This window comes from Podarcis filfolensis, assembly GCF_964270895.1.
Source record: "Podarcis filfolensis genome assembly, chromosome: 7".
Classification (NCBI taxonomy): Eukaryota; Metazoa; Chordata; class Lepidosauria; order Squamata; family Lacertidae; genus Podarcis; species Podarcis filfolensis.
In genome coordinates this window covers 54684446-54797623 of record NC_139603.1, presented here as the reverse complement: position 1 = coordinate 54797623, position 113178 = coordinate 54684446, and the positions used below count along the sequence as shown (strand labels likewise).

Genomic DNA, 113178 nt, shown 5'->3' with positions numbered 1-113178 from the left:
TATTGCCTGCTCTTGATGGGATTACACTTGATAGGTATGTAAAAAGGTAAAGGGACCCCTGACTGTTAGGTCCAGTCGTGAATGACTCTAGGGTTGCAGTGCTGATCTCGCTTTATTGGCCGAGGGAGCCAACGTACAGTTTCCGGGTCATGTGGCCAGCATGACTAAGCCACTTCTGGTGAACCAGAGCAGCGCACGGAAACGCCATTTACCTTCCCACCAGATCGGTACCTATTTATCTACTTGCACTTTGACGCACTTTCAAACTGCTAGGTTGGCAGGAGCAGGAACAGAGCAATGGGAGCTCACCCCGTCTCGGGAATTTGAACCGCCAACCTTCTGATTGGCAAACCCTAGGCTCTGTGGTTTAGACCACAGCGCCACCTGTGTCCGTTGATAGATATGTAGCTTACGGGTATTTCTGGATCCAATACTGCTGCTTGAGGCTCAGGTGGCCTTCCATTAGCTTCAGCTGGAAAGGGATAGCCTAACTTCTGTTGCCTATGCTTTGGTAACCTGTACATGAGATTACTGCAACATGTTATATGTTTTGGAAGCTTCAGCTGGTGCAGAATTTTGCAACCAGGTTGCTCACTGGGCAAGATGGTTTGAGCATATTACACCAATCCTGGTCCGCCGGCACTGTCTGCCAATTAGTGTCTAGGCCCAATTCAAATTCCTGGTTTTGACTGATAAAACCGTAAATCGTTTAGGACCACAATGCCTCAAGGACCACCTCTCCCTTTGTGAACCAACCCAGACCCTGAGATTGTCATCTGAGGCCCTTCTTCATGTGTCTCCTTCACAAGAAGTCCAGATGGTAGCAACATGAGAATGGGCCTTTTCTGCACGGGCTCCTTGCTTGTCAAATGCTCTCCCCAGGGGGCCTTCAGAGGCAGATTTATGGAAGCATGGCCAGTTCACCTGCACTGGGCACCAAGCCAAGAGGGCCCTGAGGGGCCACTGGAACCATGACTTAGAACAAAAGGTGAGGGGGGGGATTTGGTGTTGCACAGGGTGCTGCTGAAATTTGAAAGCTCAAAGTCCGCCACCGGAGGCTTGCCTGGTGCCACCATTATATATCTTTAGACAGAAATGTTGTTAAATGGGATTGGGGGAACCTGGAAAATGGTAAGGCAGCACAAGAATTGTGCTCTGTCTTCCTGTATACCTGAAGGAGTGTCTCCACCCCCATCGTTCAGCCCGGACACTGAGATCCAGCGCCGAGGGCCTTCTGGCGGTTCCCTCATTGCGAGAAGTGAGGTTACAGGGAACCAGACAGAGAACCTTCTTGGTAGTGGCGCCCACCCTGTGGAACACCCTCCTTTCAGATGTGAAGGAAATAAGCAGCTATCCTATCTTTAAATGACATCTGATGGCAGCCCTGTTCAGGGAAGTTTTTAATATTTAATGCTGTACTGTTTTTAACACTTAGATTGGGAGCTGCCCAGAGTGGCTGGGGAAAGTCAGCCAGATGGGCGGGGTATAAATAATAAATTATTATTTTTATTTTGCCAGAAAAGCCTAGCAGGACACTGGAAATGGCAGTTGCTTAGAGTCTTCACAGAATTTTGTACGAGGGAGTTAAAAAGAAACGATGTTGGAAACAAGATGAGGCTTCACCAGATTAACAATACAAAAACTGAGCAAATAGGTTTTTTAAGCATGTCGATATCAAGGGGTTGGTGGAGGTTTTGTAATTTGTTCATTCATTTCCGATTAGGACTTGCCTGCTGTATTTTGATGAATTTTTAAGTATATTCTTCCATTGCCAAAATCTAGCCCCATTGAACACGAAACACAAACATTAACATTACTGTACCAGTTTACATTATGGCACAGCACCTTCCAATGTTGGATTAAGATGTATATTGTGTTAGTTTAGTGCCATCAAGTGTCCAAAAATGAGAAAAGGCTCTGAATATTTCTTTGTAAAACACCATCACCCTTGTGATTGTGTTCAGTATTGTGGTCTTAGGCTGCAGTCCTGGGCAGACTTACCGTACCTGGGATTAAATCCCATGGAATTTGCTTCCCAGTGAATGTATGTGTGCACATGTGATTGCACTGTTAATATAGCAAAACAAACAAAAACATCACTTTAAAAGGGTTACAGTCTAGATTTGTCTTGTGGTCTTGTTCCAATGAGACATTTGGTTTTCACCAATGCTTCCCTTTTGAAAAAACAAAAAAAAAATTTTCTTCCAGTAGCACCTTAAAGACCAACTAAGTTAGTTCTTGGTATGAGCTTTCGTGTGCATGCACACTTCTTCAGATACACAGCATGCACATGAAAGCTCATACCAAGAACTAACTTAGTTGGTCTTTAAGGTGCTACTGGAAGAAAAAAATTTTTTTTGTTTTGACTATGGCAGACCAACACGGCTACCTATCTGTCCCTTTTGAAAGTGATTCCATGCAGAACCACACATGGAAATCTTCTTCAAAGATTGGTCATTCACATAACTTTTAAATCAGCAGAGTCTTGTGGCGTCTTCAGGGCCGTCTTTAGCATATGCGCCGCTGGGGTGCAAAGATCCACCCAGTGCCCCCAAATTTAGTTTAGCCCCCCAAATAAACTTTTATTATGCTTATGTCACTATTATCATTTGATAAATAGCGTTCATGCCTGCACAGAGGTTTGTTTGTTTTTGGTTTAAAACCAGCTTCTCTAAAGAAGACAAAGAACACATTGGGAGTTGGTGTAAAGACTCCATGCATGCGCTTATGGCTGTAGGGAGGTGAGACGGGCGGGCATTGTGCGCATGCATGGGAGAGCCATCTCGGGCAGCCTTTCAGCGGCAGGCAGGCAGAGCAAGATCAGTCGTGTCAAAGGTGCCTCTGACCCCACTGCCACATAGCAGCTCAATACAATACGCTTAGGTGGCTTCAGCAGTGGGTGCCTGGCACTCCCCTAAAATTTGATGCCCGGGTGCCCCACACCCCTTGCACCCCCCAGGTAAAGATGGCCCTGGGCATCTTAGACTAAAAATAAAGTATGGCATTTTCTTACATTCATAGGATTGTTTAACATGTGATTCCTCCATCACCAAAGGTTAAAAAGGGGAACTAACTAAAGCCAACAGCAACCCATGATCTCATGGTAATGGATCATGACTGTGAAGAAAAACAAGTAATCTCTGTTTGCAAGGAGACATTTGTCTTCAATTAGCCACTAAGCTAACGAAATTTAATTGCTTGAGAGAACTTGTTTCTGCGGCAGTCAATTCTTAATGAAGTGCTTTTATTGAACTAACTTTCTAATTAACTAACTTCAAGATGAAGTACTTGCTCTGTGTTTAATTTAAGGACGTTATGTGCTGTAACCATACATGACCACAAGGAGGAGCTCTAAATCTGGGTTTTTCGTGTGTACAGTATTCAACATGCTAACCTGTTTTTTTGTAACAGAAGAGTTATTCTACATTAAAAACAAACCAACAAACCTCTGTTGGTTCAAAAGTATGGGTAGTTTAATTATGGTCCATGACTGCATGCAACCCACACCCCATACTGTAGAATAACAACTTTCCTTCTGCCAGAGTAAATGATTTGTGCTCTAGAACAGCGTTTTATGAGTTGTTGATGAAGAAACTAGAGGTCACATTTTCCTTGAGACTGGTTTGTAGCCAGAGCTCTGGAAAATACTACAGCTGTCTGTGAACACATGCCTAGGGCACAGGGCACCCGTGGCTCTTCGGATGTTGTTGGGCCCCAACCATTGGAAATGCAGTCGCACCACAGACTTGTGTATGGCCAGTATGACATCAGCAATTTTATTTTCAATTCCTTTACGAACACCCGCTAGCTTGGAATTTGGGCTTTTCACAGCTGCAGCACATTGGGTCAGCATCTTCATTGCGCCATTCACTGCGACCCCAATGCTCAGCCGGTGCCATTTCAGACCTCATGAACCTCTATGCGAAACAGGTGTTCTTTTTTGCCCCGACGTGCCTCCCTTTGCGCTCGCAGGATCACTCCCTGCCTCTTTTCAATTGCTCTGGAGAGCGCAGCGCTTGGGCCTAAAGTCACTGGCCAGGACGGAGGGGGAAGACGAGGGCGCAGCGACAGCGTAAAGCTGAGACACCGCCGGCCTTTCCCCACCGGAGGGCTCTTGGTTTCCGAGGGCCAAGCTGTGGCTGCCTTGAAATCCCCGCGCGCGGCCCAGGAGGCGGAGAGGCCCGCCGCGGCCGAGAGAGGGCAGGCGACGCTTGGCAGCAGCCCAGCCCGAGCCGAGCGCCTGGGACGGCGGCCTCTGCAGTATAAATGGCCGGCGCTGGCGCTGCGCGGGGCCCCTGGCGGTGAGCGCGCGGCGTGCGCGCTACAAAGGAGCTGCCCAGCGGAAGCGGCGCCGACTCGCCTCCATGGCCTTCATTCGGAAGCGGCGGCAGGAGCAGCAGCAGCTCTACTCCAAGGAGAGGTGCGTGAAGCGCCCCGGCGGGGCGAGCTTCCTCCCCCGGCCCGTTGTTAGGGAGCGGGGCCGCCCTTCTCAAGCCTGGCGGGGGCAGCTCGGGGGGCGGCTCGGGCGTAATGCGCGCACCGGCCGGCTGCTCAGAAGCGCCCCGGAGTCCCAGTAAAGCTCAAGCCGGGCTGGCGAGGGTGGGACGCCTGCGATAGAAGAGCCACCTCGGTCTTTGCCCCACCGTTAGGCCTCGCCCTCCCAGCCGCTCAGACGGGGGGCTACCAAGATGCGAGGGGGCGGCGAGGAGGGCTGCCTCCTTTGGGGGCGAGCGAAAGCGGCCCGCTTGGGCAGAGCTGCGAGGGGGCGCGTCGCGCCAGCTGGTCCTGCATTGCTGCGAAGGCGGCCCTGCGACGCGGAAGTCGAGCGGGGCTGCTTTTCTTGGGGCACCGCAGTGCCTGCTCCCTGCCGGCTCGGCTCCGAGAGCTGCAAAGGATGCGCAAGGTGCGGCGAAAGCAAGTTGGGGGGGGGGGGCGTTTGCGAGGGCATCGGATGGCGCGGCGTGTTTGGAATAGGCTTCCCTTCTCGCGCGCAAACCCCGGCCGCGTAAAATTCCGCCCACTCGCCTTCGCTTTTTTCTGCTTACGAAAAAAGAGCAACTTTCTCATTTTCTATCGTTTGGGACGGGTGTTCCTAGCGGTGCTTTGAGTAGAAAGTGACAGGCCAATAAACTTTCGGTTGTATTTACTGGTGTAGCTGGGAGCTTTCGAGTGTTTGTATTGCTCCAGGTGTGATCAATTTGTTCCCCGGCTTTAGTTTGTGCGAGACCTGACTTCCGTAACCGGGACTGTCATGCAAGGAATGTGAAGCATTTGAGCATGTGCAGAATGCATTTCCCCTCGTCACTGAGTAGCTGCTGCAACTTGTGTTATAAACTTAGGATCATGGCTCACAGACAGGCATTTTTGGGGTGAGAGGCATGAGAGGATCGGATACATTTCCATAGCTGAAATATAGATTGAAACATTAGGCTAAGGACATTTAGTTGTATTGGATATCAACTTTCTCATAAGTGTGAAAATATTTGCCCAATGCTTGTCGGCTATTCTAGGACCTCATTGCACATACCGGCCAAAACATTGGCATTGATTATACCCTCTCAACATTTCATGGATGAATAGATGAAACAATTATTCCAATAGTGGAGAACTTAGGTTGGGCTTTGGTACTGTCTGGTAAGGTCAGGGAGATGGGTCCATAGTGTGCCCTAGTTGGAGAAAGGGGAGTTAGAACCAGTCACAGGCCAGGCACAAATGGGCACTTAGGGTTCATACATCTTGTCATTTAATGGGGATAGTAAACTTTCTGTACCTCCATTAATTCTCCATTCACCTCCAGATCACTGCCTTCCTCCATTTCCCGCTCCCTCAGTCTGGATTTTCTCATACCTGAGATACTATGACAAAAAAAAAAAAAGAATCTTAGAATTGTAGAGCTGGAAGGGACCCCAAGGGTCATCAAGTCCAACCCCCTGCGATGCAAGAATCCTGCCCACAGCCGTCCCTGGGTGGGCTTGAAGCACCAGCCTTCTTGTTAACAGCCAGACACACCCACTTGCACCACAGGAGGAGAGGGTATTTTCTCTTGGATTTAAACCGTGATTTAGAATGATCTTATGCTTATTGTGTTAATATTTATATGCTATATTAATATTTAAAGTTTAGACTCTTGTGTTAATGTTTGTGAACCACCCACAGGGCATGGTTAATGGGCAGGCAGTAGATATCTAAATAAATGTCGGCTGACATGGTGGTGGGACCCTAAACAGGAGCACTCCATACTGCAATTCTTTGTTGCAGGTCCTGCTTGCATAATTGGCAGCATAAGGTATAATGATAGGGGGTTGCAGCATGATATTTTGCATTAGAAAGTTTAATGGGACTTCCAAATCTGCACGCAGTTGTAGTCTTAATAGTGTGTCTCTTTCACTACTATGCAACATTGTTCTGTTCCCAGCACCAGGTATGAGAGTCCCACTAACTTCCATGGGCCTTAAAAACACGCTTTGGTTATTTAAGATGCAAGGGTTCCAGAGCAGATAGTGTAATTCCAAGTCAGGCTTAATCTATGATGTTTTTCTAAAGAAAATAATAAAAAATGGTACAATGGAATAATTTATTCCCTTACCGCACCTTCCTCTTCTCCACTTTCTTTTTAAAAATCAAGCTTAATATGTTTAATACTTCTGTACAAACTTCAGGTTACCCCAAAGTACGAACATATATCTTAGCTTTTTAACTGTAAACATATCCTCCATATTTGTATCTTGCATCATGCCTTACTGTATTTTCAATATGACTTTTTGGTTCCTGAAATTCATTTTGATTGTGCAGATAAAATATAACAGATAGACTTCTACAGGGTATGTAGCTAGTGTGTGAAAATAGTCAAGATCGAAGGATCCTCAGGCATGCACCTCCAGACGATGGAGACCTCAGGTGCCATCCTGGCGCCCAGGCATATTCACTTGGTTGCAAATGGCCAATAGGTGCAAAATACATCTGGCGCCTGGCGAATTTCAAACGCTCCTTCTGTGGTTCAGTGCTTAAGGTAAGAAGCACTGTGTAATGCAGTGGGCTATCAAGGATGGGATTTAGAAAGCCCCTTCTGTCCCAGGTGAAATTGGAACCATTGGAGCAAGTCCTGAGAAGGGCCATTTCTAAGAGACTCTTGTCTGAAACCTTGCAAAGCTACTGCTTAAAGTAGATGCTTAATCAATGGTCTGACTCTGTAATCAGCTTCCTAGGACCACATTTCCTTCTTACTGACTACTTGAATAGACTGCTGCCTAAACTCTCTTCCTTGAATCTGTGCAGACTAAAGAGTAATCTGTACTCTGGCATTTTCGTGTTTTGTTTGTGGGTAATCCCATAGTTGTACTAAAGGGGGATTTTTCACTGCAGATTGCAGTTTGTAGCTTGGGCCTCACTGTTTGTGGTTTCCCCACCTACGCGGGGGAATGCCTTTGTGTGAAGACTCCAATACTCCCTGCAATTCCTTTCTGAGCAATCATGCTGGAGGAGGCGGCGGCACTGGTCACATGCAAATGTTTCACAGATGAAGTTTCTGATGCAAAAGCATCTCTGCATTCTTAGCATTAACACAGAGGTCACCAGCTGCTCAACCTTAGAAGAAATATCACATGGGTATGAGACAGTGGAAATGGTTGAGGAAGAAAAGGATAGGTAGGGTGGAGCTAGAACATTATGAAAAGTAAGCTAGCTGTCAGCTTTGGGGGCGGGCTATCCATCTACATGCGTTTAATTTTCTGCACCCAATTCCAGAAGAAAACACTCTATAGGGTGGGGTGGGATTAAGGGTTAGTAGATCTCTTCTGGAAAGAGCCATAAGTTATTGACAGTTGTGGGCTTTTTAAATGAGAGTTTTTAGGACTGAAGGAAATTTCTTTCTTATTTTGCTTGAAATCTTCCATATCTTAGAGTATAGAAAGTAAAATACTCTGTGCAGAGTTTAATTGCATTTTCTACAATGTATTTCAAGTGTTTGTTACATTTATGATCTTACAACAGCTCCCTGCATTACTATCTTCCTATCGCAAATGTTGTGGGTTGCCTAAGGTCACCAAGTGCCTAAGATGAGCTGAGCATTGGCACTGTCCGGCCAGCTGTATATCTTTAATACATATGCGACCTGCAACAGCCTGTTGCATTGGGGTTAACCAGTTGTGCCCTTTTCCAGAAAGCTCCCTTCCATTCCCCACCACCCATTGTTTTTCATATCCTCCCCTTTAACATCCTATGGCCACTGAACATTCTTAACCCTCCTTATCATATGTGTGTGTGTGTGTGTGTGTGTGTGTGTGTCCGTCCCTCCTTAGAAAAGCCACTCCAACATATTTTTGTACTTCTTCAAACCTAGGGGTTCCCCAAGCCATGGCATGTACCCTACTATTGTGTGGATGATGCCCACTCAGAGAATTAGTCCGCTCTCAGTACATCCATAACCTAACCTATAATATCTAATGAAGAACTTTCAAATCATAATCATCAAATAAAGGGCATGAGGCCATGCAACAACATTTCAGACCTGTGTAAGAATCGTGCCCTTGGAAGTAATAGAGTCTGTGTAGCCACAAATGCCTGGAGGGTTGTCCTTTTAATTCTTACTTGGCAAGCTAAATCCGATATTTGAGATTTGCAGATGCCTTATATACACACTGTTAACATTTATTTGTTTAGGTGATTTTCTGTATTGCTTTATGCCCCAAAGAAGTCTGAATGTGGTTTACAGTATTATAAAACATGCCAAAAAAATACAACAACAAAAATTTCACATTTTGAAGCAGCATGGAACAATCAGATAAGATGCTCTTAAAACATAAAGACATACTAGAACAGTAATATATGAGAGTCCATAATAAGTGCCAGCAGACTTAAAGAAAGAAAGCAGAGACTACTAGCCCTACCCGTCCAATATGCAAGCCTGCCTTTTGTAAGTAGCGGTAGCCCTCTCACTTCTGCTGTTGTATCTCCAGTTTAAACTCACAATAAAAGGTGGGGCAAAATTACACACTTCCCATCCCTGGTGCTCACTTCCATTCCCTAGGGAGCACTTACAATCATTCTTTCCCCGATGGTACCCAGAAAAACAACAGCAATCAAATGTAGTGAATGTGCTATAGCCCTTGGTGGAACCCAAAAGAGTTGACTTCATATTAAGAAATATACAGCTTGTAGGTAAAGGTGCCTTGAGTTGCTTGCAGTGAGAGCATTTAATAAACAATAGTAATAAGTATCACTTATTGTGTTCTCGAAGCTACAAACATGAGTCTGACCAAACTGCGGGAGGCAGTGGAAGACAAGAGTGCCTGGCGTGCTCTGGTCCATGGGGTCATGAAGAGTTGGACACGACTAAAGACTAAACGACAACAACAATAAGTATCACCTAGAAATGTGTTGGTATACAGATTTTCAGAGTGCATGTGAGCGTGCACATACAGGTTCTACCCATGAAAGCTTATACCATAATAAGTCTATTAGTCTAGAATACTTTTTTTGTATTTGCTCTTTGCGGCTGTACACAGGGTTTTTTTTATGATAATAGGCTACCACACTTTCCCCTCTAAATCTCTTACATTATCACTAACGATAGATTATCACTGCCAGATGGTGTAATTTGTGTTCTGTTTCCTGACAGATTAATCATAATATTTCAAGATCTGGTTGCTGGCAGAGGAAAGTTTTTATATTTGAGCAGGATGGACATTTGGCAACAGACTGCTTAAAAGAAACAACACCCAGTGTTCAGCGCAAAGTGGTCAGCTGCTGAAACCCCATGAAACCCCTGATCTTAGCTGCTTCCTTAATACTTCATGTGCCAATGTGTGGTAATTAGAGGATGACTTGTCAGTTGCTGTGTCAGTGCAACTTAGCAATGTTTTGAATTAGGATGTGGATCCATGCATCTATAACAGGCACCCCCAACCTGCAGCCTAATGTTTTGGCCTACAACTCCCATGATCCCTAGCTAACAGGACCAGTGGTCAGGGATGATGGGAACTGTAGTCTCAAAACATCTGAAGGGCCAAAGGTTGGGGATGCCTGATCTATAATCTCAAATCCTTGTGAAAGTTGTACTCCAGTCCAATGTGCAGATTTGTTTTTTTACTGTTCCCTTTCATGGTATGGAAACAGTGGGTGGAAGACAAGTTTGCTATGTTTTACCTCTCTACTATCAGGGTCATCATGCTTTTGAATACTGCCTAGTTTGCAAACTTCCCACAAGCATCTGGTTGGCCACTGTGAGAACAGGATGCTGGACTAAATGGGCCATTGGCCTGATCCAGCAGGTTGTTCTGTCCTTGCGTCCCTGAATGTTCATTCAACTAATGATAGAGTCAGAACTTCTTGAAGGCCCAAGTACTGCGGCAGGTAACCTTCTCTCAGTCTACACTAAAGGATTTTTTGCTTGGGATGATTGGAAAATAAAACTTTAAAATCACCTGGAAATTCTGTAAGTGCAGTGAATACTATCCTGAAAAACATACTTTGTTAAGAAATGTACTTTATTAAATCCATCAAATGGAGTTCTTCGTTTTGTATATTTATGTAACTGATAATATTATGCGGTCATTGTTTCCCTTATGCTTATGGTTTGAATGAAAAACGACTGTGGTTTGCTCAGATAAACTTGTACTTGTCTGTGCTGCTGCTTTGCTTCCTGTTTAGAAATCTCAACGGCTTATTCTTTCACATTGAGTGTTGCAGCTATAGTGCCACTTGTTCCTTAAAAGGCAAAGCACAATGTGAGCGTGTGTGCATGCATTCACCAGCCTTGTAAACAGGCCCACAAAACTTCATAGGGTCACATCTATATCACACATTTAAAGTACATGGCTTTCACTCTTTTCCTGAAAAAATATATATTGGGAACCACAATTTACCCCTCACAGAACTACAGTTCCCAACACCCAGCACTATAGTTAGTTCCCTGGATTCTTTGAGGGGAGCTCTGTGCTTTATATATATGGCGTGGATGTTTCCTGCCTTGCTGGGGTCTGGCAGAAGAGAGATGGAAAGCTCCATCCCTCCTCCAGCAGCCAGCTACATTTCCCTGCTGGGTGCAGAGGAGGGACAGAGTGTTTTGTCCCTTCTTTGCCTATCCATTCACTTGGGCTGCATGAGTTTCCTTATTGCCTATGGCTATTGGGTATGTGCTTTAAAAACAAGGCTGGTGTACATGCACACTTCATCATCCATACCTAATGCCATGAACAGAAGTTCAGAAATCTATTGTCAAGACATATGACAAGAAATTGGTAATATAGAAAGTAAAATTTCCATCATAATCTGCTTTTTAAATAAATAATGTGGCAGCCTGTTCACTAAATCAAGGGAGTTTATCGTATTTGTTTTACCTTTCTTATGCACTTCATCTTCCATAGTATTTTAACCTGGTTCTATAACTCATGTCTTTAAGAAGCCAGAACTGGAATGCAATCTTGAGAATGGCCCTAAGTGCAGGTACCATATATTGGCTCATACTAAACAGCTTTAAAAAGAGAGAATTGGATTTGTCCAATTTTCAAATCTGAAATAATACTTCGTGTTAAATTAGGCCTTAGAAAGGAAGGAGACTTGATGGATGAAGATAATTTCATAATTCACTGAAGCTTTAGAGTCTGCATATTGATTAAACATTTAAATTAAAGCCAAGAGCCCAATCCACAGCCTAGCTTTTATTGAAGTGTACCTCGTTTAATTGAGTTTACCTGCAGGCTAAGTAGCACGGTTGGAAATTGGTTCCACTAAAATCCATGCATGTTTTCCATTGGTGTATATCTTGCTTTTAGTTGAAGTAGTTTGGTACAGCTTGGACTTTTCAAACTCAATATGATCAGCATGGGGAGGTCAGGGAGTTGGGAGGTCTGGTGTTAGACCAGACTTGGCCGACATCTGCTTACTTCCTTAACTTACCTTTCACCTTTCTGATTCTACAAACCTTAAGACTAATTCATGTAATCTCATCTATCACATGTTTACTGCCACTTTTGTAATAGTTCTGTTATTTGAAACTGGTGTTAATGGGCCTGTCATTGCAAATAATTCATCTTCTTGCAATGGAATGATATGTCTGTTGATGGAAGCAAATTTAATGAACGATGATCACCGGGTGGCAAGATGATAATTTAACTGGTAGTAAGACTTGGTCATTTTAGTGTTTTAGGAACATAGTGCTGAATAATTCCTCAAGTAATTTGATAGGGTGTTTGTTCCCAAGAATCTCAAGAGAGGATAAGCATCTCACCACACAGATAAATGGAGGAGCCACTTAGCAATTCTCTGCAAGCTACTCTTCGTTACCATGCAATGATTTATTCAGTACCTTGCGTTATTATTGTCTATTCATCTTGTGATTAGAAGTGAGAGAAGCTTCAGTCATATTATAAACCCATGTTGTTCAATTTCTGCTTTCTCTTGCTCAAATTATCCAAAGCTGAGCTTTGCAGTGTTTATGGGACACCATCTGACCTCTGAGAAGAAAGACAAGAGCAAAGAATTCAGACAATTCTAACAGCTCTGCAGCATCTCCTGAGTCAGATGGAATGGAGAGGGAGAGAGAGAGAGAGATGTGTCTGCTCCCAATTTCTTCATATAGATCTTGTTAAGTTGTGGGTGAACATATCAGACGACACAGCGATTCTTCAAACAGCTCTTGTTTATTCAGAGGCCAGAACAGAACTGAGCTGAAGGGCTCAGTCAGCCTGCTTATATAGAGCTCCAGTATAACGTTACTGTAGCAGCTTTCTAAAACTATCCAGTCACTGAACGTCACTTTCGGTCCTTCATTTGCATAACTATCTACAGTATCCCCCTGCTGGCCCAGGGTGAGAACTTCAGTACATAACAGATCTTGACTAGCATAGGAGACAGAATGGACCTTTTGCAGGGGCTTGGACTAGATGACCTTTGGGGTCTCTTCCAACTCTGCAGTTCTATGATTCTGGATCCAGAGAAGGCCTCTTCAAAGGAAGATGCACCTCTGCCTCTTTCAAGGCAGTGGGAATTACTTCCCTCACATGACTGCATTAATTATGCCCTGGGCCCTTCCAGTCAAGCCCTTTGTACTAGATATTACCAGCCATAATGGGAAGGGATCAAAAGGACATATAGTTGGCCTCCCTGCTGCACACAGGAGAGTGTCTGATACTCTCTAAACAACAAGGACTTTTGTGGTATCTTAAAGTTTATTATGGCATAAGCTTTCAAGAGTTTTCAGATGCATGAAATGTTATCCTGAGTTATAAGTATATACAGTCGTATCTTGGAAATCAAACAGAATCTGTTCTGGAAGTCTGTTCGATTTCTGAAACATTAAGCTTTCAAAGCACAGCTTCTGATTGGCTGCAGGAAGCTGCAGAAGCCCTGTCGGACGTTCGGCTTCCAAAAGAACATTCGAAAACCGGAACAGCTTCTGGGTCATGTGGCCAGCATGACTAAGCTACTTCTGGCGAACCAGAGCAGCGCACGGAAACGCCGTTTACCTTCCCACCGGAGCGATACCTATTTATCTTCTAGCACTTGACATGCTTTCGAACTGCTAGGTGGGCAGGAGCAGGGACCGAGCAACGGGAGCTCATCCCATCGCGGGAATTCAAACCGCCGACCTTCTGATCGGCAAGTCCTAGGCTCTGTGGTTTAACCCACAGCACCACCTGCGTCCCTATGAAGATCATAGATAGTGGTTAACTACAAGCTTTTCTTTTTTTACAGACTTGCCTGGCTTAATCTTATATATGTGACTGAAGGATGGCCCAGCTCCTGTTTTTTGGGAGCTGCTCTGTTCTCTAGATTAGAGTTTGCCAACCTGGTGCCCTCCATATGTTTAAAACTGTAACTCATACCAGCTCCTTCTGAAATGTGGTAGCTGGCTGGGCTGATGGCAATTATGGCAAAAAGATATCAGGAGAGCGCAAGGCTGCTAATGATGGTTTGAGGGTCTGAAGTGTATTTCGTCAAGTCTTTGTGAGTGGCAGAGGCTGGCTTCCCCCATTAGCAGAGGACTTCACAGTTACGGAGTCCATTGCCCCAGGGATAACACTGTGTGTGTGTGTGTGTGTGTGTGTGTGTGTGTGTGTGTTAACAAATGCATCCAAAACAGATATGTCATTAAAATATAGATTAGCTTTCTCTAAAAACATTTTTCTTCTTGTTTGCATGAAAGCTGTGGACAAAGTAAATATTTTCTGAATAATTGGGGTGGGGAACCTATGCAAAATGGCCAGTGGCGAGGGATCTTAGAAATTGTAGTTCAAGAACACCTGGAAGGTCACAGGTTCCTCACTCCTTTAGTGAAAGTGTAAAGTGCTGTGATAGTCAAAAAATAATAATTTTGCTTTTATTGTTTGCAGGTTTTCCTTGCTACTACTTAATCTGGAGGAATACTACTTCGAACAGCATACAGCTAATTACATTTTTAACAAGGATGGCAGAGAAAGAAGGTACAATAGCACTTCCATAAAACCGAGAACACTGGAGAAGTTATGGTGTTACATCTGCTTAGAATTCTGCAATAACTTTTAAATGTTTTTTCAACTCTTAGGAAAATCAGGGGGTCATTAAAAATCTGCTCAAAATCAGTGATATTTGAACCTGATGAAATAAGCCACCCCATTATTAAAGTAAGTACGTTAGTAACTGATGGCAATGGTTTGTGGTCTGCTTCAGTTTCAAAACAAAATAATTTAATGTATATTTATGTAAATTCATATAGATTCCATTGAGAGACTGCATTAAAATAGAAGCACCAGAGGATAGTGACACAAATGATTTCTATGCAGGGTATGTGATTTTTTGAAAGCGTTTATAGAGAATTTTTCCTTTTCTTTTTAGCTTGTGGTTTTAATTGGTGTGGTGATTGGTTTTCACATCTGTGTTTTAGGGCACTCCCTGGACAGATTTCTATTTTATCCAATCAGGTAAGTTCCTCATTCTCCAGAATTTAGTAAAGGGTTAGGTGCAACAGAATCCTAAACTCATTTAGTTTAGGATTCTGTTGCACCTAAACTCGTTTAGTTGAAAATCAGCCTAACCAGGGACTTGCTTGTTGTGTGGCTTTAAAAATACATATACATAGTATATTGCAATCACAGTCCATCATGTTAATTTGTGGGGAAACCTACCCGTAGCAATGTTTTTAATGATAGGGTGTTAGCTGTTAGGTAGCATTGACATACAAATGAGTTTATTATGCTGCTGAATAAACCTGACAGAAAATATATTTGAACAGAGATATCAGATAAATTGTGGTTGTGAATAATGGGAGGGCACACATTAGAGCTACAGGTAAGATGACTTATCCAAAAAAAATGCAGTTCATGTAACCATTAAAAGTCTTCTAATACTATGATAACTGAAAAACAAAAATGGTGGGTGGGAGGAGATTGAGCAGGAGTGGCAGGATGTGGGGGGTGGACATGGAAGTCTTCTGCATACAAAGCAGTTGCTCCACCCCTGAGCTACGAGACTTCAAGAGGAAAATAACCAACTGGCTAACAGCTGTTGAGATGGTCTCTTGACAAGGAAAGGTTTGATTTAAAAGTTTTGTTTAAATTTATTTCAATTTTAACTTCTGAATTAGATGGGTTTTAGAAATGGCTTTAAGAAGATAGGTGATGGGAGGTGCATTTCAAGTAATAGGAAGGGAAAAATTCAAGGAGGAATAATTATAATAAATATAATTAATGCAATGCAATGCAATACAATACAATACAATACAATACAATACAATACAATACAATACATTTATGCCCCAGCCACTCTGGATGGCTTCCAACACGTATAAAAACATAATAAAACAATCGGGTTTGGTAAGTGGTGGGGGGGGAGGGATGAGATGTTGAAACATGGATGTAATTTTACATTACGAAAGAGAAAGATGAAAGAACATTTAAGGACAGAAAACAGTAGCATTTGGGGAACAACGAAGAAAGACAAATATGAAAATTTATTCTAAATATAGTTTTTAAAAAATTCAAAAAACTGTTGCCCAAAAGCACTCTCAATAAACTATCCTCTTTCTTAGGCTTTTCTTACGAAAGAGCAAAATGTCATTGCACCCTTTAAAATGGAAAGAGTGAGTATATATTTACCCTGCTACTTGCATGCAAATATCTTAACGTCATAAAGCCTGTTGTTCCTGAAAGAACAGTAGCAGTAAGTTATTTGAGGAAGTTCACTAAAAGAAAGCAAAGACTTGTGTTTTTATATATTAATAATTACAATATGAAATTTATACAGATGCTGGTGCCTATTTAAGAAAAGTTCATGGGAAATAGATGAATGGTGTTTGTAAAGGCATTTGTTTTGTTCACCAAATACTGCAAGCATGAGAAAGAGTTTGAAGAAACTAGGGGGCTCGTAAAACAGCTAATATATATCCTATATTGCTGTACAGGGAAATAAAAATATTATACTGAAATATAGAAGGTCAATGTACATGTGACTTGGGTGCCTGCTTTATCTGAATTGAAATCATAGAATTATAGAGTTGGGAGGGACCCAAGGGTCATCTAGTCCAACCCCCTCCAATGCAGGAATCTTAACTAAAGTATCCATGATAGATGCCCACCCAATCTCTCCTTAAAAACCTTCAAATATGTTAGAACCAGTTGTAAGGGCAGTTCAGGTTACCCACAAGGTGATATTTGTAACTTCCCCATTCTGTCTATTATTGCATGAAGTGCACAAAGCTGATATATGAGTCCCTTGTACATCTTCTCATCCGGAAACTTCCATTCTCTGACATTTGAATGGTATAGTCAGCTTCATGTCAGGTTACTTGCAAAGGGGTATTTATGCATATGACATCATATGCAACCTCGTGAAAACTCTTGCTTTGCAGTTCATATCCTAATATGAACAGCCTGAAAATCCTCAGAAGAGAGCAGCCCATAACTCGCAAATACAGCTGGTAGCATCACTGCTGTGCAAGTGTAACACGTTCACAGACTGGAGAACAAGCATGCTTTTCTAAAAAGAATATACAGACTCAGACCATTGGTCCATTTAGCTCAGTATTGTCCATGCAGAGATGGCCAAGCTGGTGCCTTCTACACATAATGGGCTCAAACTCCCATTGCTCCCACTGTCATGGCCTGTGGTCAGGGGTGATGGAAATTGTAGTCCAGCAACCTCTGGAGTGCACCATGGTGGTTATCCCTGCTCTATCTGGAGTGTCAGCATCTCTCTGACCTTTCAGGCAGGAGTCTTTGCAGATTCCTGGGACCTTTTGCATAAAGAGCATGTTCTGGACCACTGAGCTGTAGTTGTTTTTCCTAAAAAGTCCGGTAAGTGGGTGTGACCCCTGGGTTTCAGTGTAATTTTTAATGGTTCACTTTTCTTTGTTAGGGTAAAACTGAATACCTATTTCAACTGGACGTTGCTGGGAAAGTTGACGATGTTTTGCATACCCTTCACCAGGTGAGAATGCAGTTTGACATGATGGCACATGGCAATTGTGCATTATTTTGGTACCTACAAAGGAGCATAAAATCCCCTTTGTAGTAAAATAATATTGAGCAGATAGCTCATACAGGTGCAAATAGTTCCTCCTCAGACAAGTTTGTTCTTGTCCATAACCGAATCTTGAACTACAAGCTTTCCTGGTCCAGGAAATGGCCGCAGCTGCCATGCCAATCTCAGTTGGTATGTGGCACTTTTCGCCACTGAGGCTACCTAGGCCTCCAGTGACAGAGCTAGATCCAGAAGTTATCTCCAGACTGCAAACCTCCAAGGAGGGTGGGTCCCCATCCAGAATAGGCAGTTGACCAATTTCTTGGAAATGGGGACCACTCACCCTCAGTACCTCATTCTTGCCAGGATTCAATCTCAGATTGTTTTCCTCGTCCATCTCACCACTGCATCCAAGATGCGTCCAAGCACTGGCCCATGGACTAGACCAGGGGTGTCCAACAGGTCAATCGCGATCTACTGGTAGATCCCTGGGAAGTTTTGGTAGATCACGGTAGATCGCTGACTCCCTTTCCTTAGGGGTGGTAAAATAGAATCTGACCATGCCCTGTCCTCTATTGTTGCACGATCTCCAGAACGGAAGACGGAGTTTTCTTAGGCTGATTGTTTCCTTAGCGCTCTTTCGGTGAGCAACTTTTCCCCTTTCTCACTAATAAAGCTCTGCAACTTTGCCCTGAACCCCTAAAAAACCAGGACTTTCCTCCCTAAAAAAAGCTGAACAACTTTGACCTGAACTGTGAGTAGATTGCAGTCTCTTAGGAGTTGGCCGTCTCTGGACTAGACAATGTCTCCTGATTCAGATGTTAAAGAGAAATAAAGCTGAGTGTCTCAAGCATACTGATGCTGCCTTGCCCTCAAACCTATAATGAGCGCTCCCAGAGGATTCATATAGGTATTAAATAGTGACTCTTGTGGTTGTGGAGGCAGCTGTTCCACAGACACATGCCTGGAGGTGGAAATGAATCTGGTGCAGAATGCTTTTCTACAGGCCTGACCTATCCCTGGGGACTTCAGGTGCATTAGATATATCTAAAGAAACTCTTTTTTTAATCTTCTTCCTTTTATTTTTAAACAGCTGTACAGGGCATCTCACCTGGACAAACTGGGGGACCAGGCTGCTATGGTAAATGTATACTATGGATGTTGTATTAGTGGAAACTAATGTCTTAGGTTCATGTCCAAAACGTAATGTATTGTTTCCTTTTTTCAAATTAGATAACTGCTATATTGCAGTCACGTTTGGCCAGGACACCATTTGATAAGAACAGGTATGCTTCTTAATATAAATAATTCACATCATAAAAATTCCTTGCTTTTGAATTTCATTTCCTGTTTTTAGAAACCATCTGCATAGGATGATGTAAGGCAAATAGTGTGCTAGCAGCAGGAGTCATCTGCTTCCTTTAATGCTTCCCTAACCAGTTACACACTAGGCCAGGCTTCCTCAACCTCTCCCTCCAGATGTTTTGAGACTACAATTCCCATCATCCTGACCACTGGTCCTGCTAGCTAGGGATCATGGGAGTTGTAGGCCAAAAACATCTGGAGGGCCGAGTTTGAGGAAGCCTGCCCTAGGAGTTCCCCTGTTCCCCTTCCCTCTTTCAATATTTTTTAAGTTCTACACATTTCATATGAATGCTGGAGTAAAATAATTCATTATTGAGACCAGAGAAAATGTCCAAATATGCCTAAATGTGAAAAATGTGAGGCATCCTTGTTGCTTTGTTTTATCCTGAAAGGAGAAAAAAATATTCTATAAATTCTGCAATGCATTATGTGCTGAGGAGTCTTCAGGTTATTGCAGATTATAATGGTGAGGTAAAGAGAATTATTATTTGTTAATAGAAATTAGAAAATTGAAGTGAACTTTGTCTTTTAAAAAACACATTAAGATGTGTGAAATAACCCAGCTAACCTTTAGCAGGTGACTGCATTGAACAAAATAATTGTAGTTTGTTCCTCTTCTAGATTTCAAAATGTTTCTGAAATGTTGCATATGGAATGCAAAGCTGAAATGGTCACTCCGTTGGTGACTAATCCAGGACTTGTATGCATCACTGATGCAAACTTGTATTTCCAGCCTCTTAATGGCTACCCTGTAAGTAACCTGCACTAAAAATTTCCATCCTGCTGTTCTTTGAACCATGAGCAAATAACTGTCTAAAGTGTCTCAAAGTGCTTATGTGAGGTTTTCCTATGAGCCACACAAGTGAGCATCAGGGGCAGCCTTGATGGATCTCTAGCTTGAGTCTGTGGAAGTTTCCAAATTCTCAGTTCTGTTTCTCCATAATTCAAAATTCACATGCCAGGGCTAAGTTTCTCCAATGAAAGCTGTCACTGTGCCCATTTTGAATTTCCAGCTGGGGAATCATACCAGTCATTATATTTCAGGTAGAACAAGCGTGAGGACCCTCTGAGCCTCCAGATATTGTTGAACTATGCCTCACATGCATGATTGTTGGCCATGCTGGCTGGCATTGATGGGAGCGAGTTCAACATCTGGAGTCTCAAAGGTTCTCCACTATGGAGGCAAATAGTGCTCTGCCACTCACTGGTGGTTTATTGAAGTCCATCCCTTCTTGTCTCTCCTCCACCCTTTGAATATTTTTGCAGTGTGCAAAGGTGGAGAATCCTAAACCCCTGGCTTCTATTTGAGCTGTGAGTTGGGTTACTACCAGTTGAAGTTAGGATATAGATTTCAGGTTCCACTTAGAAATGTCACATTTTCAGATGCTTCATCTAGTGAACATTACCTTCAACTTTTTGTCTGTTGTTGATGTTCACTGATTCAGCCAGAATGTTAAAGAAGTTGAGACTGTTAGCAAACTATAAAATACTACAATTCCTCATAAATGAGGCACACTGTGCTTTGTGTCTTCGTTTTCAAATCAGTATGTGTAGTGAGCTGTTCGCTGATTCCATTGGGTGTTTCATATATTACAGTCAGATTTGGAGTCTGTGTAAAATGGTGGAAATGGATTCTTAATCCTTAGTCACAAGTTTGATTTCCCCAGCCAACAAACAGCTTATCCATCAAACTATTTCAAGTTGGCCTTTCTTGGAATGCATATAGGTAACCTAGGTAATTAATTACAAATGCAACTCCTTTGCAACTAATAGGCTTTGATTTTGATTTGATTTTTAAATTCAACTATTTATTTTTCGCATGTAAAATCGGCTCTGGATAACAATGGAATATAGAGGGAAATTCCCAATCCTGTAAAATGGAGAAGGTTTACCTAAGCCCAGGGGTCAGAAGCAGCCCTCAAGGCCTCTCTGCCAGGCCTCTGGGACTTCCCAGACAACACCCACCGCCTTTCTTCCCGGGCCACACCCCTTACCAGTTCTGCTTTGCAGCCTCCTTGGGTGTTTTTGCCTGTTTCAAATGAGTCCTTAAATAGTATTTTCTTGCTTGAACTGGCTAGCTCAATTGGTTAGAGCATGGTGCTGATAACACCAAGGTCTCAGGTTCAATCCCTATATGGGACAGCTGCGTAGTCTTACATTACATAGATGATCCCCAGGGTGCCTTCCAGCTCTATGATTCTATAATTAAGGACCTAGATTACACAGTACAAAGCCCAAATTCACATTTGTTGCTCTGCCTAGTTTTGCCTCAGGCCCCACCCATGTGGCCCCCAGAAGCTTGAGTGGTGGAAAGGCAGGCCCGCCACTACTATAAACAATGCATGCGGAAAATTGGGAGTATTATATTTTTGTTCTGTGCATTTCGTTACAGAAGCCGGTGGTTCAGGTGATGCTGCATAGTGTCAGACGTATCTATAAAAGAAGGCACGGTCTATTGCCGTTGGTAAGATTAAATTTTACTCTTGTCCCTTGGTCGCACAAATGTGCTTTGTTGTTTAAACTTGCATCTTGACATTCCAAGAAGAACACTGTTTGTGCCATCCCTCAAACTGTGGCTCCAGTTTGACATTCATGTTGGCTTATCTGTGTCAGCCGTATGAGTGGGGAATAAAGGTACCTGGTTACAGTGCAGTTGCTCAGTAGTTTATGGCATAGCAAGTCCTATCATGGATTAAAACACGTCATATCATGTTGCAATGTTCATATCTGTCTTGCACATTTCTATAAAACCTATGATAGCTCTTGTGAACAAATGTGTTGGGCAGAGAAAATTTGACAGAAAAAAATTGAAAGTAGCAACAATTGTCCTTCTAGTAAAAGCATAGTAGGTTTAAAACTACGTTATATGCTGTACCTTTCATTGGTGTATAGAGAATAGCTTGTATTCCTCTAACAAACAGCTTCTAATATTATGAGGACAACAACAAAAATACCAGAGGCTTTGTTTCACCTGAACTATACTGTGCTAGTATTATAAAGCTGCCTGATGAACTTTTTGACTTCTGTCTCTCTCCAATTTTGAAAGGGTCTCGAAGTATTTTGCACTGAGAACAATTTGTGTTCGGACATCTATTTGAAGTTCTACAACACTCAGGACAGAGACAATGCCTATTTCTTCATGGCAACATATTTAGGTATAAATAACTGTTATCTTTGGCAGATTGGGATGTGTGAGATAAAGTTTGTCTCTCTTTTTTTGTTGTTGTTGTTTTTTGTTTTGGTATAGATTTAAACTTGAGGGAAAGTTAAGTGTGTATTATTTTGGAATGAATGTGAAGTTGCAATGAAATCAGTGCTAACATGTTGAATTAGAAGTTGTTTTTGGCTTTGTGGAGATTTAGAACTGAAAATTCTGAGACCACCTTAAAGCAGTAATGTGTAGGATAAGTAGTAGAAAGCAATTGGACATTTGCAACTGGTCAAATGCTGCCTTACGTTGCAGGGTAAGTGACAGTAATGTGGGTTTCATAGAGAATTTTGCATTTGATTTTTTTAAATGCAGGTTAGGGTAGTATGCATCAGAAAAAATTCCAATGCAAACCGATTTTCCCCCAGTGCATATTACCTAAGAGAATGATCAAAATTAGCATGTTTATTTTACTTGTATTTAGTAAACAAAGCTAAAAACTTTGATAATGCGAAGCCTGCCTAATATTTATTTGCAGTTGTCATGCGTTGTTATCGATAAACGTATGAAAGTGGAAAAACTCCCTTACTCATCACCGACAAACATGTTCCTACATACAGAACTCCTCACTTGTATTGTCCTGCAAGAGTGCTGCCCCGGGCTTCTGTTCCCTGTTGTAGCCTTTTATCCCTCTCTCTTCTGTCCTTAAGTATTGCCATCTCAGCCTATCTGTGTCTGCTTTCTTTAGCTCCCCTTAAATGCTACTTTGTGAAGCCCTTGCAAAAAAAAAATTAAGGGAGTGGAATCGCTGTCCGACAATATATTGTTCTCACTGTCATGGTTCCTTTCTTCCCTGCCCCCATTTCATAACTGGGCGCACATGCTATAGAAAGACCAGGAAAGACTTGCTAGTGAATTTGAGGGAGATTGTTTAATCTAGATGCCTTGAAGGATAGATGCCCTAGATGCCTAGATGCCCTAGATGCCTTGAAGGATAAGTGTAGAGAAAACTACCGTATTTTTCGCTCTATAGGACGCACTTTTTCCCCTCCAAAAATGAAGGGGAAATGTATAGGGCGAATGCAGGCTTTCACTGAAGCCTGCAGAGTGAGAGGGGAGACCCCGCCGCCAGCCCCGCAAGCTCCGGGGACAGTGGGGAGGCGCAGTGCGTCTCCCCGCTGTCCCCGGACCTGGTCTGAAGGCGGGCGGCGGGGAGAAGAGCGCTTCTCCCCGCTGCCTGCCCCGCAAGCTCCGGGGACAGCGGGGAGGCGCAGCGCGTCTCCCCGCTGTCCTCGGACCTGGTCTGAGGGCGGGCGGCAGGGAGAAGAGCGCTTCTCCCCGCTGCCTGCCCCGCAAGCTCCGGGGACAGCTGGGAGGCGCAGCACGTCTCCCCGCTGTCCCCGGACCTGGTCTGAGGGCGGGCGGCAGGGAGAAGAGCGCTTCTCCCTGCTGCCTGCCCCACAAGCTCCGGGGACAGCGGGGAGACGCGCTGCGCCTCCCAGCTGTCCCCGGACCTGGTCTGAAGGCGGGCGGCAGGGAGAAGAGCGCTTCTCCCCGCTGCCTGCCCCGCAAGCTCCGGGGACAGCGGGGAGGCGCAGCGCGTCTTCCCGCTGTCCCCGGACCTGATCTCAAGGCGGGCGGCGGGGAGAAGAGCGCTTCTCCCCGCTGCCTGCCTCGCAAGCTCCGGGGACAGTGGGGAGGCGCAGCGCGTCTCCCCGCTGTCCCCGGACCTGGTCTGAAGGCGGGCGGCAGGGAGAAGAGCGCTTCTCCCCGCTGCCTGCCCCGCAAGCTCCGGGGACAGCTGGGAGGCGCAGCGCGTCTTCCCGCTGTCCCCTGACCTGGTCTGAAGGCGGGCTGCGGGGAGAAGAGCGCTTCTCCCCGCTGCCGGCACCACAAGCGCCTGGGGGGAAATAAATTTTTTTCCCTTTATTTCCCCCCAAAAAAACTTGATGCGTCCTATGGGCCGGTGCGTCCTATGGAGCGAAAAATACGGTAATAGTGCACCCGTTATGCCCGTTAGGTATGCAATGCTTCCAGAAGAGTCGTTTCAAGTGGCCTTTATCTCTCCTCTGCTCTCTGTTGTCTGGTGTCTAGAGAATCATGTTACAGAGCACACAGCAGAGAGTTACATGTTACAATGGCAACGAGGGCATATTTCCAACTACCAGTACCTCCTTCACCTCAACAATCTGGCTGATCGGAGCTGCAATGACCTCTCCCAGTATCCCGTGTTTCCATGGATCATAGCTGATTATTCTAGTTCAGAATTGGGTAAGAACCTGTGTAGAAGAACAAGAGCAAGGAATTGCTAGTTTCTTTTTCAAGAGTGAATGTAGTAGGATGGTGCAGAGCATGCTTCTTGTGAATTCTGATTCTTGCGTTGCCAGAGGCTGCTTCTTATTCCAGCCTCTTCGTTGCATTGCATTCATATGTCCATGGTGTCAGTGGTGCATAGCACTCAGTTAAGTGGTTGCTCAGCATTCAGTGGTTTAGTGTACTTCATATAAGGAATATGCAGGTTGTGTCATGAAAATTTGAAACTGAATCAGCGAAAAGGTGAGGGTCAAATGCTAATGATCATAGTACATGGAGCTAAACAGAATTTGAGTAATCCAATAAACATTGCTGCATAGCCTCTGTTCATTCGGCGAGGCTTGCACAAAATCCAGTGGAGTTTGAGATCATTATCAACAGTTTGGGGATACCTGTGTGTATGTATAACTTTCAAAGCATGTATGTTAAGCTAGATCTGCCTTTGCCTCAATTTGCTTATCTCAGGAAGAGTACAACAATTGTCAAAACATTTTGGAGAACTGTTAACTTGATTAATATAAATGCTATTTTGAGATATTGAAGGAAGCATAACTGAGTTTACAATTTCACAGACAGGCTACCATTCAGAACTAAAATGGCTCCAAAAGTAAAATGGGTATCTGACTTCTCTGACTTCCTGATTTGGTAAACTTGAGGCAAACCCAGATGTACACATGCATAGCCAAACCACTGAGGGCAAGTTTAGCAAAAAGCAGAAGTGTGGGGATCTCCTTTGTTCACTAAATGGAGTATGCTGTGGATGAAAGTGGAATCTGCCCTCTTTCTCCTGCCCTCCTCCCTTTATCTTCAGGTACTCTGCTGCTTCAGTCTTTCCTCTCTCTAGCCTGGCTCTGATTCCAGGAGTCCATCAACTTGGTGGGGTGGAGAGTCTTCAAAAGCAGAGAAAGCGGGAGAGAGGGATATTTTTGCTCCCATTCCACTGCACTCCATTTTGTGGTAAAAGTGGATCCTTATTCTCGGTTCATAGTCAAACCAGTGAGTGAATGTTAGTGAACACATGTGTGTCTTGTTTTGTCCCAATTCCTGCAAAATGAAACTTGCAGTTGTGATTTTAAAAGATTAAGGGCTAATATGAGAAAGTTGGCAGTTGGGTAAGATTTGCCATGGTAGTACTTTTCCAAATGCACTGGAAAGGAGAGAAAAAATCACTGGCCGTTGATGTTTAGTTGTTGCAGAAGATTAATTCTTTTGAACTTTTTTTGTAGACTTGACAAAGCCAGAAACCTTTCGGGACCTCAGTAAGCCAGTAGGTGCACTAAATAAAGAAAGACTGGAAAGACTGTTGGTATGTATTTGTTTTCTGTGATTTTTTACACTTCGTATTTTTTTAAAAAACACAGTCGATCTAGTGCATTTCTAAATATGGACAGTTATGTTATAATGGATGAGAAATATTTCATGTTTCAGTAAAGTTCACTGTATTTCCTAGTGAACTGCAACTTAGTATATAGAATTATTTGGCTCCGACCCTTCCCTTCCCTTGTCTACCCAAAGCAGTTAAGCCACCTGTTCCTATCAAACTGCAGGATCTAAACAGCATTAAGTGTTTGCCCAATGTTGACATGCTTTGATATTTGCACAAAGAGTGGCAGGATCCACAGAGACAGCAGATCCGGCCTCCAGGGATGCACCATCCACTGCTGCTCCCTCAGTGGCAATAACTTCAACATGTTCCTTGGAGGCTGGATTTGACCACCTCCTCACCTCCCACCCGTTTCCAGTGTAGAGCTTCACATACACCCCTCATACTTCTTCCCTGGCTGGGGACGGCACCATTTTGTGGCTCACCTCAGGCGCCAAATTGTATTGGGCCAGACCTGATTCCCAGCCTCTTAACAAACCACCAAAGGAAATTGTCACTGAGCAATTTTTCTCCCTCTCTCTTTCTCCGCTGATAGATACGTTATCGGGAAATGCCAGAACCAAAGTTTATGTATGGGAGCCACTACTCGTCACCAGGTTACGTTCTGTTTTATCTTGTCAGAGTTGGTAAGTCACCTGCCAAGGTTCTCCTGAGTTTGTGGTCGTCAAGCTTGACTCATCTGGTGTGATATCTGAGCTGTCTTGCTTCCACAGCACCAGAATACATGCTTTGCTTACAAAATGGAAAGTTCGATCATCCTGACAGAATGTTCAACAGGTTTGTTTCTTGTATTTTAATGGCATTGCTGTGTTTTTGTTGAGTATCTAAGTTAGTACTGGCTCCTAAAAGATTAGCTTATTAGGTGACATAAAATAAATAAATAACCTATTTTGCTACCAAAATCTTGCTCTGAAATAAGACATATCTGAAACTTTTTATTTTTGTTTTATTCTCCTGCTATTCATATCCAGTATTGCAGAAACCTGGAAGAACTGTTTAGATGGAGCAACAGACTTCAAAGAGGTAAAGAGCCTTCAATACTTCCATTTATGTTAACAGTTCTTTCTCTTGCCTACTGAGAATTTGCAGCATTCCATTTTTAAAAGTACAGAATCCAGAAACAATTTACAATAAATCAGTTCAGGACCTTATCAGAACCATTGGGATGGGGCCACAGCTCAATGGTAGAACGCATGCTTTGAATGCAGAAGGTCCTATCTTGAATCCCAGCATTTCTGGTTATAAGGATCAGATTATATGGGACCTCTTCGTGCCTGATCTGTAGTCAGACAATAATACTGAATTACATGGACATGTTTCCCGAATTGGCAGAACGCAGCTGCTTAAACTTGAAACCTGGCAGAGCACCTTCATGATCTCAGTGGTGTCTTTTGACATATTATGTGTAAGCTGCTGTTTATGATAAGCCTTCTAGACTACTTAGATTAATCTACTAGATTCTGATAGGTTCACTGGCAAAACCATGCAGGCCACCTGGAATCTGTTTTTAGGTCTGAATGCACTTCCAGGATCTAGGTTAGGAGTCTGCTTATGACCAGGTACGCCTGGAGCGCAAACCAGCAGCAATATAAGGGCATCTTGACATCAATTTTTCCTCCGCAATTTGTAGCAGTACATACCTGTATTGTGGCATTGAATTATACTTTTCCCTACTGGCCAGTGAACTATAGTGGGAAACTTGTGCAATGTGTCATCAATAAGTGTTCCTAAATATTGCAGAGAAGACGGGAAGAACTTGCCAGGGATGCAGTCTTTGGCAGCATTGTCATATTTTGCCCACAATCTGCAGTTCCAGTCCATGTTTATAAGGCGATCTTTATGCTGAATGGGACCCAATTAGGTTCTGGATAGTGGCCAGTGCTGATGCTCATTTCCTCTTAAGTGGTGGTCTGTACTTGGCAAGGGAGCTGAGTCATCCAGTTCTGCTTGATGCGTAGGTTTTCTGTTTCGTTTTTCAAATCAAAACCCAGAGCAGCGAACGTAAGTCAAGCTGTGAGATACCTTTTGAAACACTGAAGTCTGTTGTGTGATCACATCCAATATGAATATTTTTTCCCCTGTGTGCTAAGTTTGGAAACATTGATTATAGTTTTTAAGTACCACAGCAGTAATAATAATAACAAAACAATCTTGTTCCACACTTTTTATTTATTTTTAGTTGATTCCTGAGTTCTATGAAAATGATTCCAGTTTCCTACTAAATTGTCTGAAATTGGACTTGGGGAAGACGCAAGGAGGAAAGATTGTGGACGATGTAGAACTTCCCCCTTGGGCATCGGGTAAATAGAATTTTGGAAGCACTTAATAATCTCACTTCTGCGTTGGAGATCTGCTTTCATTCATCTCAAGAGCTTGGGAAATAGTCGATGTATTTATACCATTCCTTCTCCCATGTATCCAGAGTAGTTCTTTTCATAATTTAAATACGATGGGTGAAATCCGGTTTGTGCCTTTGCACTCACAGAAGGATTTTTTGATCTAGCTGATTACCTCAGTAACAGAAGAAAACAGGCAGTTTTTGCCAGTTCCCTCTCCCACCTGCAGCCATCAGGATGGAAGGTGACATGGAGGAGGGAAGACGATGGGCAAATTGGCCGGAATCCCCTCCCTCCAGGTGTCCACTGGATCAAAAAGAGCAATCAAATAAAATTTTAACACATGGCATGATAAAAGTTTGTAATTTTGTCAGGACAAGTTATTTGTTGTTTACTGTTGTAACAATTGTTTTCTCAAAATTTATCTTCTGTACCATGAAAATAAATAAAAACATTTTAAAAAATCCTTCTGTTACTGCAAGGCCACCAAAAGGATTCCACTGTGTTTAATAAAAAGTTGTTGTATCCTGAAAAATGATTCTTCGAAACATGTCTGAAGTGCTGATTAGTATTGTCACCCAACGCTTCTAGTGAGTTCTTTCTTTTAAAAAAAAGCTGAGAGGGAAGAGGGAGTGGGGGTTTTATTCTCACTTAACAAGGAAACATTGGCACCATCTCTTTCAGATGCTGATGATTTTCTCCAGAAAAGCCAAGACGCTTTAGAAAGCCAGTATGTGTCAGAACATCTCCATGAATGGATTGACTTAGTGTTTGGCTACAAGCAGAAGGGAAACGAGGCCATTGCAGCTCAGAATGGTGATTCCCCCCTACCCCACTTTTATAAAAGGAAAATGCAAATGGATACTTTAAACTGTTAAACTCTGTGGTGGTAATATGAGGGTTTTTCATGAAGGAACACGGTGTGCAGAGCATATCAGTTAGGAAATTCTTCTATGTACACTGTAAATTATAGCCATGATAAAGTCAGATGTGCGAATTTTTTAAAAAATAAAGTTAGTTGAAATTTACTATGTATAAGGTGACAGGGTTGTGAGAATGACAGAGTGTTGTAGTATTGTTTTGTTGAACCAACAGTCCTGTAATCAGAAACATTTTCACTTTGTGTTTCTGCTCTCTGCTTCTTTTTAGTATTTCATCCATTAACCTATGAAGGAGGAGTAGACTTGAACAGGTAACTGAGTTAACAGTAAAGGACTGGGTGGGAAGATTACCTCCAGCTTTAATTAAAAATATTATGTTCTCTTCCAGCATAAAATGTTTTCATACCAGTTTTCTTTGTGGTGAGCTTTTTGCATGTATCTTGATAGAATGGGGCTGTTTGTTGCTGGATTCTTTAGAAAGTCAGGCATATGTGCTAATAGAAACCTTCTCTGGGAGTAGCCAAAACAGCACCATCCATGCATAAAAGGAAGGTATTAGCAGGCTTGGGAAATCTTCAGGGTTTGTAGAAGTTAAGCAAACAAACCAATTCCTGGGAAACCCCACCGAATAGTCCAGTGAGGACGCTCATTGGCCACAGAAAGCTGATGGAATGTCAGAGAGTCAGAGTGTATGTGTGTACAAAATCTAGAAGGGAATATCATGGAAGAAGGCATGGCTAGCTCGCTTGAAGAGGCACTCTGCACTGCAACATTGCGTTGCAGGTCCCACTTGTAATTGCAAACAGTTGGTGAGGTGCCCTTTAGCACAGAGCTGGTGGCATCTAAACTGCAGGCACTGCAGATAGGGAAAAATAATTTCTCATAACTTACAAAGAAAAGTTGAAAAGCTGCAAGTTTCCTACTTCTACAGTAAGAAACACATGGAAACACTTGGATTGCAGCTTTCTTGGCTGGCTAAACCACGGCTTATGAAGCCAGAAATGAGCCCTGGGCCCGCACCCTTTGCCATCCTTGTATCCACTTGCACACTGTCCTCAGCATGGAGATGCTGATTTGTTTCAACCGGAGTGGGTGGTGTTGTGGTCTAAATCAGGAGTCAGCAACCTTTTTCAGTCCTGAGCCACTCCACCAACCCTCAGACCATGTGGTGGGCTGACTATATTTGGGGGGGTGGGCAGGTGGAATATGAACAAATTCCTATGTCCCACAAATAACCCAGAGATGCATTTTAAATAAAAGGACACATTCTGCTCATGTAAAAACACACTGATTCCCGGACCGTCCGTGGGCCGGATTGAGAAGGTGATTGGGCCGCATTTGTCCCACGGGCCTTAGGTTGCCTACCCCTCGTCTAAACCACTGAGCCTCTTAGGCTTGTCGATTAGAAGGTCAGCAGTTTGAATCCGCACGACTGGGTGAGCTCCTGTTGCTCTGCCCCAGCTTCTGCCAACCTAGCAGTTCAAAAGCATACCAGTACAAGCAGATAAATAGGGAGCACTGTGGTGGGAAGGTAAACAGTGTTTCCGTGTGCTCTCGCACTCATCACGGTCCTCTGTGCCAGTAGCAGTTTAGTCATGCTAGCCACATGGCCCGGAAAGCTGTCTGTGGACAAATGCCGGCTCCCTCGGCCTGAAAAGCGAGATGAGTGAGGCATCCCATAGTCACCTTTGATTGGACGTAACTGTTCAGGGGTCCTTTATCTTTTACCCTCTTAACCTCCCAGGAACCTAGTGTACATAAGCTGGTAATGCAAAAATGCTTATGAAAATGGGAACATTGCACCCTATCAGCTCATTACAAGCATAATTTCTTTCTCTAAGGCCTTACAATGTACTCATGATAAAGTAGCTTTGCCAGCTATTTTGAACAATTGTCTTGTGGCTTCCATTTTTGTTCTGTAAGGTCCATAAATCTGATGTGCATGTCAGCAGGAACGATGCTTACTGCATACATGCATGACATATTTGGGGAGTTAATATAAAATCCATTTGCATGCGCAAGTAAGGGAAAAAGCAGTTCTGGTTAATGCATGCCTGTCGTTGTCATAACATATAAACTGGAGTTATAAATACTTCCTGTTCTAGATGGATTAATGTGGTATAACCAAATTTGATATCCCTACGTTTTTCTTCTCTTTTTCCATGAAGTATTATGGACCCAAATGAGCGAGTAGCGCTGTTGACACAAATCCTAGAGTTTGGACAGACTCCAAAACAGTTATTTACAATCCCTCATCCTCGGAGGATTATCCCGAAGTTCAAAAGTTTTCCTCGAGCATCCAGTCATGATTTTTTGGTGCCTGAGTCTCCAGGTAAATTTGGTGGGGCTACAGATATTGCTGTTAAAATGATAGAATTGCAGAGTTGGAAGGGGCCCTGAGGCTCTATGTACTGTATTTGATAATTCAGCTGACTTTAATTGTGTTTCTTTGTCCAACAAATTCAATATAAAGATTTAGGTCAGACGCTCTGAAAAATAGTGGTGTATCAGTTTGCAAAAATCCCTTCCAGCAGTCAGAGTGGGAAAGGGGCTTTTGCATGCTGCTATTATTGCCTAGGAAGTTGCAATTCGGGGGGAAGGGGGTATGTAGAGATAAATTGGCCCTTCCTTGGAAGGAAAAACCCCCACAGTTTCTTAATGTGATACCTCAAGTTTCAGCCTACTTTTTAAGCTTTGGTGCTTTTCTGGCACTTTAACAGTGTGGCCTTCCATTGTTTCAACCATGTCTCACACCACACACTCCACATTGGTTAAACTGGTAGGGTATCATAAAATGCTCTTTAGAAGGCAACATGGAGACAGAAGGGAATGTGAAAGAGGCTGAATAAACTGTAGTTGGCTCACTATATGAAATCTGTAATATATCTCTTCCCTGCTACTGTATTTCGTTTGGGGGGGGGAGGGATTCATTATTAGTTGACATATTTTATTGTCTGTTAGTTTCTCCAGGTGAAGAATCTTTTGAAGATCTAACAGAAGAAAGTATAACGCTTGCTTGGAACCACATGACCAGATTAAAGATAGATGGGCAACACAAGATTCACAGAGGGTAAACTTTGTAGCATACAGAGGAGGTGTCTAGAATGAGACAGTAAAACACTTTGAACCTTTTAGAACACAGTGCAGCCTAGTCAATTAGAAGAAAAATGTAATATTTTGAGGGAGGGGGATTTTGCTTTGTTGGAACAGGGGTCAAATATGTGGATTTGCAATGCAAGGATTAGGCTAAATGACATGATTGTCCTTATTGATATCAGTTGGGTTTGTTTTTTATTTACTGCATATTTTTATCCTGACTTCTTATAAAATATTCAGAGCAGCAAATAAATATACAGAAACTAAAGTGATTAAATCAAATATTAAAAAGCGATACTCAGTTACAAGATTGAAAATAATACAAAAGCAGCAGCTGTCAAATATCGATTTCAAAAGGCAATGCCTATTTGGAAAGAGATGCCTTGTGGGTATCTTAAGTGCATTAGACCCAGGCAGTTTAAGACTTTAAAAGCCCAAACCCAGCATATTAAATGAGCCTGGAAACAAATGCGAAGCCAACACAGATAGCAAACATAGTTATGGCTGACATACCAGCATTAGCCAGCCACCATCAGGAAGCACAGATGACTTACTAGTTTGACACCAGCATATTCTACTTGCCTCAGTAGGGGTGTCTTGGGCAACAGATTGCTGGAATTTTGTGATTTATGCAATTCCAGAACTCTGTAAAAGTGTATCAACATTTTCAGATGCAAACAGCACACTTAACCATTGAATTTGGTGGGACTTACTACTTAGTAGACCCGATTAGGTTTACACTGCCAGATATTAATCACAGTTCCTTGCTATGCTTTGAACAGGGCAATCACTGGAATTGCTGTGCCTTACAGTTCCAACCAGTCTTCTATTTTCACTACATCTCAAGGTGAGTCGTGCTGTCAAGCCTCAGTAATATGAACATTATTCAGTGACACTGTGTAGCCCCTTTCCAATGGTCAGCATAGAATTCCTCTTTGAATAGACTCAGCAGAGACCTATGATCTGTAAAAGGAGTATTTGTGGTTTTTCCCCACACTATATTCCTAGAAGCCTTGGGTCAGAGTTGTAGGTTGTGTGCAGAAAAAGCACAGGGTATGCATGGTATGCGGTCAGAAGCTGGCTTTCTTTTCTTTTTTTAAATCAGTTTTTGTTGTTTTTCTTAAAAAAAGTATCCCACATCATGTTTTTATCTCTGATTACTATGACAGAGTTCACAGTTCACATCAATGCTTACTGACATTTCATAAGCTAGGGAAGCTCTACAAAGCAACGTTTTCAAAGGTTGGCAATTGAATTTTAGTATCCCACATTGTTTATTGCCTCTCCCCATGATGGGAGAAAAAAATACAGCATAAATTATGCAGAACAGGATGATCTATGCAGGATGATCTATACTAATAGCAAAATCAATCTGAGTGCTGATATTTATGTAGCTAAAAAGAAAGTGTCCTTTCTGTTCTGAGGAGAACTGGCCAGGAAAGGACACAGTTAGCAGCACATCCCTTCCAGAGCAGCTTCTCCTTGCTCTGGGCAGCCTCTCCACCTGTAGAGGTGCTTTGAAAGCTCAGACAGCTGGCCTGATCTGTGGCTCAGAGTCACAGTCGAGAGAGAGAACACGTGGGGGACAATCTAGAGGACAGAATTTTTTTTGCCCCTGTGGGGAGGGGACCCGTGTTTATACTCAGGCTGGGCAAAATATCCTCCCCATTGCAGCACCATTCAGCCCCACAAAAGTGGAGCTTAATGGTGATTCTCAGGGAGAGGTGCAAATGCGATAACCTTTTGGTGGGAGATGGACTTACCATTGAAGACAGGGTGGCCAAAGTTTGTTTTTCTAGGTTTTCTCTAATAGGGGGGGAAAGTTTTGCTGCTGCTGTTTCTAGTGGCGGTTTGGCTGCCCGCAGCACTCTGCTGCTGTTCTTCTGGTAACTGGGGACAGATTGCCTCAGGGGAACCATGATATATTCCTTGTGCAAGAAATAAAAGCATAGCGCAAAGATTAATTTTGCACGTGTCAGCAGTTCCACGTGCAGTGTGTGTGGCCTCACACATGGCTCAGTCTGGCTCTGCATAGAAGTATACTCCAGCAGTTTGCTGATGGGATCTTTGTATCTTGTTGATTTGATAAAACAATTTGGAAATCACTGATATGGTGCTGCTTTCCTTTCTTCTCTCAAAATCTGCATTAGATTCAACCCTGAAGATGTTTTCTGCTGAATCAAAAATGCTGCAGCGGAGTATATCCTTTTCAAACATGGTGAGCGCTTCCAGGCTTGTATAATCTTACAGCTGATCTTGCGGAATGTCTCCATAATTTAATACAACGTATTCCGCCCCCCCCACCCACCCACCCACCCCGGGTAACTACTGTAGCTTACCAGTTTAATTCTGGCAGGTATGCTGTAATTGAACTTTTTCGCTGCTCAAATGTCTAGAGAGCTACTTCCAACTCTTAATAGACGTTGTGTAGTAAACCTATAACTCACAAGTGAACATCACACAGCCATATGTGCCTCTCACCTTGTGTTGTCCCCCAGTTGACAATCTGCTCCATCTAGGCAGGAGGAAAAAACTGAGTAGAGCAAGCTGACCTCCCACCAATCATTGTTCCTGCCTACAGCAGGGCACGTGATTGGAATAGAACCCAACCCAGTTAACCCCTTGCCAACCTACGGAAATTTATCACAGTTGCAGTCAATCTTGCAGCTTCCCCTGTCCATTTGCAGGTTCCTTCCATGCTCTGGCAGCAGCTCATAACAACCGGATAATGTTAAGACTCCTGACTCTCATCAGCCCCAGGCAGCATGACAAGAGATCTGGAAAGAGAGGGAGCTGGGAGTCCAACAAGAGTGAGGTCATAGGCTCCCATAGCATCTTCTGGATGCTTTGTGTTGTGTACTCTGTTGTTGAACACTGAAGCTGTACCATTTGATACGGAAGTGATGGGAAGGCGATAGTGGCAGGGTGCAGTGTTGGGGGATGGGGAGTGACTGGCAAGTACTTCATTCGGATATACCAGCTGGAGTTGTTGCAGTAGAGTCTCTGAGAGCAGAAGCTGGAGTGTGTGTATGTTAGTGTGTTTCTGGGGAAAGGAGGCACCTCCCTCTTTTCTCCACCCTGGATGAATCAGTGGATGGGCAATCTCTGTTAATGACCATTATCTTTTTAACCTGGAGACAGAAGAGCATCACCCAGGAGTCCAATATAGTGGGGGTAGGAAAGGGAGAGGCTTGTAAGAAGATGTGTGCTGTACCTCTGCGTGCAGCCCCGGACCCACCAACATGCATGTGCAACAGAGCTTAAAATGCTTTCCACCCCTTCTGTAGCTCCATTACCTTAGAGCTTCATCTCTGCACACAAACAAATTGTGTTATAAGCTTCTAGTAATAGATATTTGTTCAAATGTGTTTATTTTCTCTTCTTTTTCGCAATAGCAAAATTGGTTTGTGCCGCTGCACAATCAGATCTTGAGCTCCTAGGATACAGATGGTGCTTGCGATGAGACGGGCTCGTAATGTACTAATGTGTTCTTGCAAGTCTATCATTAAATTGAACATTGTCATCTTTTTGTCATAGGCTCTGTCATCTTGTTTAATCCTACCGGGCGATACTACTGTCGTATGTTCTTCATGGGACAACAATATGTATGTAATTTTACCTTGTACCCAATTGTTTATAATACCAGTTGGTAGCTTTTATATTAAAGAGCTAAAAATGAATATATTTCACCTGCTAACTGCCTTACTGGGGAGGTAAGGCCTTTTTATATTGGAAGCACTTTTTCAAAGTTGGAAACGTGGACTGATTAAAATAATAAATGAACTGAATAAAAATTTGTGCTCTGAAATATAACTATTTAAAATATTTATATCTATTTTATTATTTCTGTTAGCTATTTCTATTCAATAGCTTTTGCAAGGAGGCAGGATACATTAATGGGACACGATGATGCTGTCAGCAAGATCTGTTGGCACAATGATCGTTTATATTCTGCATCTTGGGATTCAACTGTAAAAGTACGTAGAGTTCTCCACTTGATATGAATTTAATCATTTGAGCAAGGATTGCCACTGTATCCTAGATTTGTCAGAAGCGGCTCTGGTTGTCCATGTAAGTCACCTGTTTGTGGTGGCAGGACTGACTGTTCCAACTATTAAGAAGTAGTGAGAGAAGCATGGGGTAAGAAATACAGTAGGATCACCATTGTAGGGTAATTAACAAACAAGTTGCCTGAATCCCTAGATTCAAAGCATTGGCCTAAACATTTTAAAATAATCTCTATGTGGTGGTTATTTCCTGTAGTGCCTGTTGGGTAGTTCATCCATGAATTTCCCCCATTTTTTCCATGCTGCTGTTGCTGAGAATTTAAAACAGGACTGGGCAGCCTCCAGATGCTGCTGTTATAGAATCATAGACGAAGAGACCCAAGGTCTCTAGTCATCTGGTCCAACCCCCTGCTATGCAGGAATCTCAGCTAAAGCATCCATGACAGATGGCCATCCAGCCTCTGCTGAAAAACCTCCAAGGAAAAAAAGGCCACAACCTCCCACCATGGAACAGCTCTTATTGTCAGAAAGTTCCCACTGATGTTTAGTTGGAATCTCCTTTCTTGTAACTTGAAGCCATTGGTTTGAGTCCTACCCTCCAGAGCAGGAGAGAACAAGCTTGCTCCATCTTCCGTGTGACAGCCCCTTAGGAGATTTGATAGCCATCTTCAAATATCTATCAGTCTCCTCTTACCCAGGCCAAACATATGCAACTCCCCCAACTGTAAGGCTTGGTTTGCATCACACCATTGACTCATGTTGTTGGCTTAATCTGCCATTATCCTTGACAACTGGCAGTGCTGGCTGATGCCGATGGAAGTTGGGAGTCCAGCAACATCTGGAAAGCCACAAGCTCTCCATCCCAAAAATTACAAATTAGCTCTTACTTTTAGGTTACTTAAATTGTCATATCTGGCCAAAGGAGAAGCTTACGTCAGTTCAAATATTTGTGTTCTAGGTGTGGCAGTGCATTCCTGCAGACTTACTGGGCACCAAGAAGCGGTTTGAATTGCTTGCTGAATTGGAACATGATGTTAGTGTGAGTATTAAGATATTTGTGTGCACATATATTTTGTTTCAATTCAAACTTCAGCAAAACAAATTTTGGGGGTGGGGCGGGAGGGAAGTCTGTGTGAAGGCTTATTTTAAAGATGTATTGCCATTGCCTGAAAGGTCAGAATTGGTAACAGCAATCTGCAAATATAATGTGATGTTTTCTTCATATTCCAGTGATTATTTAGACATAGGTTTGAGAAACCACAGGAAGTAGGAAGAGGGGCACACACATGTGCACATGCATACACACATATATGAGAAACCTTTTTCCTGTTTTTAAATGAAAACTTGATTTCAGTTTTCCACTTGTGGAAAATGCTCTGTGTTTGATTATCTTTACATACTACCATCTATATATCTGCTGCTTTACGTAGAATGAGACAACAGGTTCTTATGGGTTTACAATCTCGGTCTCAAAAAGCAGTATGAAAGCCACTCCTCTTGATGATTTCAGCATAGGTATGTTGGCAGTGTCTGTATATTTGGACTTGTTTAATACATAAAACAAGTGTATCTAGATTAGATTAACCCAGCAATGTATCTTCATGAAGAAAAACTAATGTATAATTTTTAAAATCATTTACATGTTGAGCTTAAATTTTGAAAATGCAGTTATCTGCATCTTAACAAATTATGCCTGTATTCCTGGAATATAGATCTGTAACACTAGGAGAATTCAGTAATAGTTCCCCGAAGCATTGCCAAAAAGGACCATGTAGAAGATTTGTTTATTTGACTTGTTAGCATCTCACTACAAGAGTCTTTAAGCAGCTTACAAAAAATTAAGAATCAAAGGATAAAAACAAAAAAATACATTACAATAAAGCCATTACATTGACTGTTTATAAGACCATAGGATCCAGGCCACTGTGCATATTGCCTTGAATGTTTAAGTGCTCTAGTCATGACTGGCTGCCTTTTAGATGCTTGCTTACTTGCCTTTCTTGCTTCATGGTGCTTGTTACTTCTTTAATCATCTCATACATATGCCTAATTACCTAGGTAAATACAATCAACTTGAATGCTGCATATACCCTGCTGGCATCAGGAACAAAAGAAGGATCCATTAGTATCTGGGATGTTACTACTGCTTCTATCTTGCATCAACTTCCATGCCATTCAGGGACCGTCTCTGATGCTGCTTTTAGTCCCGGTATGTTATGTGTTAATGTCTTCTAAAATATATACATTGTGAAGAGAAAAATACTTCAGTCTGCTGCGACATAATTCAGAGACATTCGATATATCCAGTGTGACCATATGCATGTTTATTCAGAAGCAAGCTCCAGTGTGTTTGGTTGGGCTTACTCCTATGTAAAGTGTGTGTAAGATTGCAACCAATTTGCTCCCCTCTGATTAGGGCTTTGTAATTTTAGTGTGTATCCACCCTCACTCTGCAGTCATACAAAAGACCGGAAATGAAGTAACCCATGAAAATTGGGAGTAGCTTGCCTACCAAAACATCCTAATGTTAAATCATTTGTATTGCGTTGTTGGCCTGAAACAAAAAAGCCATCCAAATAATTTTGTTTGTTTAAAGAAACCTTTCTGCCAAGTCATGTAGAGATGTTTTGGTAAAGCAAGCCACCAGCTAAGTTGGATTTATAAGCACCCATCCAGTTGCCTATGGTAGTTTAAAAATAAAAATAAAACACTGCTAGTTTAGATTATTTTTAAGAGGAATTGTGCTGATGCCTAGGAGATGGTTTGTTCTTTACTCAAACAAGAAATTGATAAAGCTGCCTATTTTAAAACTACACACAAAAGGTATTCATACATAACATTGAGCAAGTGTAGTGTTAGTGAAACTGTAAACACAATACTGGAACTGTACACTCAGCTATTACCATGTAATGTTAAAGTGTAGAGTCTGTTTTATTGTGTACAACTGTTGAGCTGTACAAATTAGTGTACACTCATATAAACAGTTGTTCATGTGTCAAGACAGCTTGTATCTGTGTTCAGTGTCCTACGTGAACAAGCCTCCTGTTGCACCACGTGAGTTGAGTTTTGGCACTGCAGCCTTTATGGTGCCATGCAATGGGATTTGCTCACTAGTAGCTATCCATAGAACTTAATGAGACCTGTTTTAAATATGCATGGGAATGGACTGAATGTATTTTGTGGGGTTGATTTAAATAATCCAGAGCAGTTACCTTGTTTCACAGATAGCCGGCACCTACTAAGCACAGGAGAAGATGGCTACTTTAAAGTGACAGATGTGCAAACTGGAATGATCATCTCTTCCATGCGCTCGGAGGAACCCCAAAGGTAAGTTTTGGAATGCACTGCTGTTTCATATAGGGATTTGCAGTAGAATCATGGATAGCCATCAACATGCATGCCCTCCAGATTCTGTGCGACTTCCATCTGTCTTGGGCAGCATGGCCAATAGACAAGGATGGTAGGAGCTGTAATCCAGCAGGCATTAAGTTCTTTGCTCCTGAGTTAGATCAAGTTATTCCAATGACCTCCATCAGTATTGCTGTGTTTAGATAGTGAAAAACATCACTTTATGCAATGGTGTGCGCGCATATGCATACATGGATACTTACATAAGAATGTATTTTGTGTGTAGCATTTGCTCAAAGGGTTTAATGTATATGTCCAGTATGGTTTCAGACTGGATAGGAAACAGTGTGTTGAGATTCCTACATTGGAGGGGGTTAACTAGATGTCTTCTAGAACTTGGGCACACAGCAGCTGCTTGGCTAAAAACGAGGCTGAGGGTTGGTTTTAAGTAGCATTGTCTGACTCACTTGTGATCTAACAACTTGCTTTTTGCAGATGTTTCAAATGGGATGGCAACACCATCTTATCAGGAAGTCAGTCAGGAGAATTGTTGGTTTGGGATATTGTTGGAGGGAAGATAGTAGAAAGAATCGCAGGACATTCTGGTATGTGTGAAATTCTCAACTTTTAAAAATCTGCAAGTATACTTTGAAATCTTTTAAGTAGTGGGATATTGATCCTGGTTAGGTGTGTTTGAATGTATCATACCCTGGGGCTCTGTTTTATACCTTAGAACTTAATGTGAAGTATTTTCCATTGTACAGCCTGCGAAACAAAAGGCCAGAATTCATCAAAATATGGATGTATAGCTGTGGCCCTAGAATCTGAAATGGCACCTGAAAGTTGGTTGCAATGATGATCTCTGGCTCAGGGCCTATAATATATATGCACAACAGTAGTGTGGAGTGCAGCTCTAGATGATTATGGGCAAATCTAGCAATGCATTAACCAAATAAGACCAAGATTTAAAGATAAGGATAATAAATGGTAAGTGAAACAAGTATCTGATGTACACCTGTCTCTTTTCTAGGTACTGTAACATGTATGTGGATGAATGAACGATGCAGCAGCATAATCACAGGAGGGGAAGACAGACAAATCATGTTCTGGAAACAGCAATACTAAATAGTGCCTTCTCACTCAAACACATATGGATATTTTAAAGTGAACTTTTTAAAGGACCTTCTTCGCAAGTAGCAATGCCTGCTGAAGTTCAAAGAGCTGAGATTGGGTCTAGCTCCACTGTCTAGTTGAAAACTGCAATTACAATGCTGAACTACAGTATGCACTTGTACTTCCTTATGAATGTTATTATTGCCTGTAATGCTTGTCAAATAAAGACTTATTTTTCAGTAACCAAAGCGGTTCTAACTTGCAACCACAGTAATCTACTTAACATTATTTGTCTATATTTTTCCACAAAATGGAGATAAACCTCAGGCCTTAGCCAATTTAATCCTGATCATTACAAACATATCTTTACTAGTATCCTTGCAGCTAGATACAGCATGGACCACTGTCATTTCAGATGTTGTTGGACTACAACTATCATTCCTGGCCTTTGGCCATGTAGATGTGGGCTGCTGGCTGGTCCAACTGCATCTTGCAAGCCCTGCTCTAATGCTCCTATTAAAGCATCAGGATTCAGTTATGTAGAGAAGTACTTTTTAATAGGAACATAGCAGCATTCATTACCTGTAAAAATGGGGGTTAAGGCCTTTGTGTTTATACAATCCCACCTTCCAAAACTCCTCACCAGCAGACTGAAATGGCTATGTAATAGGGACCGGCAATGTAAACAACCACTGTAGAAAGCTTTAAAGTCTTGAGCAGCAGCCTTCAAAGAAAATGTCAGTTGCCAAATAGCTGTACACAAACTAATAAAATTCAGAAAGGCAAGAAATTAAGGTAACACTCTTTCAAAAGTACAATGAATTATGTTACTGTACATACTGTTCCAAGCTAGGATCCACACCTCAACATGACAGCTCACCCCCCTTTCCACTACTAATTAAGTTATTGGCTTTTTTGGGGGGGGGAGAAATTTAGGGACCTTCATCAGTATAGTTAGAAAATGAAAACCTTGTTTTTCAGACTTTATTTCTGTTTAACATGGTTAAGGCAACATAATTTAAGCACATCAGAACAACTTGTAAAAGAGCAGCAGTAAGACAAAACCTAAATGCTCACCTGTGCTATTTAAAATGTCTATGGAATGATACGTTATGCTCAGTTTAACTGGCATGCTTTGTAAACATGGTTACTAAAATCAGCAGTTAACAAGCACTACAAGTCATAAATGTAAATATCCTTCCTAGCAGAAGGTAGTAGAAAAACTAATTCGTCTGAAAAAGTACAAAGGGCAGCAATGTGCTTGGATCACAGATAGCAAAAGACACAAGAGACATTAGTTTTCATTCCAATGGCTTATATAAAGTGTTGAATTAAACAGTATAACCCTATGAAAAAGAGTTATACTGGTTTTTGTGAGACAAGTATAAGGCTACAAAATTCATAGTTTGAGCAAGGTAATATGTTGGATTGTGACATTCCCAGCCATAATAATGTAAATACTCAAGGCAGTATATCTGCTTTGGGCTTAAAGAAAGGCTCATGTGCAGAACGTAAAAGTTGCAGACTAAGTAGCCCATGTTTAGCGAAGTTCTCATTACAGATGCACCCAAAAACAGATTTCTAGACTTCAGGGATGGTGTGATCCATCAGGTTTTTCATAATGCTTGAAGCCATCCTGAAAATAATAATGAATCTTTAACAATGTGTAAAAAGCAGATTAATTCCAAAGCTGCAAAAATATCGCAGCAAGGAGTGCAACACTGGAGTCATTTGTTACAAGGCACAAGACCATATGCTGTAAACTCAAAAGCTGAAGGCAAGCTTACTGCAGTAGCTTCTCAACCCATTTCCTGGCAGCAAAAGAAAAAACTAAGTTCTACATTCCTTCACTCCTAGAATTAGTTTTAGTGCCAATAACACTTTAAAATCAATAGTGGTATGAAGCATTTATAAGCTTCGTTCTAAGCTGAAATTTGCCTTTTCGTTTTGAAATTTCAGGAAGCAGCTTGACAAGAATAGTTAAAGATCTTCAGACTCTCTGCCACTGTTAGCCACATTTGTGTAAGAGTTTAACACCACATGCATATTACATTTGTTGATATTTATTCTGAATCAAAGCATGCCTATTCTTTTAAGAGATTGTTTAGTCTATTTAAATGGAGAAGTATTTTAGACGTACCTCTTGATTATGTGTTCAAAAATTTGAGAAGGCATGATAGTGATGGTCACCACGTTTCCAGTTGATGTTAGTATGTCTGCAATTTGGGCATCCTATGAAGCAAGATAGAAAGTCATGAATTCTGACTTGAAACTTGGCACTTACGGATGTTATTGTGGATGTAGCTTCCACAATAGTTTTAATTGCTATTAGCTGTCTTAAGCACTACTGAGGTGATAAATTCTATACACATATACAGGTAGAGCTGGACTGGGGAATGTGTGAGACTCTTGATGTTGCTAAACTACAACTCCCAATATCCAAGACCACTAGCTATACCATCTGGGGCTGATGTGAGTCCTACATCATCTGGAGGGCCATAGCTTCCCCATTCCCTGAGGTAGTAGATAATGTCAACAGCCCCTTTCATAAAAAGCTGGACTATACTCTGGAATGTAGTTTGCTAAATTAAAAGTCTAAGCTCTCAATCACCTATAGCAGACCCACAGCTTATCCCACTGCTGCCATCATTGCCTTCATACTACATGCTACTGGTTCTTCCAAGCAGCAGAACAACTAGTAAGACAAAATTATGTGTTAATGTCATTAATAGGGAAGTGAATGTACAATTCTGTTTAATTTCCTTTCACTAGCCTGAGGAACCAGCAACTTTTTTGAAAGACGAGAGCCTGATCTATGCAGGTCTAGCAGCAAGAATACTTTGTAAGGCAAAAGAATCAGGATGTTTTAGCTGCTGTTGAATCTCTCTTCCCCAGAGAACCATGGAATGTGGTTGAAGGTGCAATGACCTCTGACACACACTCCCAGGGACCACAGGATTGCAGGTCCTGTTTTCTATCAATCAAATAAATTTATATGGACAAGCTTTTGCATATGTCTTCTGCCCATTTAGAACAATATCACTCCACTTTTCAAAATGCAATACTTGCTGAGTGTGTGTTATCTTGCATGTTACTCACCTTCAGGCCAATTACATTCTGACCATTTATTTCACAGATGTTGTGTTCTGTCAGAAGTCCATTTCTAGCAGCAGAACTGTCCTTTGCTATTGAAGTTATCTTCCCATTTTTGAATATAAAGCCAACATGCCCAGTACTATCCTTGTGCATGGTAATAGTTCGCTCAAAAGGCCTGTAAGAAAAACATTCATAGTTTATTGTTTGGAGTATTTACTTAATGTCCTACATCACTAACCTGTATCCAAAGGTATTAGGCTGTGTACACTTCCCAATTTTACGATTCTATGATTCTATGACACAGCAGTTTAAAGTAGATTCAATACATCCCAGTGTACATGCCTTTTATGTCATCCATGTGACACTGTCATCATCCAAGCAACAATCCAATCTGGATTCTCCCAATCTGTAGTTAATATATACAGTGGTACCTTGGTTCTCGAATGGCTTAGTTCTCGAACAAATTGGCTCCCAAATGCTGTAAACAGGGAAGTAAGTGTTCCGGTTTGCGAACGTTTTTCAGAAGCCGAACGTCTTGACACGGCTTCCGCTTGAGTCCAGGAATTGGAAGTTGCGTCTTGGTTTGCGAAAGGTTTTGGGAGTTGAATGGACTCCCGGAACGGATTAAGTTTGAGAACCAAGGTACCACTGTAATCCAATGTATAATCCAGACATACTGAAGCACATTGGGCAGTTGGGCTTTTTCGTGTGTGGTGTGTGTGTGCTGTTCTGCTGGGTGCTATCTATTGCCACACGTCCTACTTCTGTTAGCAAGGCACTACTCGGTAGGCTGCTGGCAGAGCCAGGTATGACCCATGAATTAAAAAAAAAAAGGTAGTTTTATCAGGTGTTTTGTGTATATCTGGTATACTGGAAATAAAATTGGCCAATTGCACAGGGAACCAAATATCTGAACACATGCCCACAATGGACCTGAGTTTTCTGGAACTCGGGGAGGGTGGGTAAATATTAATTTTGGGGAGGAGACAACACATAGTACAAATCCCATCAAGCACCAGTCACTTGTGTGGACTGGAAAGCACTTGGGCAGATGAACGTGTACATGGAAAAATCAGATCTGTACATGGAAAAATCAGATCTGTGTGTGATCTATGGGCATATTAACACACCTTTGTGTGCACAACTTTAGGCCCTGACCTTAAGTTAGTCACACTAGGAAACTGAGGTTTGAAAAAAACCAACAAAAACCCAACACATTCAACTTCTAGGCACTCCTTAACAACTATGAAACCCCAAAGATGTCTAAGAAGGTGTGTAACATTTCTGGAGGGTTTACCTGTCACGGATGATCATTGAAATTCTCTCTCCAGGTGCTTGCTTCAGAATTTTGTGGGCTTTATCAGAGCTCCAACCTGCACAATTTTCGCCATTAATCTGCAGAACCTGGTCGCCAAACCGCAGGCCAACTAGTGATGATGGCGAGTTGGCCTGAACCAACTGGACAAAAATACCCTAAATACAAAGATACGTCCACATATGAAAGTAAATTAACATCCAGTATCTATCCAATGCATTTAGAGAAAACATGCAAGAGAAGCACAGTGAAAAACAGAACACATGCATCACATACACATTTGGCAACACCTACCATTAAAAGGGGGGGGTAGTTTTGGTTTAAATTAACATGCACATACATTTCATTTTATTCTAGAAATATAATTTGCATTTGTTTTTAAATGCAAAGTGTTTTATTATATTTTTACTTGCATATCTGTACAATATTTTATATGATTAACAGTTTTAACATGACCAAATAGAGAAATAAAAATAAACAGAACATTTAGTGAAACATGCAGATTCAGCCATAAAATTAACATCTGGATTAGCAATTACACAGCAACTTGACTGTGTTCAGCTCTAGATAGCTAAAATTAATGGGTCACTTTTTTATATTTAAAAAATCAGATTTATCATACATACATTGTCCACTGATTTAAGACGAAGTCCAATTTTTCCATCCTGATCTTTACACAGTATTACTTCACGGATTCCTTGCTTAATTTCCGCTCTGCGAACTCCAACATCATTTCCAGTTACTGGAGCCACCATGTAATTCACTGCAGAAGGGCTTGCAACAAGCTGAGAATTAGAAGACCTTAAAATAAGTCAACCTTAAAAACTGGCAGAATAAAGTCTCATTTATAGGCCTTTTCTTTAAATGGGACAAACCCATGAGCGACTTCAGGACAACAATTTTGTGCTTTATAAAAGTTATGTTATTTTGGAATCCTGAGGATCACAGGTATTGATGGGAGCAGAATCCAACAAACTGGGTTCCCATTTCTCATTTGATGCACACCAACCTGCAGATTGGGGGTTTATTTCCAAATTGTTGGATTCCTTCAGCCCTGAAGCAAATTGGGAAATAATTCACTGCAACTAAAAACAAACAAAATATCTCCCACCTCTCCACTTTCCTCAAAGCTCTGGGTGATTACCTAGTCAGTTTGGTCTAGTTTCTCAGAAAAGCTGGGTAAATCTGGTGTGTGTTTTTTATTAAGGGCACAATCTGACTCAGGACTTGAATCACCCCAATTTGTATCATCATTTGGGGTACAGAGAAGATGCACACCCCTAATATTTCAGCTCTTGCTTTTATAATGTTCTTTTCTTTTATTTAAGCAAAACACAAGGAAACCTAAATTAGTCCTACTTATACGGTTGATACTTACCCCCTGAGAATTTACAGCAGGCACCATTGCCATGTTTCTTTGTATCTCTTCTTCATTTAGGCTTAGACCCATATACTGGGCAAGTTCGGGATACAGTTTGGGATACAAGTCTATAGAAAGTAAACAAAAATAATGTTAAACTATTACTATTATTTAGAGCCTGTTGAGATGATTCTTAATTTCACAGGTGAGAAGACAAGTATCAGACTGAAGCAATCTTATCCTCCCTTACAACATGCTGACAGTTACCACTGCACTTGGAGCTACTGGATTTACATATTGAAAGCTTATTAGGATCACTGACCAGCAACTCGCAGATTAGAAAATCCACATAAGGATTTTACAAGGTAGCCCGAGGACTGCCTTTAAAGAAAAAAAAAACTTTTTCAAAAAAGTTAATAGCTGCTTCAAGCGACCACAAAGCACAGCTGATGCCAGGTATGTTGAAAATAGGGTTTCATATGCCACTGGGAGCAGTGACATACCTTCCCTCCCAGGAACAACATATGCAAAAAAAAACCCTACCCTGTCATCACATCCCAATGCTCCCAGGGGCAATTGAGGCTCCCATTGTGAATATGTGCAGCAGCAGCTAGACTTTCTAGCCACTTGGAAAGGGTATTATAGGTAAGAAGAAGACAACATTCATTAAAAGGCAGTCCTCAGGCTGCTTCATAAGTACTTTTAAACAATACTGTGCAGGGTTCCCCCCTCCCAAAAAAATAATTTCACACATTTAATGCAGGAGGAGGATGGAACAGAAATCCTTATGAACACATGCAAAAGTAACCCATACAGATTTAGACTGACAAGCACCCTACAAGCACCCAACTCCATTTAATTCTCTTTAAAGCAATTATCTTTATACAGTCTATCCTTATCATTTCCAGAGATCAATAAAAACCTCTCAGTGAAATAAACCAGTGAAATAGTTTAGCTAGAACTTGCGTTATGTCAATTGACTTTTGTTAAAGTTGTATTTTTTTTGTGCAATACATATTTAGCTTCTGCTACCTCATATTTTCTTAGCACTAAAGTAACTTACTTCCATGTTGAAGGGCGGGTGCTGAGGCTTCAGATAAAATTGCTGGATTGGCTGGGTTTGAAGCAAAAGATGTCTGTGCCTGCACAGGAAGATAAAGTAAAAAAACACTTTATAAAGTTTATAAACAGACATAATTCTATAATACAAGAGGCATGTGGGTTGCAGAGCCAAAAACTTTTAATTATGCCTTTAGGTTACATAAATATATATTTAGTTACAAACCAATATGTTCCAGTTGTTAAAAGTAACAAGTTACATTACAACGTTTGCTTGCTCACAAAAATATGTGAATTTCAAAATGGGGAACTTATTTTCAAAACAATTTTCTAACCTGTTTAGGAGTAACTTTGTTTGAGGAGTGGGACTTAATAATGCTGAGGAAACACACGCCTTATTCTATAATAGCTACTTTTATCAAAACACATATTGAATGTGCACTACAAATACTTTTATTCTTTATCCTTTGCTTTACTTCTAGTTTCCTTAATACAAATTTGGAAATTTATCTGATAAATAAAAACAGATCAGGCTCTAAAGAACTATACTAAAGAATTAGTTCCATACACCTAAGAGACTTTGGATTTGTGACCCATTGTGCATGGTAAAGTTACTTTTCAAACAGAGTGAATTTCAAGGCAATTTGTGACAGTGTTTGGAACAGCAGCAAAAATAATTCAAGTATTACATCAGAAAGGTTCACAGGGTGCCTGCATATTCATCCATCCATCCATCCACACACACATACTTGGAGCGGCCTAAGCTACCGGAGCTCACACTTAGTATAATTATTATAACAGCAGAAACTATGCACATAATTAAAAGATAATCTTTATACAAGAATATATTTTTATGTGCTGGTCTAGAATATACAGAAAGATGTTTTTCAGAAATAGAATTTTCAAATGGTTACTGTTTTGACCTTCAGCAAACATTGGTTTCCCCCATAAAATATACTTTGACATACCTGAATTACTTTGTCCACCTTCAGATCCTCCAGGGAAGGATACAGCGACATTTTCACAGAATTAGCCTGAAAGAAATAAAACAAAAGGTCTTAAAATGAATGAGGAAGTAGCACTTATATGCAAGTTGGGTACAGAATTGCCTAGCATAGCTTTATGTTTTTAATCCCTCAGAAATTTTTACTTCATGCTGAAAAAACTAACTTTTTACAAGTCATATCTGTGCACCATGCAAATTACAGCACAATTCCATGCAAACTTGCTCAAAAGCAAGTTCAGCAATATACAACAGGTTTTACTACCAGGTAAACATCAATATGACTGCAACGTTACCTATGCTTTATAGCACAAGGAACTTGTATGGCACACAGGACAGTCTTGACAGACACAGGGGAAAGAATAGCCTTTCCATTCCTTGCAATACCCTCTTATGCTGTCTCTATGCATACCAATATGCTTTCACACTGACAGAAGTACAGTGGTACCTCTGGTTGCGAACGGATCCATTCCAGAGGCCCGTTCGCAACCTGAAAGGAACGCAACCCGCGTCTGTGCGTGCGCATGTCGCGATTCGCCGCTTCTGCGTGTGACGTCATTTTGCGCATCTGCGCATGCGATGAAACCCAGAAGAAACCCTTTCCGGTACTTCCAGGTCGCCACGGGACACAACCTGAAAACGCTCAACCTGAAGCAAACGTAACATGAGGTATGACTGTATGGAGAAAGTAAGGCTCTCTTGTATCCATTGGGATTCCTTCACATGCATGTTAATGCACCTGCACTTGAGTAAATTGAGCCTTGGTTTTTTTAATATATAGTTGGCTATCCTATCCTAGAATGAATATCACACTAGAAACATGCACTTTCCATTACAATATCTAATGCAAATATGCAGCTCTTCAGCAGTCCAACAGAAATCAGATGTTCTGAGTGCTAGTCGCCATTTGTAGTCACAAATGTATCTTGCAGAAATCTTATCAGTTGTAATTGATGAAAGAGTACTGAAAGAGCATTGGGGAGGCTGAAATTTGTTTTAAAACACTATTTTACAGTTCAGGTTGTTATCTTTTCCCATCTACCCCACTAGAAGGGAATATTTGATTGCATACTGGAATCCTCACTTTCCGAATAGTAGCCAAGGTTGTCAATTTGAGCTACAAATGAATCCATGTTTTTACTGGGTTAATTTTACAGATTCCCTCCTCTCCATCTTTTCATCCAATACAAACTGACTGCTCTGGTAGTCAAAGGGACAGTATAATAGATGTGAACTAATAATTCCAAAACCTTTGATGGGGGAATAATGTGTTGAGATTCCTGCATTGCAGGGGCTTGGACTGTCTGGATCCAACTCTACAATTCTATGATTCTATTATTCTCTCTTTCTACTTTTGTACTCTTTCCTGGATAAGTTTTACAACCATTTATTAGGAAGTATTATTCCTCCCCTTTCCCTATTAGGTAAAGGTAAAGGGACCCCTGGCCATTAGGTCCAGTCGTGACCGACTCTGGGGTTGCGGCGCTCATCTCGCTTTATTGGCCGAGGGAGCCGAGGTTTGTCCTCAGACAGCTTCCGGGTCATGTGGCCAGCATGACTAAGTTGCTTCTGGTGAACCAGAGCAGCACACGGAAACGCCGTTTACCTCCCCGCCGGAACAGTACCTATTTATCTACTTGCACTTTGACGTGCTTTCGAACTGCTAGGTGGGCAGGAGCAGGGACCGAGCAACGGGAGCTCACCCCGTCATGGGGATTCGAACCACCAACCTTCTGATCGGCGAGCCCTAGGCTCTGTGGTTTAGCCCACAACGCCACCCGCATCCCCCCTTTCCCTATTAGGTTGGAGCAAAAAGAGTGTTGCCCTCAACATGCCCCAGGATATGGCCAAAATTGGCTTGGTTTACTTGGTTCAATTAACCTTACTGACAACTTATGTTTGAAAAGAAACACAAAAAAATCACACTAAAAGCCAAGCTTCTAAAATATTTCAGGATTTGCATGTAACCTAGGAGATAATTAGCCAGTAACTAGATGCTTGGATTATGTGCGCGCTCACCCCGCCCGCCCCCGCAAGAGACCTTGGAAGTTGTTTAAAAACACAATATTAGAAGCTGCAAATCAAGAAATGTGCCACAACGACCAAGAGGATGCCAGCATGCTTAGAGCCAAGAAGGCTTCCTTCAAAAAATGGAAGTATCGTCCAAATTAAGAGAACAAAAAGGAACACAAACTTTGACCAAAAAAGTGCAAGCAGACAAAAGGTTCTTAAAACATATTAGTAGCAGGAGAGTCTAGGGAGGTGGTGTGCTACAGAAGGATAGTAAGACTGCAGAGAAGCTGAATGAACACTCTGCATCTGTTTTCACAATGCAAGATATATGACAGATCCCAGTGCCTGAACTAACTTTTACTGAAGGCAAGTCTGAGGAACTGAGGCAGATAATGGTGACGAGAGATGAAGTTCTTGCCCTTACTGACACAATAAAAAGTGACAAATTGCTGGGTCTGGATGGCATCCAACCAAGAGTTCTCAAATAACTCAACTGTGAAATTGCTGATCTTCTAACAAATGTATGCAATTTATTCCTCAGATCAGTCTCCATTCCTGAGGACTGTAGTCAATGTAACACTTTTTTAAAAAACAGATTGGGCAGGGAGAGAGGATCCTAGAAATGAAAAGCTAGTTACACCCAAAAACTGGTGTAAAATACTGTTAAAGATAAAATAACCAAGCATGCTGAAGAACAAACCTTACTGAAACAAAGCCAGCATGGCTTGTGCAAGGGTGAGTCCTGTCTAACATATGACAATTCTTTGAGAGCATCAACAAGCATGTAGATAGAGGTGATCTGGTTGATGTTGTGTACTTGTACTTTCAAAAAGCTTTTGACAAGTCACCTCACCAAATATTCCTGGTTAACCTTAACAGTTGTTTAATAAAAGGAGAGGTCATCTTAACCATCAATAATTGGTTAAGTAGCAGGAACCAGAGAGTAGGAATAAATGAAGAATTCTCGAAATGGAGAAGTGTAGAAAGTGGGAGTCCTTCAAGGGTCAGTATTGGGACGTATGCTTTTTAACTTATTCATAAACAATCTAGAGTAAGGAGTGAGCAACACAGTGGCCAAGTTTGCTGATAACACTGAATTGTTCAGGATTGTTAAAACAAAAAGACATTGTGAAGATCTCAAAAGAGAATCTCTCCAAACTGAATGAATGGGCAGTAAAATAGCAAATTCAATTCAATGTAAACAAGTGTAAAGTGTCAGGGCAAAAAACCTTAAGTTTCACATATATGCTCATGGGGTCTGAACTTGCAGTGACTGATGAGGAACAAGACCTTGAGGTCACAGTAGATAGCCTGATGAAGATGTCAACCCAGTGTGCAGAGGCCATGAAAAAAGCAAATTCCATGCTAGGGATCATTAGGAAAGAAACTGAAATTAAAACTTCCAATATCATAGTGCCATTATACAAATCTATGGTGTGACAACATTTGGAATACTGCGGACAGTTCTGGCCGCCTAACCTCAATCAAGTAATCAGTAAAACAGTAGAATTGGGAAAGGTTCAGAAAAGAGCAACTGAAATGATCAAGGAGGTGGAGTGACTCCCCTTTGATAAATGGTTGAAGCATATGGGACTTTTAAGAGAAAGGTTGAGCAGAAATGACGTGAAGGAGATGTTTATTAAAAATTATACATGGTATGGAGAAAGTGAATGCAGAAAATGTTTCCTCGTTCTCTCATATCACAAGAGTGCATGCATATTCAGCATAATCTACTTCTTCATGCAACACAGTTAAACTATGGAACTCACTCCCACAAGAGACAGTGATGCCCATCAACTTGGATGATTTTAAAAGAAGACTGGACAAATTCATGGAGAATAAGATTACCAATGTCTACTAGCCATGATAGCCATGCTCTGCCTCCAAAGTCAGAGGCAGTGATGTTTCTGAATATCAGTTGCTACAGGATGGGAGAATGCTCTTGTGCCCAGGTCCTGCTTGCAGGTTTCCCACAGGCATTTGGTTGGCTGCTGTGAGAGAAAGATGCTGGATTTCGCGTATTTTAAAAAATGACTGAACAAATACAGCCAAAGTGTCAATTTATATCGAGAGAGAAAAAGTGGGGTTATGGGCAGGAGAAAAGTCTGCCAAAATATGAAGTACAACTTCATTCAAAAAGACTGTGTGTGTATTTCATCTAAGTATACATTTGGAACAGATGGCACAGATGCTCTAAAGCTGCAATCCTCAACACGCATACTAGAAAGTTAGCCTAACTGAAAACACACTTTCACATATAGGACTGTGTTAGATAGAATTCAAAAAGAAAACAATCCCCATCCATTTTTCCAGAGGGGTAGTTGTGTTAGCCTGCTGCAGTAAACCCAACAAGGAGTCTCGTGGCAATCAAATGTATTATGGCCTAAGCTTTTGTGGACTATAGTCCATCCCATCAGAATGCAACATCCACTAAATTCAACATCTCTGATAAAATGGCCTGTGGCTCATGAAAACTTATGCCACAATAAATCTGTTAAGTTTTCAAAATGTCTCAAGACTTTGTTTTGTTGTCGTCGTTGTCACATCTGTGTGGGGTACACACACGCAGATGAAGAACAAGGTGTATTAAATACTGTAGCGCAAAATAAAGGTTTGATGGATCCCTGTAGGGTTTGCTGTGAATATCAAAACAGATCCCGACTTTCAGAGGATGTAAATCACATGAGTGGAAAGACCGCTGCGCCACTCACAGAAACAGGACTACATACTTCCTTCTCCCACCTTTAAAGTAAACAGTCTACGTAACGAAACCGAATCGACCCGAGTCTTGCTTCCTCCGCCGACCTCAACTTCGCTCTCTGAGCCAAAAGACAACCCTCCCCGTCCCCGCGCTAAACCCCCTGCCCTTTATTGGCCCGACTCCTCCCCTCCGATTTCAACCTTGTTCCCCGCCCCTCGAGGGAGACGGAGGTCCGCGTCGGCCGCCCGCCCTCCTTCCCTCCCACGGCAACGCCGATCAAAAGCCCGGGAGCCCCGCCAAGCTGCTGCTCCCCCTTCGCCCTCGCGAGACTCAGGGGAAAGGGGCTCGCTTCCGACGAGGCTTCCCGCCCCGCCACCCCCGCCGTTACGGGAGGGGGGGGCGCGCAAAACACCCGCGCAGAAACCAGGGGCGTCGCCTCCCGAAGCCCTTTTTCTGAGCATACGGAGAGCGCGCTCCCCAGGACCCGCCCCGCTCAGCCGGAGCCAGAGGGGAGGGGGCTGTTTCCGTCTCAAGCGGGCCTGGCCGAAGCCCCCGCGCCGCTTTACCGAGGGAGGGAGACGCTGCTGCCCCCTCAGCGCCATTCAGGGCCCCCTCCCCCGGCCCAGCGCCAAGGGAGAACAGAGGGCCCGGCCAAGCCTGCTTCAGGCCTCTCGCCCGCCCCGCTTCTCCCGCGTCCGCCCCCGACGGTGTCCTAACAGACGAGAGGCTCACCGAACGAGTCGAGGGCGACGGCTTCTATTCCCGGACCGTTAAGCGCAAGGCTGGCTGTGAGGCGGAGGCTCTTGCTTCGGGTCCTGGCGTTTCCTCTATGAGGAGGAGGCGGCGTCGGGCGAAACACAAGCCAGCTGGCGGAGAGTCCTGCGCGCATGCGCCACCAGCGGCGGGAGTGGGGCGGGATGGTGGTTGTCTTAGGCAGGCTTGTTTGATCAGGCCTGCTCGGCTCAGTGGGGCGCCCCCCTCCCAGCACAAGTCAGCTATCTCGAAGCACGGGACTCGCTTTGTGTATGTGTCTTAGGGCAAGGCTGGCCCAAGACATTTTGGCACAATTGCAGCTCCATCCCCGCCAGGGAAGAAGGGGTGAGGAATCAGGAACAAAGCAGGAAAGGATGTTGACATTGGGATCTGCTGTCCCCTGTGGATACCGCTGCCTGAGGCAGTCACCTCAGCTTGTCTCATGGGTGCACTGGAATAAAGATCTACCTCAAGATCTGCTGCCCCCTGTGGATCCTGCTGCCTGAGGCAGCTGCCTCAACTTGTCTCATGGGTGGGCTGGCCCAATGTGAATGTCTAGCTGCCAATGGAGTGCTGAACTTGGGCTCAGCTCTTTCATACACACTTTAGCTGATGAATGTGCTCCATGTAGAGATGGACTTGCTTTATAGATCATAAAGGTGTACATGGACATAAAGAAAGGGGGGACCTTATAGCAACATTGGTCTTTGAATCACATTAATATATTTTTAACAGCACTTATCTTTGGCAAGTTCGCTCACTAGAAAAATAGTGTGACTAAGGTTCTGCAATTTCCCTTAAGTTCTATAAAGCAGTCTCATGACAAGCGGCAAAGTTCCTCAAATTTCATGCGTGTTATGCATCATTCAAATAAGAACTTTCATAAGAGCAGCTGATTTCTAAAGGTCATGGATTTCTAGAAGCAGCCCACTGTTGATGTCAGTTCATCTCCACAGTATAGCCGTTTTAGATAATTCTTTCACACATGAAACAAAAAATTGATCTCTTACTTACAATACTGCATCTCAGTTTACTACCAGGCCAAGTTTACAATTTTGTTATTGACTTTTAATGCCCCACAGATTTTCAGTCTGTGTGCCATGGCACCCTGGGGTGCCTTGAATGATGGTCAGGGATGCCATGAGCAACACTGTCCCTCTCTCCTTACCTGCTTCCTCTGACACCCTCTTGCATCTCTGCCTCCCAAAGGCTTGCACAGCTGTTTATTTCATCAGCCCTGGCTGTAAGTTCTGCAGGCGAATGGTGCCTCTGAGAGCCACCTCTCTTTGGGGCAACGGAGGAGGTGCAGCTCAGAGACCAGGAATGGCAGCAGTCCCCAGAGGACTCCCAAGGAGAGGGGAGAGGAGGTTGAGGGAGCACTCCACAAGGGAGGGGGTTTGACAAGGGTGAGAGGCTGCCAGCTCTGGAGACAAGGGGTGACATAACTGGGCTCCTGAACCCCACAGGGGTGCCACAGAAAGAAATGTAGTTGGTTAAGTGATCTGTGGATTCAAAAAAGGTTGAAAACATCTGCCCTAAACAACTTGGGCGCCTCCCTGATATATCTTTCCATTCATTAAGTGATTTGGATGAGGTCCTCCTGTTGTGTTGCAGATTGCTGATGTTCATATTGAGCAGGGTCTTTTCTGAGTTGTTGCCCAGCTTGTAGAATCCTCTCCTTTCGGAAAGAAGATAAGCACCAGCTAAAAAACATACTTATTGGCCCAAGCATCTGACAGTTGTTGGTTATTGTAGAAACTGCTGTCCTCTGTATTTAATGGCAGATTTTATTTAATTTGTTCTGTATTATTCATGGAATCAATTTAATGAAAGGTGCTATAGAAGTGTATTCAATAAATAAATAAATAAACCTCCTTCATGATCAAATTATATCACAGTTCTGGGGCACCAATGTTCTTGTGCAGGAGATATCAGTTGTATTTGATGGGGAAGTGATGATATTAAATTTTGAGGGTCAGGAGAAAATGCTATTTATGTTAATCCATTACTGGATATTGCAGTCAGAATTACATTTTTCTTAGAAGAATCTGGATTTTTCTTACAAAAACTGAACTCTGGGTTGTACTCATTGAAATTGTCCCATCACACAATGGGGCTTTCTCTCCCTTTTCTCTCCCTGTGCACTCCCCAATTCTGTTCTTGGGGTTCTCCCAACTCTCCAGAACAGATGTGGAAGAGGGTACACAGAGAGGAGAGGAATTGCCATTGCACAGTTGGAAGTCCTTGTGCTGATGGGATGACTTAGTGCTGGATACTGCACTATTTCATTATGATCAGCCTTCCTGGTGACTCATCCTGAGAACTAGCTTGCCTGCCTTCAGTACTTGAAATTGTATCTCTAAACATTTTTCTTGTCCTTCAGAAACCTCTGACACAGTGCATCTCTGTCACACTAGAAACTGTAGTGTTCATCATCATCATCATCATGATAAAAATCTGAACTACCGTAATCTATTGGGAATGTTTGGTCTTCAGTTCTATAAGTCTTATGGAATTCAATTTGATACCTATTTACGTGTTTTCTTTCTCCTTTATTGTGTCCTTTCACCCCTTTACTTTCCCTCTGATTCTGAAACTAGTTTTCTTTGCTTAAGAAATTTCTGATGTTTCTATTTCCATTCCCATTATTTAATAATGCATTCTGTTAAATATTTTACATCACTGCGTTTGCAGGTCTTGAGTGAACCACAGACACATTGTAACATTTGTGGTTTGAGTATGTCACATTTGAACTATTCTACCACCACAAAAGTGAATTCAGGACACTTGTAGATGGATTATTTTTAAAAGTCTGTTCAGTAAACCCACAGTCTGAGGGAGGCTTGTGTAAATATTTATTCAATGATTTTAGCTACATGCTAAATTTATAGATGTGTTCTATATATAAACAACATGCAAATGAGGTGGGCAACAAAAGCCTTCTCTTTCTTGTGAAAAATAACACACTATAACACATATATACAAGAAGACAGGAAGAAATGTGAAAAAGTGGAGGAGCAAAAATGGCTGGAGGTAGAAGTTGCACTACCTTCCACTAATGGGTCCCCTAAATGCTAATGATGAACATTGGCCCCTATTCAGGCGTCATTCACTTGATCCAGTTACCAATTTTGCTGGTACATGTCTTTTTCTAATGGCACTTAGATTAAACCTTGTTATTTTAAACGGCCTCTCCTCGGGAGACTGCCCTGGCCAATTCACTTATTGGTCAGGCTTAAGGCATTCTGTTATTGACTACCGTATTTTTCGCTCGATAACACGCACCTGACCATAACACGCACATCGTTTTTAGAGGAGGAAAACAAGGGAAAAAACATTCTGAATGAAACAGTGGATGTATCATTTTTGTGCTTCATGCTGTGGCCACAGACATGTGATCTGATGGTGAATTTGGGGTGACCCAATGCAAAAATCCTGAGAATCCCTGTGGATCCATGCTTTGTAACCATGTTTTTGCACCATTGCAGCCCCAGGCAACAGTGGGTGTGTGATTTTGGGGGGGGCAGGCTGTAGCCATGGACATGCTATGTGCTCTGATGGTGAATTTGGGGTGACCCAATGCAAAGATCCTGAGGATCCATGTTTTGTAACCACGTTTTTGCACCATTGCAGCCCCAGGCAACAGTGGGTGCGTGATTTGGGGGGGGCAGGCTGTAGCCATGGACATGCTATGTGATCTGATGGTGAATTTGGGGTGACCCAATGCAAAGATCCTGAGGATCCATGTGGATCCATGCTTTTTAACCACATTTTTGCACCATTGCAGCCCCAGGCAACAGTGCGTGTGTGATTTTTGGGGGGCAGGCTGTAGCCATGGACATGCTATGTGATCTGATGGTGAATTTGGGGTGACCCAATGCAAAGATCCTGAGGATCCATGTGGATCCATGCTTTTTAACCACATTTTAAGTGGGGAAGGAAGGAAAAATACAGAATGGACAAGGAGCATGAGAGGGGTGTGCAGAGAAGCAGCTGGCTAAGAATGCAGGAGAGGGGTATAACGGGAGGGAGGAAAGGAAGGCAAAAGTTTTCCCTCACCTACCCACCCAAGCCAGCCAGCGCTCTCTCTCTCTCTCTCTCTCTCTCTCTCTCTCTCTCTCCCTCCTGCATGTTTTCAGCAGCACCAGAGCACAGAGACGACACTCTGCTTTCCCCTCTGCTTGCCTGGAGGGGAGGGGCTTTCCCTGCTCTTTGTTCCGTTTGAGCAAACACAGCAAGGAAACAGAGCAGGGTGGGCAGTAAGACCCTGAGGCAGAATGCAGGAAAGCAGCCACTTCCTCTTTTCAGGTTTCCCTTCTCCGAGACGCGCGATTTGATTTTTGCCTGATTTTTTTTGCCATTTGGCTCCAGGGACCACACATTCGCTCAATAACACGCACAGACATTTCCCCTTCCTTTTTAGGAGAAAAAATCTGCGTGTTATAGAGGGAAAAATACGGTACATCCTTGTCTCCCAAGAACTCTTTGATGAATATATTGAATTTACTGTAGATATAAGAACCGAAAGTGACCATCTACCGCTAAATCTTAAAAGGACTGAATTTTGGGAACCCTCTAGATGTGGGCTCGCCCCACAGACACCTGATCCTAATGTTCTACAACAAATAGGCAGATCCAGAATTAAATGGTCCCCTTATGTTAATAACAATTTTAGCATTTGGACACAATCAATGGAAGGTCAACTCCTTTGGGCTGATCTGACCTCCAACGACACTGAAGAGACTTCCCCAATTGACCATTATAACACTTTAATCCGAAAACTCCAACCGTTACTGTCAAGACTCAGGAGACCTAACCACAACGAGTCCCCTACCAACAAAAAATGGTTTGACCGTGAATGCATCCAGGCAAAACTTATACTCAGGGAATGCTTTAAGGTCTTCCAGCAAAATCCTAACCCTATCACTAAATTAGAGTTACAACTTAAAAAAAAGAACTACAAAGAGTTACTAAAAATCAAAAAAAGAACCGCAGACTCTCTAATCTGGCAGGCCCTCATAAAAGCGTCAATAGAAAAAGACAATACCAACTTCTGGAAAATTATCTCCAGTCAAACCAAAACTCCTAACGAGGGCACAATAATCCCTGCAAACTCATGGGAAGAGCACTATAAAGTGCTGTTTAGGGAACAACGCCCTTCTGCGCTGCTTAACATCTCTTTAGATAATGATACACCATGGCCCCCAACATCTGAAACTGAGATCACTTCGTTAATTCTACAAATGAAATCTGGCAAAGCCCCAGGAAGTGATTTCATTGTCGCTGAACTTCTGAAAGCGCAAATAAACTGGTGGACCCCGGTTCTTGCAAATCTATTTTCATATATAGATAAGACAACTGAAATCCCTAAAGATTGGGGACTGGCTATAATTGTTCCTATATTTAAAAAGGGCAACCCCTCTGACCCATCTAATTATAGACCAATTAGTCTTCTGAATGTGATCTGCAAACTTTATACAAAACATCTATGCCTAAAATTATGTGAATGGTTAGATCATAATAACTTGCTAGAAATTGAACAAGCAGGGTTTACATCTGGACGTTCTACCATAGATCACTGCTTAGTGTTAGATTATTTTGTTTATAAGTATGTGAAACATTGGAAAAAGTCATTGTATGCGGCCTTTGTGGACCTAAAGGCAGCATTTGATTCTGTATCCAGGGGTAGGCTCTGGGCCAAATTGGCCAATATGGGTATTAACAGAAGGTTATTACTTCTGATGATTAAGCTTCATGAGAACAATACCCTCCAGATAAGACTCGCACAGGACGGCAGACTCTCTAGAGAAATCCAAGTCCAAAGGGGAGTTAGACAAGGATGCCTATTAGCCCCATTTTTATTTAACATCTATGTTAACTCCCTGGTCACATGTTGCCGTGAAATCGAACCCCCCCCCCCGTGTTCTCTAACGGCAGAAAAGTACCAGTTTTAATGTATGCGGATGACGCTGTTCTTCTCTCTCAAACCAAAGTGGGTTTGAAACGTGCCTTAGGAAAGTTTAGTGACCAATGTAACACTGAACGGTTAACAATTAACTTTGCCAAAACCAAAATTGTACATTTTAGCCGCTCTTTCAGGAAAGATAATTGGAGCGTAAAGGGAAACGCCATTGAACAGACTAAGACCTTCCAATACTTAGGCATTACTTTCTCTTATAATGCCAAATTGTCAACACACCTGACCACATCAGCTATATCAGCAGGAAGAAGTGCAAATGCCATCCTTAGATTATTCAGAAGGAAAGGAGCTGGCTTCCTCCCGATGGCCCTAAAAGTTTTTCAGGCAAAATCTTTAGCCCAACTCCTGTATGACTCTCAAATTAGCCCCTCTGCCAACCTTAAGACCCTTGAAACAGTACAATCAAAATTCTTGAGATCATTATTTGCTACCCCAAAGTGTACACCTAATGCAGTCTTAAGGCAAGAGGCAGGACTGCCCAGAGTGGAATTAAAAGTCTGGGAGCAAGCAATATCCCTCTGGCTGAAAATCCATTACAACCCTAAGGGACTGTTACCTTGCTTCCTGGCCGCAGCTCCCTATCCTCCTTGGCTTATGCAAATAACTAACAAGATCAAACAAATTGGCCTAAACCCTGAAAATCTTTTTATTGAAACTCCGAACAAGGCAAAAGCAATTATCACTCAGAGACTTTACGATGTCGAATTACAACAAGAAGACGCCCTACTCCCGGAGACGTATAGATGCTTAAAAGCTTGGCCTAATTTTGCAGCTGCCCCTTACTTAACTAACATCACTAACGAAGCTTATAGATGGGCTTTCTCTAGAGCCCGCTTTGAGACAATGCCCTCAGCAGTGCTGTACGGCAAATTCACGCGGGTACCAATGCATGCGCGTCTCTGCCCCTGTATGTCTAATAAGGTAGAATCTGTCACACACATCCTTCTATTTTGCGAATTTTACAGTGAAGAGCGAGTTCAACTTATTTTGCCGCTTTTATCAAAATTTATACCCCTACAACATTATTTGGAATCCTCCCCCGAAATTCTACGAAAATACCTTCTGGAAGATTCCTCAAGCTCAATATCATATGAGGTGGCCAAATTTTGCACTTTAGTAATCAGGAAGCGTAAATCTCAAATCTGTTGAATGGCACACTGCGAAGTTCCCTTGTGTAATCTTTTTTTTTCTTTTCTTTTCTGATGTTGTTGTTGATTTCTTTTTGCTTGATCTTGTGGTGTTTAGTGTCACTGGCTTTTGCCGCAATAAAACTTGAACTTGAACTACCTTCCACTACCTTTTCCTTGCAATCGTTTATCATGTAGGCTTTGAAAATATTTGCACAAGGACAGGTGACTTAGCAACCTGAGAGAAATGTAAATACAGTGTTAAACAAAGAACAATGCTGTTGGATATTCATACATTGAAAAGGCCAAAAATAACCCTAGGTCTCTATAACTAAGACAATCCAGATAATGATTCTATGAAAAGAATTACACAAAAGTATACAGTTCCTCAAGCTAGTTTACTCAGATGCTGTCCTAAAACTAGGCCTTGTTAAAACTACGAATATTAAACTCAACTGAATACTCAAAATATTCTATTTATGAAGCAATAAAAAGTGATAATGCTGCCCATATATTATATGTGTATAGGTGAGTGAAAGTTATTAGCAGTGGTGGGCAGTGAATTTTTTTGTAGGGGACCATTTAGGTCCAGAGGCAGCAGCTTGCAAGGCTGACTGAGTTGGGGGCAGACACTGCATGTGTGAGCATTACACCTCCCTCCCTAAGACGGGTAGAAGCTTCCCGGGCTTTGGGAAGGAGGCACCAGGCCGCTTGACAGGATGCTGAAGCTCTGCTGCCACCTTCCCAAAGCCAGGTGGGCTTTGAGGAGGAGCCAGGAGTGCTCTTGGACCCTTTAGGGGGCTAACCTTGTCCCCTAGCCCATTGACCACACACCACTGCCAATGATATTTGTTGTTGTGTCACATCACACCCACTGTTGTGAATGAAATTTAGTGCAAGATGCTATTATGCTTGTCAAAAAGCCACAGTTCCATAAAGCAGCAGGTCAACTGCAGTGTGAAAGGAAAGTTAGCATAGAAGTGCTAGCTCTATAAACAGGAAAACTAACCCAATATTCTCCATGTCGGAATGCACCCTCAGTTCTCGTACTTCAAGAACATCAGAACAATGACTTAGTACAATTGCACCCATTCACCCATTCACTTCATTTCTTTTAGCCAATTCAAAATCAGGCTGCACCACATGCCCTGGTATTTTCCTTTTCTTTTTTGAGAATGGATTCCCCCCTCCCCCCGAATAAGGGGTCTACTGTGATACAGTCTACAGTGGTTCTCAAAGGGTTTGCCAGGAGAGGATGGCAAGTGTGGCATGAAGATTCAAGGACAGTCAAAGGAACATTGACTGTCGTATAGTATAGTATAGTATAGTATAGTATAGTATAGTATAGTAGAATAGTATAAAAAAAATTTATTGCAGAATGTGGATAGATAGCTTTTTAACCACTGTTGGGAGTTGTTTTGTTTGTTTGTTTGTTTGTTTTGTTTCCCAATGTATTTCCTATTAAAAAAAATTCAGTGTGGCACGAGCAAATTTTCATTCTGAAAGTGTAGCCCAGAGAAAAAAGTTTGAAATCCAATGACTTTGTAGGATACCACATTTTTAAGTCCAGGGTTCCCAGAAATATCCATCTGGTTTGGTAAGTGAGCTCATTTGAGAAGAAAACGTCCTTTAGGTGTTCGCATCCCCGGCTGTGTAACATTTGAAAGCTGAAACCAATACCTTAAACTGGGCCTAGAAGCAAATTGGAAACCAGAGTAACTAGCACAAACTGGTTTGAATATGTGCCTGCATCCCAACACATTGGAAATGTGCAGCAGCTCCATGCAGAGTGAATTGTAGTAACCAAGTCTGGAATATACAGATACATGAACCAGTGTAACAAAGTTTGGCAGGGAGAAGGGGGGAGGGGACTATTATTAGCCAAAGATGGAAGAAGATACACTTCAGAACAACATTAACTTCGTTTTCAATGCTCCCCCAGATTCTTTGGTTGATCAAGATCACAGAGATTCCATCAATCAGGTACATGCTTCTATCAGGTGCATCACATTCCCTTACCCAGTGCTTTTCCCCCTAGAAAAATAGGTGCCGGTACTCACCATGAAGTTGTTACAGTAAATGCCACACTATTTAACAACAACACCACCAAAATAGGTGCCAGTACTGCGTCCTTTTCGGTACCCCCTGACCAGTATTACACTGACCAGTATTACGTACCTCCATGTTGTCTATATCACATCCTAGTCTATTCTCCCTCATCCAATTGTCCACAAACTTCCAGCACTGGTTCAGGACTGAGATGGTTGCTCCTGAAGGCTTATGGATGCTGTTTAACTTAGGAAAGAGGGTCAATTAAATTACTATAACCATAGCTGCACCTAAAAGCCTGTGGACCTGTCTTCACGGTGTTTATTACAGAGGAGCAATGATAGCTCATTTGTTCTGTGGCTTTCTCATCACCCACAAACTATTATTTATATAGTCATGAATTGCCGTTTCCATCTGCCACACAGTAGAGAAATTACAGCATGTTGAGGAAAGAAAGGAAAAGCACAGCAGGTCATGACAATGCACTTACTGCTGCTTTCTGCATCATTATAAAAAGAAACAGGAATTTGGACCCTGTCAGAGAATCAAAGACAGGAAAGGCCTATCAGGAAGTGGGCAGAGCAAACATGCTATTACCGTAACTAAAACCTCAAGTGGAATTTTACCTCAAGACACAGTAATGGGATTACGCAATCATTCTTCCCTGTCTCTTAACATTTTTGTTTGCATGTTTGAACTTCATGTTTATTGATCGATTGATTATTTTATATCTCACCAGTTCAGCTCCCAAAGATACTCAACATAGTATGATAAAAATTACTGGGCCAAGTATTAATTAGTTTCCTATTTAAGTAACCCACCTAATCCATAATATAAGACTATAAGAACAACAGCACTGCTTTTCCAGATCAGGTCATGTTTCATAGAATGTAGCATTCTGCTTCCGTGAGAGTTCCGCCAGACATCCCTGGGCATCTGGAAGATATCAAGCAATGTTTCAAGGCAGGCTGCAACAAAAATAACTATATTTCCAAAACAGAAGCTGACTTTCATTTTATTGAAGATTGGCCATGAGAGTATGATGTAACACCATGAAACAAAAGAGTACAGTGGGGTGTACATTAAAGACTAAATTAGCCCATGAAACTAAAGAAGCTAGAAAAGTAGGGTATAAATATTTTAGAAAACAATAAATACTTTGACTTTTAACAATGCAGGATTAAACAAAACCAATACAGAATGGTGCACCTGTCTATAATGACCTTGTGGACAGGGGTGAGGTTAGGTAACTTTCAACTCGGTGTTCGAGAAGGAGATGCAGCAGGGCACCACAAGATATGGTTTGCCACAATGTTTGAACATAGCCACTGCTGAAAAAGAACAATAGAATCGTAGACTTGTAGAGTTGAAAGGGACCACAAGGATCGTCTAGTCCAGGGATAGGCAACCTAAGGCCCATGGGCCGGATGCGGCCCAATCACCTTCTCAATCCGGCCTGCAGACGGTCCGGGAATCAGCTTGTTTTTACATGAGTAGAATGTGTGCTTTTATTTAAAATGCATCTCTGGGTTATTTGTGGGGCACAGGAATTTGTTCATTCCCCCCCCCAAAAAAGATAGTCCGGCCCACCACATGGTCTGAGGGTTGGTGGACCAGCCCACAGCTGAAAAAGGTTGCTGACCCCGGTCTAGACCAACCTCCTGCAATACAAGAATCTTTGGCTCAGTGTGGGGCTTGAACCCACAACTTTGAGAGTCTCATACTCTACCAACTGAGCTATCCCAACCAAAATGTTCCTGCATTGGAATGTTTTGGTCTTTCCAGTATTTTTGGTCCTTCCAACCTTCATTCTATAAATTAAAACTATTGTGATACAACTTTGCTAGTTACAGAGGCAGATTGTCCGTACACAGCATTAAAATTGAAAGCTATGGACTAATTTGTTCCTATTAAAATACATGGTTGGATGCTTTTAAAGGGCTGTTTCAGACTTCTTGCTCCATCTGCTGGAGCAAGCACAACACAAGCAGTCACATGTTGCAGTATGCAAAGTGGAAATCCTAGAAACTAGAAAGTGATGCAACACTGGGATTTCATTTCCTTTTTCTTCACAGTGAATTTTGAATACTTAATTATTAACTGCTGGAATTTTGTTCCTAAATACTTTAGTGTTAAATTGTAAAGCATTTTCCTTCAATATTTCCCTTTTGCTTGACACTTGTATACTTGCATACAGGAAATGCAACAGTGGTGTAAAGACCAAGGGGCCAATAGCTGCTAGTGAAATAAAATTAATGATCATGATGGGAAGGCACACTTAGGGTTCTGCCTCCCTCTACTGGAAATCTTTAAATTATATTTTAGTATTATGGTGTGTGAAAGATACAGGAAATTGAATGCAGATTTCCAAAAAATAGCAAGGAGAGACAAGAAGGCCTTCTTAAACGAGCAATGCAAAGAAATAGAGGAAAACAATAGAATGGGAAAAACCAGAGATCTGTTCAAGAAAATTTGGAGATATGAAAGGAACATTTTGTACAAAGATTTCCATAATAAAAGACAAAAGTGGAAAGGACCTAACAGAAGCAGAAGACATCAAGAAGAGATGGCAAGAATACACAGAGGAACTATACCAGAGAGAAATGGTAGTGTGGTTGCTGACCTTGAGCCAGACATCCTGGAAAGTGAAGTCAAATGGGCTTTAGAAAGCATTGCTAATAACAAGGCCAATGATATTCCAGCTGAACTATTTAAAATTTTAAAAGATGATGTTGTTAAGGTGCTACACTCAATATGACAGCAAATTTGGAAAACTCAGCAGTGGCCAGAGGATTGGAGAAGATCAGTCTACATCCCAATCCCAAAGAAGGGAAGTGCCAAAGAATGTTCCAACTACCGCACAATTGCACTCATTTCACACGCTAGCAAGGTTATGCTTAAAATTCTACAAGGCAGGCTTAAGCAGTATGTGGACCGAGAACTCCCAGAAGTGCAAGCTGGATTTAGAAGAGGCAGAGGAACCAGAGACCAAATTGCAAACATGTGCTGGATTATGGAGAAAGCTAGAGAGTTCCAGAAAGATCTACTTCTGCTTCATTGACTATGCAAAAGCCTTTGACTGTGTCGACCACAGCAAACTATGGCAAGTTCTTAAAGAAATGGGAGTGCCTGATCACCTCATCTGTCTCCTGAGAAATCTCTATGTGGGACAAGAAGCTACAGTTAGAACTGGATATGGAACAACTGATTGGTTCAAAATTGGGAAAGGAGTACGGCAAGGCTGTATATTGTCCCCCTGCTTATTTAACTTATATGCAGAATTCATCATGCGAAAGGCTGGGCTGGATGAATCCCAAGCCGGAATTAAGATCGCCGGAAGAAATATCAACAACTTCAGATATGCGGATGACACAACCTTGATGGCAGAAAGTGAGGAGGAATTAAAGAACCTTTTAATAAGGGTGAAAGAGGAGAGCACAAAATATGGTCTGAAGCTCAACATCAAAAAAACGAAGATCATGGCCACTGGTCCCATCACCTCCTGGCAAATAGAAGGGGAAGAAATGGAGGCAGTGAGAGATTTTACTTTCTTGGGCTCCATGATCACTGCAGATGGTGACAGCAGTCACGAAATTAAAAGACGCCTGCTCCTTGGGAGAAAGGCGATGGCAAATCTAGGCAACATCTTAAAAAGTAGAGACATCACCTTACCAACAAAGGTCCGTATAGTTAAAGCCATGGTTTTCCCAGTAGTGATGTATGGAAGTGAGAGCTGGGCCATAAAGAAGGCTGATCGCCGAAGAATTGATGCTTTTGAATTATGGTGCTGGAGGAGACTCTTGAGAGTCCCATGGACAGCAAGAAGATCAAACGTATCCATTCTTAAGGAAATCAACCCTGAGTGCTCACTGGAAGGACAGATCGTGAAGCTGAGGCTCCAATACTTTGGCCACCTCATGAGAAGAGAAGACTCCCTGGAAAAGACCCTGATGCCGGGAAAGATGCACAAGGAGAAGGGGACGACAGAGGACAAGATGGTTAGACAGTGTTCTCGAAGCTACAAACATGAGTCTGACCAAACTGCGGGAGGCAGTGAAAGACAGGAGTGCCTGGCGTGCTCTGGTCCATGGGGTCACGAAGAGTCGGACACGACTAAACGACTAAACAACAAATTATGGTGTGTGTAGCATCTTAGCTTGACATCTTCCCATTTTTTTTTCATGCTATTTGATGTTTGTGTGTGTATGACTGATAAATTAAAATTCCAAATTGATTTTTCAGCTCAGATAGAGAAAATTGCAGCATTCCTTTACCTTGCTCTTTAATTTGCCAGTTGATGATATTACAGGAGGGGAACATGTGGAAATGTCCTTAAAGTATTGACAATGTAGGTAAATAAAGTTGTGTTTAATTAGTGTTTAGTGTTATGAGGGTTTTTTGGGGGGGGCAGTCTGGATGAAACTCTGGGTCTCCTTTCAGACCTTGTGATCTTGTATCTGTGAGGGTAGAATGTGTAATGTGAAGCTTGCCAAGCCAATTCCGTTGTCAAGGTAATGGCTTTGACTGGCTAGTTAAGTGCCACAATTTAGCATATCCAAAGAAGTTGCTCTGTGCCATGGAACTTATGAGTTGGTCCACTTCCCCTTACCTACTTGCTATGTAGAAGAACAATAGTGAGAGTTGTGTGCAAGTGCGCTGAAAGCAGGCTGGAAGCTGGATACATAAAGGCACGTATTGCTCTGTGCTGGGGTTTGGAGCTCTCCTGGTAAATTAAAGCAATATCCAGATCGGCGTGGGGGCGTGGGCGTGTATTTTACACTCAGGTTGTGCCCTGAGTAAGTGCTTGAAACCCTGGAGTCTGTTGCTGCTTGGAGATTAGGGTTTCGTGTTATTTGATATTTGAGAAAATGAATATGCTTGACTTACATAATGTGAATTACACACAATGATAAATAATAAAATGCTGCTTAATCAGATGCAAATTAGTTATTCTGTATTATTAATGGAAAATTAATTATGAAAAGTAAAAATCATTTAAAAATATAAGCCACACTTGGCAGATGGTGGGGTGTGTACTGGGAATTAAGAAATAGACTTCAAGTAAAAGCTTCATTGGTATTCATTATCTCATCGAGGAACCATCGAAAATGCATTCATAGAACCTAGAGGGGCCAGTTTGGAGGGGAAGAAGAATTCAAAAACTTTAACTTTGAAGGAACATTTTTATTATTCAATATAGCTGTTCATTTACATAAAAAAATGAAAGAAAAATATGAGGGGATCTCTGGAAATTGGAAGAGGTACACATAACTCCTTTGTCTATAAAACTTTCAGCTGCCCACCCTTTCCATACTACATTTAAGTCCTGAGAAGGAATGTTTATTATTTAAAATATAGAACAACAGAAACAATGACACATTTGGCTCATTGTCCTCATTTCCCCCACATATATGTACCCTGTTCTCACTTATTAATCTCCACCCTACAATAAATGTGGTATGTGTAATGTGTAAATCCTTGTATAGATTTGATGGGTTTTAAAGGAGTATAATATATGGCACCCCCCACCCCCCAGATGTTGCTGGACTCCAACTCCCATCGACTCTAAACACCATGGCCTATGGTAGAGGGTTATTTATATTTTATGTATTATTACATTTATATCCTGTCTTTCGTCCAAAAAGTTCAAGGTGGCTGACACAATTTCTTCTCCTCTCCATTTTATCCTCACAACAACCCTGCGAGGCAAGTTAGGCTGAAAAATTGTAACTATGGGTTTGTGGAAGTTGTAGTACAGCTACATAGGGAGGACACCCTGTTGGCTATACCTGGTCTATAGGCTGGAAGGATCATTCTCCAAATATATAATTGGGGATCATATATTTACAGATTATATCTCTTCAACTGACTGCTTATGAAACCATAACTGTCTCATATACAATGGAACCTCGGTTGCCAAATGTAATCCGTTCCGGAAGAAAGACCATTTGACTTTCGAAATGTTCGACAACTGAGGATCAATGGGCTGGCTGCAAAGTCAATGGGAAAAAAATGAAAAATGCACCCCAGAAGCCATTTGACTTCCAAGGCACGTTTGAAAACAGAAGCAATTACTTCCGGGTTTTTGGCGTTCAGGTTCCGAATTGTTCGGCTTCTGAAACGCTCGAAAACTGAGGTTCCACTGTGTGTGAATATATACACACACACACACACACACACTATATATGTGTATACATTATATATATATATATATATATATATATATATATATATATATATATATAATGAAGAGATGGAGAGAGGGGGAGATAAAGGGGAGGGGGAGTGCTACAAGCAGACAGAAACATGGGAGAAAGGAACTCAGAAAGAACATTATCAATATTTATTTATTTAGCACCATTATCAGTCTTTGGCTGATTAACATCCTATACTCCTTTAAAGATGTTTGTGAAAGCGGGTTGGGGGTGAGGTGTTACTGATTTGTTTTGTTCTTATTCTTTTTATTGTGGATTTTGTGTTTTTAGCTTGTGTTTTTATGCTGTGAACCACCCTGAGATCTACAAGTGAAGGGCAATACAGTGGTGCCTCGCAAGACGAAATTAATTCGTTCCGTGAATTTTTTCGTCTAGCAAATTTTTTGTCTTGCGAAGCACGAAATCCCATAGGAATGCATTGAAAATCAATTAATGCGTTCCTATGGTCAAAAAAAGTCCAAACAAAGCCAAATTTGGTACAACAAGAGTTTATTAAGTGCTCTTTAAAGTCACACATACTGTAAAGAGCATTTCAAAATTCAAACCCAGAATTTTTTTTAAAAAACAGCAGAGTGCCCCAATGGTCACAAAAAATCAGAAAAATGCAGAAAAAGAAACACACAAGCTTCCAGATTCTTGCAAACCCCTCCCCAACACCAAGTCCTTGAATTCCAAACACCCCAACCCAAAATCCAAAACCCCTCAAAAAAGTTTTAAAAGCTTAACTTACCAAATGGCTGCAAAAGAAGTTTTGGAAAAGCTTCAAAAATCACCAAAGTCTTTAAAAACCTCAAAAAAGGCTACTATGTACACTGCGTTCTATGAGTTGCTCCTCGAAGTCAAGTTGCAACTGTATTAACGGTGTTAAGAAAAAGGAAACAAACTTGCAAGACGTTTTCGTCTTGCGAAGCAAGCCCATAGGGAAATTCGTCTTGCGAAGCAGCTCAAAAAACGGAAAACCCTTTCGTCTAGCGAGTTTTCCGTCTTGCGAGGCATTCGTCTTGCGGGGCACCACTGTATACACATTTAAAATGAAATAATGTACTTGGTACTTTACAAAGAATGCGAGTCTGTACTCAAAGGGGCTCACAATATTGAAAAAAGATGCATGTGAGACTACAGAGGAAGTGGGAAATGAAGGCAGACAAAGACAGGGGAATACTACTTCAGTTACTTAGGGTGCTGTTCCCAAATGTGAACAATTGAGCAACAACCAATAATTGCTATTTAGCTTTAAGCAGAAAGTGGAGAAGCATTTCTGCTTCTAGAAATCTCTTTAGTCAACTGAATAGTCCTCCACTTTCCCAGACCCCCCCAAGTGTGTGTGTGTGTGTGTGTGTGTGTGTGTGTGTGTTGTGGTATTTGTATTGGAACCAATGTGAGGGAAAGGGTTATATGCTTCCTAAAAAGCTTGTCTATAAAGCTTATGGGGTTTTTTTTTTGGGTAACTAAATCACTCTTTAAAAGCAACATTTTCAATTTCTGCACCTGGGTTTGGATTTCTAAGGTCATCTTAGTTTCCCAATCTTGTAACTGACCAAGGAAGACATGTCTTAGCAAGCTCAGACCACATGTTTGACGCTATCTTTCTGTATATTCTGCCTGTGTTCTCCTTGCTGCTTAGATAAATGCATGAACCTGACCTTTGGAATGTTTTGTAAGTAAAGAATTTTAAACTTACTTAACAATGTGTGATCTGTTCATTGCAAGAGAGGCAGAAAGAGGGGAGTGTTTATGCAACCAAGTGGGATAAAAGGGTCTAACAGCCTATATTTCCATGTTCTAATACTGCTAAACTTTTGAGAGTTTAAACTGTGCTACTGGCGGCTCTCTTCTGCTGGACAGTGAGTTTAGCCCACATTTTGAATCCAGGCACCTATCCAATTCTTTTGTTATTTTACCCCCCCCCCCAAGTTTGTGCATGCTAAGGAGTGAGAATTGCTCATGGTAATCATAATTTACCTAGTTGCTTCTAGATATTTTCCTAGTGTGATGAGCATCAGTTTCACTAAAGTAAAGGTAAAGGGACCCCTGACCATTAGGTCCAGTCGTGACCGACTCTGGGGTTGCAGCGCTCATCTTGCTTTATTGGCCAGCATGACTAAGCCGCTTCTGGTGAACCAGAGCAGCGCACGGAAACGCTGTTTACCTTCCCGCCGGAGCGGTACCTATTTATCTACTTGCACTTTGACGTGCTTTCGAACTGCTAGGTTGGCAGGAGCAGGGACCGAGCAACGGGTGCTCACCCCGTTGCGGGGATTCGAACCGCCAACCTTCTGATCAGCAAGTCCTAGGCTCTGTGGTTTAACCCATTGCCACCCGCATCCCTCAGTTTCACTACACCTCCAGAAATTAATCAGAAAAAATTAGCTGAACAAACTCAACAGGATAAGCACTATTGGCTACATGAGAATGTTTTTCTCCTGCATCAGCATTAATCTAGCAATGACTTTGGTATTTCAGTGCATCAGCAATTCAGCTAGGCTCCTCCTGTGACTCATCAAACTGAATCTTGGACCCATGCCAACCTATCACTTTTATCCTTAGCCACTCCTGTTTCCATAACAACAAAAAATTGAAATCAAAACTTGGCAACACAACAGAGGTAAGGTCATTAAACAGCTAATTCACTTACAGCTAAAACTGAACTATAAACTGTACTTGCTAAATCTACATAATAGATCAAAACATGTCTGAGAGACCTTTACATTATCAGTTATTAAAGCTCTTTGATTACTTTGGCCACTCACTGACACTGTGGTTATCAGCTCAAGGCCACCATCTGAGGTATCTAATCCAATTCTCTCTTAGTCTTTACATAGATTTTGGTCCAACAGCAGACACAGAAATTTTGTCCAGAAATGGTTAATTAATAGCTTACACGGGTTACTTTAGTACAGTTAAGTGAATAGGTGTTCCTGCTGAATATAAAAAGTGGCCCTTTGTCGTCTTCTATATCAGTCTCGGGCTTCAGTGTAAACCATTGTTTCATACTTGACATTTCACTATAATTGTCTGAAATGGTTTCATTGCTTTTGATATGGGGAATAGTGGTGATTCTGTGCTTAATGCTATGGCTTGTTCTGGGAATAAGGAGGAGGTAAGAAGGATTGTTTTCATATATTATTTCATGAAGTTTTCTTCTCTGTTTAAAATCATAATACATTAGCATTTGTGTTTGTTAATTAAAATTAATGATATATATTATATTTTCATATATTAGTAATGTGTATAATTATATAACATATGTATAATTTTATAAAATTAGTATGTTTAACAAAAATAGTCTGGTTTAGTGGTATCTAGTTTGTTTATTTATTTAATGGTTCACTTTTTATGTCTACATGCTTTCCAAAAAAGGTGAGAGGCTCCCGATTACTTAAACTAGGCACATAATAAATATAAAGAAAAGGAACAAATGCATGCAACATATCTGTGTCAGCTAATTAATTATGTGAATTGGAATAAAGAGTGTCTAATTTATCAGAAGTGGCTAGCATTGTTGTTCCTTTGGTCTGCATAATGTAAACAGGATGCTTAATGACTTTTCCTACATTGTCATTATACTGTTTCTGTTTTTTGCTCGTTAGATTAAAGAGAGAGAGAGATGAATGTTATCTGTGTGTGCTTTCTATTGAACGATAAGAAGTTGTACTACTAAAATGTAATCTGCAGCAGACATCCAAATGGAGGAATATATCCAAAGACATAGCAATTCAGCATGTGCTTTCCGTTCCTTGCCCCAAATTACAACCTTGGTTCAAATATGAAGCTCTAAGTGTGAAAGAAGCCAACAATAATTCGTTTATCTTTCTTTGATGGGTTCAGATTATTTGATTGCCCATGAGATTAATGATCAGTAATGTTCCACAATACTGCATTAAATTTTCCCTACTTGCTGTTTTACATGTGCATCACTATTGATGACTGGATGAGGGAGAGAACACATCTGTGTAGGCGTCTAAAGATTCAACCAGGCTGTTCAAGGAGGCTTGAATTAACAATAAAATGTGAATGTGGACATGTGCATTGGCTATGCATGCAAGCAGCTGCTTTTGCATGAGAATCTTCGCTCTGAAATCAGAGCAGTAGTTGAGTAGTAGATATGCAGAACAGTCAACACAGTTAAAGCTGGCAGGCTTGATTTCTACACAAACGCACACACAGCAGCAATACTAGTAGATCTATTGTTCCAAAGAGCAAACAAGGCAGAGCACTCAAACCAAACAGATATTGCATCTATTGCAGCAAACCAGCTGCCAAGTCTGGGCTTAGCAGACTCTCAGAGGTGGCTTCTTTCACATAGAAAATACATTTAAAAATACGTATTTATATCTCAACTCTGCCCAACACACATGCATGCTCTGTAATATTCATTTGGTAATAAAACTTATCCAGGTAAACATAGTTTGCTATGAACTACAATTTCTATTTAAAATAAAAAGACACACCAACCAAGAGTAAACAAGGTAGAAGTGATATGTTTAAAAGCAAAGGTAAATTTCATCAAATTTGATTTACAGTGTGTCTGATGCATTCTCATTATCAGGGCTATAACAAGCTTCTGTATTGTACCAAACTCATTATTTGCCAGTTATCTACTGCCTTCTTAGCGCATTTATTACTCAGAGGAGGGCAATTCCTTCTAGCAGTGATGGATGTGTGTAATAAATAGATTCTTGCGCAGCAGATTTGAAGGTCGTATATTAATTTACAGCCATAATCTTCACCTTGTATATATTGCCTTTTGCAGACGTCCAAGTGAGCCACCCTTGGAGAATGGGCTACTGCCGTATCTTGGCTGTGCTTTGCAGTTTGGTGCCAATCCTCTCAACTTCCTCAGGACAAGACAAAAAAAATATGGTCCCATTTTTACTTGCAAATTGGCTGGAAAATATGTTCATTTTCTCACTGACCCCTTTTCATATCATGCAGTGATGGGACACGGAAGACACCTGGACTGGAAAAAGTTCCATTTTGCAATCTCTGCAAAGGTAGCATTTAACTTTACCTGTTAAAAATATTCATGGTCTATCCTTCATCTATACAGACATCAGAATTATGGAATATGAAATAAAATCAGCAGCAACAAAATATGTACAAAAATAGACTATTGGGCATCTTAAAACAACAGAGCAAGCTAAACAAATATCAGCTTACTGAACTTAAAATGCCCCAAGAAGGGAGAAATACCCAATATAAAAGTTGTGCCACCAAACAGCAAATTTGAGCCGACATTACAAGTGAGATGTAGTTTACGTCACAGGCCAAACTGGGGCACTTGCTGGGCCAAATTTGGCCTAGGGCCCGGAGGTTCCCCACCCACCAGATTGAAATTGACTCTTACTTGAAATGATCTTTACTCAGACTAGTAACAGTGCAGGCTTGGCAGCAAGCCCAAGCTCCAGAAGTCAAGTTTCCAAGGTACACGAGCGAGACCAGAAGTTCATAACTGAATGGAAGCTATGAATGTGCCCTGACAGTTGAAGTGCTCCTCCCACCAACTTTTAAAGATCTGGAGTGAGCTCTCTCACAAGACTATCTCACACTATGATGCTACCACGTCTGCACATGGATGCTCCATCTGTGCAGATGTGCCTGATCCTACCTATGATAGTGGCACCTGGTTATTGGAGACAAGACTGTGTCCTGCCCCTCTGTCTCCAGCTTCAACGTCACCTTGCCCTGATCAGCCTCTGTCTCTGACTGGTTGAATCTTCCCAGTTCCCTGCTGAGGCTCTGTGCTCCATAAGAGGGATAGTGGAGAGAGCCAGCCGATCTTCTACCCCTTCTTTCTTATGTGGAGTCATGTTAGCCGTCCAGCCCTCCCCCCCCATCTGTTCCTCCGTGTTTTTCCTTCTCCTCTTCTTTCTGGGGCTGCCAAACCATGCCAGATCCTAATGGAGCTAAGGGAGAACCTTCTTACCTTTTTAAAGTGCAATTGGAAGTGGAGCCTAAAGTTCTCATTAAGTTGTAATTAGTTTCCCTTAATATCCATATCTCAGTAATATAACTGTCTCCACAGTGAGCCTTAAATCCTTCCTTAATGTACATGAAAATTGATTTTAAGTACATATTTAAATGAATCAATATTGGTCCATTTAAGAAAATTAAGCTGCAGTCTTTGTGCACTTACTTGGCAGTAAGCAAGCCCCATTTAAATTCCTAGGCTTTACTCATGAGTAACATGTATAGGATTGTAAACCACAGATTGCTGGAATAGATATTAGTTTACGATATAGTTGCTGTGAATTGATTTGTTTTGATGTCTAGGTAAGTTTAATTTTAATTTGAAGTAAATGCATACATATTGGCAGCAACAATGCACAGATTAACGTTCCACCAGATCAGTCTTACCATGACCTAAATCTGATTGATTCAGGCTCCATTTCCATCCACGCTAACCTAGATTAAGGTCCAATGAGTCCAGTAGGGCTTTCTTCAAAGTAAGCATGGAAAAGAGGGTGCCCTCAGTGGTACTTATTTCCAGTCAAGTATGCTCTGGATTACTGGTTCAGTGTCCAAGCCTTATCTATTGACTTCTATGAAATTTGGAATGTTTTTATGAAAGCTGAAGTACATTTCTACAGGGTGTATGTGTGTGTGTGTGCGTGCGTGCATTGCTCAGTATTGGTAACAGCAAGTTTGGACGGTTAATTGGCTTCACTGTCCTCCGTAAAACATAAACCATCTTCACCAGACAGCTATTAAAATGATGGATTTCGTAATCTGGAAGAAAAGATTTAGGATTACTCTCAAATTTAGTACTTAATATCATTTTGCCATCCTCCTTGGCAAAACTACAGCCTGTTCCAACTCCTCTTAGAGACAATTACAAAGCTTTAAATGGATACTGGATAGGGGTTCTAAGTAGTCATACTTTATCTGTCAACATCCATCAACATCCATGCTTAATAATTTCTATTCCTGTACTAAATTATGGAGAAAATATTTTGCCTCTGATTTCACTTGTAAATTATTCTTCACTTAGGGCAGCATCCAAAGCGCTGCAGGCAGTTTTCTGCTTAGACACAGAAGCTTTTCAGCTGTATCTCAAGGTGCAGCCTCCCAACAAAGGCCCTCAGAGGTGGAATGCTTTTCATAAATGGTACCCTATGAGATGCAAAGGGCTGTGCCTGCCTGCCTGAATAACTATTTTGCTCCCACATGCCAGCAGGCAGAGGTGTGGGCAGGGGGAAGGGATCGGATAAATAATAAATTGTGAATAAATTGTAACATTCCCCATTTTTTCACAACAGGCATTTGGACATGGTAGTATTGACCCAGATGATGGAAACACCACTGAGAATATACACCAGACCTTCACCAGAAACCTGCAGGGTAATGCCTTAACCTTTCTCGCTGAGTCCATGATGGAAAACCTGCACTATGTCATGGTAGAACCAAATGCATCGAGAATTGACTCCAGTGACTGGGTAACTGATAAACTTTATGAATTCTGCTGCCGTGTGATGTTTGAAGCTGGGTTTCTAACACTGTTTGGCACAGATTTTAACCCAGTGGGCCATGACAAGGGCCTTTCTGCCAACCAAGAAGCCCACAGAGCATTTATCCTCAGTACCCTGGAGAACTTCAAGGCATTTGACCAAGTCTTTCCGGCCCTTGTGGCAGGCCTACCAATCCACCTGTTCAAAAGTGCCCACAGTGCACGAGAGAAGCTAGCTGATGCTCTGCTCCACAAGACCCTTAAAAAAAGAAACAACATCTCTGAGCTCATTTCCCTCCGCATGTTCTTCAATGATACTCTCTCCACTTTTGACGAAAAGGAAAAAGCAAAGACCCACCTTGCAGTTCTGTGGGCTTCACAGTCTAACACAATACCTGCAACCTTTTGGACTTTATTCTTTCTTATTAGGTAAGTAGCTACATTTCCCATGCTACAGACTTTGGCTTACCATTTACCAGATGGAACGTAACATGGTGGACATGTCGCTGCTAATGAGCTGCATTTCCCTGCACTGGTCTTGGACAGTGCAAGCCTAATGATGTCTACTCAAAAGTAAGTCCTATTGAATTCAATGGGGCTTACTCCCAGGTGAGTGGGATGAAGACTGCAGCTTTATTTCTTTTGTTCTTTTTACCTCTCCCTCTGCTATCCCAGAGTTGTCCTTAGTTATGGTAGCTCCATGTTCAGAAGCGATGCACATCTAAAAACTAGATTCTGGGGACAAACAAATACAGTGGTACCTCATGTTAAGAACTTAATTTGTTCTGGAGATCCATTCTTAACCTGAAACTGTTCTTAACCTGAGGTATCACTTTAGCTAATGGGGCCTCCCGCTGCCGCCGCGCCACCACGTGATTTCTGTTCTCATCCTGAAGCAAAGTTCTTAACCCGAGGTACTATTTCTGGGTTAGTGGAGTCTGTAACCTGAAGCGTCTATAACCCGAGGTACAACTGTAATTGAAGATGGCTATTGCCCTGATGTCCTGCTTGTATATTTCCCAGGAGTGGGGACGGGCATGAGGGTTCGGCCAAAAGCAAGTTACTTAGGTAGGTGTTACATGTTTGGAGGGTGTGGTTCAAAGTGGTCATTTCATACTGAGTTGGTATGAAAAGCAACATTCAGTGCTAGGGCCAGGGTACCTAGAGCAGGCAATCCCAGCTTGGATCTCTCAAAGCCTCCAAGATACAACTAGATGATCATGCCATCCTTGATAATTCAGGCCTGCCTGGAACTCTCCCCTGCTTTTGGATGCACCTGCAGACAATGACTCGCACTTTCTTTTTCTTGCACTAATTGCATGGACTAGATTATAGTGATAATTGTACTATGGTTTCAGGTAAAAAAGTAAAAGTAAAAAAAAAAGTTTAAAAATTGTACTTTTTTAATTTCAGGAATCCAAAAGCAATGGAAGCAGCTATTAAAGAGGTGCAACGGGTGTTAGAAGATGCTGAGATAAAGATAGACTCGACCAGGAAACCTATTTCTTTGAACCGGAAACAGCTGGATGATATGCCTATATTAGGTATAGTTGCTTAACCTGAACCCTCTACTTTTACATACTAACGATAAAATAACATATTCCAATATTTAGGAACCATTATATGATTGAAACTGATCAGTTCTCTAATGCTCTTAGTTACAGTCATGTTATCCTAAATATGTGACAACAATCAGTTTCTTTCTAACTACAATAGCGTTTGGTGGAAGCATACATATTCCAAGGAATTTTGTTGTTCTCCCCATTGACTTTCTTTTATTTGTGTCCATCACATTACTTTGAATTTTGCAATCTGAGCAGCAGCACACCTGTGTATACTGTATCTAGGTTGAAGGTTTCTCTTTCTTTCTTTCCTACACAGATAGTGTTATCAAGGAAGCAATAAGGCTCTCCAGTGCATCTATGACAGTCAGAGTTGCTAAGGAAGATTTCGTTTTGCAATTAGGCAGCAACTCCTACAATATCCGCAAAGATGACACCATAGCTCTTTATCCCCAGCTGTTGCATTTTGATCCAGAAATCTACTCTGACCCCCTGGTGAGTAATTGACAGCTTCAAAACAAAGCTGCGCACATCAGCAGAATTGCCTTAGTGCTTGCAGCCAACCACTTGACATCAATATTGTTGCCTCTTATTGCACACAAGTGCTGGTGTTTTGCTAGATGAATTCCAGAGCTCTTTAAAAGGCATTCTGGAGTGAAGCAAGGAAGGAACATTTAGCACCAGCAGTTGTATGCCAAACAAGCAGAAACTTTGGTAAAAAATTATGATTAAAAATGTTCCCTCTCCTTTTCCAATTTCATGAGCACAAAAGAGTTGATTAATACTTTAATAATTACAGAACTGCTAGCTGTAATTTATTTTGTATTTCAATAATTAACAGATGAATTTATTTTATCTTTATTGAAAAAGAATGGTAGAACATTTGGCAACTCAAGCTTTTGGAGGAACTCGTATACAAATCCAATTTAAAGTATTAAGGAAGATGAACACACATTAATATTTCATTTGCAAATCTGAAATAATCTTATGTTTCCTAAATGATGTTGAGTTTAAAACTGCATTATTTTGGACTTTTTTTTGCAGACATACAAGTATGACCGCTATGTTGAGGAAAATGGAAAGGAAAAGACCACTTTTTACCACAATGGTCGCAAATTAAAATATTATTATATGCCTTTTGGAATGGGACTTGCAAAATGTCCTGGAAGATTATTGGCCGTTCATGAAATTAAACAATTTTTGACTTTATTGCTATCTTATTTTGAAGTGGAGCTTCTTGACAAGAATGTGACATGCCCGTCTTTAGACCAATCGCGGGTCGGACTTGGTGTTTTACAACCTGCAAGTGACATTGATTTCAAGTACAGATTAAAATGCCTATGAATGTGTGGAAGAAAAATGTTGTTTGTGTATTTGGTCCCCACAGGGGTAAAAAAATTCATGCAATGATGGCAATGGAATGCATTAGGAGGAATAATGAGGGCTGGGAGAAACTATGTTGCTTAATATGGTTGTATTGAAAATGTTTCCTTTTTTTATAGGCTCAAAAATAATAAGAAATACTATACATATCTACTCTATGTGCTACTGCTGGGTCTCCAGTGGAGCTTTTGAGTCATAGTAGGGGTGTCAATGTGAGGAACGTGTGTTCGGAGAACACAGTTTTGTGCTGCCTGGTAAGCACAAGAGAGATGGAAGAGACCAGCAAATCACCTGTATATCCCGCTACTGATTTTGAGGCCTGTGATTTTTGTCAGGATTGAGAAGGGGAGAGAAAAAGCATCTGGGCCTTATTGACACCATCTTTTTATTTTGTGTTTGCTTTTTTGCCCAGTTGCTTCTATAGACAAGGGGTGAGATGCTTCTTGCTGTGGATACCTGTAGGCAACCAGTCATAAGTATTAAAAAATACTGCTCAAGATAAGAGCCTGAATGGATTGCAGAATAGGGATGAAAGGTCTTAAGTCCCAGCATGAGTCTGTTGTCACAGGGTGAAGTCCTCCTTGCGTGAGAGGCAGAGGGGGAGTGAATGGGCTGCAACAGGTGAAAAATGGGGTGGGAACTGTTGCTTAAACCAATGGTTGTTTAATCTGTTTGAATGTTCTGTGTTGTTGTTTTTTACCATAGGTATTTGGTTAAATATATGTATATATGTATTGCAAGTAAGTAAGTAAATAAGTGACCAAGCTTTTGAGCTGACGGAGAGGTTACTTTATCTCTTTCTGTAGAAGCTGGTTGCATAATGCCGCAAACAAAACTTGCAGACAAACAGACAAAAAGGGGTTATGATTTAGCGTCATCAGGGCAGTTGCTACAAAACTTGTCCTGATCTTTGGAAGAGGATGAAAAGCTTATGCAGGCAGGGATGGTGCTTATGTAAGGCTACTATATGCTGGCATTCGAGATTCTTAAATGTATCATGTTCCAACCTTCACATTTCTCCAAATGAGGTGTATATGTGTACATTGTTTATTTCTGTTCATTTCAGATTACATTTTCTTCAATAAAATATTTCAATCACTTTGCAAAGGTGTCTGATCAGTCTTGTGAAATATATAATCAAGCAAATAAATAAATAACTCAGCCATGGGGATGCAAATAATGATCTTGGGCAAAACTCAGAAAAAGCGCTATCCTTGCTCATGAGCAAACAGCTGGTGGGATGTTTTGCTTATAATCATGTAGCAACACGGTCAGGGAACAAAAAACAGGGTGCTTACAAAATACCATATTTTTGGCTGGGATTCAACCACATACTGGCAAATTCAGGTTGTGCAATTAAAGTTGATTTTGAGGTCTCGCACAACAAATCCGCTTCTCTCAAAAAAATGGGGTTTTTTGCGATAAGGAAAGTGATGAGGAAAAGCACTGGGAAGTGTGGGATAACAGTTCCTTGATGCACTGAAATCAGATGACATGCTCAGTAAATAGGCTTACTGGAAGTAGGGATGGAGAACAAATTTGACTCAGTTTGTATTTAAAGGCAAATCTACCTAATTCGCAATTTTCAAAACATGATTATGATCCAAAACACTGTCATCCTCCAAAACTGTCACTCTCCAAATGGCTTGTAAAATGTGTATATTTGTCAAAACCACATACAAAAATGTGTTTATTAAACTTACGAGTTTTAATAAAGACATTGCAGTGAAATGATTAATTTTCATTAAAGCTGCTCGGCTGGTGGCAATGGCCGCAGCTGTGTTTCAAAGCACAGAAACAGGAATTTAAAACTGGTAAAGTGAGAAAGCCACCAAACCGAAATTGCCCATCTAAGTGACCTTAGATATTGTATATTACCAGAAACTGAGCATACTATTACAGCAAAATATTTTAAAAATATGTACCATGTTCTCTCGCCTAGAGCATAGCTGTCAACGTTTTCCTTTTTTTAAGGGAAACTCCCTTATTCCGAATAGGATTCCTCGCAAGAAAAGGGAAAAGTTGACAGCTATGCCCTAGAGTACCAATAGACAATAGTAACCCCACTCTGGCTAATTCCCATCTGGCACCTGACCCTTTCATCTTTAAAGTCAACAGAACTACACCAGTATGCCTAATATGAAGAACGGAACCCTCCTGTTTACTTAACCTGCAATAACTTCAGTTTACAAGGCTCTTCTGTCCAAATTACCCGAGAACATACAAAGGCTTTTTCAGTGCAATTCATGAAAAGAAGACCAACAGTGTCAAAGTCATCTTTTAACTTATGAACTAGCAACATAGGCCATAATAATCTGCTTATTAATTACTGATACATAGATGTTTCCTAAGTTCAACTGGACACTGACTTCCCCAGTTGCAATTGGAAGGAAAATTCCCAAGCCTTTTACGTGGTTTATGTTTCTTATTTCCAGGCATTCCCAAGCCAATGCTTCTGGGAAACACAGAAGCAGGCATGTATTTATTTCTCATTTTTTCTGAGAGCCCTCTCATTTTTTGCCCCCTAGCACCTGATATTCAAAAGGCACTAGTGAAAAGGTACTATTGTAGTGTGGATAGTTCCTATTCAGGGCTACAGCCAGCAAGCCTCACCCACTTCCAGAATACTCCATTACATCCCTCCTCCTCCTCTTCAATTTTTCCCCAGTCAGTCAGCATTCCATGCACATGGACCATGATCTGTCCTCAGTACGCTGGTTTTGGTCTCTTCCCCTGCTCCACTTGAGTTTTCTACCCTGACATGTTTTTTTTTGTGCTTCTGCAAACCTTGGGGCTTCACCCCCACCTCCAAAGCCTCCTGGTACCTCCATCTTGTGTGCAGATGGTGCCATTTTGTGTGCATAATGCATTCACTGTCTGTCTATAGGAGAAGTGCCTCAGAACTTGCAAGCTCTGCTTAGCTAATTAATAACAATCACCACTTGGCAAACATTGGAGGAGAGCTATCACTTCATTGTGGACTTCCTTCAAACCTCTGGCAGGCCACATTAACTAGATAACAGGAGCATTAACTAGATAAGCCAGGGGTGGTCAGATTTAGCAAAGCCACAGGGAGCACCCCGTTTGCCCTGTAGCTCAGTTACTGCACGTGTCCTACAACTATGTGTTGCTCTCTGAGCAATGAATTGCAAAGGGACGTGGAAAAGCTACACTGGCAGAACTGCCTCCCACAGCAGTAGGAAATTGTCTACCACAAAAGTCTACAGAACCTTTACTATAACTAATGAAAGCATATACCACTAGTTAGCTATTAACTCTGGGAAAGAAACAGAAAGCTCCATCCGTGGGTGTTGTTGTTGTTGTTTAGTCGTGTCTGACTCTTTGTAATTGGGATTAAATCTAAATTTACATTTCCTGGGAAACATCACAACCATTTTTGACGAGGGTCAGCTCTGTCACCTGGCCTTGAGTTTTGATTGGCTAGAGACCTCCTCATAGAATCGCAGAGTTGTAGAGTTGGAAGAAACCACGAGGGTCATCTAGTCTAATTCCCTGCAGTGCAGGAATCTTTTGCCCTATGTGGGGCTTGAACCCACAACCGTGAGAGTCCCATGTTCTAATGCTCCACCAACTCTGCTGTCTCATGACCTTCCTGAGACCACGCAGTGGGGAACTTAGGTGCTCTGGACCTATGTGCAGTGAGGAGGAGCACAATCCATCCAACCTCCTGTGGACTTCAGCACAGTAAACAGGCTACAAGAACTGCCTCAGAGCACACACAGTGTGAAAACTTGGAACATGCCTTTTGCAAGTTTGTTCTATGCAGGTGTTCTATCAAGCAGTCTTTATCTGAATGCAAACACTACATGGCAAGTATGACTAGCAAACATTAAAACCATCTCTGGGCTCATTGCTTCTTCAAGAGAATTGGGACATACAGTATGCAAACATTTTCCAGGAAAAATCTGAACTCAGGAAACACTTGAATGTACTGCCTTTTTACAGTGGCTGAATGGCGTGTGCCCAGGCAACTTTTGAAATGTCCTGTGGTGGAAAAGTTAAAGCACCCTACCTTGTTTTATTTCAATCAGCAATGGGAACCTCCACCCCACACACTAAATTAGGCCTGGCACTGGGCTGCAGCATTCTGCACTAACTGGGGTTTGCAGGCCAAGTGAAAGGGAAGCCCTACACACAGTGCATTGCAATAATCCAACCTTGAAGTCCCCAGTGCCTGAACTAAAGGGTTCAGCCTCTCCCATCCCAGGAACAATTTGTAGTATATGTAGACCCAGTACATTTTTCCTGCTCTTCCTATATGGCAGGGGTGGGGAACCTCAGGTCTTAGGGCCATACATGACCCTCCAGGGCTCTCTAGCCAACTCAGGGGACTCACTGCAGACTCTCTCCCACTCAGGCCACACCAGACTGCTGGCCCTGCTTCACACCTTCCTTGTGTGTTTTGCTTGGCTAGGTTATGCTCCCGAACTGTGATAATGCCTTTTGCATGCCTGGATCTCCATGTGATCCAGGCATGGCTGGATGTGCTGAAACCTCTGACTTCAGGATGACCAAAATAAAGGCTACTGCTCCACCCACTTTTGCCTCTGACCTTGCCTACCTATGCAGCTCCCAGAAGGTTCCCCAGGAGGGGCTGTAGGCCTTCAGCTGAAAACGATTCCACACCCTGTCACAGACTTTGTATCAAATGCAGGGCCGGCCCACTTAGGAGGCAAGGTGAGGCGACCATCTCAGGCGGCAAAATCCACAAGGGCAGCAGTTCCCGATGTAGATCTTTCCCTGCTTGTTCCTGGTGTATTTTCCCTCAACCCTTCTTCCCTGGTGGGGAGGGGGGCACTATTTTGTGGTCTGTCTCAGGCGCCAAAATGTATTGGGCTGGCCCTGTCCAAATAATTTGCACCATTCCAACAGCTTACTGTTCTTACATTCTCCTTTAAAACCAAGTACTCTAGCTTTGGGATGCGGGTGGCACTGTGGGTTAAACAACAGAGCCTAGGACTTGCCGATCAGAAGGTCGGCAGTTCAAATCCCCACGACGGGGTGAGCTCCGTTGCTCGGTCCCTGCTCCTGCCAACCTAGCAGTTCAAAAGCACGTCAAAGTGCAAGTAGATAAATAGGTACCACTCCGGCGGGAAGGTAAACGATGTTTCCATGCGCTGCTCTGGTTCGCCAGAAGTGGGTTAGTCATGCTGGCCACATGACCTGAAAGCTGTATGCCAGCTCCCTCGGCCAATAAAGCGAGATGAGCGCCGCAACCCCAGAGTCGGTCACGACTGGACCTAATGGTCAGGGGTCCCTTTACCTTTATTCTAGCTTTCTTTGTAATTTCACATCACGGGTTCAGTTGTACATTGGTTCTTGAATTTAATCCATTCTGGGAGTCCGTTCGACTCCCGAAACAGTCCGAAAACCAAGGCACAGGAGCTTCCTGCAGCCAATCAGAAGCCGCGTAAGCCACGTTGGACATTCGGCTTCCAAAAAACGTTCACAAACCAGAACATTCACTTCCGGGTTTGCGATGTTCGGGAGCCAATTTGTTTGACAACTGAGGCGTTTGACTACCAAGGTACGGCTGTACATTTAACACGCTGTCCACTACACCATCCTTACTTGGGCTCAAACTACACATCTTTTAACCTGAAACTATTGCAATGACATAGGCAGCCCAATTTAAAGAGCAGAAAGGGAGATTGCGGGTGAAATGTGAGGAACACTCTCCTTGCTTGCTGCTTAAGCCTCTGCAGCCCCTTTGCTTGTGTGCTTTTATCCCAGATTTATTCACTTCTGGGATCAGACATGTGAGGCCTCAGGTGAGGAAAACCCCATTGCTTTTTCTCCCAACTCTGCTTTCTATGTGCCTGGGGCAGATTCAAGTTCGAACACAGAGATCTGCCACCGTGTCATGTGTAGTTTGAGCCTCAGGCTATTAACATCAGCTTTACAGAAGAACACGTATTTTACAATATACCAGATAAAGTGTATTGTCAGTAGCGAGCTGATAAGCAGTCAGCCTTGAGTATAAACAGTCAGCCTTGAAAATATAGCCTTGATTAGCACTGGTCAAGGGCCTTCAGTACTCCAGGTATCTTTAATCACTTGTATAGTAAATGGAACCATCAAATATCCTTGAACCTTTGAACAACAGAAGTGATTTCTACTAAATAGATGCCCAGAAATATTACAGTACAAAATATATTACATTAAGACACAGAGATATAAGCAACACCTTACAGATATAAAAAGACCTTGATTATTGAGCCACACGTAGTTGCCAGGTGATTGAAACTGAGGAATTCTTAGAATGTACTTTAGAGTATTTGACTGAGAAGCCAGATAGATGTCCATATTGAATTAATAAAGTTTAAATCTTAGCAATGGATGAAATTGGATCTGAAATCAAAAGAGCTACATAAACTACAAACAAACTTTTATGTTGTACACCAGACACGTCCACCTCCCAAAAGACTGCAAAGTCAAAGTTGCTGAGCTTTTTTAGGGAGGAGGAGCTTTATTTTACAACGGTAACAACTATTTTCGTTTTCAAACCAGTTGGCAAAACACCCATTTGACACAACGGAGGAAAAGACCGATGGCACGAGGCGGGAGGGGCACTTAAACTCCGCTGCTTATCACTATCATAGTTCAATAGGGATCCTACGATCAACTGCGATCATCATCCAGGGATTGTCCAGTCAATCACAGTCGACCAGTTGGACATCGCTGTTGTACACCAACCATTTCAGAACACTTAATGACTGAATTCTTACTATGAAACCTCACTGCTGTTGCCAGAGGTTCCATAGCAAGACAACAGTCTGGTTTAGTACCTCTTCCAATTTTAATGTAGCCATTTTCAAAGGCATTTAGTCTAATGCTGGCTATGCTTTTATAATATACTTTGTGAATAGTCTTTAAGAATCTACTTCTAAAATGAAACCATTCTAATGCTGCAGTTTAAAAAGACCAGTTTAATGAATCAAAAGCTTTCAATGCATCTATAGTAATTTTAAAATAGCTAAAGGTATTCCATGTTGTTTGCTATGCCATATAATATTTAATAGTCTGTGAATTGGATCTGATATTTGCCTACCCTTAATATACCACACTTGATCTTGATGGGCCAATGATGGTAGGATTGTACTCAAGTGATTAGTAAGTACAGTGGTACCTCGTGTTACGGACGGGATCCGTTCTGGAGGCCCATCCATAACATGAAAAGCCTGCAACTTGAAGCGTCGCACATGTGCAGGTGCGCAGTGCGATTTGGCACTTCTGCGCATGTGGCGAAACCTGGAAGTAACCCATTCCGGTACTTCTGGGTTGCTGTGGGACACAAGACGAAAACACGCAACCTGAAGCGGACGTAACATGAGGTATGACTGTACAGCTATGAATTTTTTTATCTTGATTTTATCTTGATTTAACAAATTGATTGGTCTATAAGAGTTGACAACAATTTTGTAAGAAAAATTATTTGAGATGATCTCACCATCACAAGTTTTATTGATTTCATCTTCAGTAATTCTAGAATTTAGGAAGATATTTTGTTCTGTAGATAATAACTGATATAAGTTTTTTTGTGTCAGATTAATTTGTAGGGACTGGAGAATATAAAGATTGCTAAAATGTTTTAAATTCCTCATGAATTTTCCTAGTATCAAAAGCATGTAAGTCATCTGTGTTGTATCTTGCACCACACCAATGTGATTATGAATTCTGCCATTTCATGTCACCTAATAAAATCATGAAGGAGTGACATGCAGGAAATTATAAGCATTCCTCCCTCCCTCTCCCGTGCTATTTATTCCTGTGTATGCGCTTCATGTACAATCTTAAAGCACAAGCTTAAGTTCCTGGATATTTTTGAATGAGCACCCATAGAGTCATACTTGCCACACATGATATCCCATCATTAGTAGGCAGCTTCTTTAAAGTATCCTGACAGTGGTTTTAAAGAGTTTCATGGTTAATAGGTATTTGGCAGAGAGGTGATCAGCTGACCTAACTTCTTATGTCACTGTAGCACTGTGACAGGAATAAGAAATCACATTGACACAGATATCAAAGAGGCCCTTTGGACAGGGGAGAATGCTAAATCAACTTTATTAAAAACTGAAATTGATAGTAATATGCAACATTCTACTGAAGTTGTTAAACAATTAGCAAGAATTCAGCTGAAATATCCTTCTTATCCAAAAAGCCTGCCTAATTTAAAGTTAATTCTATTTAATTTTTTATGCTCATTGCACTAACAAGGGCTGTGTTCATCTACATTAATGGTTTTGCAAGAGACTAAAGGTTGAAAACAGCCTCCAAGCTGGATGGCACCTTTTCATGTAGACTGGCTTAAATCCAAGTGAAGCAGTACTGGTTAATCATGGGACCAATGCTACTTAACAATTCCTATCCCTGACTAACTGATTTATCAGTTAATCTTCTCCAGGTTTAGCTCAGAAGAAATCATGAACACCAAATTCTGCAAGTCACAAATGCTGTAATTTGGATTATTTCTAACTTTGGTATTTGACCAAAACAAAAGGCCTTATAATAATTGATAATTCTCTCAAAATGAATTTAGCCAGAAATGCTTTAAGGCATATGAGGTAAAGTTCCCTTTTGGTAAGCGAGAAAGGTAGGAAGTTAGGCCTCAAGGGTTATTTCAAGGTAAGGACCTCTTGAGAAGCTTGCTGGCTGCTAAACCAAGAAGACCACACTTATTTTTATTTAAACAAAATGAATACATTAATAAAATATCTAGTGAGTGACTTAGAAAAACAGATTTTGTTTTGGTTAATGTAAAGCAAAAACTTTACTTTACCTGCACTGTCCTCCATCTCCAGCCTTCACCACACAGCTTGGCTTGTAGTAGAAATGAAATGTTAAAGGTGCTTCTGTCCTGTCTGCTTTTAACTGTTTGCATCCCTTTACAAAAGCTTCTTTCTCCTAACCTCCCTTTGAGTGGAGATGAAAATTTAAAGAGAAAGTTAAAGGGACTATTCTCCAGTATGACTGGTTTTCACCGCTTTACTGTTTGAAAAGTTAACGAGCTTGTTGCTAACATTTTACAAGCCATGCCTACTCAAGTTAGCATGGGGCTTTAAAAAAATGTTTTTTTTTTAAAATTGAAACAGACACTTTGTTAGTTAAGGAATCCCACCCAGACAAATTTATCTTCAGCTTCACCCCACAAGCAGCCATTTGAAAACATTGCTTTCTTTCCCTCTCCTAATCACATTACAGCACAAGCCTATAAGTGTCTGCAGCTGGGCTGTATTCTAAGTACCTCAGAAAGGCCCAAGGCTGGAATTTGAATTGCAAAAGGAAGAGGTGGTGGTTCTACCCACTTTAGAAGCACCAGTAGGCCGAGGATGGGCAGAAGAGGGAGTAAAATAGATCTTACTTGGCGACGTTAGGAGCAGCAGCAGCAGCAGCAGCACAATGCCTCAGACCTCTACACACACACTCACACAATATTGCGCTACCCTTGTGTCAGGTCCTGGGGCAGGGAATCTTGGGCATGTACCTAGTTCATCTGAATGGTAACACTTGGGTTACAATGGGTTACACTCAAGCACCATTGTCTTCAAAAAGTTAACTTAAAACCCATTAGCTGTGTTGTGGTTCCACTTACGTGTTCCTCAGATTCACAGCAGGCACATACTCAGACACAGGCACATTTCCACTTTTTTTTTAAAGAAAATGAAATATGACAAACATGTAGAAGCCATATAGTTAAAACATTCTTTTTATTGATTACCACAGGAGGATTTGTAATTAGGTCAATCATGCAGACATTAGATTTACAAAATCTTCCCCCAAGTTCTACTAAACCTTTTCAAATATTTGTTTGAGATGTTTGTAACTCTGAAATGTATATATATATATATATATATACATGTGTGAATTTCAAGGGAAGCTGCTATACAGATCAAAAGGAAAAAAACATGATCGACCAACACAAAATTAGTCAGAAAAAATATTTATAGTTAAAAAAAATCCACACACCAATTTTGACGTAAGACACACTTCTCTTAATGTATCCCCCTTCTTCATTTTTGCTTTGAAAAACAGCAACAAGCTATACTGGAAGTGCCATTTTTCATCAATCAAATAATACTGAGCATGAGATATATAGCTAACGGTTCTCCAAAAAGACTACTTTTCTAAAAAGAGTCTCAGGATTCAAATTAAGCCAACTATTAAAAATCTGTATAGAAATGATATCGATCAAATTGTCTTTATGTTAAAACTTTAAGTTACTTTAAGCAACATATTGGCCAGATATTTGAATACGATAAGGTGCAAATTGGACTTCTATTTAAGCAGAGACAGTGGCGTCCCACCATATATTGTTGAATTCCCAGACATAAGAGCTGTGCAACAGGCCAAATATCTCACTAGCACTAGATTAAAGAATGTGTTTATATTATGCTAGATATGTGGAAGACAACCTATGAACAGAATATTTCCAATATTTCATACGATGGGGCATACACATATCTCAGCTGATAAAATAGTGCAATCCTGTTAGTGTCTATTCAGAGGAAAATCCCAATGAGATCAATGAGCTTGCTCTCAAATAAAGGAGCATAGGATTGCAACCCTAAATTCTTAATGGCTGTTAGCTGATGCAGCATAAAATTCTTCCACAGTTCAAGTCTTACCAGAAAAGAGGCCCTTTCTCTTTCTACAAAAATGGCTTCTGCACCCTTATAAATTACCCCCAACCCTCACCTCACCCCCACCCAATAAAATAAGTACTTGAATTCACACCAGTTTATACAGGCTGTTTTGAAGGAATACAAAAATCAATTAATATTTATTAGCATATCTCTGAATTCCAATTCAGACGAATTATCACTGGAAGACAGAACAGTACTAAATGCCAATTGATCCATTAAAGTGGGAAACGGTTAGTTTTCCTCTGTCATTTTCCCCCCTTTCTCCTTGGAAGCATTTTTGAGGAACAATATGCAACAGTATCCATTCACAGAAGCGATATTGCACTGAAAGGCTCAAGATTTACTTTAGCTGCTGAAGAATCACAGTGTTCAGAATATCTGATTCTTGTAGTGTCAGGCTTTCATCTGTAAGCTCTTTGTGTGGAAATGTAGTCAGAAGCACAAAGTCAGTGGTGGCAAACAAAGGGCGAGACTGGATAATAAAGTTCCGAATATCTATAATCCTATTGACAAAAGTATAACAATGTAGATTTTAGTCTTTGGATCAATACAATATGCTCTGCACTTTAAAAACAAACCACTCATCAGCTCCGAATACTGCAATAAGCTTCAGATGACAAGTTGTGATAATCTGGAACTAAGATCCAATGTTTCAGTACAGTTAAACAGTTAAGCTTACCTATGGGTATGATTAAATCTTTGTATTAAACGACTTCCATCTGCTAGCCTAATCTGAATCTTAGTTGTTGGCACAGAGTCATCGATCAGAACCACAGCATCAAGGAAGGATTTTTCTTCTTCCTCTGGGGAAGATGGTGTACTGACAATCTCAGGTGTAAGGCTAAAATTAAGAAACAAGAGAAATAGCTGAAAGACAGTTGAAATGTTAAAGACTTTATCTACAAGCCAACCAGTACCACTGAAGTCAATGGGGCTTACTTGCAAATGAATGTGTCTACAAAGAGAGTGCAAGGGTGCCTTCTAAAAATGCTCTCTTGCCTTCCTCAGTACCTCATACAATTCATCAAAACGTAATTAGTTAAATTTTGTGCTATTGCATTTGTTTAATACAAAGAAAAGGATTTGAACTGGATGTTAAAAACATTTCAGTCGCTTAAGGGACTGGTTATAAGTACAGTGGTGCCTCAGGTTAAGAACTTAATTCGTGCTGGAGGTCTGTTCTTAACCTGAAACTGTTCTTAACCTGAGGTACCATTTTAGCTAATGGGGTCTCCTGTTGCTGCAGCGCCGCAATTTCTGTTCTCATCCTGAAGCAAAGTTCTTAACCTGTGGTACTATTTCTGGGTTAGTGGAGTCTGTAACCTGAAGCATCTGTAACCTGAGGTCCAACTGTAAATCTACACTCACAAAATATAAAATAAGAACATACGTAACTGTCTTATTATGCCAAGTCAGACTGTCTAGCTCAGTACTGTATACACTGATATACAGCTGCTTTCTAGGGTTTCAAACCAATAGCCTTTGTCAGCAGTACCCTGAGATGCTGAGGATTGAATCAGGGATGTCCTGGATGCAAAGCAGATGCTCTACCACCAGACCCATAGCTAGGTGATCTTGCGCCCCTGGCAGAACTGTCCAAATTGCGCCCCCTAGCTACGGACAAATTAGCTCTTCTTTGCACCTCTCCACACTTCTAACATTGCATTTTGTAATTAAGCACAGTGCCAATTATTGTATAATATGTCAGAAAGCAGTAAGAAATCTCAACACTGACAGAACATAGTGCTATTGCATATTCTGGATATGTAAACTTCCAACAGCCATAAAAAGATGTTCAGACATGCCCTTCTGCAAACAGAAAAAGGCTCTGTCTGTTAATGGAAGAACTACCATTCCAGCAGAGGGAAGGCAATTTTCATCAATTCCCTCTTCAGCTCCAAGAACTACAGTTGTACCTTGGGTTACAAACACCTCGGGTTACAAACACTTTGGGTTACAAACTCCGCTAACCTGGAAGTAGTACCTTGGGTTAAAAACTTTGACCCAGGATGAGAACAGAAATCGTGCAGTGGCGGCGCGGCGGCAGTGTGAGACCCCATTAGCTAAAGTGGTAACTCAGGTTAAAAACGGTTTCGGGCTAAGAACGGACCTCCAGAATGAATTAAGTTCGTAACCCGACGTACCACTATACTTACAACATAGTTCCAGAGGGTCCCCCAATCCTCTGGAACAGTTTTTCAAGAGGAAGAAGAAACTGACAAAATAAATTCCTAGTCTTTTCCTCCAGCAGAGTGTCCTTGAAGCAGAACTCTGCTTCAGGGAAATCTAGATCCAACCCAACATCCATAACCTGCGAGCCTTCAATAATAAAGGAAACCAGTTTAAAACAGCAGAGCAATTGAAATGTATTTCACTTAGCAATACCAGGCATATAATTACCATTAGCTTGGAGGAAAAAAGCTCCAAACGAGGAACAGCCCAATCTTATGCATGTTTACTCAGTCCCACTGAGCATCCTTAGTCTAATTGCTTTTGTAAGGTAATCAAACACAAATGCTAAGATTAACTTAAAAGATTAAAACAAACTGTCGGAATGGGGTGGCAAGTGAGAAGCATATAGTCTGCACAGCATGCAGAAGACCTATAGCAGGGATGGGGCACCTGCAGCCTGTAGGCCAGATGTAGCCAGCAGGGCCTACACTTTCATCCTGCCTCCCCTTCCACTCAGCAATGAATTGCTGTTTGTTGGGCAGGGGGAGACCCTTGTGAGGAGACACAAGGAGGAGAGTGTTAAGCCCTCCCCCCAACATGGCAGTTAGGCAAAGTAATAATAATAATAGGTTTCACAGCTGCCAGTGGAAACTATTTTTCCAGTCTAATTGCTGCATGGGGTAACAAGAGGTGAGAAGGAGGATGTAGTTGGGGAAGAGAGACACAGATAAAAGAGGGGCAAAAGAAAATGGAATGAATGCATGTCAGACATGGGTCTGCATGAGCAAGAGGGCAATACAGTCAAACCTTGGTTGTCGAACGTAATCCATTCTGGAAGCCCATTCGGCTTCTGAAAGGTTTGACAACTGAGGCACGGCTTCTGATTGGCTGCAGGAGCTTCCTGCACTCAAGTGGAGGCCCCGTCGGACACTCAGCTTCTGAAAAACGGTCGAAAACCAGAACTCTTACTTCTGGGTTTTCGGTGTTCGGGAGCCGAAACGTTCCAAAAGGGAGGCGTTTGGGAACTGAGGTTTGACTGTAGCTCTGAGCCCTGTTCACTACTGGCATAAAGTCCCCAATAGATTTCTGAGGTAATGTGGTTTTCAGCAGCGGGTTGGGGAAGATAATAGAATGGCCTTTGGTATTTTATATTCCAATCATCAACTGTATCAATGGCAAGAATACAAGATAATTGTATTTTTATAAACCAAGGATTTTGAAAAAAATTAACCTTCCAAGTTTCTGGCCTTCTCCACTGAAAGCTTTGAATCTCAATCTAGGCCTTACATATTCCTGCTCCTGATGGTCTTCCATATCCAGATTAACTTGGCCTCCATGCACCAAACGTTGAAGTTCTGCAGGAATCTCTCTTAACAGCAGAAACAAAAGGGAAAATATCCAATTTAAGCAAGTTTATTGATTTATGCAACAGCATAAAGAGCAAGTGATAAAACTGAAAAGTATTCGATTTTGTCTGGATCACGTCATTAAAATATGAAATAATGATAACAACAATAGTTCAGATCCACTACGCTCTAATATTCTCTGTTATCAGCACATACATTCCACAATGCAGATAAAATGGCTTGTTTAAGATATAATCCTATACACGCTTACCACAGAATAAGAACCAAAGAGACTTAATTTCAGTAGACATGTATAGTATTGTGCTGTTAATGAGGCATACATAAGAAATGCTACAGGCAAAATTATGGCCAGGAAGGGGCAGGGGGAGAAAGGCAAAATTATATGTACTTCACTTGCTACATGTTGCAGCCACAGACTGAAAATAAAAGACTGTCTAGAAGAGTCATCACAATGTTACAGGGCTGGGTATTCATATCCTATTCAGTGGCTGAGGATGATACAGCCCCTAATAAGAGAAAATCCTTTTTGGTACATTTTTAATACAAAAAACCCTCTATCAAAACCAACCCTTTCCATAAAGCAACATATATAATAAACACGCTTCCTCACATGTCATTTATGGGATATATGGACTTCCCTGGTAATTGTGATCTATTCCTTTGATCTGGAAACAGCTTGTTTTTGGTGCCAGCTGGTTGTAAATTACCATCCCTTCCCTAAATATTTATGCTTTCTTTATCAAAATGGTCTAGTGCTCCAAATGCTAAACCCTCTGGTCCTGAGACCAATCTCTCACTCTTAAAAAAATAAAACTCTTCTTCAAGCAGTTCAGCTGGAGATTTGGGGAGGGAATTGCTCCCAGTTCAAGATGTAAACAGCCAAACAGAAACACTTCACCAGAAGAGCTGGTTGTGCCAATACCTCTACAGGGTGAGGACGCCATGTTGCCTTCCTCAGACCTAGTGCAGGAATGGGGAACGTTTTACAGCCTGAGGGCTTCATTGCCTCATGGGCAACCTTGAAGGAGCTGCATCCCAGTTGTGGGTGAGGCTGGAAAAAAAGAGATGCAGCTCTCACCTTTGTAGAGTAGGCTATATTGCAGCTAAGAGGCTTATCTCTTTATCCAGGTATGCAGGATGCATTATCATAGTTCAAGGCTACATTTCAACCAGGAGAAAGCACTTGAGGAGGGTGAGGAATGGGGCTGGTATGGGACACGGCCTGGGTATGGAGACAGAGGCCTGGAGGGCCATGTTCAGCCCCTGGGCTTGAGGTTTCCCAACCTCTGCCCTAGTGGACCCACAGCCTCCTACGCTCCATCAGAGTCAATTACTACTAAAGCAAACTAGGCCACTATAAATTAAGATGCTCCTCTCTTCAAAGGCAGACAAAATAGAAACTGCAGCTCTATTTGAGACTTGGTTGTTGAAACAATATCTGAGGTCAGGTCTTATGATCTAGCCTGATTCCTGCATGGATCTGTCTAGGGTACCACTGAAGCCTTGCCTAGGTACTGCTAAGGCCATCACTTAAAACAGAAGACCTTGTGGAAAAGGGAGTGTTCCAAACCAAGCAGCATCTCTTTAATTGACCCTAGGACTTCTACTTAGCTACTGAGGCTTCTTGGATTTCCTCTCCAGCTGCAGTTTCTTCTACTGCACTGGAAGCAATGTATTCCTATAGTCACAAATACCATAAACTTACCCTCTTTTAACAGACTCAAGAAACTCTGCATTCACTGGATCCGTGTATGATCTCAGCTCTCCATCATCTAAACTAAAACCGTTCCTCCACAGTTTAAGTAAAATTTGAACCTATGAATAAATCAGATGTACTTTGAAAATGTCAAAAAGTAACACCAGATGTTTGATCATTATATTCATCTTGGTTTGTTTTCCAGTATTATAATATTAAACATTCTATTCAGCTATACAGTCATACCTCGAGTTGAATGTGCTTCGGGTTGAGCGCGTTCGAGTTGTGCTCCATGGCACCCCGGAAGTAACGGAGCGCGTTACTTCCGGGTTTCGCCGCTCGCACATGCACAGACGCTCAAAATGACGTCACGCGCATGCGCGGAAGCGGCGAAATGCGACCCATGCACACGCAGACGTGCCGTCGCGTCTTGCGTTTCGTTCGGGATGCGAACGGGGCTCCGGAATGGATCCCGTTCGCATCCCAAGGTACCACTGTAATAATAATAATATTGTTGGGTGGCTTCCAACAAAATATTAAAATATAATAGTCCATCAAACACTAAAAGCTTCCCTAAACGGGGCTGCCTTCAAAGAGTAGACCCATTAAAAGTAATGGACCCAAGTGAGTTATGTCCATTAATTTCAATGCATCTACTATGCGTACTATGTGTAGAACTAACATTGGATACAACCCATAGTCTAAAAGGAATGTGTTGCACTTGCCTATGAATTTATGCCATCAGAATGTAATCAAAGACACATTAGCTCCAACTCAGTGTCCAGAAGAGCTCTGCTGTGCCTCTGTAGCTCTTTATGAGCAAGGACTGCGTCACTCTCTTCACTGCATGGGAATTCTCACACATGAATCCACACTGCCCTTATGGAACATTAACCAACAATGAAGACAATGGGATGATATTTGCTAGTGCCAACCATGATGTGGTCAGGCAACACATAGTAATATATTCTATTGTTCATTCAGAAGAAACCACAAATACGGCATGCTGTGTAGTTAGAGCATGGGTAGGCAAACTAAGGCCCGGGGGCCAGATCCGGCCCAATCACCTTCTAAATCCGGTCCGCGGATGGTTCGGGAATGGGCATGTTTTTACATGAGTAGAATGTGTCCTTTTATTTAAAATGCATCTCTGGGTTATTTGTGGGGCACAGGAATTCGTTCATCTCCCACCCCCCCAATATAGTCTGGCCCCCCTCAAGGTCTGAGGGACAGTGGACCGGCCCCCTGCTAAAAAAGTTTGCTGACCCCTGAGTTAGAGGGTATCACTTTGTATTTTTCACTTCATATACATTGGCTTAAGGACTAAGATCTTATATTTTGGACATATCACTTAAAGTGAAGCTTTTATTCAAACAGGAGCTCAGATCGATAAGAGAAGCACCTTGATTCCTTTCCCCTAACTCGCTCTAAAACTCACTCTGAGTCCCTAGTACAGATATAATTACATTCCCTTTAAAATATTTGTTTTTGCATCATTGGAGTTCAAAAAAAGTATTATTGTCAAATGAAACTTATGGTTCTATAAAATTATTTAGGTATATATTGATGATATAAGGAACAAGCTATAAGGAATTTCTCTTGCAGTTGGGTATGTCATATGTTACACAGACAGGGTTCCTAAAGTTAATTATCTCTTGCATGTAACAAGAAATTATGTTCATCGTATTTATACTTACATCTTGTCCAAACTGATTTTCTCCATAGATATATTCAGAGCGCTTCATCGTTGACTTCCCCAATCTGTATCCACCACCAGAAAATGACTAATAAAATATTTAAAATACAGGTCTGAGTTACAGAGCTGCAGTAACTACTTGCATTTATTTTAAACAGACTACTAGTAATATTAACAGATCACTATTTAGTTAAGTAAATACTTTGTAAAAAAATGCACCCTGCAGCTTAGAAAGAAAGTCTTCACAGGGGGACCGATTTGGCAAAAGTCAGTGACAACTGGTTTAATCTTCATATAATTAAGTAATAAGCAACTCAAAACAATATTTTTATAGAGAGTGACAAGCTTCTCTTCTGGTAAGCAGAAAGTACCGTATTTTTTGCTCTATAAGACTCACCTTTTCCCTCCTAAAAAGTAAGGGGAAATGTGTGTGCGTCTTATGGAGCGAATGCAGGCTGCGCAGCTATCCCAGAAGCCAGAACAGCAAGAGGGATTGCTGCTTTCACTGCGCAGCGATCCCTCTTGCTGTTCTGGCTGCTTAGATTGAGAATATTTTTTTTTCTTGTTTTCCTCCTCCAAAAACTAGGTGCGTCTTGTGGTCTGGTGCGTCTTATAGAGCGAAAAATACGGTAATTTCCTATAGCACACAGGAAAAACTCAAGCATGCCAAATGATGTCGTTTTGATCAACCAGTAAAACAGGATCTGAAAGCATAGTTTGAAGTGGGATTGCAAAGTATGCTCTGGCATGATGCTCAAATTGAAAAGCAAACCAGTGTCCCAGCTTTCACAACACCTCTAGAAGTTCCTGTTCCACAGAGATAGGAGTAGATTTAAGAAGTGCTAAGCAGATAGAAAAACAAAAAGCAGACAAGCAGCTCTAAATTATGGCTTGTTTGTTGGATATCTGGAAATTAATAAATCATAGAATAGAATAGCAGAATTGGAAGCGGCCCTGACGATCATCTACTCCAACACAGCTGCAATGCAGGAGAAGGCAGCTGGCCCGTAGGGGGAATCGAATCCGCAACCTGGTGTGAGTTCTAAATAATGGTTAGCGTATAGTGTGGGCTGGTGCAATGGCTCAACTCAGGCAAAGTATGAAAAGTAGTTGTCAGGGACATGTGCCAATTTGAACATGAACCTGGGGGTGGTCACCAACTACCACATCCAGTGGCTTTCATTTTGTTCAATGTAATAAAATGGCTAGTAGTTGCTAAGGTGATATTTACCGTATCATGTGGACTAGTTTAGACTTTGTGTTCAGTTGTAGGCAGTGTTTCCATACTATTTTCAGTACAAAAGATACTGGAGCCGCACCTTTTCTTTTCACATGACCCTCTCCCATAACCTCCCAACCTGGGACACTAGCATCTAGTGTTAATTGCTGTCAATTCCTGTCTGGCAGAAAAGCGGTTTAAAGCAGGCAAATATTATGAATTGGAGTACACTTTACCCGCTGCCTCTCTAAATTCAGCTCACGTTTTGTAATGAAAGTAATTAAAAATAATTTTTAAAAAGGAATCAAGTTCTATACTTGTTAAATAAAAGCACTTTTGCATTAAAACAATTGCGCTTTTCCCATAAAAAAATGATTGCATGTATTGGTACTTACTTTAGCTTTATGACAATCCCCCGATGCTCTTGATACTTCATCTAATGGGACTGCCCCATGTTCTTTTGCTTCTTTGAAAAGTTCAGCGACAATTTTACTGGATGCTATATTATTGGATGAGGCAACAACACTGAGCCCTCTGTATTCTGAATCACCTGAATAAAATCTTTTTTTTAAAAAAGAAAGAAAGCAAACAGCATTTGTTGGTCATAAGTATTAAGAAATTTTCAAACAGAAGTACATTAGTTTGTGCAGTGCCAGAAACAGGACTCTGTTTCAGATGGGAAAGTGGCTTGGGTTGTCCCACCCTGCTTTCAACTGTATGCTCTCTGGGTCGGGAACTTCCTTTGGGAGAAAGGGCAAGATAGACATTTAATAACTTCAACAAGTAAATATAGTTTTTAATTTAGAAATTAAGTTTTTATTTTTACGTACAATATCTAATCCCTGAAGCTTTTTAATGCCTTATATTGGAATTATTTTCACTTCATGTTGGAATCAATATTTTTAGAAGAACCTTACCAGGTAATGTTATGAAAAAATATTATTCTGGTTAATATCTTCATTTTAACAAAAGCCACCCTCCCATACCATTTAATTTCCTGACTTTTTCATATTCTGATTAGAACCACATTACAGCTTATGTGCTGTTAAAAGATTGAGAGAGTTTTGACACAGTCAGGAACTCCAAATTTATCTGTACTTCTTTAAGATGTCCAGATTTTCATAACAATAATAGGGTGCATTCAATATGCCTTTGAATCTGAGTTGCTGGGGACCACAAGTGGGAGAGGGCTATTGTGTGTTCTACTTCTGAGATTCTAACAGGCATCTGCCTGGCCACTGTGGAAACAGAACGCTGCATTGGATACATCTTTGCTGTGATTCAGCAGGACTACTCTTAAGTTCTCACACAACCCTGGCACAAATAGAAGGGAGCTTCACACAAGGGAAATCCCTGAACCCCATCCGTCCTCAAAGTTTTCTGAAGACCAGAAGATCCTCTGCAACACTAAGTGATTGGGCACAGGTTGCTGCTGAAGAACTGGAGAAATCTGACAGCATGCAAAAATCACGACTGGGTGTTTGCACCTGTGTCAGGTTCCAAGATGCAATTGAGATATCATTTATGGCCCACAGACATGCTCTTGAAAAAACTTCCCCAGGGACGAAGAGACGAAACCACACAAAAACAAAACACTGAAGAAAGGTGAAAAATTAGACCAATTATTTCATACTTTGATTTTATACCTCCAACATGTAAGATGTGCATCTGACATTCAATGTGCAGCCATTCAATGAAGCTGAATGCTGGAAGACTCAGGATAGACAAAAGACAGTACTTTTTCACACAGCACAGTTAAACTGTGGAATTCACTCAAACAAGAGGTAGTGATGGCTGCCAACTTAGATGACTTTAGAAGAGGATTAGACTAATTTGTGGAGGCCCTCAAAGCCATTATACCTCCACTGTCTCTTCTCATGTTAGCCTATGATATTAACCCCACGTTCAATGTGAGCAGATCCGCAACAATTGAGGATGACAACTACAGTGGTACCTCGGGTTAAGTACTTAATTCGTTCCGGAGGTCCGTACTTAACCTGAAACTGTTCTTAACCTGAAGCACCACTTTAGCTAATGGGGCCTCCCACTGCTGCCGCACCGCAGGAGCACTATTTCTGTTCTCATCCTGAAGCAAAGTTCTTAACCTGAAGCACTATTTCTGCGTTAGCGGAGTCTGTAACCTGAAGCGTATGTAACCTGAAGTGTATGTAACCCGAGGTACCACTGTATTATTACAGCTGGGGATGATGACAACAATAATAAAAAGACAAGAAAAGTTCAAGGGGAAAAGGAACATAAAAACTTAAACACACTATTTATAAATATTTTAAATCAATTAAATGCTTATTTTATGGTACCTTTTGTTATCCTTGTCATCACTCATACTTCTTTCTGGTTTTCGCAAGCTTCTGAAGAAGTCAGCCAAGAAATATTCATTTAAACTTCCATTAATTTTACACCACCAATCTTAATTTTTTTTATATTGAAAATAAATTTGTGATATCCAACCTCTGTAGAGTTCATAGGTTGTGACAGTCAAATCTAAGTTAGAAGACTCTTGCTATAATAAAGGAATAGCATGCAAATGCTGTACAAGAACCAGTCTACAACAAATTTTATATTATAATCACCTTGCCCCAGTGTTGCTCATCAACTTTCATGCATTTCAGTAGAGCTTATGTAGAAGGTTCTCCATGGCCCTTTGGTTCCCTGATGAAAGACAGCAACTCACACTGCAATCCAATGCACATTTTCTTGGAAGAAAGTACCACTGTGCACAATGGAATTTACTCCCATACAAGTGTACATAGGATTGCGTCTTCAGGGATTTAGGAAGAGATTCCTTTACATTTTTAAAATGCTTGCTTAATATTTGCATTTTTGAAATGCACACTTATAGGAACTATCACAGTTAATTTGAACTGTTTGACAGTGTCATATAAAAATAATAAAAGCCCTTATTTACCTTTGCACTGGTAATCTCGGATGACTGCTCACTCTAGCTGTTGGTTTCTCAGAATGAGACGGCTGTCTTTTCATTTCATCTTCATACAATCCAGCCAATGCCAGCTATACCAAAAACCAGATGCTTTAGTCAATGTCTACAGACCCAAAAAACTATCTACATGTATTCTACATGTAGTTCTCTTTTAAAAGTGAGGTGACTAATTCATACCGGTCAAATATGCAGATCATTGGGCAGGCATGGTTATGAGAACTATTTTTAAAAAAATAACCTTTTTTCCCAATCACATGCTGAAAGAACAGCTGTTTGCCAAGTAAAAATTACTAATGTCACAAAAGAGCAACACTTGATAGCACAACAATTAATAACATTTCTTCATGACAGCTATAAATCCTTTCCTTATATGACTGAACATGATTTTACTTTCAGAATAAAACAGTATAGTAAGGATAATGTAATAAGTGAACAAGAAGCATGTGCTTAGACACAATGATCTAGCTCACATATTACATAAAACAATTTTTAATTTAATATAAATGAAAGAGAAGCATGTTGGTGCATGGTGCTTCTTCTCACTCCTGCTGACCACAAGTGTGGTGCTGTCTAACGTTGGGTTTATGGTTTGTTTTCAGCATAGTTTGTTTTAAACTATGGTTTAACATGACAAGCAAATTAGGCCAACTTCTACTGACTTCTAGACCAGGAACTGGGGACTACAGCTCTCATCTTCCATGACCATTGGCTATGCTGGGTGGGGCCAATGGTCAAACAATATCTGAGGGCCACAGGTTTCATTTCTTGCTGTAGACACAGTGGAAGTTGATGATATGTCTAAGCAATTATTATAGAATATATACTGAGGTCCAAGCAAGAGGCAGAAATATTATGAGCTTTGCTATACAGAATCATAAAATTGTAGTTGGGAGGGACCACAAGGGCAATCTAGTCCAACCCTCTGCAATGCAGGAGTCTTTCACCTAATGTGGGGCTCAAATCCACAACCCTGAGATTAAGAGTCTCAAGTTCTACTGACTGAGCTATCCCAGCTCACAAACTAGGCAATTATCAAAATACTTTTTGATTTAAAGCCTATGAAGATTAGCTTCATGATTATAAAAGTACACAGATATGTCCCTGCTGTATTTTTGCATGTGTATTTTTTGCCCTCTCTGTTGTTTTCAATGAATGGTGGATGTGGGTTTGCACTTGGCAAAGATGTGAGAGTAAAAAAGCTGCATGCAATTTACATAACAAATCTTATTAATATCAATACAAGTGGCCCAAAGAACAAGAAGCAAAAATTAAACAAAGAAAAATGCTGCTATGTGGTTTGTTTCTACACAGAAAACCTAAAGTATTATAGTTTAATTTCCCCGAGTATTGATGTTTCACTGCAATGGATTTTTAAAATCTGGATTAGAAACAACAAACATTTATATGAAGAGAGGCAGATGCCATTTCAATGACAAGCTGCTTCAGGGTGAAGGCACAAAATTTAGGGCAAGAACATGTTTTTCATAAACATTTTAATGCTCCATAGAACTGTGAAGCCACAAATAACATATCACAGTTTGAGACTTTAGATATGAGATTCTGACATCAACAGGCAACTCTATATGGTTACCTTGATTTATTTCGTAAAATCGTTCCTGGAGTCTGACCTGGTGTGCAAAAAAAGCACACACAAACTTGAATTGCTGAGGCAAATATCCCCAGCCAAAACCTGATGCACTCTTACCTGGGAGCAAGCCCCACTGAGCTCAGCGACGCTTACTTTTGAAAAGAAATGCAGAGGAATGCACTGTCAGAGCAGTTTCCCCATGCGGTTTCATTTCACTAGGGAGTGATGAGGAAACGACATTTGCAGCTCTTAACCTATATTTAACAGTCCCCCCCCGGTACAACCCGTGTTTGGCAACACGGTGAGATCGGCGGAGGTTTTACCTAAGGCAAGGCGTGTCGCCATCAGTTGCGAGGAAAAGAAGGTGCGGGGACAGCACACGGCGGCTGCCAAGAAATAATGTCTGCTTGCTATAAACTCTCCCAGAAAGCGACAGCTCTCGGCTTGCTCTCTTACACAACCCTGACTGGCCATTCTGGAGCACCTCCACCGTCGGTTTTCGAGGCGGAGCGACTCCCAGGAAGGGGAGGCGACACCGAGGGCTCTCTCGCCCGCCCCACTCCGCTCCCCGTACCTGCAGGTCCCTGACGGTAGGGGGCCGCCCGCTTCCACGGGGCCCTTTCTCCCGCCGCATCCCGCTCGTGCCAGGTCCCGTATCCTCGTCCTCCGCCTTCTCTTGCTGCTGCTGCTGCTCCTGCTCGGCGCTCGCCCCGCCGTCCGCCATCTTCAGCGGCCAAGAAGTCTCTCCCAGGAGCCCGAGCTCTGCGCTACGGAGAGGCTCGGGGAGCTGGGCGGGACCATGGAGGAGCACTTCCGGCAGCGCGTGTAGCTATGGCAACGAGATCTCAGGAGCTGGACCACTTCTTCGGGCGCCCCTCGCTAAGCCTCGAACTCTGGCCCCATGCCGTTCCGTGCGCGCGTGCGCAGTCTGCGTTCGTTGCCCCGTCCCTCTCCATCGGGTCAGGTGGTGCCAAAAAAAAAAAAAAAAAAGGGTGCAGCGGCCAATCTTGCTTCCGGTTAAGGGATAATGATAATTGTTATTCTTTCGCCCCATAACCTCGATCTGCGAAACTGGCACTGCTGCAGGTGCCACAGAATATTCGTTCTGCACTTGTAAGAAATTGATCTTTTAGTGTGACGGCGCCCACGCTTTAGAATTCCCTTGACTATTGACGTCCGGCAGGTGCCGTCACTATTCGGTGCCTGCTGAAAAGATTTTTGTTTAGGCAAGTCTATTCAGACGTACAGAATGTTGACAGGTGCTATAAACTGGTTTTTAGCTGATCGTTGATTTTAATTATTTTTGCAAATGTTTTATATTGTTATTTTAAACGGTTTTTATTGATAATTTTTCTGTTTTTTGTAAACTGCTATCATTTCTCTCCAATACAATATCTTGCATCTATCTTTTTTAAACCCTTTTTACAGAGAAACAGTTTGCCACTAGGTGGTGCTGAAATAGCACTTAAATGGCTGAAGGTGTTGACCCATTTTACTTTTTTCTTTACCATGTTTGTTTTTCCTATGGCTTATTGAAAATAAGACTACATATTTGCCAATTCAAATTCTGATGGTTCAATACCAGAAGGCTGCTTCAGAATTATACACCATGTTGGTTTTGGTCTGTTTGTACTATAGATGTTGTTAGTACTCACTGAAAAACTTCAGATAGGCACCCAACAGGTTATGGAGGCTTCCGTTCCTAAAATAAATTGATATTTTACTGCTATCTTGGACTGCAAGGGACACATTGCAAAGGGGAAAGGGGGTGTTTCACAGAGAGGCATTTAACTATTGGGACAGAGAAATCCATAGGAAATTGGCCGAAAATAGTGGATCCTGTATTGCAAATAACTGATACCTGATTTCCCATAAGTCTTTGCTGATACTACTAGCACGGGGACACTTTTCAGACATAAAAAGAGTTCTGTGTTTTATTTCATTGTTGCAGAAGTGTATCCCATTTCAAATGAGATAAACTGTCGACCTTTGCCAGACACTAATTCCTTGAGAGGACCTTCTCTGGAAAGACTGCAGACATAAACTTAATTATGTCTAGCAGTTTTGTCAGAAAACGAAACTTCTGCCCTTTTGTAATAGTAAATCACCATCACATTAATACATATTTGTTTTGCAGCTTGGCCATGAAAGTGTCTCATTATATCTTAAGCTAATATTTCCCATGGTTTGTTGGAATTAATTGAATTAATGGGGTGGTGAACATCACCTGAAATGTATCACATAAGGCACAATACAGTTCCTGATTATTTCCTCAACAATTTTGTTCATCCCTGGCTACCAGATGCTTTGATTATTTCATCTTTTAGTTAGACATGTCTATGTGATCTCCATGGACCACATTAATTAATCTTGCATGTGGAGATGTTGGAATTACTCAATTCTCAATTTTTCAAATCTCACTGAGGAGGCACAATTCACTTGCTACTTGCCCGTATGTTTGCAGAGGTCTGGATAGCTTCTTTTTGCATTACTATCTTTTGCTTATATAAGATCAATAGGCTCTTGGTCAGCACTCAGGGCTACTTTCCATTCTGAGGGTATACTCACTCCTTGGGTGGATGAGGCTATTGTTTAATTACCAATGCTTCATCAGCATCTTATTTGATGTCCTCTTGGCTTAAAATCAGAACACAGGATAAGCAATCTGCAGTGGTATTCCAAATGTTTGGGAGATGATCAGTTTGGAAATAGAAGTCCCTAAGTTTGATGATCTGCTTACCTATTCTTGAGGTTGCTTGACTTGAACTATGTGTGATAAATGTTAACCTTATATCACAAGAAAGTCCTGAAGTGTTACATTGCCCAGAAGCATGTTAGAGCCTCTTTTTCAATGACAGAACATGTTCTTTTTAATGCATTAAGCACTCTGGAGGCAAACGCAGCCGTAACTTCCCTGCCTCCTTTCATTTGCATCAAGACAACACCCAAACCATAGTGGGAAGCAGCTGTGGTTACAATTGTTTGTCTGCTAGTATCAAAACAATCAAGAGCAGGGAATGGGTTAGATGAAGAATGAACACAGTAGAAAAAGAGAGTATGCAACGGTCTTATTCACAGCAACAACCCTGGGAAGAAGCAATCTGCACAAGTCTGTTTGCTTATTAAACTACTCCTTATTCTTTTACAGGAAAATTGCCTTTTGAATCGCTTAAAGGACATTAAGTGAACACCAAATTTACCTAGTGGCAGAAGCTCACAAAACTCTTCATGTCATCTACCCCTAAGAATGCCAAGATTTGTGATTGGGTTCAAGTGAAATATGAACTCTATGTGGAATATTACAAAGGTGCTAAATAGCAAATATTTCAGACTGAGGACTCTGTTACTTAGAGCTTACCCAATAGGGTTGGAAAAAGATGTTCCAGACACTTCAGGCTGAAATGAACAATTAAAAACTGTGAAGGTTCCTTTATAGCAGGTGATGCCCATAAATGGACCATGCTAAAACTAAGCTGGGGTGGTGAACATTTCTTGACATAAGGGCTGAATTTACACTTGGGCAACCCTCCAAGGCTGTGTGTGAGCAACTGAAGTGGCTATGATACATGCACACACACGCATGGCACAGCCACCCGGCCCTCATTTGATCCAAGCAGATCTACTCAGGAATAGGTAACTATCACCCACTCATCAAACAATCAGTTTCATGACCAGTGAGGGCAGTTCACATCCCCACCAGTGTGTTGAGCTGTACTTGCCCTCCCTTCCTCCAGAGCCAGCTGCAAAGTCTGCACACACACACAGGCACACAGGCTTGAGAAGAAACAGTGGGGTTCTTAAGGATTGGTATGTTAAGGATTGTGAGTTTTATGGGTCACTTATCTGGTCAGTCATGTGAGACTCAAGGTCATATACTCAGCGGTGGGTAATATATCTCCTGCCTCTGAGCTCAGTTTATCAGTCAGTTTTTTTCTTTCTGTTTTCCTGTTCTTTGCTTCTGTAACCAGACATGCTATTAGGACTGAAGTTTGTGAACCTTCCTGGGGATCCAGTAAGACCTGTACACTTTTAAACCTCAGTAAACTGTTACTGAAGAATTCTGCTGCCAGTGTGTGTTTTACTTTGGAACTCTGCATGGCAGATGGACCAGATGCATCGGCTACTCTGCTACTTTCTTCCCATGCACTAAGGTTGTTGCATTCAGGCATGTAAACTGTGTGTGTGTGACTGGATTTTGCACCAGCCCTGTCATGGCATTAGTGGCAACAATGTCACACTCCTGGTCTAAATTCAGTTTGGAATCTGTTACACACTCTAGAATAGGGGTGGGGAATCCTTTTCAGCTTGCAGTGGCATAGCAACCCCCACTAGCGCCTGGGGCGGACCAGATTTTTTTAAGTGGAGCCACCAAACTTGTGCTATTTTTAGCAGAGCTGCCAAAACTTCTGTAGCTGATGTTTTGAGGGACGGGCAGTGGCTCTACCCCTTGCAGCGCCCAAGATGCCCAGCAACCGCCATGCCGCCCTACAGCCCCCCATACCACCATGAAATCCCCCCTGGTGCCCAGTGTGCCATGCCCCCATCTGCCCCTACTTTCTATCCCTATTTTATAAATGCACATTTGGCTCTTCCTTTGTATAATAATAATAATAATAATAATAATAATAATAATAATAATAATAATTTCTTACTTATACACTGCCCATCTGGCCTGGCCTCCCCAGCCACTCTGGGCGGCTTCCAACAGGATATTAAAAACACAATAAAAGATCAAACATTAAAAAGCTCCCTAAACAGGGCTGCCTTCAGATGTCTTCTAAAAGTCAGATAGTTGTTTATTTCCTTGACATCTGGTGGGAGGACATTCCACAGGGTGGGTGCCACTGCCCAGAAAGCCCTCTGCCTGGTATGTAATGGGAATAAAATTTGAACCGTATCTATCTAGCCTGGATTTTGTTTTGTTGGTTTCAATTGTCAAGATTGTTTTTAATTACAATATGATACAGCTAATTTCCCCCCATATCTGTACATTTCTACCCAATTTGCATAATTTGTAAATTTCATAAGTTAAAATTTGTCCTTAAAATCTGAAATGACTTAATTCAAGATGGCAAAAATACAACTGATCTATCCGAGATCGAGAGGTTTCTGTGCCCCTGGCAAAATTGTTTAAATCTTAAAACAGAATGAAAATGTACTCCACCATGGTCTAGGGTTGCTAAACAAAGCTAAAATTTGATCTGAACATCTTATGCAAAGCTGTATTATAAGGCTGAATAAATTAGACAGGTCAGACTTCATTCATTATGTTTGTGTACATGTGAGGTTTAAAGGGTGAAAGTAAAGTCTTCAGATGTAATAATATAATTTAAACAAGTCAGCATCTATGTCATCATTCTCAGTTTGCATTAGAGCAAAATCGTCCTTAATAAAAGGAGTGGTGGGGACTCAACTATGCCAAACTTGTATTTGGTCATGATTAAGTAAAACAAGTCTCAGAGTAGAGCCCTGAATGGGGTTGGGATATATTCATGAGCTATTCAGTGGGCTCACATTAACATGTGCAGTGCTGAATCACCTAATCAAAGAAACCTTTTTATGGGAACCGATAGAACAAGGGATTTACTGTGATAGTTGGAATCTATAACCTACTCATCTAGGTTATTTGAATTTTGTACAATCCTTCAGTAACACCGAAGACCTTTCTCTCTCTCTCTGGCTCTAGAAATTGAACCATCATTCAAAAAGTATGACTCTGATCAGCTCAGCACTGTCAGAAATTCATTTCTGAGTGTTAATGCTGCAAATAGTTTTGGATTTCATGTGGGAGAAAACCATTTCTTAGCAAGAATATTTTATGTTAAAATTGATATATCTACTGCCAAACGTGTCTCTGATCAGGACTCATTATTTCATATTCACACAAATGTAGTATCATTTTTTCAATCAGGGAGCTATCAAACAATAAAATACAAATGCCTGACCATTTATATTCAGTGCACACCATCCTAGTAGCTACATCACCATAGTTTCTGAACACCAGAAATTTATCAATAAGCATTGTGAGATATGAACCTAGTGATGATGATGATGGTGGTGATTTTATTTATACCCTGCCCACCTGTCTGCGTTTCCCCTGGCATTCTGGGTGGCTTCCAGCATATATAAAAACATAAGTCATATTCTATTGATCCAAAGATGTGACCTGAATAAGTGAGATACAGAGAAGATAGCCCTTACTACCAATCTTTTAAAACAAGGAACTCAGGTTTAAGGCATTTTTAGTCCCGTTGAAGGAAGAGGAATAGGGGAGGGAGGGAGGACTGCATAGACAGCATGCAAATTCAGAAAGCAAGGCAATAAAATAGATTTGAACACAGCTGAGTGTGTGCTTATCTCCAAAGTAATACATTTGATACTGAGACAGCTTCTGAACTAAATAATGCAATCAATTACAAAGCAATCTATTGTGGCCTTGGTGTGAACCTTGGAAGTTTGCATTAGGATTCAATTTGGAAGTTGAGGTTTTCTGTACAGAAAGTAATGTTTTCTAGACCAGTGGGCAGGACATGTAAATTAAGTAGAATCACTTTGGATTGATGTGTCTGTTGTGGTTTAATAGAATCAAATGGGTATAAATCTTGTTTGGGTGGAAAGAAGCCGTTAGCTGTTTTAATCAGACAAAATCACCAAATAAAGAGGTACATTTGGACCTTTGTGGGAAAATTAACTTATTCATAAAGGAGAGAATTAATAGTTTTGTTTAAATCACCACAGGTTTGACTTGTTCAATCAAGCCACTAAACATTCATTGGGTTTGAATGAAATGAAACAATTTTATTTCTAAAGCTGTTTCAAGGCTCACTATAGAACTAGAATCGAAAGAGCTTCCCAATAGATACTATGAAGAGTACATTTAGAAATATAGCCAAATCATATATACAGTCTACTGCTGAAGTGACTATTTCTGAGCAGTGTAGCTGATTTTTAGAAATATAACATATGAAAAGGAGCCTTAGCTTGTGGTGTTCAGAATGTAAGCTAAATACATACTAAATATATTTGTATGAACTGCATAGTGAAGCAGGTTTTGAGGCATAGATTGACAAGGCCATGTACACATCGGCTCCTGATATTATTGGAAGAGAAATAACCTAACCCAGAAATGTGGGGGCACTTGCACAAGTCTATTTGGAGATTGTTTCACAAACAGGATGTTGTTTCTCTGTTGCATCGGTGGTCATTTTAAAACCTCAACATATTCATAAATATGTATTTTGTAGATAACACTGCTTTTCAGACCTTTGGAAAAATTGTTGATTTCTCACTACCAGAGATGGCATATAATATATTATACTTACAAATGGCAGAAAATTCTGTTCTTGAGGGTATTTGAGGGATTGACTTTTCAGAAACACTCAGCATTGAAGACCTACTGAGAATTTTACCTTGAATTTAAGCCAGTTTAGCTGTCTCAATATCTTTTCACAATGGCTCTTCCTACCGCAATGGATAAAGTTCTGTTTCACTTGTGGATGTTAAAAGAGAGTGGATTGAACTTGAATTGAACACAAAGATTTGCTTCATATACAAAATGACAGAACTTTGAAAATGTTAGTTGGCGTTGTAAACAGAAGCCAGTTCTCTAGACCAATGTCATTCTGGCTTCAGGCAGGGGTGGTTTCTGAACCGTTTTGCTTGCCCAGATTGATAACCTGTGTCAGGGAAAGGACAGCTTGATAAATCTGCTTGATTTCTATGCAGCTTTTGATATCTTCTTGGACTGGAATGACTCTGTGAAATGGGTGTTGGAGCCACGGTGTTACAGTGGTTTGACTCATGGCCCGTGGTAGCACTGCTGGACTCTGAGCTTTTGTTTAAAAACAAAAGCAAGCTATCTTGTCTCTGGAGAGTAAAGGAAAAAAAAAGGAAATCATGTCCAGAAAAACTTCAAAGTATATGCTGGCCATTCCTCCTGCATGTTTTCGGTGAATGAATGAACAAGGCAGTGATGAGTGAACTGCTTTGGATACCAGGTGACAGGAATCCCTGAGTCCTAACAACAGGCTTCTTGCTTTCCCCCCTTTCGTATCTGCTTACAATCTCCAAAGAGATTTCCTTACCTCAACTAGAGCCAGGGCTTTTTCGGCTGCGGCTCCAACCTGGTGGAACGCTCTGTCACAAGAGACAAGGGCCCTGCAGGACTTGACATCTTTCCGCAGGGCCTGCAAGACAGAGCTGTTCCACCAGGCCTTTGGTCAGGGCGCAACCTGACTCCCTCCTTTGGCAATCTTTACAAAACTTTAGTTTATGGTTGCCATCAATTTTGATTTTAATTAATTTTTATAATGTTTTTATAATGTTGCACTATTTTAGTGTTGTTAGCCGCCCTGAGCCCGGCTTCAGCTGGGGAGGGTGGGATATAAATAAAATTTATTATTATTATTATTATTATTATTATTATTATTATTATTATTATTCTAGTGTCCTATCACTTATGCTGGCTTGCGCCAACATTTCCCATCTTTCAGTTCCAGCTGAAAACCTGCCTCTTCTTCCGAATGGCCACCTGAATGTTTAAAGCAAATGGCTTGTACACTAATGTGTACAAATTGAATAGAGCTTTTTAAAATTGTGCTATTTGTTTTTAATGTTCTGGTATTTTGATTGCTACCCACGCTGGAGTCTTCTGAGGAAGAGTGGGATAAAAAATAATAAATAGTGTCTCATACAGTCCTGCATCTCATACAATGGGCCTCTATTACTCATGCAGCTTTTACATACCAGTGACTAGCCAGAATGCAGTCATACTACTGGCATCCAAATGCCATGCATGTATGAGCCAACTCATGGATGAAGAACCCTATAAACAAGGTGACAAGATAGAACTCTGAACAAATTGCCAATTTTTGCATACCCAGAATTCTAGCCCAACTTGTTTGTTTCTCTGAACCTAAATACTCATATCCTCACCAATGGCAGAGCTTCATGCTCTGGCACCGGGGGGTGGGGGTGGAGAGCAGGTGGGGGCGGGGCTGGCGTGCGTCCTGGGGGCGTGGCACACCACCTGCAGGGGAGTGGTGCCCAGTGCGGGCGGGGGGCAGCCGCAATGGCACCCCACCGGGATCGCGTTGCCGTGGGCGGTGCATTCCCCCCGCACGCCTCTTCCTCTGCCAATGAGCCTCATTCACCAAAGGAAGAAAAGATATACAGTAATCTGTTCTGTTTCTTTCCAAGAATATGTCAGGGAGTTTTATATACTGAGCAGACTTATGTGCAATGGAGCAGTCTCTGCTGAGATGACTGTAGAAAATGTTATCATTAGTTCTGTTGGGCAACAGTATTAGCAGACAGAAAACAGTTGGTGGAAGCCAGGATGATTAAGTCACTACTAGCTAGTCAGCATCGCAAAGCAAGATGTATCCAAAAATATCAATAATGTTGATGAAGGCAGAATGAAGTCACAGTGCACAGCCAAAAAACACGATGGAAATGAAACATTTCTATTTCATATCAAGAAATCAAGGATTTGCAAAAGTAACCAACTTCACCAAACTCTCCCCAAGCAAATAGCACTTTCTTGATCACAGATATATCAGGGAAATTCAATTATTAACAGCTGCATTAAATGACGTGCTGGCACAATCTGAAGACAAAGGCACACATTGGTCCATAAAATTAGCAGTGCTAAAGGATGAAAAGGAATAAGGATATACACAATGCTGCTGTAGACATCATTCCAGCAGCCTCTAACTATATAACATGCATGACCCTCCAGGACAAGTTTCCTTATTGTTTAAGGCCACATGGACAACCTCTGAAATGGTTTTGGTATGGAAACTGCTTTAACAGGCTGAGCATCTTCCTGACTTGACCCCCTTGGGTATAGTGGCATTTGTATGCCACTTACAACTCCCACCAAAAGATTCTCCTTCTGATGGGAAACAGTCCATGTGCTGAAACATTGCACATGTCTTAGTTGCCACATGAAGCAGTACCAATGAGGAGGCTGTTTAAAGCAATCTCCATGTAGCTATTGTAACACAGAGGCTCTGACTGCTTGGGGTTTGGGAAACTAATTATAGAAGATTCCCAGGATTCACATTTCCAGCTCATTAATCTAGAATCTATCCATTCTTGGCTTTCACTCTTCAGTATAAAAGCATCATTGGATTTTTGACAACATTCAAACCTGACAGCAGAGATGGGGTGTTCTTGATCTCTGGTTGTGATGGGTTTCCAATAAAAAATTGCTCACAGCACAGGTTAGAAGTATTACAGTATGCTCTGCAAAATCTTTAATAGCTGACTGCCAATTCTTCATCATGTGCACCAGAGGAAACTCTTCTGTTTCCTTTCCATTGGCTAG

The 113178-nt window shown here is 41.5% G+C and overlaps 4 protein-coding genes across 10 annotated transcripts; 2 read left to right on the top strand and 2 right to left on the bottom strand.

Moving 5' to 3' along the window:
* Positions 1-3988: 3988 nt before the first annotated feature.
* On the top strand, positions 3989-40667 carry NSMAF (neutral sphingomyelinase activation associated factor). Of its 4 annotated transcripts, none has more exons than XM_083622893.1 (31): positions 3989-4420; positions 14331-14420; positions 14522-14600; positions 14693-14760; positions 14861-14897; positions 16004-16054; positions 17329-17400; positions 18527-18574; positions 18667-18719; positions 19420-19549; positions 21191-21262; positions 21845-21953; positions 24041-24217; positions 25486-25565; positions 26179-26269; positions 26357-26420; positions 26615-26666; positions 27823-27943; positions 28664-28795; positions 29129-29171; positions 31029-31192; positions 31831-31930; positions 32739-32803; positions 34107-34174; positions 35494-35561; positions 35810-35933; positions 36922-37002; positions 38022-38172; positions 39188-39290; positions 39807-39916; positions 40342-40667. In XM_083622893.1, exons 1-31 carry the CDS (start codon positions 4365-4367, stop codon positions 40434-40436), a joined length of 2754 nt encoding a protein of 917 aa, XP_083479019.1. In that variant the 5' UTR covers positions 3989-4364; the 3' UTR covers positions 40437-40667. The 4 variants fall into 4 exon arrangements, with proteins under 4 accessions (XP_083479019.1, XP_083479018.1, XP_083479017.1 ...); XM_083622892.1 differs by having other exon boundaries at positions 31822-31930; XM_083622891.1 differs by lacking the exon at positions 3989-4420 and adding an exon at positions 4654-4903.
* SDCBP (syndecan binding protein) lies at positions 37729-53869 on the bottom strand. 2 transcript variants are annotated; one of them, XM_083623120.1, is made up of 9 exons: positions 53704-53869; positions 48223-48288; positions 47259-47337; positions 46214-46323; positions 45462-45620; positions 44818-44993; positions 43524-43695; positions 42565-42656; positions 37729-42060 (listed from the first exon to the last, which is right to left on the bottom strand). In XM_083623120.1, exons 2-9 carry the CDS (start codon positions 48271-48273, stop codon positions 42006-42008), a joined length of 894 nt encoding a protein of 297 aa, XP_083479246.1. In that variant the 5' UTR covers positions 48274-48288; positions 53704-53869; the 3' UTR covers positions 37729-42005. The 2 variants fall into 2 exon arrangements, with proteins under 2 accessions (XP_083479246.1, XP_083479247.1); XM_083623121.1 differs by lacking the exon at positions 53704-53869 and adding an exon at positions 53013-53240.
* Positions 53870-72051: 18182 nt separating this feature from the next.
* On the top strand, positions 72052-80594 carry CYP7A1 (cytochrome P450 family 7 subfamily A member 1). The gene is made up of 6 exons (XM_083622998.1): positions 72052-72195; positions 73849-74089; positions 76355-76971; positions 77956-78086; positions 78424-78599; positions 79149-80594. Exons 1-6 carry the CDS (start codon positions 72116-72118, stop codon positions 79446-79448), a joined length of 1545 nt encoding a protein of 514 aa, XP_083479124.1. The 5' UTR covers positions 72052-72115; the 3' UTR covers positions 79449-80594.
* Positions 80595-89196: 8602 nt separating this feature from the next.
* Positions 89197-104121, bottom strand: UBXN2B (UBX domain protein 2B). 3 transcript variants are annotated; one of them, XM_083623055.1, is made up of 10 exons: positions 103256-103337; positions 103172-103216; positions 101228-101331; positions 100620-100670; positions 98697-98862; positions 97084-97170; positions 95396-95505; positions 93555-93692; positions 90831-90992; positions 89197-90654 (listed from the first exon to the last, which is right to left on the bottom strand). In XM_083623055.1, the coding sequence occupies exons 3-10, from the start codon at positions 101299-101301 to the stop codon at positions 90492-90494; spliced, it is 951 nt and encodes a 316-aa protein (XP_083479181.1). In that variant the 5' UTR covers positions 101302-101331; positions 103172-103216; positions 103256-103337; the 3' UTR covers positions 89197-90491. The 3 variants fall into 3 exon arrangements, with proteins under 3 accessions (XP_083479181.1, XP_083479179.1, XP_083479180.1); XM_083623053.1 differs by lacking the exons at positions 103172-103216; positions 103256-103337 and adding an exon at positions 103423-104121; XM_083623054.1 differs by lacking the exons at positions 100620-100670; positions 103172-103216; positions 103256-103337 and adding an exon at positions 103423-103814.
* Between the last annotated feature and the right edge of the window lie 9057 nt (positions 104122-113178).

Excerpts from the sequence above, each read along its gene's own strand:
- NSMAF (XM_083622890.1), top strand. The coding sequence starts at position 4,689 with ATGCGAGGGGGCGGCGAGGAGGGCTGCCTCCTTTGGGGGCGAGCGAAA. Across the intron at positions 19,550-21,190 it reads AGCCTCTTAATGGCTACCCT|AAGCCGGTGGTTCAGGTGAT; the intron begins GTAAGTAACCTG and ends ATTTCGTTACAG. Across the intron at positions 34,175-35,493 it reads GTATATCCTTTTCAAACATG|GCTCTGTCATCTTGTTTAAT; the intron begins GTGAGCGCTTCC and ends TTTTTGTCATAG.
- SDCBP (XM_083623120.1), bottom strand. The coding sequence starts at position 48,273 with ATGTCGCTGTATCCTTCCCTGGAGGATCTGAAGGTGGACAAAGTAATT. Across the intron at positions 42,657-43,523 it reads AGAATGTAATTGGCCTGAAG|GATGCCCAAATTGCAGACAT; the intron begins GTGAGTAACATG and ends CTTGCTTCATAG. Across the intron at positions 42,061-42,564 it reads TTTGAACACATAATCAAGAG|GATGGCTTCAAGCATTATGA; the intron begins GTACGTCTAAAA and ends TATTATTTTCAG.
- CYP7A1 (XM_083622998.1), top strand. The coding sequence starts at position 72,116 with ATGGTTTCATTGCTTTTGATATGGGGAATAGTGGTGATTCTGTGCTTA. Across the intron at positions 72,196-73,848 it reads GTTCTGGGAATAAGGAGGAG|ACGTCCAAGTGAGCCACCCT; the intron begins GTAAGAAGGATT and ends TGCCTTTTGCAG. Across the intron at positions 76,972-77,955 it reads ACTTTATTCTTTCTTATTAG|GAATCCAAAAGCAATGGAAG; the intron begins GTAAGTAGCTAC and ends TTTTAATTTCAG.
- UBXN2B (XM_083623053.1), bottom strand. The coding sequence starts at position 103,572 with ATGGCGGACGGCGGGGCGAGCGCCGAGCAGGAGCAGCAGCAGCAGCAA. Across the intron at positions 100,671-101,227 it reads CCGAGATTACCAGTGCAAAG|AAGCTTGCGAAAACCAGAAA; the intron begins GTAAATAAGGGC and ends TGACTTCTTCAG. Across the intron at positions 93,693-95,395 it reads CTTGAGTCTGTTAAAAGAGG|AGAGATTCCTGCAGAACTTC; the intron begins GTAAGTTTATGG and ends TCTGCTGTTAAG.